At 44.1% G+C, this 144,179-nt stretch overlaps 1 protein-coding gene across 1 annotated transcript; it reads left to right on the forward strand.

Annotated features, from left to right (window-relative positions):
- The first annotated feature begins 21,556 nt into the window (after positions 1-21,556).
- On the forward strand, positions 21,557-107,069 carry LOC122930736 (solute carrier family 13 member 5-like). The gene is made up of 13 exons (XM_044284311.1): positions 21,557-22,119; positions 62,506-62,634; positions 66,255-66,391; positions 71,136-71,347; positions 72,478-72,531; positions 77,020-77,191; positions 80,186-80,308; positions 88,002-88,217; positions 92,462-92,583; positions 96,076-96,191; positions 98,836-98,997; positions 99,117-99,254; positions 105,178-107,069. Exons 1-13 carry the CDS (start codon positions 22,015-22,017, stop codon positions 105,304-105,306), a joined length of 1,815 nt encoding a protein of 604 aa, XP_044140246.1. The 5' UTR covers positions 21,557-22,014; the 3' UTR covers positions 105,307-107,069.
- Positions 107,070-144,179: the final 37,110 nt, after the last annotated feature.

The raw sequence follows: 144,179 nt of genomic DNA on the forward strand, positions 1-144,179 counted from the left end.
GCCTAGCCGGGCCGGAGCATGCGCACTGCGATGCCCATTGTCGGCACGGCATTGCTTCAACTACTGCGCATGCACTTACTAGTATGTCTGGGCGCCGCTCCGTTTGCCCGGTATAGCCTCCGGTGTCTGCAGCTCCCTCTGTTGTACTGGGCGGAGTTTTTATATTAGGGTTGTCCTTTGCTGCAGCGCTGGCCAATCGCAGCGCACAGCTCATAGCCTGGGAGTCCCAGGCTAAGAGCTGTGCGCTGCGATTGGCCAGCGCTGCAGCAAGGGACACGCCTAATACAAAAACTCTGCCCAGTACAACAGAGGGAGCTGCAGACACCGGAGGCTATACCGGGCAAATGGAGCGGCGCCCAGACATACTAGTAAGTGCAGGGGGACCCCTGGGCGCTGCTCTGCCCACTGATATAGTTAGTTTTTAGTTTTTAAACTAGTGAAAGGTCCTCTTTAAACTAATAACGCACACAGAATTAAATGTTACCATGTTTTTATTTAACACACCATGTTAAATGTTTACATGGTGTGTTAAATAAAAACATGGTAACATTTAATTCTTTGTGTGTTATTAGTTTAAGCAGACTGTGATTGTCTATTGTTGTGATTTAGATGAAGATCAGATCACATTTTATGACCAATTTGTGCAGGTGGAAAAAGTATGTGAACCCTTGGATTTAATAACTGGTTGAACCTCCTTTGGCAGCAATAATTTCAACCAAACGTTTTCTGTAGTTGCAGATCAGACGTGCATAACGGTCAGGAGTAATTCTTGACCATTCCTCTTTACAGAACAGTTTCAGTTCAGCAATATTCTTGGGATGTTTGGTGTGAATCGCTTTCTTGAGGTCATGCCACAGCATCTCAATTGGGTCGTTGTCCTGTTGCAACACCCATCTTCTGTTGAGCTTCAGCTGGTGGACAGATGGCCTTAAGTTCTCCTGCAAAATGTCTTGATAAACTTGGGAATAAATGTTTCCTTTGATGATGGCAATCTGTCCAGACCCTGACACAGCAAAGCAGCCCCAAACCATGATGCCCCCACCACCATTCTTCACAGTTGGGATGAGATTTTGATGTTGGTGTGCTGTTCACATACTTTTTCTTGCAACTGTATACATGATTACTGTAGGAGTGATAACGAATTTAGGCCCAAATTTGTTTCCATTTATTCACACTTTTTTATGATTTTTTTTTTTGGGGGGGGGGGGGGGGTGCATCATATAGCATATATACATGTTTACTATACCAAGACACAGGGTAGAGCACAACATTATCTGAGAAGCGCAAAAATGTCTAAAACACCTGAGCCAGAATGTGGGTAATAGCACCATCTATTCGGACAGAAGTAGTGGTAGTAGTATTAGTAGGCCGTAGTTGTCCCTGCTGGCTTTGAAAATGTGCATCATTACAGTTGAGGAGAAAGAGGATGAGTTTGTGGATTGGATGGCTTACTCCTCCTCTTAGTTGCAGCATGATGACTTGGAGGTGACTTCAGAGTCCAACACCGTTCCATATAGCCATCGGTCACAGTGTTCCTCCTGCTCCTCCTCTTTGCAGCCCCAAAGAATGTTTTCAGTAGAGTCCTCTCAGTCTCCACTGTCCCTACTTTTTCCTAAGAAAGGCAAGTGGCAAGAAAACCCCAACATGCCCTACAGTAGATAGTCACGAAAGTCTCCCTGTTGATGACTTGTGTGAGAGTAGTCAGCATTTGTACTGCCCTGTGGAGGAAGTGGAGGAGGAGGCTGCAGGCCCCAGGCACAGCCATATTGGTGGTGGTCGTAGCAGTGGCCCCCATAGCCACACTATTGGTGTTGAGTGCAGCAACAGTGGCAGTCAGGGAAGAGGAAGGGGAGGGGCCAAAGAACCCATCATGATATCCCACAGTCCAATAAAAGTGAAAGGGAGGGTGAGATCTTCGATGACAATTGTGTGCTGGACAGGACCTGGGAGCCAGTTCAGGGTACTGAGGAGGAGGCAACAGTAGAGGAGGAGGGTGATGGTGGCATCAATAAAAAGCAGAGGACACGTACCTCCCAAAGAACAGCCAGGGCCACATCTTCGGGATCTGGTGATGCCGCTGACACAGTGGTTGGGTTAGGCCCAAAACTTGCCAGAGCTAACTCCAGTCTGGCTGCCTCTACTCCTGCGTGAGTATCTCCCATCTGGCAGTTTTTCTCCACTCTGCCGGAAGACAAAAGCATTGCCTTGTGCAAGCTGTGCAAAAGCAAAATAAAACACGGACAAGCAAACACAATTGTAGGCACCACAGCTCTATTAAACCACATGAAGCAGCATCACCTCATCTTGTGGGCAAGCAGAGGTGGCAGCCAGCCACAGCAGCAGGAGTTCCCTCCTTCTTCCGGCCAAGCTTGCAGCAGCCAGGGTACATCCACAAGCCGTACCTTGTCTTTCATGTCGTCATCATCCCTTTCTGCTTCTCCTACTCCGAGAAGTCGGAGGTGGAGGAGCAAGAGAAAAATATTGATGGCACCAGCAAAGACACCCAATCGTCTCAGTGGGGGGCGGAGCTGGAAAGAAGTGGCTCCTCAGGAACACTGGCCAGAATGGCCACCTGTATGTTGGCTTGCTTAAGCAGTGACAGGACAATCGTTGACATCAAGCAGTCTGATGATTTCTGGATAGCCATGCTTTTAGACCCTCGCTACTAAGGAAAAATGGGGGAATGTTTTCCTCTGGCAGAAAGGGAGGACAAATTATATTACTACCAGGAAACACTGTGCACACAGCTTTCCACAGCTTATGCCACTCTCTGCCCCCACAGAGTCATCCCCCTCTTGTGGCCACAAGCAGCATAAGCCACAGCAGCAGCAGCCATTTCATTATGTCTCCTCAACATGATGGAGCAGTTTTTCCGTGTGCTGAGCCCGGCTGAGGCCAGTCAACAAGCTGACATCTCCTGCCTAAAGGTTCAGGGCTACCTAAACTATGTTGCAAACCCAGTTCCCTGACCCCATGGATTTCTGGGCAGGCAGACAGGAAGAGTGGTCCGAAGTGGCACAACACGCTCTTTATCTTCTTACTTGCCCTGCCTCCGGTGTCATCTCGAAGAGGGTTTTATGGGGGGGGGCGTGGTGACACCGAAATGGACCAGTGTCCAAAACATCACTTTGATCAAAATAAACCAAGCCTGAATTTAGGGGGACTTTCACACTCCTTCGGCTAATTCCGAGGTATAGACCTTGCCCACCTCACCGTGCTGGCGCTGCCCCATCTTGCCACTGTTGCTGTCTGTCTGCCTACTATCACGTTCTGTAGGGCCACTGCTACGGCCTGAATCATACTAATAATGCCTCTCAATCATCAGTTTACGTAGTTTCCACATGTTTGAAATGTTAAAATTCTGTATGTCATTGCTTACAGACCTAAATAAACCTATATAAATAAATTTTGTGTGGGGGGGTGGTTAAATTTCTTTAAGATGCAGCATAAATGTACATGATTATTGACTCAATACAGACATTTTCTCACAGTCCAGGCAATGCTGGGGCCTGCATCATGCCACTAATGCCTGAAGGTCAGTTTCCATGAACTTATTTTCCACACAGTGTTGACACCGCATGGATGTTGCACATGCAAATTGTGGTCCCCAATGCACGGAACGGCCGGTACACGTTCACGTACATGAGCCCTTACTCCTAGCAGTTTTTTAACCACCTTGTATAAAATCAATAAGACACTTTAATTTTGTCCATTAAACACATACTATGACACCTTCTTGGCAGCAATTAGTGCACATGCACAAGGTATGATTCATATAAAGAGGATTTACCAACCACTCCTTTATTGTGTTTAAGGATGTCAGTTGCAGATGAAGGACAATATCAGCTTTTATTTCCTGCTCATGAGTGCTCTTTTTGTACAGTACTTTGTATTAAAGATTATTTACATGTGTGTCAATATATAAAGTATATATACACACAGTGGCGTAACTAGAAATGACTGGGCCCCACAGTAATTTTTTGAATGGGGCTCCCCTTCCCCCAGCAACTTTTTTGCAACCCCCTCCACTTCACCGCCGGAACAGCCTGCCGGAGAAGGCTGCCGCTAGTGTGAAAGTAGCCTTCCTCTGATACCACTTAGATGCCACGATCGCTATTCGGTGCAGAATTTAAGTCGTTATATGGTCTGGATTGTCGGTTCTGCCATCCGGGCCATTATAGCAGATGTCCAGATGTCATATGACAGCTGAAAACTCGCTTTTCCTGTTTCCCGGCACGGAAGACCTGTGCAACACTGAAAATAGAGCGCTGTAATAAAGTGGCAGACTAGGCTAAGGCCACTCAGTGGCTGCTGTAAAAATTGCATATTAGTGGTCACTAAGGGGTTAAATCTCAGTAAGATTACCAAGGGTCAGAAGGTCCCTTGTAATTTATAAATTACTGACAGTGGTTACTACCTATAGGGTATCGCTATTCAGTGTGTGACTCAACTAGGGATTGTGTGAGACACAGATGAGAATGGGTACGACTACTTACATTTCATCTACTAGTAGGGAGCACTGTTATTATGTACCCTATGTCTGCTGGGCACCTCTGTACAACTGGCACTATGATTGTGGCCTTTATCAGTAATGACACACAGATTGGGAACAATTGTGCCGATGCTGTAGAGACAAAAATGTACAATACAGCTTTTCTTTTGCATTCCGATTAATGATAATGGTTAGTAATTATCTGTATGCCCATCGGGGCCATTTCATACAAATCATGATTTATTTGTGGGTTTTACAAAGGGCTTCCGGTAAAGGGCACTCAAGATACACAAACAATCCAACTACAAAGAGTTCCAACTCTGCTACATCTGTGTATCAGATACAAAAAGAAAAATAGGAACAATGGTATTATATGTAGACATCACTGGAATGAAACCAGTAACATGGTGCCATTAAAAACTCATGTGCTCATTAAATATCAGTTTGAAAACTGTGCAAACCGTCAGTGCAGTTTTCGGCTGCATGTGACTGACTTCAGGGGTGCACCACCAATGAGGCCGGGTGAGGCGATCGCCTCAGGCAGCACCAGGTAGGGACCAGAGGAGGAAAGCAGAAGGGACATGGGCAATGAGCGCTTATATTGTGCAAAATGGGTTAGGTTAAGAAATTGGCATTGGGGAGGGCCATCTCAGTTTTCGCCTCAGGCAGAAGAAAGGCTAGGTGCACCCCTGACTGACTGTACTCAACACTGATGCATACATTTCAAACCATTATGTGGGCAATTAAATGATTACAGCGCATGTTTCCTAGTGGGAGTTTTAATAAGTAAATTACGTTTTCACAAAATTTTATTTAAAACAAATCTCAATAAACCTATTTTTTATTTTAAAAAGTATTGTTTAAAAATAATTTACACATTATTTACATAATCACGCACAATAGATATATACTAATATGGTTCATAAGGCTGAAAAAAGACACACGTCCTTCCAGTTCAGACTATTATTTTTTGATCCCGAGTTGATCCAGAGGAAGGCAACAACCCCTCATGAGATAGAAATCTTCAGGAAAAAAAATCCTTCCTGTCTCTAAATCTGGGCATCAGAATAATTCCCCGGATCAATGACCCTTCTACAGAAATCTAGTAGCAATCATAGCAATCCCCAGAAAAGTTAACAAATGATTATTTTTTTTTTTAAACAGCACTCTTGCAATGCATTGATGAAAAAAAATCAAAAAGTTAAGTCCTGAAAGGCAAAACTGAGCCTGTACCTAAGGGGTTAAAGCAACCAACTGTCTCTGATCTTGTTAGTATTTAACAGAGAATACAAAATGGAGTAAAGAGGTAGAAGACTTGGATCCCATATGTGGGCTGAAGATTGGGGCAGTAATCGGGAACAAACATTTGTACGAACGCTAATTTCCAATAATCGGCCCATAAGGATGTGCCACCAAATGGCAGACAAACGCGCAAACACTTATTTGTCGGGTGATCTCATCTTAATTTGGCACCAAAAATCTTTGTTCGCGGGCAAACAATGAAACTGTATGGGGACAAACGATCGTATTAATGATCGTTCATCCTCATAGAAAAGGGGATGATTGCTGCACGTAAGTGAAGGTAACGGATGGATGATGATAAGATTGAATGTTCAGCAATGAACTTGATTACTGACTGCTTTATTGGCCCATGTAAGAGGTCCCTTACAGGTCAATAGAGAAGATTCTTCAAAAATAGTGCAAATGACACAGTAGAGCAGTTTCCCATGACAAATAATTTCATATTAGCTGTCCAGAAATCATTAACTTTTCTTTTGCAATAGTTCTAATACCAGCCTTGCCAAATTGTCTTCCATTGGAATTTAAAGAGGTTGTCCAAATTACAGATTTTGATGACCTGTGCTTAGGAGAGGATATCAATATCAGATCAGTTGGGGCGCAACACCCAGCACCCCCAATGATCAGTTGTTTTTGGCCTCTGTTGTACTGGAAACTGCACAGGGTACAGACCTGAAAGCAGATAGTGTATGGAGTCTTCTGCTTCCACTGCGTACAGTGTTACTTTCCAGCATCTCAGCAGCCTGAAAAAGCAGATCATCAATATCTGTAGTCCAGACAACGCTTATAACATTTCAGATTTTACATCAAAATTGGAAGGATGCCATCATACTCATGTTTTGAGATGAAGGTCCACTTACAGACAGTACATTTCACTTCCATCTCACTTCCACCATAAATAGGACATTCATTTATTCTCCCAGCTAGTTTTTGGTAGCCAAAAATGAATGACAAATATTTACAAAAATGTTGCCACCTGATTGTGCCCATGGAATAAAAACACATAGAATTAACATCAAGTGTTTATTGGAATGGAATTGATCCCGCCACACATGCCATGTTTCTGGGAAATCAGATTCCATGTGGCTTCCTACAAGACAGTCTTCCGCTCTTTTTCACTCTATGGGGCACATTTATTAAGACAGGCATTTCATAACTGTCCCCTTCATAACTTCGGCAGATCCTCCGCCATTTCTAAATGTAATTCTGCTTCCTTGCCTTACCTTAAGACTTTTTTCTATGCCTGAAACAGGTGTAGAAAATGGTAAATGAGATGGGCCTTCCAGCCCGTCCCTGTCCATGCCACGCCCACTTTTTGGGACCTGGATTGCGTCGCAACTAGCCATTGTGCCGCAATCTGCGCCTGAAATACCCCAAATGTAGGCTTATTTCAGCTTAATAAATGACTTCTTATGTTTTTTATCAGTCTAGGTCTACAAATCAGAAGACAACATACAGTCCACCAAGGGTTGATGCTGATGTCTTTGTTAGCCCTCCACATTTGCTTGCATACACAGTGACAACTCGTCTTCTTGATATCCGCACACTGAACCTTTGATACGGTTCTATGGACGTTGTGATGTTTGATATTACAGTAGTTCAGCACAGGGGCGGACACAGACAGCAGAGGGCCCCTGTGCAAAGAATGTGCCTGAACCTCTCCACCCCCCATGCCAATTTCTCAACCTGTTCCCTCCTAACATTACATACAGCAATACAAAACATACAGGGTAAGGCTACTTTCACACCTGCGGCACTACGATCCGTCTGGACACAAACCACAGCATGCAGCGGTTTGTGTCCTGCTAATTCTCAGCATTTTTGCCAGATTGTGGCCTGATCTATGCCATACCCCATTATGGTTAATAGGGCTGGCTGCCGGCGGGCTTTCTGTCTGCATCCAACAGTGCCGGATCCAGTGAATTCCGTCAGGCTGTTCTCTGCTGCAACAGCCTGCCGGATTCACTAACGCTGATGTGAAAGTAGCCTAATACAGAGCCACATACCTTGTACATCCAGTGACATCTCCGTAGATGTTCTCTGTCCTCATCTTTCCCTTTCAGACCAGACCGCCATATCTTCTTTCTGCAGAGTTTGACAGACAGACATCTTAGAGACCATGACACTAGGAAACTAACGTGATTTAAGAGACTGGCTGCACGTGATGTGATCTGACAGCCTCTTTGGTTTCACTGAGTTTCAGTGTTGTTGCTGGTATGACCACTCCTCTTGTGTCAGGTGTAGCTTAGTGGTCATTACAACTCCTCTATTTAGTCTGGCTTCACCCATCAGGCTATGCGGTTGATAGCTTCAGTTTGGTATTGGAAGTGCTGGTGTGTGTTCCTCTCCTAAGTTACCGCTAGTCCATTTACTTCAGAAGTTAAATGTTACTTCCCTTTCATATTTGGTTGTTTCCCCTCTGTCTTTTGTTACTAGTCCTCAGGGAGACGCTGGTTCTTTCATATTGGAAGGAACAGGCCGTCTCAAGCCCAGACAGTATTCCAGGGCTATTCAGGGTTTCCAGGGTCTTAGTTTCCAGTGTATGAACATTCCAAACCTCAAGGTCCGTTCATACGGATAGGAGTAAGGGCTAGGATTAGGGTTTCCATAGGTGGTGACCATTTCTCTTTACCTAGCTTTGAGGTCTAGTTACTTTTCCCTTCCCTCCTGTTGTTTTGGGGTGTTCCCTCCCACATCACTACATGACATTATCAACCGCCGAAAACCGTCATTATTGTTTGTGTCAGTGTGGCTATTGACACGTATTGATAGACGCCTGAGAGAGAGATCTAAGGTCCCAGGGAGAGCTCTCAGGACAAATCATCATATAACACTTTGGGTGGGTAAACTCCTGAGTTTATGTCTGGTGACAAACTTATGCAGTTAGGGGGAGCTACCCCTGTTCAGCATCAAGGTGAAAACCCAAAAAAAAATTTAATCCCCATCTTGCTCTTGGTGGTGTGAGTGGGGAGTCAGAGAACTTACTTTTGTCATTTAATTGTAGTACCTGATTTCTCCTGTCTGCCGAGGTGGCGCTAGAGTCCAAAACTGTGGGAATTGGTGTTCATTGACAGTGGGGCAGGGGTTAAACTAGTTGATGGTCAGTTTGTCCGTATGCATGGGTTAACAATAAGTGAATTAGAAAAAAATATTTTGGTGTGACTTCACAACACTTACTTATAAATGTTTGTCACAGATGGTACAGGACAAACATTTAAGAGCAGGTGATTTCCATCAGGAATCTATTTCGTGTTTTGTGCTGGAGGGTCTGCCTGCTCCGTTGGTTCTGGGTTTACCTTGGTTAAGCAAACATAATCCTACCATTGACTGGCAAGCGAGACAGATTCTCGATTGGAGTGATTATTGCATGGACAACTGTCTTAATACATCTCTTTCTGTCTTAGCCACTGAAGCCATACCCACTTTGATTTCAGATTTTTTTGATGCATTTTCTGAGAGTGGTTGCCAGGATTTACCCCCACATCGGGAAAATGATTGTCCCATCAATCTTATTCCCGGAGCGAAGTTGCCTAAATCTACTTTGCAGTTAAATTTATATAGTTTAAAGGGATTCTGTCACCAGGTTTGGGGCTTTAGAGCTGCGGACATGCACGGCTAGATCGCCGCTAGCATGTCCGCAATATATGTGTCCTATAGGGCTGTGTGGTTTTAATGTCTTTAAAAAAGGATTTTTATAGATATGTAAATGAGTGTTGAATGTGTCCAAGGGGCTGTACTAACCTTACTTGTGCCCAGCCGTGCCCAGCCACGCCCGCCTGTGAAGGAGCCCAGCACCGCCTATATCTCCTCCTTTCATCAACAATAGATAGCCGTAATCTCGCGATGCGCGAGCTCACGCATGCCGGTATAGTGTTCCTTCCCTGTGCTGGCATCAGCCTCAGGGAAAGAACTGCGCATGCGCGAGCTTGCGCATATAGGACTCTAATATAGAGGATTCTTCAGCAGAACTGATCAGGACTGATGCACTGAACCAACAAAGGGATCTCGCAGTGCAAAATGCTAAGCTTAAGGCAGAACTCCACATTACTCAACTGCAGGAGACCAGATCTCACAGATCCACCACAACCAAGCGTACTGCACTTTCTTCCAGATCCTCTCGTTCCAGAAGATCAACATTAAGCGACAAGTTAATAGAGGCCAGTGCTGATGCAGAATCAAAAAAGGCATAAAGCTCCTTTACCAGAAAGCAAGCAGAGATGGAAGCTCAAAGGGCAGCTCAACAAGCAGACATGGCAGCTCACCAAGCAGAGATGGCAGCTCGCCAAGCAGAGGCAGATTCACAAATAAAGATTCTGCAAATGGAAAGGGAGGAAGCAGCTACCCTAGCACGGCTGAAAGTCCTTGAACAAGCAATGGGACAAAGTACTAATTTAGACTGCCTTATCCCAGCAGAACTGGAAGATCCAGCTGAACGCACCAGTGAATATGTTTTAAAGCATAACATCTGCAAAGATAGAGTCATTTCCTGTACCTCCTACTAACAAACACTGTTCTGACTCCCAATGCAGAGACATCTCAGCTCTATATGTCTGAGCCTACAACGCAAGTACATCTATGCAGCAAATCGGATCAACTCATGTCAACAACAAGGTGACTTCCAGTGATAAGCTGCAGCTCAAACCAAAACCAGCACAAGCCTCAGAGACTACGCCACAGTTAAACGCTCATGCAACATCATTTTACCCTGGTAAACCTCACCGTACATCACCAGAGAACTTTCACATCCAAGGGGTTCCACAAGTTACTTTGACACCAAGGAGTGAGAGACCAGACATGAATGACTTTGCCAGATACATGGTATGCCGTGAGCTCATTAACACTAGCCTCTCAAGGTTTGATGACTGTCCAGAGAGCTACAGGGCCTAAAGATTAACCTTCAAGGCTACTATTGCCGATCTCAACCTTACTGCTAAGGAAGAACTTGATTTGCTCATAAAGTGTCTGGGACCAGAATCTGAAGGTCGTGTTAAAAGACTCAGCACAGTACATGTTGACCACCCAGATGCAGGTCTTGCCATGGTAGCTCTGAAACCATAGAAAGCGCTCTATTCAAGAGACTGCAAAACTTCCCAAAAATAGGAAACAAAGACTACCGCAAGCTCCAAGATCTAAGTGACCTCCTCATGGAGCTAGAGTTGGGAAAGACTGACCCACGTCTACCTGGACTAAGCTTCCTGGACACCGCTCATGGTGTCATCCCAGTGGTGTCTAAACTGCCATATGGCCTACAAGAGAAATGGTCACAACAGGGCTCAAGATACAAAAGAGACTATAATGTATCCTTTCATCCATTCTCATATTTCTGCAGGTTCATTAGTGATCAATCCTGGATGAGAAACAATCCCAGCTTCAGCTTCTGTGAATTCAATCTGCCTGGTACATCCTCAGCATCATCAAGGTATGATAACACAGCAGCTAAACATAGAGACTTAAATAGAGCTATATTTGTTAAAAGGACAGACATCTTACCCTCCCAACCTCACCTACTGATAAGGGCATTGTGGATGACAGAGATAAAGACCCTAATGATCAGTGTCCTATTCACAAGAAGCCTCATCCTCTTAAGAAATGTCGTGAGCTTAGGGCAAAGGCTTTACAAGAGCGCAGGGAGATTCTACGGAAACTTGCAAATGCTACAAGTGCTGTGCTTCTTATATCCATTTTGCTAAAGACTGTAAAGTTGTCATCAAGTGCACAGAAAGCGGTAGCGACAGACATGTTACAGCCATGCATCTTACTCCACTTCCAGACAACCCACAACAGCTTCCTACCTCCACTCCTGTCTCAAATCATGGCGGGGAGCAACAAGGTCATGCTCCAACCAAAGATAATGTCTCTTCTTCATGTACAGAAGTCTGTGGAAAAGGCAAGGACCACAAATGCTTAGCCAAGAAATGCCTACTCAAGATATACGCAAGGGATCATCCTGAGAAAGCTGCTAGGATGTATGCCATAATAGATGAACAGAGCAACAGATCCCTGGTTAAGCCTAAATTCTTTGAGATCTTTGGCATAGAGGGTCACGCAACACCATATACTCTCAGAACCTGTTCTGGTCATGTAGAGACCTTCGGCAGGAAGGGTTGATGGATTAATGGTCTGATTCCAGATACGAGACGAAAGGGAAGAGATTCCCACTCCAGATGCTGAGTATCAACATCCTTATTTAAGGCACCTTGTAGATGAGATTCCTGCAATGGACAAGAATGCTGAAATCTTAGTCCTGTTAGGAAGGGACATTCTCAGAGTACATAAAGTACGCAATCAGTGCGATGGGCCTGACAACGCCCCTTATGCACAAAAGACTTGACCTAGGCTGGGAAATAGTGGGCGATGTATGCTTGAACAGGACGTGTATGCCATCTGAGATCCACTCCTTCAAGATTTACGTGTTGGGAAACAGACGTGCATCCCACTTCAAACAGTGCCCTCACCATTATGAAGTAAAGGAGAAGCTTCTGGACATTATCCAAGTACCTGATGTTACTCCTGTCCTTTGTGATGACAACCTAGCTACCACGGTGTTTTGTACTACAAGTGAGGACAACAAAATAGCCTTGTCAGTTGAAGACAGAGAATTTATCAAAATAATGGATAAGGAATTCTTTCAGGATGAGTCTAACAGTTGGGTTGCACCATTACCTCTTCATGCTACAAGGGCCAAACTCCCAACCAATCGGGAACAGGTTTTATCCAGATTCAACTCACTTCAACGAACACTAAGGAACAGCCCTGAAATGAAGGACCATTTCATCACCTTTATGAAAAGGATCTTTGACAAGGATCACTCCGAACCAGCGCCACCACTTCAAAAACACGATGAGTGCTGGTATCTGCCTTTCTTCGGAGTGTATCATCCACGTAAGCCAAAACAAATCAGGATAGTATTTGACTCCAGTGCCAAGCATCAAGGTGTATCCCTAAACTATGTTCTTCTCACTGGCCCGAAAAAGTTACCAACAACCTTGTAGGCGTACTTATGAAATTTAGAAGAGAACCAGTTGCCATAACTGCTGATATTGAACAGATGTTTCATTGCTTCATTGTACGTGAAGACCATAGGAACTTCCTAAGGTTTCTGTGGCACAGTGACAACAACATGGACAATGAGATTACTGAATACCGCATGAAAGTACATGTTTTCGGAAATAGTCCCTCACTATCTGTTGCAACATACGGTTTACGAAGAACTGCCATTGATGGATAAAAGGAGTATGGCGCGGATGTTCGACACTTCATTGAGAGAGACTTTTATGTTGACGATGGACTTAAGTCTTTACCTACAGACGAAGAAGCCATAGACCTGCTCCAAAGGACACAAGGAATATCTAGGTTATATAACCTTTCTGAACCCAAAAGAATGCAAGAGTATATTGCTGAAAGTCTGGCTAACGGACATATTAGACCTTCCAAATCCCGACTGGCAGCAGGGTTTTTCTTTGTAAAGAAGAAGGACGGAACTCTTAGGCCATGTCTGGACCTCTGTGAGCTCAATCGGATTACGGTCCGTGAGCCATACCCCTTTCCTTTGATTCCCGTCTTGTTTAATCACATTGTTAGTGCCAAGGTGTTCTCCAAGGTGGACTTAAGGGGGGCATATAATCTGGTCAGGATCAAGGAAGGGGATGAATGGAAGACTGCGTTTAATACCCCAGAGGGTCATTTTGAGAATCTGGTTATGCCGTTTGGGTTAACTAATGCTCCTGCGGTTTTCCAACATTTTGTTAATGATATACAGTACAGACCAAAAGTTTGGACGCACCTTCTCATTCAAAGAGTTTTCTTTATTTTCATGACTATGAAAATTGTAGATTCACACTGAAGGCATCAAAACTATGAATTAACACATGTGGAATTATAAACATAACAAAAAAGTGTGAAACAACTGAAAATATGTCATATTCTAGGTTCTTCAAAGTAGCCACCTTTTGCTTTGATAACTGCTTTGCACACTCTTGGCATTCTCTTGATGAGCTTCAAGAGGTAGTCACCTGAAATGGTCTTCCAACAGTCTTGAAGCAGTTCCCAGAGATGCTTAGCACTTGTTGTCTCTTTTGCCTTCACACTGCGGTCCAGCTCATCCCAAACCATCTCGATTGGGTTCAGGTCCGGTGACTGTGGAGGCCAGGTCATCTGGCGCAGCACCCCATCACTCTCCTTCATGGTCAAATAGCCCTTACACAGCCTGGAGGTGTGTTTGGGGTCATTGTCCTGTTGAAAAATAAATGATGGTCCAACTAAACGCAAACCAGATGGAATAGCATGCCGCTGCAAGATGCTGTGGTAGCCATGCTGGTTCAGTATGCCTTCAATTTTGAATAAATCCCCAACAGTGTCACCAGCAAAGCACCCCCACACCATCACACCTCCTCCTCCATGCTTCACGGTGGGAACCAGGCATGTAGAGTCCATCCGTTCACCTTTTCTGCGTCGGACAAAGACACAGTGGTTGGAACCAAAGATGTCAAATTTGGACTCATCAGACCAAAGCACAGATTTCCACTGGTCTAATGTCCATTCCTTGTGTTCTTTAGCCCAAACAAGTCTCTTCTGCTTGTTGCCTGTCCTTAGCAGTGGTTTCCTAGCAGATATTCTACCATAAAGGCCTGATTCACACAGTCTCCTCTTAAAGGGGTTGTCCGGGTTCAGAGCTGAACCCGGACATACCCTTATTTTCACCCCGGCAGCCCTCCTGAGCCTGGCATCGGAGCATCTCATGCTCCGATGCGCTCCCGTGCCCTGCGCTAGATCGCGCAGGGCACAGGCTCTTGTGTTTTCAATAACACACTGCCGGGCGGTAACTTCCACCCAGCAGTGTGTTCGGTGACATCACCGGCTCTGAGGGGCGGGCTTTAGCTCTGCCCTAGCCGTTTTACTGGCTAGGGCAGAGCCAAATCCCGCCCATCAGTGCCGGTGACGTCACCGGGCTGCCTGTCAGCCCCATAGAGAGCCCGGTATGTCACCGGAACTCAGAAAAATGCCTTTGCCCTGCGCGATTTAGCGCAGGGCAAAGGAGAGCATTGGAGCATGAACTGCTCCGATGCTCCTGTCAGGGGGGCTGCCGGGGTGAAAATGGAGGGATGTCCAGGTTCAGCTCTGAACCTGGACAACCCCTTTAACAGTTGTTCTAGAGATGTGTCTGCTGCTAGAACTCTGTGTGGCATTGACCTGGTCTCTAATCTGAGCTGCTGTTAACCTGCGATTTCTGAGGCTGGTGACTCGGATGAACTTATCCTCCGTAGCAGAGGTGACTCTTGGTCTTCCTTATCTGGGGCCGTCCGCATGTGAGCCAGTTTCTTTGTAGCGCTTGATGGTTTTTGTGACTGCACTTGGGGACACTTTCAAAGTTTTCCCAATTTTTCGGACTGACTGACCTTCATTTCTTAAAGTAATGATGGCCACTCGTTTTTCTTTACTTAGCTGCTTTTTTCTTGCCATAATACAAATTCTAACAGTCTATTCAGTAGGACTATCAGCTGTGTATCCACCTGACTTCTCCACAACGCAACTGATGGTCCCAACCCCATTTATAAGGCAAGAAATCCCACTTATTAAACCTGACAGGGCACACCTGTGAAGTGAAAACCATTTCAGGTGACTACCTCTTGAAGCTCATCAAGAGAATGCCAAGAGTGTGCAAAGCAGTAATCAAAGCAAAAGGTGGCTACTTTGAAGAACCTAGAATATGACATATTTTCAGTTGTTTCACACTTGTTTGTTATGTATATAATTCCACATGTGTTAATTCATAGTTTTGATGCCTTCAGTGTGAATCTACAATTTTCATAGTCATGAAAATAAAGAAAACTCTTTGAATGAGAAGGTGTGTCCAAACTTTTGGTCTGTACTGTATTTCATCATATGGTGGGGAGGTTTGTAAAAACTGAGTGGCAAAAACCCTTGGCCATGTGAACAGAGGAGTGGCCTCCTCTTGAAAACTGTTTCAGTGCAGATCTGCAGTGGCCACAGGGAAGACGTCGGCCAGGGGGTCCCTTTAATATGTTATAAGAGTTTTTGTCGTGAAGCCAGTTGCATTTCAGCAACAAGGAACAGAGTCCCCCTAAGTAGATGGTGATAGTGGTACCCAGGTGTAGGAATGCCAGAGTGGTGTAAGGTTTGCCTATAATGTCCCTTTAGGTGTGGCTGTGCACTTGTCACGGTGCTCCTACCTGGATACCTATTTGTTCCCAGCCGTGCAACTAAGATGAATAGTGGGTGAAAGAATAATGAAATAAATGGAGTCCAGACTTGGTATAACGTTGAACAGCAGCTTTACTTGAATAAACTTGCATCAGGGAACAATCGTCCAATTTTATCTTGATCATCAGCAAGCTTTGCCATAAATTCTGGCAGGAAAATATGCTCAGCTCTGATACATCTGTCACTATCTGTCTCTGCTGTGCTGACAGGATTAAATAGAAACTTTTCCTTTCTGTTGAAATTTACTTTCTGTAGTCTGACTCTGTCTTTATCTTTATCCAGGGAACTTTACCTCCTGCTTCTGAGGCTTGTAACTTGGGCCTCCAGGTCCAACAGAAGTAATGGTGTTCTGCTGGCTAAGGCAGGGCTCACCCAGAAGGGATGAGCTCCCTCCTATACAACCTCCCTTGGAAGGGGGTCGACTCACACTAACTAGAACTCCTCCCTCTCTAGAGAGGGCTAGAATGGAAAGAAAGGCTCCGCCAATAGCTCTGCCATTATTGCCGCCATCTGCTGGTGAACCAGGCACATTACATTTAACATAACAGTTGCATGGAACTACATATACATTTTGCAGGATCAGGACAGGAGAGGGACAGGGATGCACTAGTCCACAGAAAAGATGCCCTGGAGCTGGAAAAAGTACAAAGGATAGCGACTAAACTGATAAGGGGCATGGAGGGTCTTAGTTATGAGAAAAGATTAAAATAATTACATTTATTTAGTCTTCAGAAGAGACTTCTAAGGGGAGACATGATTAAAATGGTTGTCCGAGTTATTTTTTTGTTCTTTCTATGTTTCTAATTAGGCAAATGTAACAGATTTCCAATTAACTCACTTTATCTCCAGTGGCTGGTTTCTCAGATTTCACTGAGGGTCACATGACCTGTGATGTCAGCTTCTCTCCCTGCTCTGATAATGTTCCTTCACAAGCCTGAGAGATCTGTACAGGAGATGTCACTGTGCTGGCCACGCCCCCTGCACTGTCAGCTGCTGCTTATTGCTCTCTGCCAGGATTCTTAACCCCTTCAGCTGCACAGACTCGGGGCTGAAGTGTTTACTGTGTACCTGCAGGCATGCTGGGCACAGGAGCTGAAAGAGAAGTTCTGCAGAGCATTGCAGGTAGGGGGAAGATCCTGTGTGTATCAGCAGTGTCATTTACAGCTGGGACTTTTAGTCCTACACATACAACATGCTGCCGAGTCTCCCAGCAGGCAGACATGTCACTCAGGGCAGTACTTGTATTCACTCCCTTAGCAGTGCAGGGGGAGGGGCAGAAATTATTTTATTGCAAGTAAATAAAGGGCCAGAAGAGAACCAGGGAAATGAGGAAACAGATATATTTTTGCCTAAAACTTGCTTAGCCTAGTTATATATCACTGACCATCAGATTTACAGTGCTATATCTTTTTTTTTCCATAACTCGGACAACCCCTTTAAACTATACAAATATATAAATGGGCCATACAAAAACTACAATGAAAAACAGTTTCATGTAAAATGCCCTCAAAAGACAAGGGGCACTGCCTCTGTCTGAAGAAGAAAAAGTTCAGTCTCCAGAGGCATCAAGGCCTCCTCACCATAAGAACTGTGAATCTGTGGAATAGACTACCTCCGGACGTGGTCGGAACAGGAACAGTAGGGCAGTTTTAAAAAAGGGCTTAGATTAATTCTTGAAAGTAAATGACATTAATACTTATGAAAATGTGTAGAAATCTGGGTCTCACTCCCCTTTTTCTAAAATTTGCATCCCCAACTATCCTTTGGGTGAACTTCATAGACATGTCTTTTTTCAACCGTATTAACTATGTAACTATGTAGGATTTTTGTACCGTTTCCATTCATCTAAATGTAGATTGCAGAAATCCATGAGCATGCTGCAGAAACAACCCTATCCATCAGCACAGAAATTTCTGCAACAAATCATCTGCAATTAAACTCTGATTCTTAAAAAATAATACTTAAAAATTTTTCTTTTTTTTTCTTTTAACCCCTTAGGGACCCATGACGTACCGGTACGGCATGTTTCCCGAGTCCTTAAGGACCCATGACGTACCGGTACGTCATGAGTTTAAATTGAGATTGTGGCGCCCCAGGGGTTAATCCGCACAGGATGCCGGCGGAAATCATTCAGCCGGCATCCTGTCACAACGCCCCCCGTATCGGCGATCGCAGCAAACCACAGGTCAATTCAGACCTGCGGTTTGTTGCTATTTCTGCTGTTTCTGATCGCCGCGGTCCCTGACCGCGGCGATCAGAAACTTTAGTGTGGCACAAATCTATAGTGATCACCCCCCCCCTGCACCCCTGCATGATTTTAGCCTGGTGGGAGGTGCAGGGGGGGTGTTGCGGGCGGTGTGGGCGGTGCGGGAGGCGGGCGGTGCGGCAGGCGGGATCGCGATCCCCCGCCCGCCTCCCGCCGAACAATTGTTGGCTTCTAGTGGGTATACCAGGGTGCCAGCACATTGCTGGCACCCTGGTATAAACGGCTGACATCTGTGAATGGATGTCAGCCGTTTAACCCTTTCCATACAGCGGTCCGTACAGACCGCTGTATGGAAAGAGTTAACAGTAAGATGCAGCTCCCTCCCTCTCCCATCGGGGGGCTGCTGTGCCTTTGCAGCCCCCCGATGGGAGAGGGAGAGAGCCCCCAGACAGCCCCCCGAAGCCCCAGTCCTTACCCTTCCCCGTCTGCGAAGTTGTGGCAGACGGGGAAGGTTCCCATGGCAACAGGACGCCTGCTCAGGCGTCCTGCTGTCCATGGTGCTGAACAGATCTGTGCTGAAAGCATAGATCTGTACAGTGTAAGTAAAATACAGTACAGAAACATATATAGGTTCTGTACTGTATTATGCAGACACCAGACCCACTGGATCTTCAAGAACCAAGTGGGTCTGGGTCAAAAAAAAAGTAAGAAAAAGTGAAAAAAAAGTGAAAATCAAAAAACACATTTATCACTAATTAAAAATGAAAAAAATAAAATTCCCTACACATGTTTGGTATCGCCGCGTCCGTAACGACCTGATCTATAAAACGGTCATGTTACTTTCCCCGCACGGTGAACGCCATAAAAATAAAAAAATAAAAACTATGAGAAAATTTAAATTTTGCCCACCTTACTTCCCAAAAAAGGTAATAAAAGTGATCAAAAAAGTCGCATGTACGCCAAAATAGTGCCAATCAAACCGGCATCTCATCCCGCAAAAAATGAGACCCTACCCAAGATTATCGCCCAAAAACTGAAAAAACTATGGCTCTTAGACTATGGAAACACTAAAACATCATTTTTTTTGTTTCAAAAATTAAATCATTGTGTAAAACTTACATAAATAAAAAAAAGTATACATATTAGGTATCTCCGCGTCCGTATCGACCGGCTCTATAAAAATATCACATGAGTTAACCCCTCAGGTGACCACCGTAAAAAAATAAAAATAAAAACGGTTTAAAAAAAGCAATTTTTTGTCATCTTACGTCACAAAAAGTGCAATAGCAAGCGATCAAAAAGTCATATGCACCCCAAAATAGTGCCAATAAGACAGCCATCTCATCCCGCAAAAAATGAGACCCTACATAAGATAATCGCCCAAAAACTGAAAAAACTATGGCTCTTAGACTATGGAGAAACTAAAACTTTTTTTGTTTTAACAATGAAATCATTGTGTAAAACTTACATAAATAAAAAAAAAGTATACATATTAGGTATCGCCGCGTCCGTGAGAACCTGCTCTATAAAATTACCACATGATCTAACCTTTCAGATGAATGTTGTAAATAACAAAAAAAAAAACGGTGCCAAAAAAGCTATTTCTTGTTACCTTGCCGCACAAAAAGTGTAATATAGAGCAACCAAAAATCATATGTACCCTAAACTAGTACCAAGAAAACTGCCACCTTATCCCGTAGTTTCTAAAATGGGGTCACTTTTTTGGAGTTTCTACTCTAGGGGTGCATCAGGGGGGCTTCAAATGGGACATGGTGTAAAAAAAACCAGTCCAGCAAAATCTGCCTTCCAAAAACCGTATGGCATTCCTTTCCTTCTGCGCCCTGCCGTGTGCCCGTACAGCAGTTTACGACCACATATGGGGTGTTTCTGTAAACTACAGAATTAGGGCCATAAATAATGAGTTTTGTTTGGCTGTTAACCCTTGCTTTGTTACTTGAAAAAATATATTAAAATGGAAAATCTGCCAAAAAAGTGAAATTTTGAAATTGTATCTCTATTTTCCATTATATCTTGTGCAACACCTAAAGGGTTAACAAAGTTTTTAAAATCAGTTTTGAATACCTTGAGGGGTGTAGTTTCTTAGATGGGGTCACTTTTATGGAGTTTCTACTCTAGGGGTGCATCAGGGGGCTTCAAATGGGACATGGTGTCAAAAAACCAGTCCAGCAAAATCTGGCTTCCAAAAACCAAACGGCACACCTTTCACTCTACGCTCTGCTGTGTGGCCGTACAGTAGTTTACGGCCACATATGGGGTGTTTCTGTAAACGGCAGAGTCAGGGCAATAAAGATACAGTCTTGTTTGGCTGTTAACCCTTGCTTTGTTAGTGGAAAAAATGGGTTAAAATGGAAAATTAGGCAAAAAAATGAAATTCTCAAATTTCATCCCCATTTGCCAATAACTCTTGTGCAACACCTAAAGGGTTAACAAAGTTTGTAAAATCAGTTTTGAATACCTTGAGGGGTGTAGTTTATAGAATGGGGTCATTTTTGGGTGGTTTCTATTATGTAAGCCTCGCAAAGTGACTTCAGAGCTGTAGTGGTCCCTAAAAATTGGGTTTTTGTAAATTTCTGAAAAATTTCAATATTTGCTTCTAAAGTTCTAAACCTTGTAACATCCCCAAAAAATAAAATATCATTCCCAAAATAATTCCAACCTGAAGTAGACATATGGGGAATGTAAAGTCATCACAATTTTTGGGGGTATTACTATGTATTACAGAAGTAGAGAAACTGAAACTTTGAAATTTGCAAATTTTTCCAAATTTTTTGTAAATTAGGTATTTTTTTATGCAAAAAAAATAATTTTTTTGACTTCATTTTACCAGTGTCATGAAGTACAATATGTGACAAAAAAACAATCTCAGAATGGCCTGGATAAGTCAAAGTGTTTTAAAGTTATGAGCACTTAAAGGGACACTGGTCAGATTTAAGGTGAAATAGGGCTGAGTCCTTAAGGGGTTAAACCCAGAAAATTATTTCAGTAAAAAAAAATAATATATTTTTTAAATGAGAGGACATAGCATAACATAGATAATACATACGATGGATCATATTCCCATTTGTACTAGTACCTCTTTAAAGCCACATTTTTCTACTAACATCTTCGTCGCACTTTTTATATGTAAATTTTTTATTTTCAAGGTATTTCAAGGATATATACTATGTCGCACTTTTTTTAATGTCCATATTCCCCAGCAGATGGCGATAGAGAAGAGATCCAAAGAGTTGCAAAATTTTTACTGATGCAACGATGCACGTTGGAGAGCTCCCAGCATAACTTCCACTCAGTTTCTGTGACATGATCAAAGAGTAGGAGTGAAGCTTTAAAGCCCCATCATCATGCATGTATTATCTGTACTGGCTCAGGAATGTCCCCACAGTCGTCTTATGCCATTAGGCAGAATGCTGATCTAAGCACAGGGCATACATCAACATTTATATGTACCCAGCCAATGAAGTCTATGGAACCTAACCTCTCATTTATCTTTTGCAGTTGTGATACAAGCTGTTTGACAGGAGGGCTCCCTCCACCCATCATTTTGTATAGTGAGGTTGGACTGTGACCTTGCCGTGGAAATGCAGCTCAACAGAAGATATTTCAAAACACACCTTGATTACCTCCCACTACCTAACTCTGCACTGTATGAATGTGAAGAGTCCTAAGGCAGTCACATCTTCAGAGCGCTTCAAGGACACTACACCTCTGGGGCTGGTTGGGAGCCAAGAGAGAACTAGGATTCACAAATACTTTACTGCTACATCTGCTTCTCCATATGATGGCACCATGTGTGAAGCATCTTCTGAACTGCAAGCGGTTTTTCATTCTTTTGGTAACTCCCCTGTTGTTGTTACCACTACCCCTTGTTATCCGTACAAAGGTAAGTCATTATTATTATAGCGATATACCATTATAATGCACTTATTAGTGACCGCCTGTATATCTATTTGATATGAGTATATTTGTATCTGAAAGAGGTTTAAGGTTCTGTTCACACCTGCATTGTTCTGCTCCATCACAGGATCAGCTCAACGATGACCATCAATGGTACCTGACAGACCCCTATTGATTATAATGGGTCACGTCAGGTAATGCTGTAATTCACCCAACATTTTCATTGGAATCTGTGCTGAAGGCTCCAATGCAGGCGAGAACACAGCCGAATAACACAACAGGATGTTTTGCTAAGGCTACTTTCACACCCATCATAGGGTCTCAATGCCGGGAAAAAGCGCCTCCGTTTTGTCCCCATTCATTATGAATGGGGACAAAACGTAACTGAACAGAACGGAGTGCTCCAAAATGCATTCCGTTCCGTTTTCATACCGGGGAGCAAACCGCAGCATGCTGTGGTTTTCTTTCCGTCCTGAGATGCGGAGCAAGACGGATCCGTCATGACCTGACCTACAATGCAAGTCAGTGGGGACGGATCCGTTTAACTATGACACTATTTGACAAAATAGAAAACTGACTTTCAATGGAGTTCATGACGGATTCTTCTTGGCTATGTTAAAGATAATACAACCGGATTCGTTCATAACGGATGCAGAAGGTTGTATTATCAGTAACGGAAGTGTTTTTGCTGAGCCCTGGGGCATCCAGCCAAAACGCTAGTGTGAAAGTAGCCCAAGAATGAGGAGAAACATTTATTCTTGACCTGTCAAATTTTATTTTATCATTTATTATCCTTGCCTCAATTTGTATGACAGTGTGATAAGTAATGACCAAGAAAATTAAAAAATATATATTTTTTTTATTGTTATTATCTGCTGTTTTATTAGTATTTAAAAAGAAATATAATGTATTTTATGTATATAGTCTGTAGTATGGTATGGCACCTACAAGATGTCTTGCTCTTTTTTTATCTATCTTTATACCTCCTATGATGTTCACTTGGAATTAAAGGCCCTTTTACACAAGCAGATTATGGGGAACATTTATTGGGAACAAACATTCGCATGAACATACGTTCCTGATAATTGTCCTATGTAAATGTGCCACTGATTACCAGATGCAAATGCTCGTTCATCGGGTGAAAGCATCGTTGATATGGCACCCAAAATCATAGTTTCATAATCATAGTTTCAAAATCATAGTGTAAACAGTGATCTGGTGCCCCGGAACATTCAATCTGTATGGGGCTCAACAATCTCAGTAGTGATCACTTCTCCCCATACAGAGGAGATGATTGGTGTTCAGGCGCCCTGTGCGAGCTAATCTTGTGGCGCCCGCGCCCTTTTTCCCCCCAGTTCACTTAAACATACACAAAGAGGAAAACAATCTTTGTAACAAATAGTTTTTCACACAATCTCGGGCCGGCCTGCTGTAAGAGACCGACTGCAAGCTGTGTCCAGTGGCGGATCCAGAGCCTGGTCTCGCGAGGGGCACTTCCAGATTATTTTCTGTCCGCCGCCACAAAAGAATGGTGCTTATAGAACAGACTACACAGTGTAGCGGTATACTATATATTGTGTGGCACAGTGTATGCTATATGTGTATAAACATATTTCACATGAAAACTTACAGTTACTTGGCTTGGCCCTTGGGGATCTCGGACACCACTTCAACACTTGGCTGGGGGCTCGGCAGAGCGGATGTTGTGTTTTATCCTAATGAGAAAGATTTCATAATAAGGATTTGGAGAAGGGGCAGAGGAATTGCAGAGCAGGGAGAGGCTGTTGCTGCTACTAGGGGAAAAAACACCATGATGTCAGACCTTGAGGATGTTGCCTTTTGAGAAGAAGGCCATCAGGGCCAAAAGCTACAGTGCCCCCATAGTGCTCCTCTCCCCCCTTCCTTCTAGTGCCCCCATAATGTACCAGTATAAAATTCCCCAGTAGATGCCCTCAGTGTCCCCCTTAATTTGCAAGTATAAAATACCCCTTCTTAGTGCCCCCCGTAGATGACCCCATAGTACTCCTCTCCCCCCTTCCCCATAGTACTCACCATAATGTGTCCCAGTATAAAATTCTACTGTACAGAGCCTACATATAAAATAACCCTTCTTTGTGGCCTCAGTAGATGCCCCTATAGTGCCCCCAATAATGTGCCAGTAACAAGAGCAACCCCCCAATAATGTGCCAGTAATACCAGCCCCCCAATTTGCCAGTAATACCAGCCCCTCCAATGTGCCAGTAATAACAGCCCCCCCAATGTGCCAGTAATAACAGCCCCCCAATGTGCCAATAATAACAGCCCCCCATCATGTGCCAGTAATAACAGCCCCTCATCATGTGCCAGTAATAACAGCCCTCCCATCATGTGCCAGTAATAACAGCCCCTCATCATGTGCCAGTAATAACAGCCCTCCCATCATGTGCCAGTAATAACAGCCCCCCATCATGAGCCAGTAATAACAGCCCCCAATGTGCCAGTAATAACAGCCCCCCAATGTGCCAGTACTAACAGCCCCCCAATGTGCCAGTACTAACAGCCCCCCAATGTGCCAGTAATAACAGCTCCCCAATGTGCCAGTAAAAGTATTGCATATATAAAAAAAAAAAAAAAAACACTTATACTTACCTCAGTGTCAGCGATGCGATGCAGGCCTCTTCCGGCCTGTATCCCGCGCTGTACGGTTCAGGCGGCGCGATGACGTCATTGCGCCGCCTGCGCCGGCCTCTGATAGGCTTCAGGCACTAGGCCGGCAGCCTATCAGAGGAAGGGAAAGGGACACGCCTCTCCCTCCCCTGCCTCAGCACAGCCATCTGTATCGCTGTCCTGAGGACAGCGATACAGATGACTATGGAGATGAGCGCTTCCACAATGGAAGCGCTCATCTCCCTGTGGCCTGCCGCACCCTACAGCGCCCCTGGATCCGCCAGTGGCTGTGTCGGCCGCCGGGCGCCCCTGTTGCCATGGCGCCCTGTGCGGCCGCACAGCTCGCACACCCATAAGGCCAGTCCTGAATGCAGCTGCCACCTCTTCTGATGAGTAGGCAAATATCGAGAACGTTCAGTTCTTTCCCAATAATTGTCTGCACATCAACCCACGTAAAGGAACTTTTACTATACACCACTACATTGACTTTCTGATCACTATAAACATCCCGGTATCTGGAGGTACAACAGGATGGGGGCCTCTATTGATGTCAATGGGAATTAATACTCAGTGGGGTTTGGGCTGTCAGAATACCATAAAGTAGATTTCAGGAAAAAAATAACAACTCTAAAATGAGTTGTTGTTATCTGCCCCACCCTAGGATCCGCCAATGGCCTATTTTTATAAGTCCTATAGAAGAGAATGGAGACAGCCAAACATGTGCACACACCTCTCCATTCACAGAGCCGCAACTGTTGCCCCATTCTACTGAAGCAGATCCCAGAGGTGCGATCCAGACCTCTCAGACATTTATGGCGTATCCTGTGAATATGCCACAGTATCACATCTCCTCCCAAAGCTACTGCTCAGATCACATAGTCAGCTGCAATTTTCTTTAAAATTGGGGATCATGCATGAAAAACACCATGATGTCAGACCTTGAGGATGCTGCCTTTTGAGAAGAAGGCCATCAGGGCCAAAAGCTATGAAAAACACCACAATCAAAAACACATTACATGAAGAGAACTCCTATACATCTAAGTGCTGCACTTTTAGCAACCAAAAAGAAAAATGTTTGGAACATCTTAATTAAATACATGTTGCACGTGAATCCAGACTAAGGACTTAAACGTCATGGTGTATGAAGCTGTATTAGGCCATCCATATACTTTTAGGGGACTCTAGTGTTTCAATATACATCCAGTTTCGGCGTACATTGGGCACCATATTATGGAGCTATTCTCACCTAGAAGTCTTGCTTCCAGGGGGAATATCTCTGACATATAGCACTGCACGGAGCACCATGGCACACTGAGCGCTATATATACACTGTACGCAGGGGCGTAACTATCATAGTGGCAGACCATGCGGCTGCTATGGGGCCCAGGGCAAGAGGGGGCCCAGTTGGGATCATCCATTCTTTTACTGGGGGTGAAAACTTGGTCAGGACTCTACCCTTTAAGGCCTCATGCACACGACCATTGTGTTCCGTTCCGCAAAATGGGGTTCCGTTGTTCCGTGATCCATTTCCATTTTTGTTTCCGTGTGTCTTCCTTTATTTTTGGAGGATCACCAGACATGAAGGAGTCAAGTTTGCCATGCAAATGATAGGAAAAAAAACGCGAAGCGTTGCCCGTGAAAAAAATAGGACAGGTCATATATTTTTTTCACGGACTGGAAACACGGATCACCGACGCGGATGACAAACGGTGCATTAGCCGAGTTTTCCACGGACCTATTGAAAGTCAATAGGTCCGCAGAAAATCACGGAAAATGGAACAACGGACACGGGACACAACAACAGTGGTGTGCATGAGGCCTAAGTCTAAGGCCTCCTGCACACGACCGTATGTCTTTTTCAGTGTTTTGCGGTCTGTTTTTCACTGATCCATTGTTCCGTTTTTTTTTTTCTGTTGTGTTTCCGTTTCTGTTCCGTTTTCCCGTATGACATATACAGTATGCAGTAATTACATAGATAAAATTGGGCTGGGCATAACATTTTCAATAGATGGTTCCACAAAAAACTGAAACGGAAGACATACGTATGCATTTCTGTATGTGTTCAGTTTTTTTGCGGACCCATTGACTTGAATGGAGCCATGGAACGTGATTTGCGGGCAAGAATAGGACATGTTCTATCTTTAAACGGAACGGAAAAACGGAAATACGGAAACGGAATGCATACGGAGTACATTCCGTTTTTTTTTTGCGGAACCATTGAAATGAATGGTTCCGTATACGGACCGTATACGGACCGCAAAAAACGGCCAGTAAACGGGGGGGGGGGGGGGGGGACGGTCGTGTGCAGGAGGCCTAAAGGAACAACTGTTAGCAAATGAGGCAGTGGAAAAAATGGCCCAAGGGTCATAGAAAGGGTTTAGGCAGAAAGTTGTCTGACCTTTATGAGGGACCTGGTCTGATCCTTGCTATGGGGCCTTACTTCTCTATGTACGCCACTGACTGTACGTACTGTATATACTGTATAGCATACAGCCGCAGGGGACTTGTTTGTTTGCACATAGTTCTGTCAATGGAATGAGGCCATTATACAGAACTTCACTGAAGGAAGCACAAATAAAAACCAGGAATATAATAATGTAATTTACTGCTATGAAGTAAGACATTAGTTTCATTCCACTCCCATCCGCCTCCTCTGTTACTAAAATATGTTTATTAATCATTTTAATTACACTGCTTAAAAATAACTCCTGCACATGATTTTTAAGAGAATTGCATGCTTGCATGATGTTTTTGGAGAAAGTCCAACAGGGCAGGATCTGATATACACCCATCAGCCATAACAGGTGGTGGCTATATGAAGCCACTATTAAACAGTCAGGGGGGCATTTACTAACCTATTTAAGTCAATTTTGGGGTGTAAATAGGTCACACATTTTGTTGCACTCCTTTTGTGCGGCAAAATATACAACAGTTTCCCCTTCACGCCACTTTTCAGAAGAGGCGAGAAAAGGGGATGTGCCGTGAGTGGGGAGCACACCAATTGTGCTTCTCTGCATAAACTTAGTCCATCCTCCAGGAGCATAGGGGGAATCAAGACTAATAATAGTGCCCCCCTCAATGCGTTAAAATTCATGTGTTGGAAGCAGGAAAAATGCTCAAGCAGAAAGATCTGAGCAACTTTGGCAAGGATCAAATTGTTACGGCTAGATGACTTGGTCAGGGCATGTTCAAAAATGGCCGCTCTTGGGAGATGTTCCCAATATGCAGTGGTTAATACCTACCAAAAGTGGTGCAATGAAGGACAATCGGTGTACCAGCAACAGGCTGCCCAAGGCTTACTCATACAAAGTCTAACCCAATCCCACAGAAGAACTGCTGTACATCAAATTCCTGAAACACTTAAAGGGGTATTCCAATCCCAGGTACTTTATTCCATTACTCCATCTGTAATACCCCAGAGCAGGAAGTATCTGCAAATGGTTTGATATGTAATATATTGTTATGTATTGTCATGTTAGGTACTGTATTGTACCCAGCATAGGCCTGTATGGATGGCACAGCCGGTGTTCACAATCCTGGCCTCACTCCTAACCTTAGGTCTAGACAGGAGTTTGTAAAGAGAGGAATCTGTGCCTTTTGCTCCCTATCCTTAGGCCCAAACAGCTACAGAGACTCCACGGTCTCCGCATGATCTACAGAAGGAGAGAATGAGAAAGACAAAGGAGAGAAATAGAGAACCTAGAGTCTGCATGGAGGAGCATTGGAGTCAGTAAGGTAACCTGCTACCAAAAGCTGATAAGACTTCACTGCCTTGAGGGGAATATTGCTAAGACATCCTTCAAACCTGGAAATGACCAGTCGTATCTCTAAATTCCTGTATCCCTCAGTGGACATTACAGCCACCATTAAAAGAGTATGATTGCCTGCCATGGATTCTGCAGGAAGAGACTTGAGAAAGGGTCGTAAATCACATCCTGGCCTAAATCCATACAGATTGTACTGTGTACAGTTGGAGCTGTGTTTTGCTATTGTTGGATGTACTACAACTCCTATTTTCCACTTCAGTAAAGAGAGATCTTTATTCTGTTAAATTTGGCCTGCACCATACGCCAGCCATTGCACTCTAAACACCATACCTGGCACCCATCCAAACACTAACATCATGGGCACCCCAACCACCATCAAGTGGGAGTTCTAGAACCTGAGTATGAACTGGGACAAGAAAAGATGCACCCTCCTTTGACTGCATTGTCCCAGAGAGCAATGGTATGAGGAAGGACATTGTGATTGTGTGTAACAGCTAGAGCCACTACCACTCCCATCCTCCTCTATGGCTCCTCCTGGGCTCGCTGCACATAATCCAGTGCTGATGCTCATGTGCCCATTGTAGGTGCTGTGAACAGGGGTCATCATTCGCTGTATATAGGGCAGCTCCACCGCCCTATCATAGCCAGCATAAAGTGACCACTAAATATTTCAAATTAAATTCATAAGCTTTTCTTTATGGCAAGCAAAGGTTGTAATTAAGAAATAATTGGTTGAACAGTTTCTATTAAAGGGACACTACCATCAATGTTGTTATCACATATTAACAGACTATATGTGAATATTCTATGTGTTTTTTTTTTTTTATATAGAAAATTTGTGGATGGTTTTCTGGATATTATTTTTTAAGTTATTCCATGTATTTTACTTCCTCTCCCGGCTCTTTAACTTCCTCCTTTGTTTGTACTTTTAGCACAGCAAACATTCTCACTTAAAGAGGTTGTCTCACTTCAGCAAACAGCATTTACTAATGTATTGTTATTATCTATATTGCTTCCTTTGCTGGCTGGATTCATATTTCCATCACATTATACGCTCTTCATTTCCACTTTTACGACCACCCTGTAATCCATCAGCGGTGGCCATGCTTCCACACTATAGGCTAGTGTTTTTTCCAATAGTATGCAAGCACGACCACCGCTGCTGGATTGCAGGGTGGTCGTAACCGTGGAAACGAGCAGAGTATAATGTGATGGAAAAATGAATCCAGCCAGCAAGGAGGCAATATGGACAATCACAATACATTAGTAAGTGCCTTGTATTAACTTTCTCTACATGATAAATGCTATTTGCAGAAGAGAGACAACCTCTTTAACTTTTTCAGTTCACTGCGACCAGGGAGAGAACCCCTGTAGTGACTCCACTAGCATCACACTTTACACGAATCTTCTATGGACATTTTTATTTAGGCCTATAAGAGAATAATAGAATACTGTCATCCCAATTCTATAATGTCCTATTATTCTAGCAGATAGCATCTTCCCTCCCAGCAGCAGCAAATTGACATTAAAGAACCTATCAATATAGGGGGTCCTCTCACTTATACTGACGGCTACACCAGGGCAATATTTTGATAATTTTAATGGTACTTCTGAAAGGAAAAACTGCCCCAAAAAAATGCTAGTATGTAGCGAAAGGAGCAACAACCCTTTCTGGCCCTTTTTACCAACTGTTTGTTCTCCTGAACAATCCCTTAAAAAAATAAAATGGACTAGTTGTATTTTATAGAGAATATCAGCTGAGTGGTCGCTTTGGGTTACACTTTAAACGACCCCATTAACTGCTGGTGATTCATTGCAGACAAGTAAGCAAACAAGATGTTCTGGGTGAATTGAAAAGTGAATGTTATGTTCTGTTCGCTGCTGAATAAACAATGGGCTTTCCTTTGCCAGTTCAAACTTACTACGCACATAGTATGACATCATTCTTCTCTTTTCAGCAAGCCCTCTCTGGCTATGTTCCCGTCACAAAGTTTCATTTAAGTGGCTCTCAATAAAAAAAAAAAAATTAAAAATTCAGAAAGATGTGCTTCTGGGGCAAATGACAAACTATTATGGAGTTGGCATCTCATCATTCAAGGTTTATTAGGTCCTTCCAACAGGTACAGAAAGTGGGATGTTTCGGCCATGTCCTGTCTTTTCTAAGAATGCTTGAGAAAGGGTAGGACAGGTACCTGTTGGAATGACCTAATAAACCATTAATGATGGAGATGCTGAAGTCATTGGAAGTTTTTTGAGATATACTTTGGAGCCTGATGTGGATCCATCAGTGGGACCAGTTTGATGGTGAGGGACTTCGTGCTGTTCTTGTATTGTGAATAAGAAACTATTATGGAGTTCACTGTATGGCTGGTACTTTTATGGTGGGCAATATGTGCCTGGCACTGTTATGGAGGGCGCGTGTGGCCAATAGTATTATTGAAAAACAATAAAGGGAGAACTGTGTTGCTGACACTAATAGGGGGACACTGTTATGGTGGGCATTTTCTGCTTGGCACTTTAATAGAGAGCACTGTGTGGCTGGCATTGTTATGGGGTAATGTGTGGTACTGTTAAGGTGGGCTCTGCTTTGCTTTCACTGTTATGAGAACATTGTGTTGCTGGCACAACTGGGTACACTGTATGAGCTAGAATTATTAGGGACACGCTATGGTAGGCCATTTGTGGTCGGCAGTGTGGAGGAGGGCATTATATTGGGGGTAATCTATGACACTTGAGGGACTGTGTGACCAGCACTATGCAGGTAACTGTGTAGCTGGCACTTTCATGGTAGGAACTAAAGATAGCACTGTTGGACTGGAACTAAGGAAGGGCACAGTGTGACTAGTGCTGTTATAGGACACAGAGACACTAAACTGGGCATTGTGTGACTGGCAGCATTCATTATGGAAGAAACGAAAGGGAAGCAATGCATGGCCGTTACAGAAGGACGCTATGTGGTTGGCATTTTATGGGTCCCTGTAGGGCTGTGTGAGGTTTATTTCAAGCAACTTAAAGTAACAGTTCATAAGTTCAGAAAGACATTGCAGTCATGTCCTTCTGATGCAGAAGAGAAGTTGGCAATGTGTGGCTGGCACTATTATGGAGGGCACTTTGTGGTTGGTATAACTGGGGTGGCAGTGTATGGCTGTCAGTTTAATGGGAAAATGTACTGGTATTATTATGGGACACTGCTGCTGGCACTACTAGGGGGCACTGTGTGGTTGGCACTATTAGAGGCACTGTTATGGTGGGCGTACTACTTGGCAGTATAATGGAGACAACGTGTGTCACTGTTATGGAGGACTCTGTGTTTGGCACTGATATGGCAGTCGACAAAGAGGGAACTGTATGGCTGCACTGTTATAGCACAGTTTTGGGAGGTACTTAATTAGGCACTGTATGTATGGGAGGAAGTGATGGGGCCATTAAGGCTACTTTCACACTAGCGTTTTTGTTGGATACGGCAGGGTTCAGCAAAAACGCTTCCATTACTGATAATACAACCATCTGCATTCATTTGACCGATCCGGTTGTATTATCTTTAACATAGCCAAAACGGATCTGTCATGAACTCCATTGAAAGTCAATGGGGAACGGATCAGTTTTCTATTGTGGCAGATTGTGCCAAACATTCCCAGGACTGAAAGCAAAATACAACATGTTGTGGTTTTCTCTCCGGTATAGGAACGCAACTAAACGGAATGGAATGCATTTTGGAGCACTCCGTTCAGTTCAGTTCAGTTCAGTTTTGTCCCCATTGACAATGAATGGGGACAGAACTGAAGCATTTTTTTCTGGTATTGAGCCCCTATGATGAATCTTAATACGGGAAAACTTTAACGCTAGTGGGAAAATACCCTAAGCTACTTAAAAGAGCACTCCAGGTAAACTGTTACTGTGTTGTGACTTGTGCAGGTCTTAGGGTGTGGTGCATGACTGGTAGCACTGTTCTCTCCTTTGTAGATTATGAAACGCATGGCCGTTTCTGTGTTTTTTTCAATAGTTTGGAGCCCCCACTTGTCTTACATCAGACTTTCCAAGTGTCCCTCTTTTGGAGGGACAGTCCCTCTTTTTGACCCAGGTCCCGCTGTCCCTCTTTGCTCCTTAAATGTCTGTCTTTTTGATCTGAGGTGTAGATTTTAATTATTACATTCACAATATTCACCCAGACAGTGTTTGGTTCCTCTCTGTATATTTGAGCCCGTCTTGTATATTATTTCATTATTTGATGCAATTTGGATTTTAGAAACATCTATATTCAGATTATTTTTTCGCCATTTCATATCACACTGTCAGCAGAGCAGTTCTGGGGAACTCTGATCACGCTTCAGTTCTGTCCCCATTCATTGTCAATGGGGACAAAACTGAACTGAACTGAACAGAACGGAGTGCTCCAAAATGCATTCCATTCCGTTTAGTTGCGTTCCTATACCGGAGAGAAAACAGCTCATCCCAACATACAGACAAAGACTAAAAACGGCCAAACCTGTAGTGACCCCAGTCAAGATATGGACTAGTGAAGCTGTAGAAAAACGACAGAGTTGCTTTGATTCAACAGACTGGAATATATTCAAAGAATCCACCAGTGACCTAAATGAATACACTGACGCTGTGACGTCATTTATTACCTTTTGGGAAGAGTCCTGCATTCCCATCAAAAAGTGCACCAGGTACAACAACGATAAACCCTGGTTTACATCGCATCTTAGAAAGCTGCGCCTCGATAAAGAAAGGGCGTATCGTACAAGCGATAACGTCCTCTACAAAGCTGGCAGATAAAAACTGCAGAAGGCCATCGTTGCCGCAAAAAATGATTATTCAAAAAGAGTTGAAGAAAAATGTTTCACAATGGAGTCTACCACAATATGGAAGTCTCTACATCAAATTACCAACTACAGAAGGAAAGCCCCACAATCAGTAGATAACCTGCTGCTTGCAAATGAGCTGAACACATTCTATTGTAGGTTTGATACAACCAACAACAGCCATCCACTCCTAGTCAATTCACATAATTTGCATATCTGTTCCAACAGGCAATCCGAGCGCTCCAGCCAGTCAACGTCTCCACCCCTGCGGTGCCTCAGCATCTACACAACACAGGATGGCATCCACTATCATTATGCCAATTAGATGTAAACTATCTTTTCAAAAGACAAAATATTAAGAAAGCAGCCGGCCCAGACTCTGTGTCTGCGAAATGTCTGAAATTCTGCACTGATCAGCTATAGCCTTTGTTTTCACAGACATATTTAAATAATCTCTGGGACTCTCAATGGTCCCTGCCTGTTTTAAACGCTCAACCATTGTCCCAGTTCCTAAAAAATCTAAACCTACATGTCTAAATGACAATAGGCCTGTTGCTCTTACAAACTGATAATGGCTTATCTGAAATCCATCACAGATCCCCTGCTGGACTCTCTGCAATTAGCCTACAGGTCTAATAGCAGATGATGCTATAAACATGTGTATGCATTATGTTCTAGAACATCTAGACTCCCCGGGAATCTATGCCCGAATTTTATTTGTGGATATTAGCTCTGCATTTAATACCATAATACCATTGCTGCTACTCAGCAAGCTCTCCCACCTTCGCATATCTGAATCTATCTGCAAAAGGATAACCAATTTCTTAACCGACAGGAGACAGCAGGTTAGACTTGGGAAACACACCTCAATCTCTTTGACAGTCAGTACGGGAGCTCCCCAGTGCTTTCCCCACTGCTCTACTCACTGTACACCAATGACTGCATCTCCACAGATCCATCTGTTAAGGTTCTGAAGTTTGCAGATGACACAACAGTAGTTGGTCTCATACTAAATGGGGATGAGTCTGCATATAGGCATGTAGTGGGACAACTTTCCACCTGGTGCAGCAACAACAACAACTTGGAACTTAATGCTCTGAAGACCATGGAGATGATAATAGACTTTAGGAGATCTCCCCCCGAGCACCTCCCCTAATCATAAATAGATCTACAGTAACCCGAGTAGATTTATTCAAGTTTCTTGGGACCACAATTTCCAAAAATCTAAAATGGAACAACAATACTGCCACTATAATCAAGAAAGCCAACAGAGTATGTACCACCTACGGCAGCTGAAAATGTTTGGCCTACCACAAAAATTAATGGTGCAGTTCTACACCGTGATCATCTAATCCATCATGACATCATCTATGACTGTATGGTTTGGTTCCTGCTCAGTATTAGAAAAGGTGAGACTGAAGTGCATCACCCGAACAGCGGAAAGGATAATTGGCTGTAGCTGACCTTCCCTGCAGGATCTTCACACTAGCAGGCTGTAGAAAGAGAGCGGCTAAGATTGTCCTCAGACCCCTCTCACCCTGCTCACTCCATCTTCCAGCCTATGCCTTCAGGAGTGAGATACCGTTCAGTGGCTACTAAAACTTTCAGGCACAGGAACAGTTTTTTTCCCTCAGGCAGCTTGCCTTGTTTAATGCAGAACCACGCTAAAGCCGCTATTACTTGGAAGCATTACAGCCTAGAACTGAAAACAATCACTTCTCCCAGTTTATTGCCACTAAAACTTAGGCTCCATTCACACGCCCATAGCGTGTTTTGCAGATCCGCAAAACACGGGCACCGGCAATGTGCGTTCCGCATTTTGCAGACTGCACATCGCCGGCACTAATAGAATATGCCTATTCTTGTTCGCAATTGCGGACAAGAATAGGACATGTTCAATTTTTTTCGGGGACGGAATTGCTGGTCCGCAATTCCGTATCCGGGAAGCACGTCGTGCTGCCCCATAGAAATGAATGGGTCTGCAATTCCGTTCTGCAAAATGCGGAACGAAATTTTGGACGTGTGAATGGAGCCTTACTGTCCTTGTCCTGCACTATCCATACTGTCTGTCCTTGTACTGTTTTGTTTGTGTCTGTCAAGCAACTACCAAGTCAAATTCCTTGTAAGTGCAAGCTTATTTGGCCAAATAAATTGATTCTGATTCTGAAGAGAAAACTATTGAAGTGTATAGATATGCAGGAAAAATTGATCTTTCACACAATAAACCATAAGTGTCCCTCCTTGACCATTCAAAAAGTTGGGAGGTATGTTACATTAAAGACTTATATAGTTAGAAACAGGCAGACAAACATGTTGCCCATGTCACAGAATCTAAAGAGATGAGAAAATTATTTGTAGGCATGTTCTGTACAAGGTCATTGTACAAGGAAAGAAAAGATAATCTCTGACAATCACGGCTGTCTCTCGGTCCCAGTGTAGTTTGCCGTGACATGTCTGCCGTGCATGCAGTTGCCTGGGGCAATGTGTTGTTTCAGCATGTGTGTGCACTGCTCCTGTTTCCTGGTCTCTTCCCAGTCTGATGGTTATGGGGTTAAGGTGTGGATCTGGGGTCTCATGGCTCTACTTATCCTGTTGCTGTGATATTGAGGTCAGTTGTATTCCAACCTTGGTTAGTGCTGGAGCCTGGCTACTTCCTGGATATTCCATCTGTCCAGTGTTAGGGGCACGTAGATTGACATACTGTCACGGTGCGGTGTGGGGGGGGAAAAAAAACACACCGAACACCGTTGGGAAGTGGGAATAGAAACTAGGCCAGGACACAGAGGAAATGGGCAATGGGAACCTCAGAATGCAACCCTAAACATCGCCCTGACTCCTAACCGTATGAGCGGACCCAGATGGTAGGAGGGCTCATACACACGAACCTCGGGCCCTACTGCTAAAACAGATATGCCAGGCGAGGTGACAGCTCCTCTTTAAGGTTCTTTAGTAGTCTATATCTGCAAAAAAAAGTTGAGTGAACACCGGGATGAAAAGGACCCGTTATATACAGTATTTACTAATCCTCCAGCATTCTTCCATCACACTTGATGACTTCTGATTTCACTGTTACCAAGCTCCAATTAGGGCCGCCGATCATCTGTAACTAGCTGTCCACCCCTGCACCCCGCTCATAAGTGTCCTGAAAAGAGGAAGAATAAAGCTTTACACTGTTTCAACTTCGGTGAGTGCCACAAGATATTTTGTTTCTTCTCTTCATGTTGCATTCGACCAAGCTCCAATTAGGATTGCTTGGTTCTTTCTTATTTAGCACCAAATATCCCAGCAAACCTATAAACACATATGGCAGTCCTACAATGACGGACTGGTTCCAACTTAAGGCCTTGTTCACACGTCAGTGTTTAGTCAGTGATTTCCATCAGTGATTTGTGAGCCAAAACCAGGTGCAACTCTAAACACAGAACAGGAGCAGATCTTTCCCTTCTACCTCATGTCTGTGGAGGCTCCACTTCTGGTTTTGGCTCACAAATCACTGATGGAAATCACTGACCAAACACTGAAGTGTGAACGAGGCCTAAGTGTGACAAACCACAATATGGTTCCATCACATAAAAAATCAATAGAACAGGTTCCAAGTAATAAAATAGTAAAAAATAAATAAATTCCAATTTATGAATTAACATCTTAGCATAAATGACACCTGCTGATAAAAAGCTCTCATCTGGTAAAATAACTTCACACTAATTATTAAATGATTGAAAAGAAAGGAGTCAGGTAAAAGAGTTAATCTAGTTAATGGGTTACCCAGGTCATGGAACGTGTGTGACCTTCTATATCCGACATAAACCCCACCTGATGTAGTAAATCGCTGATGCTGATCATGCTTTTGAATACAACTGTATGTGAAAGAAAATGTTTACCACATGGTATGTCTCTTTTTCAGAATTAAAGGGATTTTCCATAACTAGAAAACAAGATTCTATTTGGTGTTTTTTTTTTAAACCAAAAAACTGCACCTCTCTTGTCCATGCGCTTCAATAGGACTACTGATACAGTGGATTTGGTATGTCTAGGGTCCCTAATCAAAGGCATTATTTTTATATAGCAAAATACAATCTTTACCTATCTTCTTATGTGGCCCTCAAACAGTATGATGCCCCTTTATGTGGCCCTCACAAATTATGATGGCTCCTTATGTCCCCCAACACAACATGATGCCCCCAATGTTTACCCAACAGAATATGGTTGCTCCTTATGTGCTCCCAAAACAACATGGTTCCCCCTTATGTTCTTTCAATATATTATGGTGCCCCCTTATGAACTCCGAACACAATATGGTGTTCTTTATGTGCTCCCAACACAATATGGTGCCTCTTCATGTGCTTTGACCACAACATACAGCCTGCTTGCATGCCCCCAACACAATTTGGTGGCGCCTTATGTGCCACCAACACAAAATGCTGCCCATTTAGTGTCTATAAAATGAATACACACCTAGTTCATGTTCCCATGATGAACGGAGCAGATCTCTCATTGCAGATCTGCTTTGGTCTGCCTGGTGGGTAAGTTCTAGCATCCAATTCCCAGTAGCCGGGTAACTGGTGGAGCAGATCGTTCTGCTTCTCCATTATATTTAACTGTAACTAAGAATAGATGCTCCAGAATTGTTAGTAGGTGGGGAATGCAAGTAGCTAGGCAGGTCAGGAGTAGTGAAAGGTCCTCTTTAACTCCCTGAATAGTCCTTTAAAAGGGATATTCCCATGTGGGACATTGATGGCATATAACTAGGATATGCCACAAATGTCAGATAGTCCCACCTTTAGGACCCACTTCTATCTCCAAAAAGTGACCCCTGAAGTGAAGGTAGAGTAGCAGCTCATGCATGGCCACTCTCTCTACTATGGGTTTTCTGAAAATAGCAGAGCCTGGTCACTCGGCTATTTTTGGAAGTCTCATATCAGTGAATAGAGAAAAAGCTACACATGGGAGGTGTGTTTTTTATTTTTGAACTTCAGTCCCTAGTTTTGGAGATAGAAGCCGGTCTTAGAGGTGGGACCTGTACCTATCTAACATTTGTGGTATATCCTAGTGATATGCCATCAATGTCCCAGATGGGAATACACTTTTAATGTTTGTGCAGATCCGTAATACAGTCCAGAAGTCGGTACACAGCAGGCAAACAGAATTCTAGCTCTTTTAGCAAGGTCTGTCAGAAAGCAGAACCAAACTGGCCTGGTTGATCAGGCAAGGGGTTGGAATAAGGAGCCAGACTATATAGGAGAGTAATAAGATAGCTGCAACCTCAGAGCTAAGGAAGATTAACTCCTGCAGCGTTGGACCAGAGGTGGGATGCAATGACTTAGCTACACATACACGCAGGCACAAGGTGAATGGAGCCGCGGGGACAGGCCTCCAGTGTAACAGTGTTAAGTTGGCAGCTTTAGCATCAAGGAAATTACCCACTAATAGTATACTATCATATTCTAAATAACAATAATTTCACATTTGTCCTGTAATGACATGCTTTGAGACAGCAGAGTAAAGGTTCTGCATCCACCTGACTCTTATTGTGAGTCTTTCATCTGGATTTCCGCAGTGAGAGAACCGAGCTCCATAGAATGGCCATTCATAGGTTTCTGGAAATGTTTCAAACCACAAGTAAACAAACGTTATATCTCTGGACAAGAGTCCCACAAAAGCCCTAGAATAACTTACGTGGTTTGGGCCAAGTACACACAGACCCTCACAGTTACTTTTCTCCCGGTTATGATACTCTGTGTACTGCACCTCAGATGCACTTTTCACTTGAAGGGATCACACACTCCTTCATCCAGTCTTACCGACCGTTACGTCCTGAATTGGCCAAAAAGAACATTTTAAGCACAGTTAATCCATTTAAGCATAAAGTTGTATTCTCTCATGGAGAACGTAGCGTAAACTACAGAACTGTTCTACAGTATGTTCTACAAATAGTGTTGCCAGTATTAGGATGCCTGCCATTTAGGATTATTAAAAGAGATGTATATCTACAGTATATTTATATATACTGCATAATATCCCTCACATAAAATTTGCATTCTTTAAAGAGGTTGTCAAGCAGAAGCCAGTTTGGACCAAATGCCAAAGCCCCATTTTTCAAATCTGATGTTTCACTTTATGTGGTAATAACATTGAAATGCTGGTACTTATCCAAGCCATTCTCAGACTAGTTTTCATGACCTATTGTACTTCATGTTAGTGGTAAACATGGGTCGATATATTACATCTTTATTTATGGAAAATTTGGCAAAATGTGCAACTTTCTGAATTTCAATTTCTTCAACACAATTTCTTCACAAATTAGCTCTTAATTGACATTCTCCAAACGACTATTTTATGTCTACATCATTTTGTACATTTATTTTTTATTGTTAAGACAAGGCTTAGATTTTTAGAAGCAATTTTTCACATTTTCAAGAAAATTTCAAAAACTGACTTTTTTAAGGCCCAATTCAGTTCTGAAGTGACTTTGAAGGGTTTACATAGTAGAAATCAATCATAAATGACCAAATTTTAGAAACTACACCATGCAAATTTCTAAAATTAAATAATAATAAAAAAAATGTTTAAACTTTTGTTAACCTGTTAGGTGTTCCATAGGAATTACAACAAAATGAAGGAGAAATTTACAAATGTCATTTTTTGTGCAGACTTTCCATTTTGATCCATTTTTCTGTAATACAACAAGGGTTAACAGCAACACAAACCTCAATATTTATTATACTAATTTTGCAGTTTACAGAAACACCCCATATGTGGTTGTACACTGCTGCATGAGCACACCACAGGGCTCCGAAGGAAAGGAGTGTCATATGGTTTTTGGATGTTAGTTTTTGCTGGAATCATTTTTGGGTGCCATGACACATTTGAAGAGACCCTGAGGTGCTCCTACAGTGGAACCCCCCTCTAAAAAAAACATTTAGGAAATTACTGCCCTCAAATAATTTTTCAAGAGGTGTAGTGAGTGTTATGACCCAACAGATGGTTCATAGAAACATTATTGGGATCATTTTCCAAACTTGTGTAAAGTAGAACTGACTTAGTTGCCCATAGCAACCAATCAAATTCCACCTTTCATTTTTACAGTTCCTTTGAAAAATGAAAGGTGGAATCTGATTAATTGCTATGGAAAACTAAGCCAGTTCTACTTTACACCAGTTTGATAATTTACCCCATATATTTTTTCCAATAAAACATTGCTTTAGCCCTACATTTATCCATTTTCACAAGGAGTAATAGGGGAAACAGCAAGCTTAATTTTTTCCTGAATACGGCAACACCCCATATATGGCCGTAAAATGCTGTATGGGCGCATGGCAGGGCTTAGAAGGGAAGGAGTGCAATATAGCTTTGGAGGGCATGTTTTGCTGGAATGGTTTTCAGGTGCCATGTCGCATTTGAAGAGAACTTTGACTTAACAAGCTTTTGGAAACACTTGGCTGTGAAAAAGAATAAGCATTTTTTCCAGTAAAATGTTGTTTTAGTCCCAAATGTTTCATTTTCAAAAGGGGTAACTGTTCAAAATGCACGCCATGCATTTTTTCCTGAATAACGCCCCATTTGTGCTTGTAAACTGCTGTATGCAAGGTTCAGAAGGGAAGGAGCGGCATCTGGATTTTCTAACATGGTATTTGCTAAAATGGTTTTAAGAGCTGTTACTTTTTTATTGACTGATCTGTGTTACAGCTTTAGTAATTTTTTGAAGGAGAAGCAGTATTTTTTATTGGTACCATTTTGGGGTACAAATAACTTTTTGATTATTTTTTATTCCATATTTTGGGAGGTGAGTTGGGCAGAAATTGCTATTCTGTCATTGTTTTTTATTTTTTAATGTGGTTCTCCATACAGTATATATGTGATATGCTAAATTTATTCTGCAAGCCGATATGATTATGGTGATACCAAGTTTATATATATATATATATTTTATGTTTTACTTCCTTTGCATTATAAAATCACTTTTTATTAAAAATCTGTTGTATTTTGGACCACCAAATACTAAAATTTTCATTTTTCTGCCAACATAGCTGTATGTTTTTTGCAGGATGGACTGTAGTTTTTATTGGTACCATTTTGGGGCACAAATGACTTTTTGATTGTGTTTATACAATTTTTTAGGAGGTTAGGTATGCAAAAAAAAATTGATTTTTGATCGTTTTTTATACCATGATTTGATGAGAAGCCAGAAACCAATTCAAATAAGTAATATGTGATAGAGTGAGTCTTTATTTAAAGTGAAACCCTTAAAGGTTATGAACATCTTCAAGGACCATATTTTTATCATTGCATTTTACTCATTGTGGGCTAAAATGTTTTCAGTTGGTCTGTATTAGAAATGTTCAGCAGGGTTTAGGTTCAGTCTATCTTGCTTTCACACTGAACCCATCAGTTTGCTGCTCTGATGGCTTAATGTATAGCTCTTATCTGTGAACCCCTGACAGCTCATAAAACCCTCATTTACACTGCATATGGAAAGTCTTCAGACCCTTTCACTCTTTTCACATTTTGTTATGTTGCAGTCTTATGCTAAAATAAAAGACAGGTTTCCCCCCATTAATCAGCACTCAATACCCTATAATGAGAAAGTGAAAACGGAATTTTAGAAATGTTTGCAAATGTATATAAAATAAATAAATTGTATGCACATAAGCATTCAGCGACCATTTGCTATGACACTTTACTTCTGGACCTCAGACTGCTGAAGGTTCACCTTCCAAACAATGACCCTAAGCACATGACAACATAGGAGTGGCTCGGGGATAACTCTGCGAATGTCCTCGAATGGCCCAGCCAAAGCCCTGAGTTGAACCCAATCTCTGGAGAGACCTGAAAATGACTGTCCACTGATGGTCCGCATGCAACATGCCAAAGCTTCAGAGGATCTGTACAGAAAATGGAAGAAAATCCCCAAATCCAGGTGTGCCAATTTTGTGGCATCATATCTAAGAAGACTGGAGGCTGTAATTACTGCCAAAGGTGCTTCAACTAAGTCCTGAGTAAAGGGTCTGAATACTTATTTCAATGTAAGATTTTGTTTTCCTTTTTAATAAATTAGCAAAGATTTCTGACACTCTGTTTTCACTTTGTAATTATGGGGTATTGATTGCAGAATAATGGGGGAAAACTTGAATTTATATTTTTTTACCACAAGGCCACAACATAAGAAGATGTGAAGAAAGTGGAAGGGTCTGAACACTTTACAAATACATTGTAAGCCACATTCTTATCAGTTTGATAAGAATTCAGCTATAATTGAATATTTACATGTATATACACTACGTGCAGAATTATTAGGCAAATGAGTATTTTGACCACATCATCCTCTTTATGCATGTTGTCTTACTCCAAGCTGTATAGGCTCGAAAGCCTACTACCAATTAAGCATATTAGGTGATGTGCATCTCTGTAATGAGAAGGGGTGTGGTCTAATGACATCAACACCCTATATCAGGTGTGTATAATTATTAGGCAACTTCCTTTCCTTTGGCAAAATGGGTCAAAAGAAGGACTTGACAGGCTCAGAAAAGTCAAAAATAGTGAGATATCTTGCAGAGGAATGCAGCACTCTTAAAATTGCAAAGCTTCTGAAGCGTGATCATCGAACAATCAAGCGTTTCATTCAAAATAGTCAACAGGGTCGCAAGAAGCGTGTGGAAAAACCAAGGCGCAAAATAACTGCCCATGAACTGAGAAAAGTCAAGCGTGCAGCTGCCAAGATGCCACTTGCCACCAGTTTGGCAATATTTCAGAGCTGCAACATCACTGGAGTGCCCAAAAGCACAAGGTGTGCAATACTCAGAGACATGGCCAAGGTAAGAAAGGCTGAAAGACGACCACCACTGAACAAGACACACAAGCTGAAACGTCAAGACTGGGCCAAGAAATATCTCAAGACTGATTTTTCTAAGGTTTTATGGACTGATGAAATGAGAGTGAGTCTTGATGGGCCAGATGGCTGGATTGGTAAAGGGCAGAGCTCCAGTCCGACTCAGATGCCAGCAAGGTGGAGGTGGAGTACTGGTTTGGGCTGGTATCATCAAAGATGAGCTTGTGGGGCCTTTTTGGGTTGAGGATGGAGTCAAGCTCAACTCCCAGTCCTACTGCCAGTTTCTGGAAGACACCTTCTTCAAGCAGTGGTACAGGAAGAAGTCTGCAAGGTAAGAAAAACATGATTTTCATGCAGGACAATGCTCCATCACACGCGTCCAAGTACTCCACAACGTGGCTGGCAAGAAAGGGTATAAAAGAAGAAAATCTAATGACATGGCCTCCTTGTTCACCTGATCTGAACCCCATTGAGAACCTGTGGTCCATCATCAAATGTGAGATTTACAAGGAGGGAAAACAGTACACCTCTCTGAACAGTGTCTGGGAGGCTGTGGTTGCTGCTGCACGCAATGTTGATGGTGAACAGATCAAAACACTGACAGAATACATGGATGGCAGGCTTTTGAGTGTCCTTGCAAAGAAAGGTGGCTATATTGGTCACTGATTTGTTTTTGTTTTGTTTTTGAATGTCAGAAATGTATATTTGTGAATGTTGAGATGTTATATTGGTTTCACTGGTAAAAATAAATAATTGAAATGGGTATATATTTGTTTTTTGTTAAGTTGCCTAATAATTATGTACAGTAATAGTCACCTGCACACACAGATATCCCCCTAAAATAGCTAAAACTAAAAACAAACTAAAAACTACTTCCAAAAATATTCAGCTTTGATATTAATGAGTTTTTTGGGTTCATTGAGAACATGGTTGTTGTTCAATAATAAAATTAATCCTCAAAAATACAACTTGCCTAATAATTCTGCACTCCCTGTATGTCTTCCGTGTGCTTTCCGCATTCATATGTCTATTCCACAAAAATAGAACATGTCCTATTCTTGGCCATAAATGCGGAACACAGACCCATTGAAGTCAATGGGGCGGCAAAGAAAAAAGAAAGTGCAACACGGTTGTCACATGGATGTCCCACATATTTTGCAGAACCACGTTTTGAAGGCCAGAGATTATATTTGCTCGTGTGAATGCTCTCTTACGAGTGTTTATGAGCTGTCAGGAATTCAGAGATACGGGCTATAAATAGAGTATGAGAGTAACCTATTTATAATAAAGACCAATTGGAAAAATAAATTACATTTAATGATAAAAAAATAGCCATGAAGGTGTTCGTAGCCTTCAAAGAAAATAACTGACAATTATAACAGTTACAGAATTACAACAATTAGAAAATTATATATTTTTTTTATTTTTTTTACTATAAACATAAAATTCCTGAAATATTCTAGTTTTCAGACTGGCCAAAAGAGCAGACTCAAAAGACTGATTGATTGTTTTCCGCGGTTTACTTGTCAGCTATGCTGTATAGAAGATACGAATATTCATCTCTTTGTCATTATATGGGGGGGGGGGGTGACAGCTCTCTTGTACTGCTAAAGGGCTCATAGAATAGGATGGCAACATTATACACAGTGCGCAACTTAGCCACATTTGGCAACATCACTGTTAGCTGCACTGTAGGGGCTGGGAACGAACTGCACATGCACCGGATTTCAGTGCAGCCACCAGTGTCATTGCAAAAGTCAGGTGGCATCTATCAAGATGAAAGCAATGAGACCCAGAGCATTTTCCAAGTTTGGGACAACCTTGGTGGTTAATTTTGACATGATTTGCATAAGAATACTTCTATACAGACCATCAGAAGGCGCTTGTATAACATTGGGCTACAAGCCATACATTTAGCTACAGGCATCCCATTGACCTCACGCCACTGCTCTCAAAGGCTATCATGGTGCACAGTAAGGCCCCTTTCACACGGGCGAGATTTCCGTGCGGGTGCGATGCGTGAGTTGAACGCATTGCACCCGCACTGAATCCTGACCCATTCATTTCTATGGGGCTGTTCACATGAGCGGTGATTTTCATGCAACACTTATGCGTTGCGTGAAAATCGCAGCATGTTCTATATTCTGCGTTTTTCACGTAACGCAGGTCCCATAGAAATGAATGGGGTTGCGTGAAAATCGCAAGCATCCGCAAGCAAGTGCGGATGCGGTGCGATTTTCACGCATGGGTTCTAGGTGACAGTCTATTCACTGTATTATTTTCCCTTATAACATGGTTATAAGGGAAAATAATAGCATTCTGACTACAGATTGCTTAGTATAATAGTGCTGGGAGGGTTAAAAAAAATAAAAAAGTTAACTCACCTTATCCCCATGATCGCCTAGTTCCCGGTCGGTCTCTTCTTTAGCTGTGACTAAAGGACCTGTGGTGATGTCAGATCACATGCTCCATCACCATGGTGATGGACCATGTGATTGGAGCATGTGATCTGACATCACCAAAGGTCATTCAGCCCAAGCCCACAGCTAAAGAAGAGACCGACCGGGAACTACACGATCATGGGGATAAGGTGAGTTAACGTTTTTATTTTTTTTTAACCCTTCCAGCGCTATTGTACTATGCATTCTGTATTCAGAATTCTATTATTTTCCCTTATAACCATGTTATAAGGGAAAATAATTTGGGTACCAAACATGCGCGATTTTTCTCACGCGAGTGCAAAACGCATTACAATGTTTTGCACTCGCGCGGAAAAATCGCGGGTGTTTCCGCAACGCACCCGCACATTTTTCCGCAACGCCCGTGTGAAACCAGCCTAAGAGAGCAATGGAGGTTGAGATGGAAGTCTATAGTCTTCAGTGATGAGTCTCGACTTTGTCTCGGACACAATGATAGCTGGAAATTGGTCTTGAGAACATGTGGGCAACACCATGAAGACCACAAGGGAACGTCATGCCAGTCCTACTCCTATGTTGTGGGGTAACATAATGTACAGTAGTTGGATCCCTCTAGTCTTTCAGGTACACTTACAGCTCTGCATTACATTTGGTCTAGGAACCAGATAGTCATTTCTCCAAAGTGTCCTAAGGGCCATTTTTCAACAGGAAAATTCCAGGTCTCATGTTGCTCGTGCTACTGTGAGCAGCCTGTGTAGCCTAAATGTGCTACCATGGTCTGCAACTTTTCTGGACTTGTCTCTAATTGAGCACATCTGGGATGTCATTGGTCGGCAATTACAAAGGGATCCAAAGGGAACTGCCAGCAGTGGATCTTGATCATTTGTGAGCCCAAGTTCATTCAATGTAGCAGAACATTCCTCAGACTATCATTAATAACCTCACTGATGGCATGGCATGCCAAGGAGTATAGTGTGTGTAGCTGTATTTCTGCATGGGGCGCTCATACTCTATACTGAATATATTGAGATGTTTAGAATATTTTGTTTTAATTTTTCTATCATTTGCAAATTGTTAACATGTCTATTGATCCTACAATTCCATGACTTTTCCTTCTTGGTATGTATATATATATATATATATATATATATATATATATATATATAATCATACAATATATAATATGAGAATATGGTTTTAATGTTACCTCAAACAGTAGACATTATTTGAGCACCTTAAGTGCATTTTTAGTAAGCATTTTATATTCACCTTTTGCTGTATTACAGATATGGCAGATCTAAACCTGAGTATAATATCATGACAAAAATACATTGAAAGCCATTAAAAATATAAATGAACACTTTCTTGCCAATGTTTTCTTAATGCATCAATACTCAAGATGAGGATTTCTACATGATTTGTTATATAATATTCACAAAAAAAAAATCAAAAATAGCTTTTGTAACAAGGCTGAATGATATATAGGTCCCTTTGTATGTAGGTTCAAATATTTGCAATTTCTGAAATTCTATTTGACAAAAAAAATGTCAGTGATAGGTCAAAGGTCAAAGCAAATTACCGTAGAAGAAACATTGTGTATTCATTATGATTAACCAATTTAGGAATAACCAGTCTGGAAACATGACTCTAGTAGATTTTTCTCTTGAACTACTGCTTGAACTATTGCAAAAAGGTGAAAATTTGTGGACAATACATGGATGGGTAAAAGAGGAGAGAACTACAACTCCCAGCATGTCCAGGATGTTATTATGGAACACAAGTTGACATTACAGGGAAAGGAAATAAGTGAAGAGAATTACAACCCTCAGCATAACCAGACTGTTATTATACAGCATCAGTGGATATTATAAGAGGAGAGAACTACAACTCCCAGCATGTCCATACTGTTATTGTAGGGAATCAGTGAACATTACATGGAGGGGGATACCGTAGGACAAAACTCCCACTATTTATTATGTTATGGGCTCTCCCATGACACCACTCACCTCTCCTCCAGGCACACACAGAAGTTTCTCCCCATGTAGTTTCACTATATTTTCCTCTTCACTGCTGAGCTCTGTCTCCCTTCCCTGGTCACATGACAATGACATCATCACAGCTCCTTCAGCTGTAAAACTACTGATTCTGTACTCTGTATGGCTGCCCTGATCACATGCTGATGACATCATCGCAGGCCTTTTTGCACAGCTAGCTAGGTTAGCTATGTAACTTTATATGTGGGTGGGGATTTCCTGCAGGGTAGGGCCCCATAGCAGCTGTGTGGTCTGCTTCGATTAGAGGTACACCACTGCTCATGTTGTTGGAGGGTTAAACTAAATGAAGAAGGGACAACACAACTAATTAGGGACAACAGAAGTAGGTGAGGCCAGCAATACTGTAGTACAGCACAAAATATCACCCTAATATAACCAAATACCACAGCTAAAATATTTCCACCCCTGCTACAGAATCGATCTGTATCACCTTCCTGAGGATGATGATACAGTTGAATTCAGAAGGGCACCTGCGGCCGCCAACCAGGTTCACAACTACCTGATGCTTCTAGCATTAATTAAAGGGGTTGTCCGAGTTATATTTATTGATGACCTCTCGTCAGGATAGGTCATCAATATCAGATTGGCGGGGGTCCGACACCCAGCACCCCCGTCGATCAGCTGTTTAAAAAGAAGGCGCGCCGTGCCAGCGCCGCCAACTCTTCACTGTTTACCTTCTCGCCGTTGCATCTGCAGAGGTGAGCAGGTGTAAGTACACCTAACCGTCCCATTCATTTCAAAGGGACGGATCTCTCCTATACAAGTGTATACATATACGGAGCGATCCGTCCCATAGAAATGAATGGGACGGTTAGCTGTAATTACACCTTGTCACCACTGCAGATGCAATGGCGAGAAGGTAAACAGTGAAGAGGAGGCAGCGTTGGCATGACGCGCACCTTCTCTTCAAACAGCTGATCGGCCGGGGTACCGGGTGTCGGACCCCCGCCTATCTGATATTGATGACCTATCCTGAGGATAGGTCATCAATAAATGTAACTCGGACAACCCCTTTAATGCTAAGAGCATCAGATCGTTATGTACCTGTCTGGCAGCCATGAGGAGGGTTCAGGTGGCCCCCTCTGCATCGACCGACTGGGAAATTTCCCTGTAGGGTCTATGGCCAGTCCACCCCTGCAGACAGACAGATAGCCAGGAAATAGATACCTGTAGATAGCCAGGAAATAGATTACAAATATTTCATAATGTGTTTGATCCACTGTCACCGCCGGCCCTGGGAGAGATCTTAGAAGTTCAGATAGACAGAAGACTCAGGAATCTATCTGACAGATCTCTCTTGTTTTCATTGTTGCTGACAGGTTTCTACCCCTTCACAGATGCTGCTCATTATCAGTCAGGTGGCTCTTTATATGTTCCGCCTCTTACTTGTTTACCTGCGGCTGATAGTTCTTCTGTGAGTGCTCTGCTTGTGTGGTGGTTCTACTGTTCCAGTTGCTTCTCAAGCTAAGAACTTTTCCCTTGCCTGTTGTGTCTGTTTTGACTAGGCCTCAGGGAGACATTGGCTCCTTTAGTTTGGAAGGAGCTGGTTGCCTCTTTCCCTGTTCCCTAAGCTGAGGGTTTGGTGCAGTGTTTCAGCAGTCTCAGGTTCCGGTGCATGTGCATTTCTACCTTTGAGATTTGCACATGTTGATAGCAGCTTAGGGAGAGATATTCAGGGATTGCTAGGAGGTGACCTCTTTTCCCTAGGTTTAGGGCCTAGTCTGTTGTTGTTTTGATGTGGTTCCCTTTGGTTGTCCTTCCTTCCCCGTACTACCCATGACATCCACAAGCTGTAATTTTGCTACCACGAATAAAGAGACAAGCAACACAACAATTACTTTTCAGTGCTGGAACTTCATTCATTATTATTTTGATACCTCTAACTACTGTCAGCTGAACCTGCCACTTTTGGAGGGAATGATTAACAACCTAATGTGTGTGGGGGCTCCCAACTCTCCCTCAACAGATTATGTCAGGGGAGAGAAAGATCAGGCATGCTGAATCTCAATGCCAATCTCCTTGTCCTCTCTTCTCATAGAAAACACATGAGGCTTAGCATGTATGTGCATGGGGCAGTCAGGAGAAACAGCCGACAATCAAATGGGCAATTGGCTGACGACGACTGTAGGTGTACCGGGTGACCTTAAGAGTTCCTTTAAGAGATTATTAAACTGTCCTCACCAGTGGTGACATTTGTACAGCCTCCCGATGACAAGTCCTCTTTCAATAGAATTATTATATTTCATTACAAAGGTTTAGATTCAAAAGAACATAATGCTAATGATATATAAGTCATAGTCAAATATGTGCTTTAAGTTTAATCTGTCTGTGTCTGTATCTTGCACATGTAGGGGACAAATGGTGTATCATATGTGTTAAGTTGGTGTATATAATAAGTGGTATAAGCAAAAATATGGTACTGCAATGGGGACCCCGGTAGCATGTATCGTCGCCAATCTTTTCCTGGCTAGGTTTGAAGACAAATTTGTCTATTCATTGGCTAATCTATATCTGCGCTACATACAATTGTTTTTACGTTATATAGACAATATGTTCATTGTTTGGTCAGGCACAGAGTGCCAATTTAGTGAGTTTGTCGATTATCTCAATACCAAGAATGATATGAATATGAAGTTCACATATACATTTGGAGGCCACAAGTTGGAGTTCCTCAACGTCCTGGTGAGAGTGGAGGATAATCAGTTGGTCACCAGGGGATACAGAAAACCCACGGCGACCAACTCACTGTTACACCATGAGAGCTTCCACCCACAAAGTGTTAAAAAAGCTGTACCCTATGGTCAATACATAAGATTAAAGGGGTTCTGCACTTTGTTTTAACTGATGATCTATCCTCTGGATAGATCATCAGCTTCTGATCGGCAGGGGTCCGACACCCGGGACCCCCGCCGATCAGCTGGTCCGACACCCGGGACCCCCGCCGATCAGCTGTTTGAGAAGGCAGCGGCGCTCCAGCAGCGCCGCGGCCTTCTCACTGTTTACTGCCGGCCCACTGACTTCATGACTAGTATCAACTAGCCTGGGCGGGGCTAAGCTCCATTCAAGTGAACAGAGCTTAGCCCCGCCCACGCTAGTTGATACTAGTCATGATGTCACTCGGCCAGCGGTAAACAGTGAGAAGGCCGCGGCGCTGCTGGAGCGCCGCTGCCTTCTCAAACAGTTGATCGGCGGGGTCCCAGGTGTCGGACCCCCGCTGATCAGAAGCTGATGATCAATACAGAGGATAGATCATCAGTTAAAACAAAGTGCAGAACCCCTTTAAGGAGAATCAATGGCCGGGATGAGGATTTTAAATCCCAGGCCATTGACCTCACTAAACATCTGTTAAAGAGAGGTTATCCCCTTCTGGACCTCCATAAAGCAATGTCAAAAGCTGCTCTTTTCACCCATGATGCATTATTAAAGGGTAAAAAAAAGTCCCAATAGAGAGGTTGGAAACACAAAAGCCCAAAGGTTTATGTTTTCATTCAAATATAGCCCAATGGCGGATGCCATTCGAAAAACTATATATCAGAACTGGGATATACTAAGTGGTGATGAAGCCTTGAAAGATTTGGCACAGAACAAACCTATTATTGCGTTTAGGCAGAGCCGTACATTAAAAGATAGGTTGGTCAGAAGCCGGTATTTAGAAAAAAGACCAGATAGATGGTTGAGGGAGTTTGTACCTAAAAGGCAATCGAAAATGTGGTAATTGTTCATTCTGTCGCTATAACCCCCAGCATAGGGTGGTTTATTTTGGAGGGTTACAACATAAGGTTAATCATCTAATCACTTGTCGGAGCAAATTTCTAGTGTACTTAATAATGTGCCCCTGTGGTCGCTTCTATATAGGCAAAACCATCAGACCGTTATTCAAAAGGATAAGGGAACACTTTGGATCAGTGACATTCGGTAGAGGTTGTCCCTGTTTAATTAAACATGTCAAAGAAGTACATGGAGACGACCCCAGGGTATTAACATTCTCAGGTCTAGAAATTGTCCCCTTTCTTCCTACAGGGGGAGATAGACATGGTCAGCTTCTACAAAAGGAAGCCAACTGGATTATAAAAGCCAGGGCCTTGGGCCCCTTAGGTCTGAATGACAGTAATGATTTAAGTGTTTTTCTCTAAATCCTGCTGATTTGCTGTATTTTAGACTAAGTCTTGTGTATTTTATATGCAGTTTATGTAAGACCGTCTCTGCACATGTCTGTAGGGGCGGCGCTTCTCTAAAGGTGACGCACTTGACGTCATCACATTAGGAGGCCAGAAAAAGCGTAACATATGCGAAACGGCCGTCGCCTCATGTTGTCTGTGTGGAGCACCTCGCCTTGATTGCCTGCTACGCATGCCTTTTATCCGAGTAAAGTTTGCACCTTCTTGGTGAGTGCCGTCTCGTATCTTCTAACTGTGTGGGGGGACTTTGTGTTTGAGACTGAGCACCACCGAAGTCGATTGGGAGAGAGTGAAGAGTGTGATCCCGGGATTTGAGGGGAAGCTGAAGCAGTGCCGTCCTGCTCATTTGTCTCACTGTGTTCATTATCTTTAACATAGCCAAAACAAAAGTCAATAGGGGACGGATCCGTTTTCTATTGTGCCATATTGTGTCGGTGAAAACAGATCCGTTCCCATTGACTTACATTGTGTGTCAGGACGGATCTGTTTGGCTCAGTTTCGTCAGACGGACACCAAAACGCTGCAAGCAGCGTTTTGGTGTCCGCCTCTAAAGCGGAATGGAGACGGAGCAGAGCCAAACTGAAGCATTCTGAGCGGATCCTTATCCATTCAGAATGCATTAAGGGCAAAACTGATCCGTTTTGGACTGCTTGTGAGATCCCTGAATGGATCTCACAAACGGAAACCAAAATGCCAGTGTGAAAGTAGCCTAAATCTGTTCTTTGACCTTGTTGATCAGGAGGCCATGCAAAAGTGAGGTTTAAATGGCCTCCCTTTGCTTAAGGGTAGGCATGAGCAAATTTACACAGTAAAGAAATTCTATTTGGGTACAAATTGAGGAAAGCGAGAGCAAGAGCTTCACCCAAATAGTCTTCTTACAGCTAAGACTATCCTCCTACGAGTATGCAAATGATCTTTCCATCCAAAAAAGACATAACGTCTCTCATGCTATAATCCAAAAAAGACATAAAGTCTCTCATGCTATAATCCCAAAAAGACATAAAGTCTCTCATGCTATCAGCTGTTAGTTATCAACACAATAAGTCAATACTCAGTCTTCTAATCAGGCCTTGAAGCATATATTAGATTGCCCCACATCAGACCAGAGCAGAGAGAACCAGCTCAGCTAGTTGAGAAACCTTGCTCAGGATCCAGGAGGTGAGGGGGGTACTATTTCTGCTTTTGGGCAGAGGAAAAACTAATTTGCTGGGATTGGTCAGAAGGTCAGCACAAGTCACATGTGCTTAACACTTAAATCACAGGAAGGAACGCGTGATGGGCGTTAAACAATGCGCTACAGGGAACAGGCTGGAAGGCATGCTGCGGAACTGGAAGGAAACCGTGGGGGAGGTGTCTGGGCAGGGCGGCACCAACAAAGATAGGGCCTGGGACTCCAGCGCTGAATAGGTTGACAACGGCAGCTGACCACCGAGGCTACTCGCCGCTAATGTGGCTGGACACGGACAATGACGAAGGCAGCCAGGGAGGACAAATGTATTTGTTCGTTGTACATCTCTAAGGTGCAGCGGTTGCGGCTATTCTGAAGTGATCAGTGACTGCTTATTGATATAATAGAAACATGCATCGGACTATACCTGGAGTCTGAACTTATTTATGATACGATCTTCTACAGTGCAATGGTCCTCTACAGTGTAACAGCCACCTGCATATAACACATTGGCAGGTTGATTTTACCATCTGGCTGATATCTGCTCATGCTGGACGATTTTAGAAGCAGCTCCATACTGGATAAAGATAGGGAGTGTATAACCAGTATATAGCCAGTATAGGATTCGCTGTGGTTTTGTGTTTGTTGTAGCACTTATGGTATATATATTGTTGCCATTTTAGGATTTTAACTATTGTGTGGGTTTTAATAAATTACATCCACTTGGTGGATTTAGTACTCCCAATTGAGTGTGCCCCTATATTTTTGTATATTGTTCACTTCCCTTTTGGCCTGAGGGTGGTCCTTTTTAGGTCAGCACCTTATCCATTTAAGGTGAGAGGTTGAGCCGCTGGTGTTTGTTTTATTCATCAACTTGATGTTACCTGTTCAGAGGTTGAAGTGTATAGGACACACGGAACAAGATAAAAGTGTCAGGAATTTGCCGTTTGGCAGAAGAGTAGTAGGTCAATTTCACTGAATTATTTACTTACCTTTGAAATGTCCAAATCGAGAGCTGGAAACTACTTGTGTTTTACAGACAAAGATGTAACCTAGCCATTTGAATCTTACTTGGCAAGAGGTACATGATGTTGATTTCGCAACGTTATTTACTTTTCTTTCATATGGTGAAATTCAGAGCTGGGAACCACTCGTATTTTGAAGAAATCAAGTAACCTAGTAGTTAGAACATATTTCATAATGTCAAATATTTCACTTTTCACTTATTTGTCCGTGTTGACACTAGAGAGCAGCCATCTCTCAAATGAGGAGAACAGGTTCTCTGGTTCTTCCAAAAGAAGTGAGTCCCAGAGGAGGGATCCTCATCAGACATTTCGGGTCTGTAGACTTAATATTACATTACCACTTGTTTTTGTTTAGAATTCTCCTTACCTTGAAAATATACAGAACTAGGAACCATGATGGTGAAAAAAAAAAAAAGAAAATGGTGCCCTTAGCTATAAATTGCTTTAGATAAGAGTCAAATAAGAAGTTAGGACCAGTTAAAAGGGGTTGTCCAGCATTTAGTAAGTGATGGTCTATCCACAGGTAGGGGCGTACATAGAAACCACTGGGCCCCATGGCAAGAATCTGAATTGGGCCCCCTTGTGAGTGACCCAGAGCACCCCTTAGGGTACGTGCACAACTGCTGCAGAGGTTCCCGTAGAAGCCTCCATTGCAGGTTCTGGCAAAAACAAAGGGCAAAACACTGCTGCATGCCGGATCTCAAATGACCCCATGATTGTGCCAGCAGTGTTTGGCATATGCTGGATCTGGCGATTCTGGAATTCTGCTGGTATGCTGGAACAGAATACCGAAATCTGATCGCAAGTGATTACCTAGCCTTAACCGATGAACTGTGCCTGCTGCTGCTACTTCTTATATAGTTGTCACCCTTCCCCATGGACTGTGCCCATTGCTGCTACTTTTTATATAGTGTGCCATCCTTCCCCCATGGACTGTGCCTGCTCCTGCTTCACCTCCTCCCCGATGCTGACTAACTGTTTGTGCTGCTGGCACAGCGTGGTCAGGGCCTCGAGCAGATCTTCACCGAGCTGGACTGGAGTCTTAACTGGTGACACTGCTCGATCAGGTCAGGTCCGGACTGGTCAGTCAGGTCACAGTGTGACGCATGCTGGCAGAGGGACAGGAAAGGGACATTTTACAAAGTGCAGACACAGAAAACTAAAGGATTTAATCCAGTCACAACTGATGTTTGTCTGACTGCAGCAGAACCTCCTAATACGCACCTCAGCTGCTGCAGAACCTCCTAATACACACCTCAGCTGCTGAAGAACTTTATAATACACACATCAGCTGCTGCAGAACTTCATAATACACACATTAGCTGCTGCAGAACTTCATAATACACACCTCAGCTGCTGCAGAGCTTCATAATACATATCTAAGCTGCTGCAGGACTTTCCTAATACACACATCAGCTGCTGCAGAACCTTCTAATACACACCTCAGCTGCTGCAGAACCTCATAATACACACCTCAAGCTGCTGCAGAACCTCCTAATACACACCGCAGCTGCTGCAGAACCTCATAACACACACCTCAGCTACTGCAGGACCTCATAATGATGCTAGAGAACATATAAGGCTTTGATCACATCTGTGTTGGGGCCTCATTCACAGATCAGATCATAAATGCTGGACACAATTTTATAACCTGGCAGATGGAACTCGTTAGAGCTCATCATAGTCAGTGGGATCCATCAGGTGTTGTCGTCCATGAAGTGCCAGATCCATAATTGGGGTGATTTATGCTGTTGTGCTCCTATGACAGGTAGAACAGCGAACGTCACCAGAACAGATGTGAACAAAGCCTAATACACACCTCAGAAGCTGCAGAACATTGTAATAGTGACAAGGGGACTACAAGTCTCATCATCACCAGATATTATTGGAAATTAGGAGGCAACACAGAGAAAGGTAAAAGTGGAGAGAACTAAAACTCCCGGCAGACTTATTATGGTGCATCAGTATACATTACAAAGAGGAAGTATGAGTGAACTACAACTCCCAGCATTACCAGACTACTAGTGCATAAGTTGAAATTGCATGGACAAGACAGAATTACAACTCCCAGCTTTTATAGGATGTTATATGGGTTATCCCTGGACACCACTAACCTCTCCTCCAGCAGGCACCATACAGAAGCTCCTCCCCCTCACAGCGACATCACACAGGGCTTTCACCAGTCCTCTGCACTGGTCACATGATGATGACATCACCAAAAGTCCTTCAGACTTCTGCTGCTCTGCTATTCCTTGGTTTCCTGCACTGGTCACATGGTTGATGACATCACCAAAGGTCCTTCACCACATCTTACATTCTCTTTTCACAGGTAGCTATACAACTGTAATTAGTGGGTGGGGCCTATCCTCCACTGCGGGCCCCCTTCCCCCAGGGGCCCCATAGCGGCTACGTGGTCTGCCTCTATTGGAGGTACGCCACTGTCCACAGGATAGGCCATCACTAGATGATCGTAGGGGGTCTGGAACCCCACATCTCCGCCAATCAGATTACATATTGAAAGCAAAATCCTGTATAGTTATAGAACAGTAACCATAGATGATGAGGTCTATGTAACCACCAGACAAGTAATAGAACAGTTCTATAAGTTGTTGTCAATAAGATGACATTTTATTAAATATTGGTCATTAGTAGATTAGGTCTAGGTGTTCAATATATTTAGACATTAGAGATCTATTATTATTATTATTATTCATTTGAATGTGCGGTTAATTCTGTGACGCTGTACATTTAAGAGGGGGTGTACATACTTAATATAAAATAGGCACTAGTACAATGTGCATGAACTTAGAAACAGACTGGTACAGAGGGGAAGAGGACCCTGACCATGAGAGCTTAAAATCTACAAGAGAAAGGGGAAACACACTAGTAGGTGAGGGTAGGTATTCTATATATTTAGACATTAGTCCATCTATTACCAGTCCCTCTTGCAGCAAAACAACCCCACAACATGATGCTGCCACCCCCGTGTTTCACAGTTGGGATGGTGTTCTTAGGCTTCCAAGCTTCTCCTTTTTTCCTCCAAACTTAACGATGGTCATTATGGCCAAAAAGTTTCTCAATCTTTCATCAGACCACAAGACGTGTCTCCAAAAATGTAGGTCTTTGTTCCTGTGTGCATTTGCAAACATTATTCTGGCTTTTTTCTGTTTCTTTTGGAGTGATGGCTTCTTCCTGGCAGAGTGGCCTTTCAGCCCATGTTGCTACAGAACTCGCTTCACTGTGGATATTGACACAATCTTACCAGCTTCCGCCATCATCTTCGCAAGGTCTGTTTGTTCTTGGGTTGATATGCCCATGTCGGACCAAAGTACATTCATCTCTAGGACACAGAACCCGTGTCCTTCCTGAGCGGTATATGATGGCTGGACATTCTCATCTTGTTTTTTACTTGTTTGTATAATTTGTACAGATGAACAAGGCAGATTCAGGTATCTTGAAATTGCACCCAAGGTTGAGCCAGACTTGTGCAAGTCCACAATTCTCTTCCTGATATCTTGGCTGATTTCTTTATACTTTCCCATGAAGCTACACAAAGAAGCAGTGTGTTTCAGGTGTGCATTTAAATATATCCACAGGTGTGTCTCTAATTAACTCAGATGTTGCCAGCTTCCAAACACACAACATCATTATATGGGCAGTCCAGAATTGTTTAAAGGCATAGTAATCTTAGTGTATGTAAACTTTTGACATTGCAGAAAGTAATAAAAATGCCTTAAAACATTATCTCTCTTTCTCATAATTCTGGTATAATAATTATGGTAATCCTAATTGACCAAAAACAGGAAAAGTTTATTCTGATTTCCTGTCAGATATTGAGAAAAACATGCATATGTGACTTTTTATATAGTGTGTGTAAACTTCTGGTTTTAACTATATATGAGTGATCTAGGTGTTCTATATAATAGCTGAGTGGTTAGCCCTGGTAGCTTGCAGTGCTGGTGTCATAGGTTCAAATCCATGGAGTTTGCATTAAGTTTGTATGTAATTCCTGTGTTTGCGTTGGTTCCCACCGGGTACTTCCATTTCCTCCCACACTCCAAAGACATACTGATAGGGAACTTAGATTGTGAGTCCTATTGGGGACAGCTTGATGCAAATGTCTGTAAAGCGCTACAGAATATGTCAGCGCTATATTGCATAAAATAAATAAAACATATACATGAATGTCACGTGCTGGAGGCTCAAAGGCAGACCTCCAGGACGTCATGAAAAACAGACCAAGGACCAACAGAGAACTTTATTATATATGTAATAAAATAGCATGACAGTACAATATATGCAGGTTCACCAGCAGACCAGAGGCAAAACCCAGAGAGAGGAGAGCCAGTGAGCCCCGTTCTTCACAGAGCCCCTGGTGGTGGGGATGAACTGGGCCGAGGCCTCACTGGTCGCACCTCCAGGAAGGTCCCGATACACTTGGCCCCTACCTGCAAAGGTAAAACCAGCAGAAACAGACAACAGAACTGGAACCTAAGCAAACACAGGACATGGGACAGACAACAAAACAAACAGGTACCAGCACAGGAGAAGATGCCTGGACCCAAGGTCTCAGGCAGAGCTGCACACAGAAAAGAGATCCCCCCTCTGAAGAACCGAGGGACCCTCTCACGAAGGCAGGACACACATGGGACAGGAACAGAAGCAGTAAGGCACTGCAGGACAGACAGGGAAAGGACTAGATCAGAAGCAGAAGGCACTGCCAGGCTGGACATGGAACAGGCATGGTCAGAAGCAGTTAGGCACTGCCAAGCTATCAGATGCAGTTGGAGCACTGCTAGGCTACAGAGTGGATTCAGACAGAGAACAGGTACAGGAGATCAGGCAAAGCATGGTCAAGGATAACAACATAAACATCATTCAGGACAGGTACAGAAGAACAGACAAGGACAGAATATTAACAACAACACATAACCAGGCGACACCACAAACAAGGGCAGATTACAAAAAAACCTGGGTCAGCAGCAAGGGGCTACACCCAGTAAGGAACAGGACAGAAGATAGACTGACCCCCTGGGTGAGCAGCAAGGTGCAACACCCAGCAAGGCAGAAGATAGACTGACCACAAGCCCCACAGCTCACAGATAGATAAAGCTGCCTAACAAGGGCACCTGATAAACCATACCCAGAAACAGATCATGGAACGTTAACCCCATCAGAACAGGAGTACCAGAACAACAGAACACACAGGCTGCAGTACAGGACATTGCCCCTGGCAACCAGCATACACGGAGTCCACCGCAGCCAGTACGCCAGAGCAAAAACAACCAGTGTCACAGTGACAAACAGAAAATCATCCATATTCAGACACTGTTCATACACAAGGCCGCAGCCAGCACACATTGCAGAACCAGCATACATCGAAACTCTCACAGCCAGTACGCAAAGCGTAAACAGCCAGCCAGCACGGCACCGGTCACAGGAACCACAGAATCCACAAACACAGGCCACAGTTCACACACTACACCGCAGCCAGCACGTAGTCCCAAGCAACCAGCATAAACAGGTGTCAGCCTGCAGTTAGTACACAAGAGAGCATGCAGCCAGTACACAAGAGAGCATGCAGCCAGCCTACCCGGCCACAACTGTCACTGAACCAAACCGTGACAATAAGTGATCTAGACATTATTTATATCTATACAGTTAGTGATCTAGGTGTCCTATATATTTATACAAGAGTGATCTAGGTGTTCTTTATAGTTACACATTCATTCAGACATTCTTTATATTTATACATTACTGAATAAGGCATTTTATATATTTATACATGAGTAATCTAGGTGTTCTTTATATTTATAGATTATACATTCTTTATATTTATACATTAGTGATCTGAATATCCTGTATATTTATACAATCATGATCTAGACCTTCTATATATTTATACATTACTGAGCTAAGCATTTTATATATTTATAGATTACTGATCTAAGCATTTTATATATTTCTACATGAGTGATCTAGGTGTTTTTTTCTATTTATAAATTAGACATTTAGACATTCTTTATATTTATATATTAGTGATCTAGGCCTCCTACGTATTTTCACCTGTTATCCACATTATGTATAATAGTAAAGGCTGCTACCTGTATTATACATGGACACAATGTGTTGTGAGTTGATCTGAGGAAATACTATTGCACAACACAGGTCCCATTGATGATCTGTCTTATTTAGGTACACCTATTTTATCACTTATCTGCTTATATTTTTAGCTGGGAAACCTGCCACCTGCATTACACAAACAAGGTTTTAACTATAGTATGACTATTATATATTTGACAATGGCTATTTTCTTGAAAAGTTGATATGTCCGGTCTATATTTTGTTTAAAGGGAGTCTGTCACCAACAAAACGACTGTTATACCAGGCACAATTTCTTGTACGGCTAGATTAGCTAAATGCAATATCTTTAAGTTAGTGATCCATTGCTTCATTCTGGACAAAAAGTACTTCTAATTAATAAGCAAATGAGGAGTTAAGTGCACCGAGACCGACCCTAGCCACTCTGTGCAACCTTGCTCTGCCTGCCTTCTCTGCCAGACACTGCCTCTCCTTGATTGACAGGGTCATGTTCCTGCATAGTCACCTTCCCTGGCCCTATCAATCAATAAAGAGTGGGAGGAGCTAGGGTGGACTGACTGGCTTGGTCCTGCTCGAAGTTCACTTGACTGCTCATTCTCATATGGATTAAAAGTACTTTTTCTCCAATATGAAGCTAAGGTTCACTATGTGAAAGCTACATTCAGCTGAGGCATTGCATTTACCAGGCATTCTGCCTGGTTTAACACAGAATTTCCTGGTGACAGATTTCCTTTAATGTTATGCTAATGGACCAGTCTAATGTAGGCACCATAGGTGGTCAGGAGGAAGTGTCCTAAAGAACGGAACATGCTGAAATAGAAATAAGCCAGCTCTGCATTCCTGATATGTTGCAGATTTTCAATAAGTCTTTGATTATTACTAGGGTTGAGTGAATCTAAGTATTCAAAGTGGACTTCGAGGAAAAATTCAATTCGCAACAAAGTCAAATTTGCTTGCACTTCATGGTAACAATTGATTTTTCTAAAATGGTGGCTGAAAGTAAAAAAAAATCTGCTCACCTCATTCACTTGATCGCGGAGAGGCCGTCCGCTCCCATCTTGATTGAAGAAAACCTGCCAAAAGACCTACGACGAGTGTGATGACATCACCACGTGATCACGCTGGGAGCGCAAGGTCCTTTGGCAGGTTTCCTTCAGTCAAGACAGGAGCAGACGGCCTCTCCGCAATCGAGTGGATGAGGGGAGTATATTTTTTTTAAATCCCTAATTAACCCCTAAGCAGCTCAATGTTAGTCACAGATGCTGAGATCAGCATTGAAAGCGACATCTGAGGGGTTAAATAACGGGAGGGCGTTGCGATCGCCATTCCTAGTCATGAAGTAATTCGTGACTAATCAAATTTCTTGTCAAAATTCTGCGAAGCTGCCGAATGCATGCTTAAAGATCAGAAGTGCCCGATGAATGAGCATTTGCTTGTTCATTGGGCAAACGCCGGCAGAATTACACTGCAAGATGATCGCTAACGATCATTCATGCGAACACTAGTTAGTGATTATCGGCCGAAATATTTGCCAGTGTAATACAGGCCTTAAGTATACAGAGATAGCTGTCAGCCCCTGATAAGGCCGAATGCACGCGGCCGTGGAACATGGACCTGAGCGGTCCGTGGTATCCCGGTCTGACATCCTGCTGACAGCAGGAGCGCACGGCGCCATTGGTTGCTATGACACTGTGCGCTTCATGCCGACGCTGCACTACAGTAATACACTAGTATAGATCAGTGTTTCCCAACCAGTGTGCCTCCAGGTGTTGCAAAACTACAACTCCCAGCATGCCTGCACAGACAAAGGCTGTCCGGGCATGCTGGGAGTTGTAGTTTTGCAACAGCTGGAGGCACGCTGGTTGGGAAACACTGGTATAGATCATACCAGTGTATTACTGTAGAGCAGCGGCAGCATGAAGCGCACTGCATCATAGCAACCAATGGCGCCGTGCGCTCCTGCTGTCAGCAGGATGTCAGACCGGGATACCACGGACCGCTCACGTCTGTGTTCCACGGCCGCATGCATTCAGCCTAACACTTCCCCCATAAACAATTAAATCACAAAGAAGAGAGATTTAAATGTATAAATTCAAGTTTTACTGAATCTTTTTCCATAAAACTATATATCAATCTGCTCAGCTCCTCCTGCTCTATAACATGCTGCCTGCAGATTGCACAGCCTTTTGTGGAGACAGGTCCTCTCTAATGGCTGATCACCTTTTCACCTGTCTGTACCTGTCCTTCGAACAACCATTACTGCCTTATCCTTCATTTTATAATCCAACCACTAAAATGTTTAATTAGCTACCAGGTATATGTATATATATAACATGGTTTAAAAGGCTGGGATAATTATTTTCCTTTTCTTTTCCTCCATCCAGGAAGCCAGTTGTGCCTACTCAATAATCCTCATGGCTGTGTACTGGTGTACTGAGGTCATACCCCTTTCGGTCACTGCTCTGCTGCCGGTCCTGTTGTTCCCAATGTTTGGCATTCTGGAGTCAAAGCAGGTAAACAGTTCTCCGACAGCTGCCTTTTATGCCTGTGCTTTTAGGCTAGGGCTACAAGGCGACATACTGCGACACGACAGTAGCAAAAGATCCATCCAAGTCGACCATTGACAATCATTCTAAAAAAATAATTGAGACTTTGGTGTGACACATGTCGCAATGTAGCTGTACCCTTACTGATTTCCTTGCTTTTTGCAAATTTGGGGTCTGACACTTTTTACTGCAAAAAATTAGCAAAATTAATTTTTGTTCACGGATTTAAGGCAGGGGCATTGCTACGGTCTTCATCAATCAAGAAGTGACCGCCCTAGTCTCTGTCACCACTTGTCACTATTTTGTTTTTCCTTAGGGCCCTTTCACACCTGCGTTATAGTCTTCCGGCATAGAGTTCCGTCGTCGGGGCTCTATGCCGGAAGAATACTGATCAGGATTTTCCTAATGCATTCTGAATGGACAGTCCGTCCTTCAGGATGCATCAGGATGTCTTCAGTTCCGGAACGGAACGTTTTTTGGCCGCAGCAAATAGCGCAGCATGCTGCGCTTTTTGCTCCGGCCAAAAATCCGGAACACTTGCCGCAAGGCCGGATCCGGAATGAATGCCCATTGAAAGGCATTGATCCGGATCCGGCCTTAAGCTAAACGTCGTTTCGGCGCATTGCCGGATGCGACGTTTAGCTTTTTCTCAATGGTTACCATGGCTGCCGGGACGCAGCCATGGTAAAGTGTAGTGGGGAGCGGGGAGCAGCATACTTACCATCCGTGCGGCTCCCGGGGCGCTCCAGAGTGACGTCAGGGCGCCCCAGGCGCATGGATGACGTGATCGCATGGATCACATGATCCATGCGCATGGGGCGCTCTGACGTCACTCTGGAGCGCCCCGGGAGCCGCGCGGACTGTAAGTATTCCGCTCCCCCGCTCCCCACTACTACTATGGCACCCAGGACTTTAATAGCGTCCTGGGTGCCATAGTAACACTGAAAGCATTTTGAAGACGGATCCGTCTTCAAATGCTTTCAGTACACTTGCGTTTTTCCGGATCCGGCGTGTAATTCCGGCAAGTGGAGTACACGCCGGATCCGGACAACGCAAGTGTGAAAGAGGCCTTACAAAGACCTTTATCTTGGAAAAAAAGGAAAGATAATGTATATAATCTGTATCACTGTATCTGTAACAATCCGAACTCTAAAGTTATCATGTTATTTATTCTGCTCAGCGAATGTCATAAAAAAACTTTAATACATTGTGCGAGAATTGCAATTATTTGTTTGTTTGTTTTTGCCACCTCTGAAAAAAAACTGAATAAGGGCTCTTTCACACCTGCGTTCTTGTCTTCCGGCATAGAGTTCCGTCGTCGGGGCTCTATGCCGGAAGAATCCTGATCAGTTTTATCCTAATGCATTCTGAATGGAGTGAAATCCGTTCAGGATGCATCAGGATGTCTTCAGTTCAGGACTGGAACGTTTTTTGGCCGGAGAAAATACCGCAGCATGCTGTGCTTTTTGCTCCGGCCAAAAATCCTGAACACTTGCCGCAAGGCCGGACCCGGAATTAATGCCCATTGAAAGGCATTGATCCGGATCCGGCCTTAAGCTAAACGTCGTTTCGGCGCATTGCCGGATCCAGCGTTTAGCTTTTTCTGAATGGTTACCATGGCCCAAAAAAGAAAGCCCTCACACAGCTCTGTCAATGGAAAAAAAGTTATGGGACTTGGAATGTGGTGACAGATTTTTTCTTTTTTTTTTTATAAATGTGAAAGTAGTTCAACTTAAAATAAAAACTATATCACCACAATCATATTGCCCCATAGAATTAAATTATTATGTTATCTATAACAAAAGCTAGAAAAAGGAAAAACAAAAAACAATGACAATTTTTTTTTTTTTTCTTTCATTCACTCCCTTCTGACCCTAAAAAGTGGTGAGACTAGAAAAAATATTATGATCCCTAAAGATATGCTGCCAAAGCATATACAGTACTCCAGCATGTGGTGAGATTTATGATAGCGACTGTAACAGTGAAAACACCCCAATAACAGTACTAGCCATACATCACCCATAATGTTGACCCTCAAGATGTGTCCAACTCAGTGCCACAAAAATAGTACGAGTCCCCAGAACTGTACCAGCCATAGTGAATCTAGAACCCTGATTGTCCCAAAGTCTGTTGAGCAGTACTTGCAGCAGAGGCCTCATAACTTGTCCGGAACAAAATGTGAGCCATCCATAGAGACCATGATTCTATTCATGTTATCCCTGTTGATGTTTAGCATCCATGTTGGTCATGCGGGTCTCCTACATGGGCCAACAGAAGCGTCTATTTTACGGTGCTGAATTCACAGATAGCCACCCTCTTGGTCAACTATGTTATTTAGACAGACACAGTATTACAGTACAGGCATGGTCTTGGGACATTGTGGATACACAGATACATTGCTGGAGATTCAAGGCAGATGCCTGGGCCTATCGATAAATTCACAGGGGTGCAGCTATAGGAGATTTAGGGTTAGAGGTTACACACAGCCCGTGGTACCTGAGAGGGCACAAAGCACCCTCTAAAGGGAACCTATCACTGTGCAAATGCAATGTAAGCTACAGGCACCATGTTATAGAGCAGGAGGAGTCATTTATTCATTTAAATTCTGCTCATTCAGTGGTTTGAAGTCCCGGAGTCGGTCCTATCGGTGACTGACAGCCTGACCTCTATGACTGTGTATACAGAGGTACCTGTCAATCACTGATATGACTGCCTCCTGGACTACAAAGTCCAGAAAGAGCAGGAATTTATATGAATGAAATACAGATTTCCCCACAAATCTATATATAAATCTGCTCAGCTCCTCCTGCTCTGTAACATGGTGCCAGCAACTCAGACACCATGTTCAATGTGACAGGTTCCTTTTAAACATAAAAAGACACCCAGCGGCCACTGTTAAAGATTACAGATTTTGCACTGGGTTCCAGGAGCTTCAAGTAAGGCTACATTCACACGTCAGTATTTTTCTATAATCCGAATTTCGGTCCGTTTTTTGCGGATCCGTTGTTCCTGAAAATGTTTCCGTATGTCATCCGTTTTTTGCGGATCCGCAAAAAACGGAAACATGCATACATTTCAATAATCAAATAAAGTTGTTTGGATTTCTTTGGAAAAAAAAAAAAAAAAAAACATTTGCTATGTGTTTCCAGGAACGGATTCCGCAAAAAACGGAAGACATACGGAATGACATCCGAATGTCTTCCGTTTTTTGCGGATCCATTGACTTTGTATTGTACCAGGATCCGAATTTTGCGGAAAAGAATAGGACATGTTTTATATTTAAACGGACATGCGGAACGGAACAACGGAAACGGACAGCACACATTGTGCTGTCCGATTTTTTCCAGGACCCATTGAAAATGAATGGGTCCAGATCTGGTCCTGATCTGTTCCGCAAAAAACGGAACAGATCAGGAAAGAAAAAACAGACGTGTGATCGGACCCTAACACTTGCCATTGAGTAAGACCACCCACTGGACTCCTGAGCACAAAAAGAGCAGAGATGTAAATCAATAACTCTATAATCAGTTCTATGCTCCTATTTGTCCATTATACAATGTGACAGCTACCAATGTTATTTTTCCTAGGTTTGCATGCAGTACCTGACGGACACTAACATGTTGTTTGTTGGAGGCCTAATCGTAGCAGTGGCTGTGGAGCACTGGAACCTACATAAGAGAATTGCATTGAAGGTTCTGCTCATTGTTGGAGTTAGACCTCCCTTGTAAGACCCGTCCTAAGTTCTTCTTCTACCTGAATGTTACTAATCTATTTATGCAAAACACAAATGAACATTTTCATACAGTTAAACCTTATTTGTGCTGTCATATTCTGGCTCTAGGAGCTTTTTTCTGTTCTGAGGACCCTTCACAAGGTTATCGCATAGAATTGAATTACTAATAACCATTGGGCACATAGATATTGTATTTAGATGCAATTTTTGTAAGTGTTTTTTTGGGGTGGCCTTTTATAATTATACATTTTTAAATATGTTTTTGTCATGCATTTTATACAGAAGCCTATGGGAAAAAGCATGAAAACACACTTAGAGGGACACTGGCATTATAAAGGGTCATTTATTTTAAACTGAATGCTCATAGAAAACAATTTTTTAAGAATTTTTGTCCGTTTATCTTTTTCATTTCAGCAGTAGTATGCCATTGAAAATCGATGACAAAATATTGTCCTTCTGATAAGACAATGGATTACCTAAATAGGTCATCCATTGTCCATTTACTGCTGCTGTGAGGAGAATATGTTATTTGAAATGTAATCCTCATAGTCAGTGCAGTTTGCAGGTAAAATTTCTCTCAGGGCAGGTGTCAAAAAAACTCCCCCCCCCAGCCCCTATATTAGGCCCAAAATTGCGGAACGCATGCAGACCCATTTTGCGGACGTGTGAATGGAGCCTAACCCCTACACAGTGTAGAGGTATACTGTATATTGTGTGGCACAGTGTAGTGGTATACTGTATATTGTGTGGCACAGTGTAGCGGTATACTGTATATTGTGTGGCACAGTGTAGAGGTATACTGTATATTGTGGGGCACAGTGTAGCGGTATACTGTATATTGTGTGGCACAGTGTAGAGGTATACTGTATATTGTGTGGCACAGTGTAGAGGTATACTGTATATTGTGTGGCACAGTGTAGCGGTATACTGTATATTGTGGGGCACAGTGTAGCGGTATACTGTATATTGTGTGGCACAGTGTAGCAGTATACTGTATATTGTGTGGCACAGTGTAGCGGTATACTGTATATTGCGTGGCGCAGTGTAGCGGTATACTGTATATTGCGTGGCAGTTTAGCGGTATACTGTATATTGTGTGGCACAGTGTAGAGGTATACTGTATATGATGTGGCACAGTGTAGCGGTATACTGTACATTGTGTGGCACAGTGTAGGCTATATGTGTATAACATAAACATATTTCACATGAAAACTTACAATTACTTGGCTTGGCCCTTGGGGATCTCGGACACCACTTCAACACTTTGGCCGGGGCTCGGCAAAGCTGATGTAGTGTTTTATCCTAATGAGAAAGATTTCATAATAAGGATTAAGGGGCAGAGGGATAGCAAAGCAGGGATAGGCTGGTGCTGCTACTAGGGGGTCATACCATGGGGGAGTAAAAAAGCCCACCATAATGCCCCCCAGTAGAAATAATTCTCCTTATAATGTGCAAAACATACCCCCTCGTAATGCCCCCAGTTGAGCTAATGTTCCCATAATGTGCCAATATAAAATACCTCTTCTAGTGCCCCCGTAGATGACCCCATAGTGCTCCTCTCTCCCCTTCCCCATAGTACCCACCATAATGTGTCCCAGTATAAAATGCTCCTATACAGAGCCCCCATATAAAATACCCCTTCTTTTTAGCCTCTGTAGATGTCCCTATAGTGCCACCCAATAATGTGCCAGTAATAAGTGCCCCAATAGATGCCCCCCAATCATGTACCAGTAAGATGTGCCCCCATATCATGTGCCAGTAAGATGTGCCCCCATAGATGCCCCCCAATCATGTGCCAGTAATAAGAGCCCCCCACCATCATGTGCCAGTAGCCTGAGTGCCCCCCTATCATGTGCCAGTAGCCCCCCTATCAAGTGCCAGTAGCCCCCTATCAAGTGCCAGTAGCCTCCTATCATGTTCCAGTATCCCCCCTTATGTGCCAGTAGCCCCCCTTATGTCTGTGCCAGCAGCCCCCCTTATGTGCCAGTAGCCCCCCTTATGTGCCAGCAGCCCCCCTTATGTCTGTGCCAGCAGCCCCCCTTATGTCTGTGCCAGAAGCCCCCCTTATGTCTGTGCCAGCAGCCCCCTTATGTCTGTGCCAGAAGCCCCCCTTATGTGCCAGTAGCCCCCCTTATGTCTGTGCCAGCAGACCCCCTTATGTGCCAGCAGCCCCCTTATGTCTGTGCCAGAAGCCCCCCTTATGTCTGTGCCAGAAGCCCCCTTATGTGCCAGTAGCCCCCCTTATGTGCCAGCAGCCCCCCTTATGTGCCAGTAGCCCCCCTTATGTGGCAGCAGTCCCCTTATGTGTCAGTAGCCAGTATCCCACCTTATGTCTGTGCCAGAAGCCCCCCTTATGTGCCAGTAGCCAGTATCCCCCCTTATGTGCCATCAGCCCCCCTTATGTTTGTGCCAGCCCAGCATCTCCCCTTATGTGCCAGGATTGTCATTTTTACATATATAAAAAAAAACGTATACTTACCTCCTCCAGGATGCGATGCAGCCTCTTCCGGCCTGTGTCCCTCGCTGGCCTGACGTCATCGCGCCGCCTGCACCGGCCTCTGATAGGCTGCTGGCCTAGTGCTGGCAGCCTATCAGAGGAACAGGGAGGACGGCGATACAGATGAGATGACTTTGGAGATGAGTGAGCGCTTCCACAATGGAAGCGCAGCGCTCACCTCCTGCTGTGCCCTGCCGACGCCCCCCTTCTGACAGCTCCCTGGGCGGCTGCCCGCCCCAAGAAACGGCCCTGCTCATAGTAGGTGTAGAATTGGAGTAACAGTATGACAGCTCTATTGTTCTCTTAATAGGTTTAGATAAAGTAGCTCCTAGAACAGCATTCTAGGATTAGTGTAATGTGTGACGCTGCAATTAAGTCACAGGAGGTACCAAATACTTGTCCATGATGCCCATAAAAGTAATTCTTTGACAGATTTATTAGTAACTTTGAGACCATCATCAGAATTGTGATTTCACCTTAGGGTGAGATTGTGTGCACCATGTAATTCAGAATAAGTTCATAATTAGTCAAATATTTCCATATTATCCAGCATTACATATACCCAGTGGCGATTAAAATTAGAGAACAACACACAATTTCCAAAATGTCAAGGTCGTAGTGTAGTCCTATGTTAATATATCCTAACATGAGTATAATCGCAGTATTTATGGATTATTTTATAAATTGTATTTATTCTAAAGCACAGAATAAAAAAGTAAATAAGATAATTGAAAAAGAACACTGATCAAAATTGGAGAACACTTTCAGATACCTGCAAGTTATTGGTGTTAATCTGGCAACTGGTGCTAATTTCCTATTTAACTGCCAGTCTTACTTTCCAGTTTTCTGTGACTTTGCCAAAATGGTGTGCCGTTCCAAAGTGACTGAAACCCCCTGGCAGCAGGTTGTCCAGATGAATGCCAAAGGGGTGACCCTATCAGCCATAGCAAGAGAAGTTGGTTGTTCCAAGTCTGATTTCTAGAATATTGCGTCTTTACAACATTACAAACTCATTCAAGTCCCCCAAGAAGGCTGGTCGCCCTCGAAAGACAAATGCAAGAGAGGACAGGATAATGCAGAGAATCTCCATGGATAATCGTTTTAAAACTGCAGCTGGAATTGCTCGCCAGTTCAGCACCGAACAGGGTGAGGATCTGTCTCGCCATACATTGTCTCGACGTTTCTCATTATCAGAAAGAATCAAAAGGCTAGACTCCCCTTTGCTGAGGAGCATGTTGTGTGGACAGAGGAGAAGTGGTCCAGAGTTCATTTTAGTGATGAAAGCAAGTTTAATGTACCGTATTTGGGTCGTATAGGAAACAATATGTTTGTCAACAAGAAAGACTGAACCCAAAGTGTGTAAAGAAGTCAGTGAAAGGTGGAGAAGGAAGTGTCATGGTTTGGGAAATGTTTTCTGCAGCAGGAGTTGGACCTCTCATACAGCTACATGGCAGAGTAAACGCAAGTGTGTATCAGAACTTTCTTCAACAACACATGGTTCCTTCCTTGCGTTCATCACTCAATCACCCAGATATCTTAATGCAGGACAATGTCCCCTATCACACAGCAAAACGGGTAAAGCAGTTCCTTGAAACTGAACACATTGAAACAATGAAATGGCCAGCCCAGAGCCCTGATCTAAACCCAATAGAGAACTTCTGGAAAATCCTTGGTGACAAAGTTATGGTCAAGAAACCCACAACAGTCACAGAACTGTTGAAGAGACTGGAAGAAGAGTGGACCAAAATCATACCAGAGCAGTGTGAGAGACTAGTGATGTCCTGTGGCTGCAGATGTGCTCAAGTCATTCAAAGCAAGGGCCTGTACACTTCCTATTGATTGGTGACTGTTGTAACCTTCAGAAAATTTTGTTAGAATCTTTCTCTGTGCTACAGTCATTTCTGTTCTCCAATTATGATCATCAGGTTTTTTGAAAAATAAAGGATTTATGTTGATATACTTTGGATATTTTGGGAAAACACTGTTCTAATGGCATGGTGTACCCCTTACAAAAAATACTTCAAATGATGATCAATGTAGATTACATTATTTCTGAAAAAATCAAGTGTTCATAAATTGTTCTCTAATTTTGATTGCCAGTGGATATTACAGGTGGATAAAACCTGCAAATTGTTGTCCAAAGATGAACTAACACTGTAATGCAGTGGTTCACATACAGCAGGACCACCGCAAGGGTGTGTTCATTACTAACAATGATTTCCTCCGAATTCTCCTTAGATTAATGTTGGGGTTCATGGGAGTCACCGCCTTTCTGTCTATGTGGATTAGCAATACAGCAACCACAGCCATGATGGTCCCTATTGTTCAAGCAGTTTTAAGTCAGCTTAATAATACCAAGCAGGACCCTTCCATTTTGGATCCAGACGGACAAACAAATTCAGAAATGCAACTAGATGAGAAGAATACCATCCCCATGACCAATGTGCAAGGTAAGTGCAGGAACTATTCTGATCTTAATCTGCTCAGTCACTTTGGACAATCACTTTCGACTAAGATTCTCTATTCGCGACCTGCTGCTTCTCTAGAAGAGCTAAATCCAGCAGCAAATTGTCCAAAATAACCATAAACTATATATAACAATATATAATATATATATACTATATATAACAATATATGTGCAACACAAAGTCTCAGAAATCAACTCCTCTTTTGACATGCCTATAAGAATGGGGTATTCCCATCTCAGAGATTGATATCATATCGCTAGGATATGCCATCAATATCAGATAGATGCCAGTCCCACCTCTGAGACCCGCTCCTATCTCTAGAATGGTCCACCTGAAGTGAAGGACAGCACACCACGCATGCGCAGCCCCCCTTCTTTCATCACTATGGGAGGTTTGAAAATAGCCGAGCACCAGATCAGAAATTTCCGGCAGTCGATAAATGTGCTGGTGTGCTCTCCATTCACCATCATGGGGCTTCCCAAAAAAAAGCCAAGCGCATCCGTTCAGCTATTTGCAGAACCCCCATAGCAGTGAATGGAAAGCACGCTTCGAATGCACGGTGTGCTCTCCTTCATGTCTGGGCCCTGTTCTGGAGATAGAAGTGAGACCCGCACCTTTCTGACATTGATGGCATATCCTTCCTAGCCATCAATGTTTCAGATGGATGAACCCCATGAAGGCTCCCCATTGGGTTTTCCGTGGGGGGTATATGTTTGAATACTTGAAAATACTGTCAGGTAAATTAAATGTTGAATACTTGAATATCCTGTCAGGTAAATTAACTTTAATGGGCGAAACAGAGTTAAAAGAATTCATCTCTGAACTCACTTTGACCTGCTTTCTGCTTGTTTTCTGGATTTTTTGTCAGACAGAAAAGTGTGGTAGGCTGTGCTACAATGTCCAGCAAAGCAATGGAAATGAACAGATAGCAGGTCAAACGGAGACCTAAGTCCTTTTCAAGCAGTGGAGTGAATTTACCTGTCGTGGTATACATAGGAATACTTTTTTTCAGAGATGCTATAAAGCAGTGTGAACCTGACCTAGGATGGATGGAAGACAACTACACATATGGTTAGTGTTCGTTATTAACCTTAATATTCTCATCGTTTCAGGCCAATCTGATTTTATGGATAAAAAGAATATCATCCCCTTGACTGATGTGCATGGTAAGTACAGGAATTATTCTGACCTTATTCTGCACATTTAATACCAGTGTTGTACTGTATAACTCTGCATCATTTTCAGGGATGTATTCTGAAACTGGCCCATCCCTGAAATACTGTGCATGGATATTAACTCTCTGGATATTCTCATCGCTAATACAATCACAATACAGATTATGAAACACTTTATTTGCTGAGACGCCTATTGAGAGTGGCCATACCTGTTCGTTGCTTCATATAGTCTCCAGGAAGAGGAGGATTACTGCCAACCTCCATCAAAGACCAGGAAGTGCCAGGGGCAGCTACCACACACACGATAGTCTCTTTCTGTCACAGTGAATCTATTAGGGTACTTTCACACTAGCGTTTTTGTTTTGAGTTCCGTCACAGGGGCTCAATACCGGAAAAAAATGTATCAGTTTTATCCTAATGCATTCTGAATGGAGAGCAATCCGTTCAGGATGCATCAGTTCAGTCCCTCTTACGTTTTTTGGCCGGAGAAAATACCGCAGCATGCTGCAGTTTTCTCTCCGGCCAAAAATCCTGAACACTTCCTGGAATGCTGGATCCGGCATTAATTTCCATTAAAATGCATTAATGCCGGATGCGGCCCCAAGTGTTCCAGCAAAACGGATTTGGTTTTGCAGTCTGCACAAGTGCAGACCTTTAGAAATGAGAAAAAAAAAATACCGGATCCGTTTTTCCAGATGACAACCGGAAAGACATATCCGGTATTGCAATGCATTTGTCAGACGGATCCACATCCGGATCTGTCTCACAAATGCATCCGTTTGCGTCCGGATTGCCGGATCCCTCTGCCGCAAGTGTGAAAGTACCCTTACTGTTGATAGATTTACTTTAAATGTGTTGTGCCATGTTTAAAAGTTTAAAGAGGACCTTTCACCGCTCCTAACATGTCTGTTTTAATAGCTCCATGCATTCCCATGTAATAACAATTCTTATGTCTCTATGTTGTGCCATTCCTTTATTATTTCTAGAAGTTATGAATGGATTGCTAGCAGTCTGCAGTAAGGGTACAGAGGGGAGGTAACCAGTTGGGGGGGTGTACCTGCACAGACTGACTCTATCCAATCAGTGCTGCCATCGTCAGACTGTGCAGGTACACGCCCCCAACTGGTTACCTCCCCTCTATACCCTTACTGCAGACTGCTAGAAATTATTCATAACTTCTAGTAGAAATAACAAAGGAACAGCACAACATAGAGCCGTAAGAAAAGATGCTCCAGAATTGTTAGTATGTGGGAAATGCATGAAGCTATTAAAACAGACGTGTCAGAAGTAGTGATGATTGAGCATGCTCGGCCGAAAACCTGCTAAGCAGCCAATAAACGTGCAGCTAAGTACTGCCCTCACTGTAATGCCAGTAGCCATGTTGGCTACTGGCATTACAGTGATTGGCTGGCTGGAATGCGTCATCGGGTGCTATATAGAAAAACAGTAAACAATTGCAACCAAAAGGTAGCATTGTGTTTTTAATTTTACATTTGACATTTCATTTTAATTTTACATTTACAGAATTAAAGTTTTTGATATGGACTCTATAATGGCCAAGCAGTAGATGTGTAGTAAAGGCACAGATCATTGTAATTCTCAGTAAAAAAAAAAAAAAAAGGCATCCATTAACCACAACTAGAACATCTGCTGACAGTGGAAACATTCTTCTATTTTACTTACACACAAAATACAGATACTCCCAGGATTGTTCTTTGGTTATCAATTGTGGTTTTAAAGGGTTAATATTGTGTTAAGAAATAGGACATTTACATTACGCTGGTTTCTGGTATAGTTTGTCTAAAATTACTTATTTAACTTCACCAATTAAACATTGACCTTAAGATTCTCCTAAAAGTTAATCTGACCGTCTTTTTACTTCTGGACTTTTAAACCTTTGAGCCAATGCTGAATGGTGATTTACATGAATGGTGCTTACATCTGGAGTACATTTCAGAAGAAAATGACCGCACTGTATATGTAATGGCGGAAATATATCGATGTGCTGCAAAACTGGTTTGGTTCAGACTTTGCATTTTTTTTTATTGAAAAGATTGGGGGGGGGATCTAAATACAAAAACTTTATAAAAATTCTAAGTATGGACTGTATAGCAATGTTCATGCTAATGGCCGAGCTGTGTGCACAGAACCTGGCATTCACCACATGGAATCACTAAAGTTCCCTGCTCTGCCTTAAGATTCCCACACAAAGCACAGTATGCTGCTGAAAAAACAGAGGCACATGCCAAAATATACAGTATGTTCTTTAAACAGTTGTCCATGATTTTGCTTATTGGTTGTCTATCCTTAGCATAAGAAACAGTTAAAACAACTAGAGGTGACCTATACCCACCTGTTGATATTTTACTCACTTCACTAGGGAGGGGGAGCATCTAGCTTGTGTCCCACACCACCCATGACAGGGTCGACCAAAGTTAGAATCCCACAGATGGCTTGTGAAGAATCACACTCTCCATTCCTAGGGAATCTTTAAAAACCTCAACATGTTTCGGGGGAATACTCTTATCCCCTTCATCAGGAGAAAAAACAAATACCAAATCCTTTGGCACCATTTGATTTCCATTCTGCTTATCCTTTTACTTTTTCCCTATTGTCTCTTGTTGATGTGGTATTTATCCTCAGGATAGGCCATCAATATCTGATCGGCAGGGGTCCCATACTCTGCACCCCCATGATCAACTAACCGGCTGTAGCTCCTGTGCTAGAAGTTGTCACTGGAACTTCTCAGGTCTGTTCATTGTGTAATGGACGGGAATGGTTACTGCAATGCTCCTCCCATGGAAGTGAATGGAAGCAGTATTGCAGTAACCAGCTCCATCCACTACACAATGGATGGAGCTGTAGAGTTCAGGTGCCGACTTCTGGCAATAGAGCTACTCTGAAACACTTGATCATAGGGGTACAGGGTGTCGGAATGCCAACAATCAGAAACAGATGGCCTATTATGAGGCTAGGTCATCCATAGTAAAATCCTGGGCAACCCCTTTAAGGATTCCATATGAATTTTCAAGAAAATAACTTCTGTGTGTCTCTGTACAATATGGGCCCTTCAGCAAGAAATATCTGGGAACTTGTGCCTGAGGACTAAGGCTCTGTTCAGCAGAAAAAAAAAAAAATATCAGAGAGCCAGATTCATCACCAACAGTGCCTGACAGACACCACTGATTTATAAAGGGCTAGCTGGGTCCGCCACTAAAACCTGCTGCGTTATATTGCAAAGTAATAAAAAAAAAAATAAAAAAAAAAAAAAAAAGACCTGCTGCGTTTCGGGGTGCCAGCTAATAGTATATTAACAACAATAGCTACTGGATCTTTAGAAGGGGATTTATTAATGATATGGGGAATTATGAATAAAAGGTTAACTATCTAACTATGGGACAGAAACACAGGGGACATACAGGTAAGGGGTAGGGGGGTAACTACCAAACTAGTGTTTTGTACAAACTTATATACTAGTCATACACACACACACGTAGCCCATACATTGCCATCCCTGGAAAACCTCCAAGGTACTGTCTGCCGATCAGCACAATCCATTTATAACTTTCAGACACAGTTACAGAAGGTAACACCTTCCTGTAGGTGGCATCCATGAATCCAGAGTTTTACTTCTTCTAAAGGTCAAGCAGTGGGTATAATGCCCCTCTGTGGTGCCCCTAGGAGTTATAGTACCCCCCCCCCCCTGTAGTTATAGTGACCCGTCTGCCACATGGTGCCCCTAGTACTATAGTGTAGACAAAAAATACATAATACTCACTTGACTCCCCATAATCGTCTGCAATGCAAGCCACTGCACACTTCTGGCCTACGGCCTGAGCTGCCGGCTTCATGGCTCAGGTACTAGCAATGAAATCGATGTGCAACATGCATCGTGGTGCCTGAGATCTGGTGCAGGAGGTTGTGATGATGTCATCACAATATGACCGCCTGCGCTGTTCTTCTGTCTCATAGACCTCAGGCCTAGGTCCTGAAGATGGCAATACAGTTGTGTAGTAGGTGGCAACTACATTCGGGAACTTGGACAAAATATTTGGTGCCCAAGCCCAGGATATTTTGACCTAGCGACACCCCTGAATAGCAGAGTCCATTGTCTATTGAGCAGGTAAGACTTGACCACAGCAGTTGCTTTGTGGGAGAATTGCTTAGGTATTTATGGTACAATTCTAATTTGGTGGAAAGGCCTAAAGACAGAAGTCAATAAAATGTTAAGCTTGAGTGTCCATGATTTTGACAAGAAAAATAATGCTGCATGCTGCACTATTCTTCAAGTCAAATGTAATGGGATCTCCTGAGGTGTGAACAGAGCCTAAGAGGGTCCTGAAAACTGATGTAGGTCAATTGATACTATTGTTTTTACTATACCTAAAGTTTCTAAAGTTTGTACTGAGAGATAACCCATTTGTATCGTTTTCCTGTAGTGTGTCCTTTTAGATCAAAAATGTACTTTTCTTTCTGCAGTTGTGGCCAATGGACATACACAAGACATTTCCTTAGAAGCTAAAGAAAAAAAAGAGAAGAAATTAATGAACAAGGGCATGATGCTGTGTGTATGCTATGCAGCCAGTATTGGAGGGACAGCCACATTAACAGGAACTGGGCCAAACCTTGTGCTGAAAGGACAGTTTAGCTCGTAAGTAGATACAATTTTATGCACTAGTATTGGTCCGTTCACATTTTCGTTAGAAATTCTCTCATAGGACGGAACCAGTACTCTGCTCCTGTGCCAGAAAATTTTGCAGGTGTGTAGTGCCTAACATCAGCTTACTGGAGAAGAGAGTATGACATGTTGTATCCAAGGTATAAAGACTGGGAAATGAGAGTCTTAAAAGAACAGTAAAGGAAATAAATACATTACATAATTGGTTGGATTTGAAAGTACCAGGAGCCAGTGCCAATGTCAAGGGAAACAAGAATAGAATAGTTAACGATTGCTCAATCCATGCAATGCAAATAATAAATGAACTAGTTGATTACATTTGTAAAGGCATATAATTATGTTTATTACTAATCATCTTTACTGTCAAAAATACGTAGGTCTGATTGTTACTCCATTTAAAGGTTTTGTCCAGAATAAGTTAAACATGGCTTCCTTCCAGAAACAACACCACACCAATTCACAGGCTGCCAGGTCTGATCTTATAAGCTCAACGTCTTTCACTTCAATGGAGCGGAGCTGCAATACCAGACACAACCCAAGGACAGGTGTGGCACTGTTTTTGGGAAGAAAGCAGAAATGTTTTTCTAATTCTGTTAACCCACATTAATGTCATATGGACCAGCTTGGGGCTTCTAATATTGAAATGAGTATGCCAGGGTTTACATAGAAGAACTGTAGGAAATGCAGCTCACATCCACAAGTGGTCCATCAGTAGTGTTTTAGACACTTGAAATAGCCACATCTGCATGTTTTCTAATTCTGGTTTGTCTCAACACCAAAAAGATTTGAAGTATTGTTGAGTTGATTGTTGAAGCCTCATACCTCCACCATCTGACAATTTGATATGCAAGATACCAGAAGTTGATAAATCATATGCTGTATCTAAATAGGGTTTCCTATTCAGGTGAAGGACTTATTGGTTACTGGTTGTGTAAGGGATCACTGGTTTACTCATTCATCTAATTGAGTTTGAAGAGTGAATATATTGTCTAGTCTGTACATATATATATATATATATATATATATATATATTAATTGACAGAAACCACTGTCTTGTCTTTTATCTATTAAACTTGAGCTGGCGTCTCTACATCTATTTTGTGAAGGCATCTTCTAGTTTTCCAAAGAAAATCATCTCAGTGTAATTGTTCTACAAGAATGCTTATTTAAACCTCTGATGCGCCTGAGTAGGCAGAACATATGGGAAAGGTTTTATTGTATTATTTTAAGTAAAAGTAATATTAGTTAGTGAGAAAACTTTGTAGAAAGACAATGCGCTGGTTTTCTCACGAAATGTAATGATGACCCCTACCGTATTTCTTCTCTTTCAAACTGATGGATATAAGTGCATGAAAAAGCAGTAAATGGATGTCTCCAGATTGGATGAGAATAAAGTTATATTGAGCAGATTTCTCTGTTGTTAAAGGGAGTCTGTCACCTCCATAAGGCCATATATAGTGCTTACATGGCTCTGTAGCACACCTATACAGGATTGTAATTGTACCTTTGTTCTTTTCTTTAGACTTGCACCAGCAGGAAAAACTAAGTTAAATTCATATGCAAATGAGCACTCGCAAGTGCCCAGGGGCGGCGTTCAGTGTGTAAGTGCCCAGGGGCGGCGTTCAGTGTGTAGGTGCCCAGGCTGCTCTGCCTTCTTTTCACTTTACTCCTCCCCAGTCTCTGCCTTTGCCCACCCTCCAAGTGTCTTGCCTCATCGATAGGTCCGGACTTAGAGGGCAGGCAAAGGCAGAGGCTGGGGAGGAGTAAAGTGAAAAGAAGCAGAGCAGCCTGGGCACCTACACACTAAACTCCTCCCCTGGGCACTTGCGAGTGCTAATTTGCATATGAATTAAACTTCGTTTTTCCTGCTGGTGCAAGTCTAAAGAAAAGAACAAAGGTACCGTTACAATCCTGTATAGGTTTGCTACAGAGCCATGTAAGCACTGTATATGGCCATTTGGAGGTGACAGCCTACCTTTAAGCTTGCCCTGGTTTTGGTTGGTAGCATTGGGGATTAGCAGATTTGGAATGATCCACCAGAATACAGGCACCAAAAGGTCAGCTTATTTGCTAGTAACTTTGGAGCCAGTCATTTTCCACTAAGGTATATGTGGGCTCACAAATAACCTATTAGATGGTATCAATGATATTCTTGTACCTACAATAACAACGAAAATTACAATGCAGTTAAAAGTGGACGTGCACATGTTCTATCTAGATTGAAGGTGGCTCCAAAGAACCGTAGACTGGAGATTAGAATATCATAGTCAATATATAAAGGAAAATTCAACTAAAAAAATTCAGGCAGTGTTTTTACTCATCACTCAGAATCCAAAGACTTGCAACTAAACCACACACACACAATGTCACACACAATACAGCATCATACATAGTAAACCATAGATGACAGCTACTGTTTCTATAGCTGACCACAGGAATTATGTCAGTTATAACTATTAGACATGTTAGGGACCCCCTGGGCAGGGGGTCATTACGTTATGAAGACCAGAATAGTCAACTACCTATCTGCAGAAACACTGATGGTGCTTTTAGATGATGTACTACCAGTGCTCCCATAACTAGGTCACCAGTTTCTAGCATTGGACAGAAAATTTAACAGTAAGAATAGTTTTTGCATATTTTACAAAAACATAGGGAGAGATTTATCAAACTGGTGTAAAGTAGAACTGGCTTAGTTGCCCATAGCAACCAATCAGATTCCACCTTTAATTTTTCACAGCTTCTTTGGAAAATGAAAGGTGGAATCTGATAGGTTGCTATGGGCAACTAAACCAGTTCTACATTACACCAATTTGATAAATCTCCCCCACAGTTTTTAATACCACGGAACACAGTTTATTACTAAGACTGCCATTAGAAACGTCAGTGTTAATAGATTCCCTTCATTGTTTTCTCAACAGTTTTCCTGATAAAATGATTTCTTACATATTTCTTATTTTTTTACAGCATATTTCCGGACAATGGAGATATTCTTAATTTTGCATCTTGGTTTGGATTTGCCTTTCCCAACATGATAGTGATGTTGTCTATAGCTTGGCTCTGGCTCCAGTTCTCATTCATGGGAATGAAGTAAGTCATATAATGTTATAGACAGAGGACATAATCAATGTGTGCAGATATTAACGTGCATATTCCTGGCTCTAACTTACTGTACTCTACTCATCTCTGCTTGGATTTGACACCAGGTAGTTGGTTTTCCACTATGGATATGGTATCCCCTCAATATAGCTGGTAACATTGGTGAAGATTCTCACGGGGCAATCACTAGACAGCAGCATGGTCGTGTTACTTCATAGTACCAACAGAAACACAGGAAAAGATAACATGCTAAGATAAGGGTGCACAGTATGGCTCATTTATCATTAAAATATGCCACTTTTGTAGCGTGAAAAAGTCACAAACTGCACATTTGCAACTTTTTCAATGGCCAGTGCCGTTTCTCCACTGACCTCGCTATGGCCCCACCATATTTATCATCTTCTACTCCATTTTTCTGGCTTAGAGGAACACTGAAATATATGCCAGGGACAGTTCAGGGACACGGACTGACGGATCCCCCTCCTAATTTATGACGAGGCGTATTCCCCATCATATATCTGGCGTGACATCCGGCAATGTGCCTGCTTATCATAGCCCCCATGTATATGTGATTCACAGAATGGCCACCATAAAACGTAACCTTTATTAATATTATAATTACAATTTGCCAATGTTATAAATCATATAAACACACTAAATCCAGCACAACCGGGTATGCGTTACACTAACCCAATATTTCCCTATTCTATAATGGTTCTGTCTATCAAAACAGCATGGCCACCGCGATAAGGGTCATCCCCTGTCAGGAACCTTATGTAACACCCCATAGATGTGCAATGAGCAGGACCGTGGTACGGTGGCCAATTATGCAGTGGGTCAGGATAGATGTATATAAGTCTATGGTTTGTTCGTTACGCCAATTGCAATGTGCGCAGGTACTGTAGCAGGGCCCTTTAAGATGTAATAACTCACGTACCAGGTGAGGAATGCCAGAGTGGGGATAGTGTCTCTGTGTAATGTCAACGGTGTCTCCTACCTGGGTACGGCTGGACTCCTGGATCCTGGCTCACTTGCAATAAATGAGTGTGTTGCTAGTAGGAGTAATTGAGGAACTTGGTAGCAGTAAATGAGATCCAGACTTGTTATATAATTCAAACTTGTCTTTACTTAATGGCAGCATAAATCCATACGAGTTACAGCAATAGTCCTTTAGGTCCCAGCAGGTATTGGCAATATGTGGCAGGGATCAATAGCTCGTCTGCTTCTTATCATATGCCTGAAGAATATGGCAGGTATTTATCTTCTGCTCTGACTATCTTCTGCTTGGTATGGGCCTGAGGAGGAATTTGGCTTCTCCTGGACTCTGGATATGTACTCACAGCTTGGCTCACAGGGAATGCTTCTTCCTGGAGGCTGGAGATGGCTGCTTGCTTGTCAACCAGCTGAGGCTGATGGCTCAGGCTGGGAATGTCCTCTGGTCTCAACCGAGACGAGGGCCTGGCTTGGGATCCCTAGAACTGGGAGCTCCTACCAGCACAGCCTTCCCCTAGCTGGGGTAGCTGGCACACTAAACTGAACTTCCTTTCCTCCCCATGAGGCAGGATGTGGGAACATTTCACACCTCCTCAAAGCGGGGGGAGCCAGACTGGAATGTACTATTCCAGTCCAGATATGCTAAACTGTCTACTCTAAGTCTATGCTAAACACATTGCTGCCATCTGCTGGTGAACATGAAAATTGCAGCATAATACATAAAACAGGCCTAGAAAATACATGTAATGACAATAATGACAATATAATTACACTTAACATGTGGTAGCGGGAAAAAGAGTTTGATAACATACTCTGGGATGTTACAGATGCTCTGATCAGCGAAAGGAGCCACTGTAAAAAAAAATTGATGTTACGGGTACACAAAAATGTCCATACAATATATACAGGTGTCAACCCATAAACAAAATAAGGCTATGGGTGCACATGGATGTCCATATAGTTCATGCAGGTCCATAAATATTGGGACATTGACACAATTCTAACATTTTTGGCTCTATACACCACCACAATGAATTTGAAATGAAACGAACAAGATGTGCTTTAACTGCCGACTGTCAGCTTTAATTTGAGGGTACTTACATCCAAATCAGGTGAACAGTGTAGGAATTACAACAGTTTGCATATGTGCCTCTGACTTGTTAAGGAACCAAAAGTAATGGGACAATTGGCTTCTCAGCTGTTCCATGGCCCAGTGTGTGTTATTCCCTCATTATCCCAATTACAATGAGCAGATCAAAGGTCCAGAGTTCATTTCAAGTGTGCTATTTGCATTTGGAATCTGTTGCTGTCAACTCTCAAGATCAGATCCAAGGAGCTGTCACTATCAGTGAAGCAAGCCATCATTAGGCTGAAAGAAACAAAACAAACCCATCAGAGAGATAGCAAAAATATTAGGCGTGGCCAAAACAACTGTTCGGAACAATCTTAAAAAGAAGGAACAAACCAGTGAGCTCAGCAACACCAAAAGACCAGGAAGACCATGGAAAACAACTGTGGTGGATGACCGAAGAATTCTTTCCCTGGTGAAGAAAACACCCTTCACAACAGTTAGCCAGATCAAGAACACTCTCCAGGAGGTAGGTGTATGTGTGTCAAAGTCAACAATCAAGAGAAGAATTCACCAGAGTGAATACAGAGGGTTCACCACAAGATATTGGTGAGCCTCAAAAGCAGGAAGGCCAGATTAGAGTTTGCTAAACGACATCTAAAAACGCCTTCACAGTTCTGGAACAACATCCTATGGACAGATGAGACCAAGATCAACTTGTACCAGAGTGATGGGAAGAGAAGAGTATGGAGAAGGAAAGGAACTGCTCATGATCCTAAGCATACCACCTCATCAGTGAAGCATGGTGGTGGTAGTGTCATGGCGTGGGCATGTATGGCTGCCAATGGAACTGGTTCTCTTGTATTTATTGATGATGTGACTGCTGACAAAAGCAGCAGGATGAATTCTGAAGTGTTTCGGGCAATATTATCTGCTCATATTCTGCCAAATGCTTCAGAACTCATTGGACGGCGCTTCACAATGCAGATGGACAATGACCCAACGCATACTGCAAAAGCAACCAAAGAGTTTGTTAAAGTATAACTGTCATTTTTTATTTATTTTTTGAGTATTGGATTGTGGTGATTAATATCTCCTTGGTGGCCCTATTTCAACTTTTCACTGTGTATTCAATTACCCCTTAATTCCACAGTTTTATTCTCTGTACTGCCTATTTTTACCTCTGCTTAAAATCAGGTTGCTAGGCATGGTCCCTCCTCTGTGTTGAAGGACGGAGGACGCAGAAGCACACAGCGTGCAAGGTCAGATTACTGACAGCCAGGGACTGTAAGTAAATGATTAAAGCCAGGTCCTCCCCAGCAGCTGATAACAGTGCCTGGGCTGTGTGCACTTCTCCCTGTCCCTGCGCTTGGCAGACGCTCCCTCACTCAGCAGACTGGGACAATGCAGAGTCGAAGCAGCGCAGACCAGGGAAGGGAGACCTGCCGTCTCCTCAGTGTATAAATGAAAGCAACATGTGGTAAGAGGACCCCTTTGTGCGGCAGGAGATTAACCCTTTATGGGGGAGGGCTGTGGTTACTGACACTTTTGGGGGGCTATTGTTACTGGCTAGTGAGGGCAGGCGGGATTAGCCTCAGGGTGAGGGCAGTGGCGGCCATCTTAACTGAATAGTGAAATTGCATTTTTTTGCAGACTGGTTGCTAAGGGCGGAATCTTATTAAATATGGGGTAAGTCCGTCTAATAGTAACTGATTCTGGAATATCATGTTATTAGTAACTACATATATGAAAATTGAAATTAGGGTCTAAGTGTGACAGTTATCCCTTAAGGGAGAGAAGTGGAATGTTATGCAATGGCCAAGTCAATCACCTGACCTGAATCCGATTGAGCATGCATTTCACTTGCTGAAGACAAAACTGAAGGGAAAATGCCCCAAGAACAAGCAGGAACTGAAGACAGTTGCAGTAGAGGCCTGGCAGAGCATCACCAGGGATGGAACCCAGCATCTGGTGATGTCTATACATTCCAGACTTCAGGCTGTAAATGACTGCACAAAAACACAGAAATATAGTGGCAAATCTGGGGGAGCTGCTCAACCCCTAACACTGTAGCGTGTTTTTCATTGGGGGAGCAGCCCCACCGCATGTGGACCGCAGAAAACGACTATCCCCAGCAAAAAATATTTTGCATACGGTGGAGGATGTCGGCGCGGTCCACATGCACCACAAGGCATCCTACACAAAACGGAGCATTGTGCGGATGAAAATATAATCATAAATCACAGAAAAAATGCACCAAACGGATATGCCACTGACTATACTGGCTAGTCATAAATGCAGATATTAAAAGCTGAGACTTTTGCCAATATATTCCTGTCAGGAAGATATCGGAGCCCACATGCACCACGTCACGGCTCTCAGCATGGCAAGGGGTCCTACCACTACGCTACCTATGGTGTGAACAAGGTCTGAAGGTGATGTAATCCAGCTCACAGCCAAGCTTCCACACAACCGCCTAGCAGGACAACTAGTGCAATGTGAACAAAGCCAGACTGTAAGCCACACCCATATCAGACCATGTGATGGAGGCTACCAGGTGCAAAGGAGAGTGTTTGAATGCCAGGTAAAGGCACATACACTACATATAAAACAAGACAAAAACACAGCTGTGGGCTGGATTACATCACCTTCAGACCTTGTTCACACCATAGGTAGCGTAGTGGTAGGACCCCTTGCCATGCTGAGAGCCGTGACGTGGTGCATGTGGGCTCCGATATCTTCCTGACAGGAATATATTGGCAAAAGTCTCAGCTTTTAATATCTGCATTTATGACTAGCCAGTATAGTCAGTGGCATATCCGTTTGGTGCATTTTTTCTGTGATTTCTGTAAATGACTGCAAAGGATTTGCAACCAAGTATTAAAAAGTGAAATTTGATTTATGATTATTATTGTGTCCCATTACTTTTGGTCCCTTAACAAGTGGGAGGCACATATGCAAACTGCTGTAATTCCTACACCGTTCACCTGATTTGGATGTAATTACCCTCAAATTAAAGCTGACAGTCTGCAGTTAAAGCACATCTTGTACGTTTCATTTCAAATCCATTGTGGTGGTGTATAGAGCCAAAAATGTTAGAATTGTGTCAATGTCCCAATATTTATGGACCTGACTGTATATACAACTGTACCACAAATATTGAAATAAAAAGGATATATCCTTTGATAAACAGAAAGTATTCCACTTTTTCTTCCAACAAGTACACATAAACAGCTCTTGGCAGGTCACAGCGTCATTTACTCTGTACCAGTGACATGCTCATCTCAACCGGTACATAGTACATGGTGCTGTGACCTGCTGAGGCCACACTTTATTGGAGCTCTCATTTGTGACTCATTTAACAGTGAGGTGAAGCCACCAGGGTCATGCGAGATAATCCCCCACCTGTCTTAAAGCATCAATATTACACCTAAAATATTGGTTATTAATATTTCTACTATTCTTATAATGTGACTTTATGGAAACCTTCTCACATGAGGTACCAAAAAAGTACCAGGTGCTATTTTTAGCTTTGGCCTACTGGAAAAACAAGAAAAGCAGAGTAGAGCTGGGTAAAGTCGACCCAGTTCCATGCAGTGAAAAAAAGGCTTATGATTTACCCCTACAAACTGGTGTATAGGTGAAAAGATGCCGATTCCATAAATGTCATTGGTGTCTCGGTACTCACTGGCATTCATCGTAGTCCGCCTGCAAAGAGTCCGAGCAATGAAGCACTTAGGAGTCCTTTCTATTACAGCAGAAAACATAGGAGTCCTCTTCATTGTGTCACCGAGCTTCTGAATTCTCTCCATTATATCACCAAGCTTAGGTGCCCTTATAAAGGTTGGCTTATCTCTCACATTGATGGTATATCCCACCTCTGAAACTCGCTTCAATCTCCTAAACGGGGCCTCTGAAGTGAACGGAGAGCAGCCACACATGTGCGGCCACCTTTCATTTGCTACTATGGGAGTTTCAAAAATAACGCCAGCTCAGCTATTTCTGGCAGTCCCCGAGCGGTGAATGGAGCAGTGGCTGTGATTGCACAGTGCGCTCTGTATTCATCAATATGGAACGTCCCATAAAAGCTATATTTGGAACTCCCATAGTGATAAATGTAGAGCGCGCTGCACATGTGCTCTCCTTCACTTTGCAGTCCCCAATCTGGAGATATGAGAGAGTCCCAGAGGTGAGACCCGCATCGATATGACATCCTAGCGATATGCTATCAGTGTATGAGATGAGCCAACCCCTTTAACTGTGGGGGAATGTCAGTGTCTCTTCACATACTCATATACCATTATAAATAAAGATTGGCCGTACATGAGTGCTGTCCCCACTATTGACTATTTGACTAATCAGGCTGGAGTCTGTGTTGTCTTTTTCTGGGTCATCTCTAACATTCTTTCCTTCCTATTTTACTATTAATTGCTGCTTACTACTCCATTAAAGGGGTTCTGTCAGCAGATTTGTACCTATAAAAGTGGCTGACCTGTTGCATGTGCAGTTGGCAGCTGAAGACATCTGTGTTGGTCCCAGGTTCATATGTGCCTGCATTGCTGAGAAATATGATGTTTAAATATATGTAAATGAGCTTCTAGGAGCAATGGGGGTGTTGCTGTTACACTTAGAGGCTCTGCTCGACAGGGCCAGGCATGATGACGTTTTCACTGCCTGGTCCTGTCAATCACAGTGCAGAGGAGCGGCAGTTACAAAGACAGCAATGCCTCTAGGTGTAACAGCAACGCCCCCATTGCTCCTAGAAGCTCATTTACATACATATAAACATCATATTTCTCAGCAATGCGGACACATATGAACATGGGACCAACACAGATGTCTTCAGCTGCCAAGCACTCATGTAACAGGTCAGCCAGTGTCACCACCAGACATCTGAGAAGCTCTGACAGACGTTCTTCAGAACCTCCTGCTTGTTTTGCTTTCGTTTTGTCATCTTGTTAGCCTCTCTCAGCTGTCATGTAGTTGCACTGATTGCATCCCTTTAAATCCCTTCCCATACTGCATCACTTTGCGGTTTATACAACTTCCTGGAGTGTGTACATGCTGAATGCTACAACTGATGCTTCTACAGATAAGTCTGTTCATTGATTTGTGTTTTCCTGTTTGCTTGATCCTAGGTGACCCTGACTCCCTCCGTATTAAGTGTAGGGAGCCGGTGGTCGTGTCCCCTCACTATTATAGGGTGTTCAGGTGTCATACAGTCGAGGCACGAGGGCATGCAATTTTCTATCATAGAGATCTTTGCATGGGCTAAGAAGACAGGGAGAGTTTCAGGGCTTAAATAGGGGTCACCCTTTTGTTCCTTAGTTTCGGATCAAGCCAGTCGGATCCTTATTTGTAACTTCTTGTTTTCTGTTACACCATCCGTGACAGCCAGTTTACTAGGTACAAATCTGCTGACAGATGCCCTTTAACTCCTCTTCCTTCTATTATTCAGTTTCCTTTTTCTATTTCTTTTCTTTCCATAGGGAAATCTGCTGGACTAATCATTCAGTCAGAAATTCAGACCTGTGAAACTAGGAAGGAGTTATAGTGTTCTTCCTGAAACTGCTTTTATCTCTTGATATAAGAGTAACCACCTCACCTTTTCCTCATATTAAGCTTTAAGAAGACATGGGGCTGTGGCACCACCAGGTCAGAGAAGGAACGCGCAGCTTATAACGTGATCCGGGAAGAATACCGCAAGCTGGGTCCTATATCCTTTGCAGAGTCTAATGTCCTTCTGCTCTTTACTCTTCTGGTCATCCTCTGGTTTACAAGAGATCCAGGCTTTGTGAAAGGTTGGGCTACTGTGCTCTTCAATAAAGGCAACATTGAGTAAGGAGCTCTGGATTTCTTATAAAGGTTTTTATTTTTATAGCTTTCCATGCTTGTACAAAATTTATTCTTTGTCTTTTATGAGACTTTTATACCACCCGAGGTCAAGAAGGAAAATCAGCGACATACTGTATACCACAACTCCTTCATCCTGTAGTCAATGGCATAGTTGAGGTAGCGGTAACACCCAGGCCCTGGTGCCCAAGGTAGTTCAAAGGCCGCTCTTCCTCTAAGAAGACACCAGTAATATAAATGGCACATGGTAGTCACAATGTTAAAGGGCATCTGTCAGCAGATTTGCACCTACATAACTGGCTGACCTGTTACATGTGCTCTAGGAAGCTGAAGACATCTGTGTTGGTCCTATGTTCATATGTGCCTGCATTGCTGAGAAAAATTATGTTTTAATAGATGCAAATAAGCCTCTAGGAGTAATGGGGGTGTTGCCGTTACACTTAGAGGCTCTGCTTTCTCTGCAACTGCCACGCCCTCTGCAATTTGGTTGACAGGACCAGGCAGTGTAAATGTGACCACTCCTGGCCCTGTCAATAAAAATGCACATGGTGCAGCAGTCGCAGAGACAGCAGAACCTCTGGGTGTAACGGCAACGCCCCCGTTGCTCCTACAGGCTCATTTGCATATATTAAAACAACATTTTTCTCAGTAATGCGGACACATAGATATGAACATGGGACCAACACAGATGTTTTCAGCTGCCAATTGCACATGCAACAGGTCAGCAGGTTTCATAGGTACAAACCTGCTGACAGATGCCCTTTAATAATGTAAAGTTAATATTGCTCTCATCCAATAAGAAGGACAACCCTAAAGAGAACGGATAATCTGACGGAGGACATATACTGTAGGCAACTACTCTTTGCTTGGGCCAAGAAGGAATAGTAACTCGATATGGCAATTGGCCACAATAGTTAACAGAGTTAGGCTTTATTTTTATTTAAGGGGACCCGTCATCTCTCATGACATATCTGTTTTAGTAACTGCTTAAATTCCTCATGTAAGAGAAATGATGGCGCATACATCCCTATGATGTGCCATTTCTCTATTATTCCGGCTGGAAGTTTATAAATGCATTACTAACAGTTTGCAATGAAGGTCCAGATGAGTATTATCAGTTGGGTGTGTCCCAGTCTGACATTAGCCAATCAGTGCTGCCAGTGTGTGCAGGGACACACCCCCAACTGGCAACATTCAGTTAGAGCTTTATTGCAAACTGCTGGCAATCATAAACTTCTAGCAAGAATAATAGAGGAATGGCACAACATAGAGTCATAAGAATAGATGTTCCAGAATTCTTATGGGATGGGGAATGCACATAGTTATGAAAACTGACATGTCAGGAGAGGTTACAGGCAGGTCCTTTTTAAGCAATATAGATGCAACTTTTCTATGTAGCTAAAAGAACCATGATGTGGCATATGGTACTGGTCTTAAAATAGCTGGTTGCACCTTGTACCTTCTTCTGATTAGCTATCGAGTTTGTAATAATTAACAAACGTCTGTTAAAACTATTCCAAAAGGGACTGTATTATGCACCATACACAGAAAATTTAGGGCCCATTTAGGGCCCATGCACACGGCCGTTGCTGGCCGTGGCCCGTATTGCAGTCCGCAAACAGCGGGTCTGCATTATGTGGGACCGGCTGCGTGCTCACCGCATCTCGGATGCGGACCCATTTACTTGAATGTGTCTGCAATCCAAAGCTGTGAAGCGGAACGAAGGCGCGGAACCCCACAGAAGCATAGTTTCTGTCCATGCCTCCACACTGCAGAGAAAATAGAACTTGTTCTATTTCTTTGCGGTGCGGATGGATCACGGACCCATTCAAGTTGAATGGATCTGGATCCGTTGCGGCAGCTTCACAGGTGGGGTCTGTCCATTGGGGACTGCAAATTGCGGTCCCCAATGCACAGAACGGCTGGGCAATGGCCAGGATTGAGGATTGAGCCAATTATTAGGAATGCATGTTTTAATGAATCCTCATTTCAGATGTAAGGAATGGCCTTAAAATTATGTGTCCATTGGTGGCCACCGGTGGTTGTCTTTTGGCCGCATGTGGCCAGCCACACTGTCTGGTAATACCCTAAGGGCCTGTTCACACTGCATTTTCTCCTGCGGAATTTTGGCTTGGATACCCACACCGAAATTATGCTAGCGGCTGCGTCCTTTTTGCCTCCCATTAATTTCAGCGGGAGGCAGCGCTGAAGATCCTGGAGTGGCCACGACCGCTCCAAGAAGGGACATCTACCTTATGGCACAGTCACGACTTTAAACTGCCGCTCCACGATCATCAGCACTTCCTCCCACTGAAAAGAATGGGGGGTAGAAAGGACATCGAAGCCAGCGGAATTTCAGCAGAAAATCCAGTGGGAAAAAAAGTTGCATGAACGGATCCTAAAAGTAGCATTGTGCTGCATGAAAGGTTGTTCAAAATGAGGGCCAATTGGATTGTATATCACCCAGCAGCATTTAATTACTGTCCATGTAAAAGGACCCTTAAAGGGTTGTCCGATCTCGCCATTCCCATGGGACTAAGTGATTGCCCTCCATGGCCAGGCTTATGGAAATGGCAGAGCTGGCGCTCCACTATTTCCGTGGCTCCCATTGCAGTAAGTTATTGAAGCAGCGTAGCTCATTCTGCTATGCTTTTTGCATAGCTCCCATTCAGTGCAATTGGAGCTACAGAAACAGTGGACTGCTGGCCTGCTTGGCTATTTCCGTAAACCTAGCCACCTAGGCAAAGCGCTTACTTTCATCTCAGCATGGAAATAGAGAGCTGGTACAAACCCGTTAAGAGGCCATACATATTATCAGATAGAAGTAGGTTGATGGTTGAACAACAGTTGAAGAAACATCTGGTGAACAATTGTTTGCAGACACGGCCATACACATTTTACTCCATATTGAACGTTACAGTTGTTGAAACCGGGCGATGTGCAAAAGAGCTTTCTGGGAATGTTCTTTCAAAAAAAGATCTCTTGTCAAACTTTTGGACAATAATTTTCGACTCACTCGATGAGTGATGGTTTTGGTTGAAATTGCCCCTTTTGACCTACTTTCGACTAATGTAAGTGGCCACCTTTAAGGCCCCTTTCACACAGGCGAGTATTCCGCGCGGCTGCGATGTGTGAGTTGAACGCATTGCACCCGCACTGAATCCTGACCCATTCATTTCTATGGGGCTGTTCACATGAGCGGTGATTTTCACGCATCACTTATGCGTTGCGTGAAAATCGCAGCATGCTCCTCTTTGTGCGTTGCGGTGCGATAATCCACGCAACGCAGGCCCCATAGAAGTGAATGGGGTTGCGTGAAAATCGCAAGCATCCGCAAGCAAGTGCGGATGCGGTGCGATTTTCACGCATGGGTTCTAGGTGACAGTCTATTCACTGTATTATTTTCCCTTATAACATGGTTATAAGGGAAAATAATAGCATTCTGACTACAGAATGCATAGTATAATAGTGCTGGAAGGGTTAAAAAAATAAAAAAGTTAACTCACCTTATCCTCTTGTTCGCGTAGTTCGTTCCCGGTCTGTTCTTTGCTAGCTGTGGGCTTGGGCTAAAGGACCTTTGATGACGTCAGATCACATGCTCCATCACCATGTGATACAATTTTGTGATACAATCTTCAGAACATCAATCCCAAGCCCGAACTTCTGTGAAGAAGTTCGGGTTTGGGTACCAAACATGCGCGATTTTTCTCACGCGAGTGCAAAACGCATGACAATGTTTTGCACTCGCGCGGAAAAATTGCGCATTTTCCCGCAACGCACCCGCCTCTTATCCGGGCAAAAAACATGACGCCCGTGTGAAAGAGGCCTAAGACCATCAAAGTCAAGCAACTTTTTATAAATAAAATGAGATCATAAGAATGGCCACGGACACCAAGGCTGCTCTGAAGTATCACCCATAAATGTTTGGCATGAAGCATACTTGATAAAGTTGAAAAAAGACACAGGTCCATCATGTCCAACCTATCATTTGTTACACATTCTTCGTTTGTATGAAAACAACTATAATTGCTAATTCCTAGAGGTAGAAAATAGAGGGAGTATATGCAGACATGATGAGCATCATAAGAATATTTTTTTTTGCTTAGTGGTATTCTATGAGTAGCGTTTTCCGTTTGTAGGGAAATTACTAGGTGTCTGGTCATTAACCATTAATATTGAGAAAAAAAACAATCTATAATCCTTACTTTATCTTCTCTTTTTAATTGCAGGTATGTAACAGATGCCACGGTTGCAATCTTTATAGCTGTCCTTCTTTTTATTCTACCAGCAAAAAGACCCAAGTTTTCATGTCACAAACAAAACAGCTTTGATCTTGAAGATCCAGAAGAAGGTAAAACTGTCATCCAAAAACTCTATTCAATGCTAATCCAAGTCAACATAATGTAGAGGCTGCCATGGCCATCTTGATTGAAGATCCCGGCAAAATCTCATGCATGGTGATGTATGACATCTCCACGCTGGCAAGTGTGATGACGTCTTCACGCACCACGCACGTTTTTGCGCGTTATCTCCAATCAAGATGGCCGTGGCGGCCTCTACAAGCTCAAACGGATGAGGTATTTTTTTAAACCCCTGAAAGCCCTCATTTTTCTCCTTAGATGCCACGATCAGCAATGAACTCGGCATCTGAGGGGTTCAATGACGGGGGGGGGGGGCGCAATCACCGTTCCCCGTCATTGCGCCCACTACTTACAAAGAAATGTGCTTCATGACGAAGTAATTCGTCAAGGAGCAAATTTCTATGTGAAATTCGTTGAAGCAGACAAATTGAAGTTTTCATAATTTTGCTCCATGCTGACTATTTTCATTGACAGGTAAACTTGATTTTTCCATGCATCAGCTGATGTATATTAATGTATCAAGTGATTTGCTGGTCTTCGTGCATTAAAACCAGTATAATAATAAAGAAGTTATAAAGTTGTTGATATGATGACATAGTTTCAAAATGGTCTAGACCAGTGATGGCCAACCTCCAGCACTCCAGCTGTGGTGAAACTACGACTCTCAGCATACTCTATTCATTTCTATGCAGTTCTGAGAACAGCCAAGCAAGAGTATATCTTGGGAGTTGTAGTTTTACCACAGCTGGAGTGCCGAAGGTTAGCCATCACAGGTCTAAAAAATACATAAAACATGATCTTAAAAGGGTTTTCCAGTAATATAAATTTTTAAGCAGCCTGCCCCTTAAAATAGAAGATTCATACTTATCTGCCCCACGCTGCTCCGGTCCTCCTCGCTGCTTCTGCTTTATCTATGTTCTAGTCCTTGCCCTTTTTACATTCAGAAGTGTATGGTCATGGTCACATGCAACGTTCCAGCCAATGACTGGCTGCAGCTGTGACGTGGCCACAAGCAGCATATCACCGCTGAAGCCAGTCATTGGCCAGAGTGATGCATGTGACTATGTCCATGCACTGCTGGATGTAAACAGTACGGGGTCTGGAAGATGGAGAAAGTGGAGGCAGCGAGGAGGACAGGAGTAATATACATAGTAACGTAATTTATAAGGCCGAAAAAAGACATCTGTCCATCCAGTTCAGCCTGTTATCCTGCCAGTTGATCCAGAGGAATTGGCTTCTACCTGTGAGGTAGAAGCCAATTTTCCCCACTTTCCAATCAGGCAATCAGAATAATTCCCTGGATCAACGACCCCCCTCTAGTAGCTATAGCCTGTAATATTATTACACTCCAGAAATACATCCAGGCCCCTCCTGAACTCTTTTAGTGAATTCTCCCTCACCACCTCCTCAGACAGAGAGTTCCATAGTCTCACTGCTCTTACCGTAAAGAATCCTCTTCTATGTTTGTGTACAAACCTTCTTTTCTCCAGACGCAGAGGATGTCCCCTCGTCACAGTCAAAGTCCTGGGGATAAATAGCTGATGGGATAGATCTCTGTACTGACCCCTGATATATTTATACATAGTTATTAGATCTCCTCTCAGTCATCTTTTTTATAAAGTGAATAACCCTAATTTTGATACTCTTTCAGGGTACTGTAGTCCACTCATTCCAGTTATTACTTTACTTGCCCTCCTTTGAACCCTCTCCAGCTCTGCTATGTCTGCCTTGTTCACAGGAGCCCAGAACTGTACACAGTACTCCATGTGTGGTCTGACTATTGATTTGTAAAGTGGTAGGACTATGTTCTCATCACAGGAATCTATGCCCCTTTTTTATGCAACCCATTAACTTATTGGCCTTGGCAGCAGCTGCCTGACACTGGTTTTTACTGCTTAGTTTGCTGTTTATTAAAATTCCTAGGTCCTTTTCCGTGTCAGTGTTACCCAGTGTTTTACCATTTAGTATGTATGGGTGACTTGCATTATTCCTTCCCATGTGCATAACCTTACATTTGTCAGAATTAAACCTCATCTGCCACTTCTCTGCCCAAGCCTGCAATCTATCCAGATCCCTCTGTAGTAGTATATTGTCCTCTTCCGTGTTAATAACTTTACACAGTTTAGTGTCGTCTGCAAAAATTGATATTTTACTGTGCAAGCCTTCTACAAGATCATTAATAAATATATTGAAGAGAATAGGGCCCAATACTGACCCCTGAGGTACTCCACTAGTGATGGTGACCCCTCCAATACTGACCCCTGTGGTACCCCATTAGTGACAGTGACCAAATCTGAGTGTGTACCATTAATAACCACCCTCTGTTTTCTATCATTGAGCCAGTTACTTACCCACATACAGACATTTTCTCCCAGTCCGAGCATTCTCATTTTATATACTAACCCTTTATGTGGTACAGTGTCAAATGCTTTGGAGAAGTCCAGATATACGACATCCATTGATTCACCGCTGTCAAGTCTAGAACTTACCTCCTCATAGAAACTGATTAAATTAGTTTGACATGACCGATCCCTTATGAAGCTATGCTGATATGGTGTTATTTGCTTACTTTCATTGAGGTACTCCAAGATAGCATCTCTTAGAAAACCTTCAAACAGTTTACCCACGACAGATGTTAAACTTACCGGCCTATAGTTTCTGGGCTCTGTTTTTGGACCCTTTTTAAATATTGGCACCACATTTGCTATGCGCCAATCCTGTGGAACACTCCCTGTCAGTATAGAGTCGTTAAATATCAGAAATAAGGGACTGGCTATGACATTACTTAATTATTTTAGGATACGGGGGTGTATGCCATCTGGTTCTGGCGATTTGTCTGTTTTAATCCGCTGTACTTCTTTCTGGGTCAGACAGGGCACTTTTAATGAGGAATTTACTTTTACATTCTGCATTTCATCTGACAGTTTATTTTTAGAGCATGAAAGTATGAATCTTCTATTTCAGGGGGCAGGCAGCAGGCACTTGTTTAAAAATCAATATTACCGGAAAACCTCTTTAAAAGGGTTGTCTTGTCAGAGGCTTCTGTTTGCTGTTCATTTACCTGTGTAAATTGCAGTATTACATGTGCTCATTTAGGGAAATAGATGTCTCATCCTCATACAGGTTCATATAGAGTAAGGACACCCCACTGTGACCTGGATATGCCCCGATAAACAGGGGTTATTGACCTGAGAAAAGCCTTTAAAATTTAACCCATTGTTAAGGTTTTGGCTTCCACGACTCTGGAACAAGGTGGTTAAAGTGACAATATTAACAGGATACTCAACCATGCGATAGGTTATGAAATAAATATTTCGAGGGGTCTGTGGAAGCAAGGATTCCATGTCACAGTTTGCAGCAGAGAGCACACCACATGTGTGGGCACACTGTGTGATACCCTATACAAGATACAGAACTGCCAGTGTTGATATGCCATCATTTCTTGTGGTGGTTAGAAACTGAATTCTTCTTAATTTTTATAGAGAATGAGTCATTTATGTCTGCACCACTACTGACATGGAAAGTGGTTCATAAGAAGATGCCCTGGAGTATTGTACTTCTTCTAGGTGGAGGCTTTGCCTTGGCCAAAGGGAGTGATGTAAGTATCAACATGTTTTTATAGTTAAACCCTGTGCACAACCCCTTTCCATATACCCTAACAAAGCCTATGGAAGTAATGGGCAGGGCAGTATATTGGCAGTGGTAACAAAGGACTGATTAATTAATTATTCAATGACAGGTCTATAAGTGCCATCTCACATGAAACACAAAATGAGCAATCTGCAATCAAAGTTATCAAAAAGTCATAGGTATCACAAAAGTGGTACCAATAAAAACAAGCCCTCGCGCAGCTCCGTCCATTGAAAAATAGAAATGTTATGTTCTTTAAATGTATTTACTGTGCAAAAGTAGTAAAACCTAAAAAAAAAACATTGTAGTCATCCTGATCCACAGCATAAAATTACCACATGGTGCATACTTAAAAAAAATCCAGAATTGCTGGTATTTGTTCAATCTGCCTCACAAAAATGAAGAAAAAAAAGTCTTAAGATTAAGACCCATTCTGCAGGCTGAAACGCACTGCACCTCAGAAAGGATTTTATATGGTTATATAAACATATTTTCTAGTTGAAAACGTTGGATGCCTTTTCTTTAATTGTCTAATGCAACCCAAAGTAGTGGAAACTACAGCTTGTCCTGCTAAAAGCAATCCCTCACACAGCTCTTAAAAATAAAAAAATGAATGATTGCGCATTGTAGAAATGTAGTAAAACATAACCACAATCGTACTGACTCAACACGTTATTTATACCACATGGCAAAAAAAAAAATAGAAAAACACTTGCAGAATTGCTGTTTTTTGCATTTCCTCCTAGAAAGTGTTAATATTTTTTTCAATACATTACATAAACCCCAAAATAGTGAAAAAAATAACAAAATGCATACAATGCAGTACAAGAATGTTGATGTAAAAACATATGGCTTTTGGTAGGTCACATCATAAAGGCTGGAGTGGCTGCAGATGTTAAATCAACAAGTAATGTGCTGTGACTTCTGCATTCTTGCTGATTGGTAAGGTCCCAGCTTAAAGACCACCAGTGATAGCTTTTGACATGTCTTAAAGTCTATGTGCACCTTTGAGGGCCATTTTTTTAAATTATTGCATTGTACTCATTTTGAGTTAGAAATAATTTTTTGAATTGGTCTTTATTAAAAAATATGGCGTCCATTTTTCTGTACAGAGCTGACATGCTCTAGTAGCACCCTTTAGATTTTCTGTCTTTTCCGTCAGACCAGGAGCTGATGGACTCCTTATCTCTGCTCTCTGACCTCCTAAACACTCATTATAGCTCAGAAACACTCATACTACTGATAAGAATGTGGCTTAAATATGTGTTTATGACCTTTCAGTAGTTTACAGATAAGATTTATTAGATGACTGGCACAAAGTGAAAGTGAACGTACCAGTTGCACAGCTAAAAAAATAATGTGTAAGCCAAAAAAATCATAAAAAAATTGAGTAACCGCCCATATATATCAACACCATGTAATATGCAATCCACACATGCCTATGGCAAAAGCATATACATATACCTATTAAAAATGACCAGACCACATGAAATATAAATATAATTTATTGGCATAATTCATGATTGACAATTCATATATAAAAACAAGTGCCGGGAAAAAGGCGACATCCATGTTGCCTTTTTCCCTGCACTTGTTTTATATATGAATTGTCAATCATGAATTATGCCAATAAATTATATTTATATTTCATACAGTTACACAGCTAGAAAAACAGTTAACCCTTTGTGTCAGAACGGCTCAACATTTTAATAAAGGCCAATTGAAAAAATTATTTTTTGCCAAAAATGAATCACATGCAATCATTAAAAAAAATTGCATCTGAAGGTGTACATAGTCTTTAATGAAGCACAAGTTTTTGAGGGAATCTGTCACCAGTTTAGGTTCCTGTTTGAGGACAGCATAAGCCGATGACAGGAACCCTGACATAAACACTGGGTCACTTGCTTGTTTTGAGCCGCATTGGACTCCACTCAATACAGTGCATAAGCTCAGGAGTCCCCATCCCTCCCCATCTTCTGGTGTAGTGCAGCTGTCGTTCAAGAACATTAGGACACTTGGATTGTGCTGGAGGTTCTCACCTGGAATTTTTAAAAAGATGACTGGGTCAAAGTTCATCGCTGAGGAACTTGCCTGTGCTCTATAAATTATTGGAAATCAAATCATGTTTTTGGGTGTTGAGAATGTTTGGATGAATTTACTGCTTGACAACAAAGGTTTTTTTTTTTCATACCAGAACAGAATACGCGTGGAGACATCCATACCCTCCTGCTCCCCGCCGCTCCATTCCAGCTCCCTTGCTCTCTTCATTGGTCTTCCGGTCCACATCTGTCAATTTACATGGACATGTATACATGCACCGCTATGGCTAATCATCCCAAGCAGCACATGACCCAGCCGATATGGGCCACTTGGGGACATGTCACCATTAAGGCCAGTGATTTGCTGCAGTGGCACATATGACCCTGTCCACTCGGAAGTTGAAGAGAGGTAGGGAGCCAGAATGGAGTGACAGTAGTATGAATTTCGTCACAGGTATTTCAGTCTGAGGTGTAAATAAAAAATTTTAAAAAAAAAGTAGAAACTCCTTTAAAGATGTGACAGTGAAGTATGGACAAGTTGTTCATCCCTCTCAATTTTCCTTATCTTTGCAGGCCTCAGGACTGTCATCTTGGCTGGGTGAACAGATGACGTTTTTGCATAGCATTCCAGCATGGGCCATTGCCATCATCTTGTCTTTGTTGATTGCCGTATTTACCGAATGTGCCAGCAATGTTGCCACAGCAACCCTCTTTCTCCCAATTCTTGCCTCCATGGTAGGAATATCATTCTTTTTAATTAAAAACCTGATTGATGATGATCGGCTGATAACCCCCACCGCCTCATTATAATGACTGCTCTAATACTCCCTTTTTACGTCTTTTTCTCATTCTAGGCAAAATCAATCATGGTAAACCCACTATACATCATGATCCCTTGCACTCTCAGCACTTCCTTTGCTTTTATGTTACCTGTGGCCACACCACCAAATGCCATTGTCTTCTCATATGGACATCTTCGTGTGTTGGATATGGTAACTACCCTTTTAGATTTTTGTGAATAAGAGACCACCGGTGAGGGTGGTTGGGCAAGGGAGATAGCTACCTATAAGAAGACTGCTGCAGATATACCAATGTCCCTGCACCTGGAAAGTGTCTTGACTTGCACCAGAATATGTAGGACCCGCATACTACACCAAATAAATGAAGTGTACACGCCACAATTTCGTTTTACTTATGACATGCTAGACTCCATTTTTTCAGCCAAACTTTTGTGCCAACTTTTTATCTAGTCCTATTTTGCACCTTGTTTTGTTGCAGTCTTAGTTTTTGTCACATGTTTTGGACAAAATCTACACCAGCTCAGGAGGTCTAAAAAGTAGTAATTCAAAACATGTAATAGGGATTTTTACCCTATTCAATCTCGATCAATTGCTTTAGATAAATACCAAGAATTGGTTGAAAAAGAATTATGTCTCTTGTATGATATTTCTAGGACACAGAGCTATTCTAACATGACCATAGCGGAAAAAACTGCCTTGCGAGATTTAGGAGCAAGGGAGGACATTATTGTCAAGGAGGCAGATAAGGGGGGGTCAGTAGTGGTATTGGACAAGGGCCTATATGGATCCCTTGTCACTACCATGCTGGATGATACTAATGTTTATGTCCGCCTGACCAGTGATCCACTGAGGAATTTTCAATCAGAAATGAAGAAACTCCTGGACTGTGGGGTATCATGTGGCTGTCTTAGTGTTAGGGAGCGGGAGTACATCTTTGTGGAACACCCTATAGCTCCTATTTTTCATGCTTTACCCAAAGTCCACAAAGATGTATTCCCTCCACCCCTCAGACCCATTGTGGCTGGTATAGGCTCATACTCTGAGCGATTCTCTGAGTGGGTTGACTCCCTGTTACAGCCCCTGATACCACTCATTCCAGGGTTTCTCAAGGACACTAGGGCGGTGCTACAAGCTTTTGCTGATTTTAAGTGGAGGGACAACTACTCATGGGTAACAGCGGACATTACGTCCTTATACACCAATATTCCCCACAATTTGGCTATCATTGCGCTGAGGTGGTTTTTTGAACATTATAGTGATTACACCCAGACACTGAGGGAATATGTTGTCCATGTGGTGGATTTCCTCCTCAGGCACAATTATTTTCTGTTTGGTGAGAATTTTTATTTACAGGTGTCGGGGGTGTCGATGGGGGCCAAGTTCTCTCCCTCCATAGCTAATATATTTATGGCATGGTGGGAGGGATGCTTTCTCCTCATCGACACCCTCCCACTCCTGGACCACCTGCTCTGGTATGGACGTTACATCGATGACCTGCTGATGGTGTGGTCTGGTGATGTGACGTCCATACCGGAGTTAATGGAATATTTTAATTCCAAGGTGGATGATATACAATTTGTGTTTCATACTCACCAAACTGAAATTCAATTTTTGGATCTGTGCCTGAGGGGGGATCCCTCCACTAGTGCAGTCAACACATTGACTTATCGCAAACAATTAGCAGGTAATACCATACTTCTGGCCCAGTCATGCCATCCTTCCCATACTATGCATAGCATCCCCAGGGGTGAACTTATACGTGCCCGTCGCAATTGTTCCGATCAGAGAGCTTTTGAAACAGAAGCCTCTAACATTACTAAGAGACTGTTACGTAGGGACTATTCACAGCAAGATATACAACATGCTAAAAAAATGGTTTCACAAATTAATAGACAGTCGTTGATTTTTCCGGAACAATCTCAGGCACGTAGGTCACCAGTGGATTTTAATCATTGCCAGCAAGCAACTTATTTCGTTACACAATATAGCCAAGAGTTTTCTGCCATATGTAAAATTATGAAGAAATATTTTAATGTACTTAATTTTGATGGCGAGTGGTCTGATATTGTGTCTAACGGAATAAAGTGTGTAGCTAAGAAAGCACCCACCCTAGGCAATATTATTAGCCCTAGCTTTTTTTCAGTGTCCAAAAAACCACAAGCCACCTGGTTACAGCATAAAGGTAACTTTAAGTGTGGTCATAAAAAATGCATTTGTTGCCAACATATGACTACTGAAAAAACGTTCAAGTCCATGAATAACGAGAGGGTATACAATATTCAATCCTACATCAATTGTAACACCAAATACGTGGTGTATCTTGTTACATGTACGGCTTGTTCTTTGTTGTATGTGGGCTGCACCACTACCCCCTTAAAAAATCGGATTCGCAGACACATTTCCGATGTGCCTCATTATAAGGACCGGAATGTCTCTGCAGTCAGCCTGCATTTTGCAGTGGTACATGCTGGTGATGTATCCCACCTACTAGTAAAGGGTATAGAAAGAGTTTTTTTGCCGCCTAGAGGGGGAGATCACAGGAGGAAACTCCTCAATAGGGAGGCTTTCTGGATCTTCCAGTTAGAATCTCGCCAGCCCTGTGGTTTAAATAGACGCCATGATCTCATCTTACAGTATTGATTTGGGACCGTTTCGTCTTTTCTACCACACATATGCTTTGCTATTAGTACTTTTGCTCTGTTTGTACTTGTATTTTTACTTAGTACAATGATCACTGTTTTTAGTGACTCAATTTATCTATATGTAAGTGTTTTCTTTTGCTGGTGTCTGCCATTGTTTAATAGGGTTTCTATTTTGTCATGTGCATGGGAACGCCCCCTTGGGTCTCCACCTCCCAGGTGATATCTATCAGCCTGGGGTTAGCTTGGGCTACTTAAGGGAGAGCTCCCATTTCATTAACACGTTTGTCATGAGGAAGGACCCATATTCTTTTGAGGTCTGAAACATGTTGACTGTGTTTGTACACCTGTATGGATTTTAACTCGCTGGAATAAAGTTTCGCATTTTTTCACCGGAGAGAGCTGGATTTTCTTCTCTTTCTTATTCTAAAAAGTAGTGTAACATTCTGATGGTATAAAGTCCTATGGCACATAGTCTTGCAAACAGGAATTTTTGTGGCATATCTTCCCTTCACAGCTTTCTAAAACAACATCACATATTTAGACACATTTAACAATCCAAATACATACTGGTCATAAATCTGACACTAAATAAATATGGAGCGGGCACAATATTCAAAATAGACCTTATTACATCTTCCCTACTGTGTGTAGTTTGTGATCTGCCACTTCAATTTAAAGGACATCTGTAGATGATCTGCAGATCTGTACATATGGAACTGGGTGACCTGTTTCATGTGCTCTTGGCAGCTGAAGGCATCTGTGTTGGTCCATGTTCTTATTTCCTCACATCTCTGAGAAAAAGTTTGAATAAATGCAAATGAGCCTCTAAGTGCAACGGGGCCATTGCCATTACACCTAGAGGCTCAACTCTCTCTGCAACTGATGCGCCCTCTGCACTTTGATTGACAGGGCTAAGCAGTGTAAATGTGATCACACCTGGTCCTGACTTCTCCTAAAATCAATCAAAGTGATAGAGAGCTGAGCCTGTCGGTGTAACAGCAATGCCCCCGTTGCTTCTAGAGGCTCATTTGCATATATTAAAACTTATTAAAACATCATATTTCTCAGTAATGTGCACATAGGAACATGGGACCAACACAGATGCCTGCAGCTGCCAAGTGCACATGTAACAGGTCAGCCAGTGTCAAATAGGTACAAATAGATAGATAGATAGATAGATAGATAGATAGATACAGGGAGTGCAGAATTATTAGGCAAGTTGTATTTTTGAGGATTCATTTTATTATTGAACAACAACCATGTTCTCAATGAACCCAAAAAACTCATTAATATCAAAGCTGAATATTTTTGGAAGTAGTTTTTAGTTTGTTTTTAGTTTTAGCTATTTTAGGGGGATATCTGTGTGTGCAGGTGACTATTACTGTGCATAATTATTAGGCAACTTAACAAAAAACAAATATATACCCATTTCAATTATTTATTTTTACCAGTGAAACCAATATAACATCTCAACATTCACAAATATACATTTCTGACATTCAAAAACAAAACAAAAACAAATCAGTGACCAATATAGCCACCTTTCTTTGCAAGGACACTCAAAAGCCTGCCATCCATGGATTCTGTCAGTGTTTTGATCTGTTCACCATCAACATTGCGTGCAGCAGCAACCACAGCCTCCCAGACACTGTTCAGAGAGGTGTACTGTTTTCCCTCCTTGTAAATCTCACATTTGATGATGGACCACAGGTTCTCAATGGGGTTCAGATCAGGTGAAAAAGGAGGCCATGTCATTAGATTTTCTTCTTTTATACCCTTTCTTGCCAGCCACGCTGTGGAGTACTTGGACGCGTGTGATGGAGCATTGTCCTGCATGAAAATCATGTTTTTCTTGAAGGATGCAGACTTTTTCCTGTACCACTGCTTGAAGAAGGTGTCTTCCAGAAACTGGCAGTAGGACTGGGAGTTGAGCTTGACTCCATCCTCAACCCGAAAAGGCCCCACAAGCTCATCTTTGATGATACCAGCCCAAACCAGTACTCCACCTCCACCTTGCTGGCGTCTGAGTCGGACTGGAGCTCTCTGCCCTTTACCAATCCAGCCACTGGCCCATCCATCTGGCCCATCAAGACTCACTCTCATTTCATCAGTCCATAAAACCTTAGAAAAATCAGTCTTGAGATATTTCTTGGCCCAGTCTTGACGTTTCAGCTTGTGTGTCTTGTTCAGTGGTGGTCGTCTTTCAGCCTTTCTTACCTTGGCCATGTCTCTGAGTATTGCACACCTTGTGCTTTTGGGCACTCCAGTGATGTTGCAGCTCTGAAATATGGCCAAACTGGTGGCAAGTGGCATCTTGGCAGCTGCACGCTTGAATTTTCTCAGTTCATGGGCAGTTATTTTGCGCCTTGGTTTTTCCACACGCTTCTTGCGACCCTGTTGACTATTTTGAATGAAACGCTTGATTGTTCGATGATCACGCTTCAGAAGCTTTGCAATTTTAAGAGTGCTGCATCCCTCTGCAAGATATCTCACTATTTTTGACTTTTCTGAGCCTGTCAAGTCCTTCTTTTGACCCATTTTGCCAAAGGAAAGGAAGTTGCCTAATAATTATGCACACCTGATATAGGGTGTTGATGTCATTAGACCACACCCCTTCTCATTACAGAGATGCACATCACCTAATATGCTTAATTGGTAGTAGGCTTTCGAGCCTAAACAGCTTGGAGTAAGACAACATGCATAAAGAGGATGATGTGGTCAAAATACTCATTTGCCTAATAATTCTGCACTCCCTGTAGATGGATAGATATAGGGCGTCCACCATCAATGTTCATTCACACACAGTTTTTGTCCTGGCTATTTTTTTTTTGTGGCGGGGGGGGGGAAGAAAGCCTCAAGTAATGCCCAACTTGATCAGTGTTTTTTTTCCTCAGCATTTTGGGGGCACTTTTGACAATGTAGTGTATTTTAGCACCTGTAATTTTTTTTAAATAGCAAAGTATGTACCTCCCCTGTAATGTCACTTCCTCTGTAGAGCTGTATATAAAAAAAAAACATTGGCAAAATGCCATTAAACACAACATGCATTGCACATGTGTTTTTTTTTTTTCAAGCAGAGGATAAAAAAAAAACTATGTATGTCAATGGGACAATAACTGCACAAAATGAGGGGTAAAAACACCACAAAAAAATTACACTGACCCAAGTTTTATATTTCACATACACTTTGATGCAACAACTGGAACTGGATTTTTCCCCCTAAAAATAGTGGTGAAAAACCCCAGCAAACCTCCCCCCACCACCACCACCACCACCACTCACAAAAATGCCAGAAAAAAAACGATGTGTGATACCACCCCCACCACACCACACTTGGTCTCACAGGTTGGACCACAATGATCATAAGCAATATACCATGATTTTCTATTATGGGAAGTCATTTTCTATACTAATTGCAGTAAATATACAGTAAATGCCATCTACTAAATCTTATTGTTTTTATTCTGTTTTAGGTGAAAACTGGCATCATGATGAATGTCATTGGTGTCGTATGCACCACCATAGCTATCAACAGCTGGGGCCGACCCATGTTTCATTTGGATACTTTCCCAATCTGGGCCAACAGTACAGATGGAAATTGATGAATATTCATTTTAAATGAAGTCACAGACAAGCCCACAAGACTCATGAAGAACAATGAAAACTTGCGAATGAAATGTCGGTCATGGATACATTAATCATAAACCCCTTACCAAATCAAGAGCAGACGCGACTGATCAAAGGAGATTACATAAACTGACTTCAGTGTCGGACATTTAACAACACAAATGTCCCTTTTTGTGAATACTTATTTTACACAAGTTGTTGTTAATTATTTAGGTTTCCCCTGTATGGTGATTAGTATTAGAATTTACTGTAATAGTGAAGTCATATGGACCTGTCAGTGGCTTATAATAGGGATGAGCAAACGTGTACTTTCAAGTTCGGTGTACGGGTTCGGGTTATCTAAGAATCCCGTTATGGATTCGGCTACCACAGACCATAACGGAATTTTATGATGGCATGCACCACAGAAGCATCCTGTATTGCTGGCCATAGACTTTTATTATGAAGGATGCAATACGGAATGCCTCTTATAGGCTTCCGTGGTGCATGCCATCATAGAATTCCCTTATGGTCTGTGGTAGCGGAATCCATAACAGGATTCTTAGATAACCCAAACCTGTACACCGATCTCGAAAATACAAGTTCGCTCATCCCTAGCTTACAACAAAGGCAACCAACGTATCGGCTAGTTGGTCATCTGTTGTTATCTGTCTTATTTTAATGAGTGTGGGATTTAGTTGTCTTATAGTTGTAGCCCATTTTGCGAGACTCTCACACGTGGCAATGCCCCTTCTGTGAAAGGTGGAGCATAGACAACTGGATAATTTTGTGGAAATCAGTTCTTCTCCATCTGATATTTACTGCCCAGTTTAATGGGTCTGAAGTATCCAGTTATGTATATATACTGTAGATGTAAATTAGCACTCTCTTAGTATTATTCTCCAGTATTTAATACAGACTTCAGATGACTATTAATATGACCATGAACAGTGTGTTGTTTTTTTTATTTTAAGAAAATTCTACAGTTAATTTAGTAAAATTGTATAAACTATCTATACAGTGTTCAGAGACAAATGAGTTTCTGCTTTTTTAGATGTTTCCATACTTGGTCATAACTGTTCTTTAAAGTAAGTGCAGCACAGTACCAGTACTCACTATAGTGAGCAATCATTTTAGTTTCACATATGTTTAATTAATAGTAATCTTGTAGAAAGGAACTCACCTGCTCCCTACTGCTCCTTTCGATCACCGAGCGTCTAGTCTGGCTACTTCTGGCCACAAGGTCAGAAGTAGGGATGATGTTTCCCCAAGCAGCATGTGATCCCATCCAGAGGTTTGCATACCAGGGACCAGAAAGAAGCCACACCAGACCCTCAGTGCAGAAACGGAGAAGAGGTTACATTAGTTACAGTGATGTTCATGGTCTGGAACGCCAAGTGATCTCCATCCCTGTAGAGCCCATGCACCGAACAAACTCACTTGAAACTACAGGGCAAGTACATTATGTCTTCACTGCCTGGCCCTGTCAGTCACTGGTTGGGGGCATGACATGAATGGCAGTGAGCAGAGCCTCTAGGAGCAACAAGGTGCAAAGGCACAGTCGTCTTTGCTCCTAGGAGCTCATTTGCATATTATAAAACATTAATCTTCTCAAAAATGCAGGCGCCCAAAAATATGGGATCCAGACCATGATCTTCAACTGTCAATTGCACATGTCTCAGTTGAGACAGTTTTATTGTGATGTATCTGATGATCTATGTCTGTTCTATGCTGAAAGAATAAATGAACTACCAAATGATTTGTATGTTCTTACACCATATCATAAAGTACATCAGGAGACCATTTAGAAAGATGACTACATAGATTTACTTTAGTTCCTTGACAGGAGACATCCCTTTAACCCAGGGCATCTCCAACATGCCATCAAAGAGAGTCCCTAGTGGGTATATTTGCATGTAATGATTAGTCCCCGAAGTCAAAAGCTCAGAGAAGACTCATTTGATCCCCGAAGAAGGAGATCAATAGGAAGGTGAAGCACCAGACCCAGCTGCGATTTAGTGGCTTTCACAAGCTAATTTCTGTGAGGGCATCTTGTGGAAGCCTTAAAAGGTGTATCCCTGTAGAATCCATGTAAGACAATCTGTATAGGATTACCCATTTCTGTATAATATGTATGTATAGTACCTATAATACTCTTGACATCTTGACAAAGCTTGTCTAATGCATCTCCTGTAAATGCTTTATTACCTCAATATATTTATAGGGGTTGTCTCATCATGGACAATGGGGGCATATCTCTAGGATATGCCCCCATTGTCTTATAGGTGCAGGTCCCACCGCTGGCACCTGCACCTATATCGAGAACAGAGCCCCGCAAGGTAGTGGCCGGACTGGAGTCCTCATAGAGTCGGCTCCCCATAGAAGTGAATATTAGCGTACAGTGCACGCATGGTCCCCGCTACTATTCATTTCTAGGGGGCCGACGGAAAAAGTCGAGCCAGTGCTCGGCTATTTTCGCTGGCCCCATAGAAAATGAATAGAGGGCGGCTGTGCATGCGCAGTGCGCCCTCCTTCACTTGCGGGGCTCCGTTCTCGATATAGGTGCAGGTCCCAGCGGTGGGACCTGCACCTAAAGAACAATGGGGGCATATCCTAACGATATGCCGCAATTGTCCATGATGAGACAACCCCTTTAATTAACTTATGTAAAAGATGATTGCAGAGTGTTTTAGGGTCTGTTATGGGGTATATTTATATGTCATACGTATTATCCAATGCTATAGATTGTAAAATATTAAAACAGATTTCCCTCTGTTATTTTTAACAAGAGCAGTAAGTGATGGACCTAAAATATATTACAATGGCTCTTCAGCTTAGTCAAGTTCCAGAAATGTGATCTTTATGTTCTTCGGTACCGATTAGTTATATTATCTAAAGCAAAGGTTGTCTATTGATGAATCCTGGCTTATATTTCCCATATATGTCCAGATTACGGGCTTGATCTTCAGAAATGTAATACAATGTCATACAAAATGATGGCAGCCTTCTCTCCCCCAAAAATAATGTAGGCAGCCTAAACAGCCCCAGTATTTAGTTGGCAGTATAAGGAAGAATAGATGTTAAGGCTTTGATTTTACTGTATTTGCTTTTTTCTCACTTGTGTATAATTGAAGGTTTTTGGATTGTAAATTATATATACCTTCGGCCTCATGCACACGACCGTTGTGTGCATCCGTGGCCGTTGTGCCGTTTTCAGTTTTTTTTCGCGGACCCATTGACTTTCAATGGGTCCGTGGAAAAATCGGAAAATGCACCGTTTTGCAGCCGAGGCCGTGATCCGTGTATCCTGTCCGTCAAAAAAATATGACCTGTCCTATTTTTTTGACGGACAACGGTTCACGGACCCATTCAAGTCAATGGGTCCGTGAAAGAACACGGATGCACACAAGATTGGCATCCGTGTCCGTGATCCGTGGCCGTAGGTTGCTTTCATACAGACGGATCCGAAGATCCGTCTGCATAAAAGCTTTTTCTGATCTAAGTTTTCACTTCGTGAAAACTCATTTCCGACAGTATATTCTAACACAGAAGCGTTCCCATGGTGATGGGGACGCTTCTAGTTAGAATACACTGCAAACTTTGTACAAGACTGCCCCCTGCTGCCTGGCACCACCCGATCTCTTACAGGGGGATATGATAGCACAATTAACCCCTTCAGGTGCGGCACCTAAAGGGGTTAATTGTACTATCATATTCCCCTGTAAGAGATCAGGGCTGCCAGGCAGCAGGGGGCAGACCCCCCCCCCCTCCCCAGTTTGAATATCGTTGGTGGCACAGTGTGCGCCCACCATCGCCCCCCCTTCCCTCCCTCTATTGTAATAAATCGTTGGTGGCACAGTGTGCGCCCACCATCGCCCCCCCCTTCCCTCCCTCTATTGTAATAAATCGTTGGTGGCACAGTGTGCGCCCACCATCGGCCCCCCTCTCTCTATAGTAGTAACAACCATTGGTGGCAGTGTGCGGCCTCCCATTTCCCCCCCCCCCATCATTGGTGGCAGCGGAGTTCTGATCGGAGTCCCAGTTTAATCGCTGGGGCTCCGATCGGTAACCATGGCAACCAGGAAGCTACTGCAGCCCTGGTTGCCATGGTTACTTAGCAATAGTACAACAGTAGAAGATTCATACTTACCTGCTTGCTGCTGCGATGTCTGTGACCGGCCGGGAGCTCCTCCTACTGGTAAGTGACAGTTCTTTAGCAATGCGCCGCACAGACCTTTCACTTACCAGTAGGTGGAGCTCCTGGCCGGTCACAGACATCGCAGCAGCAAGCAGGTAAGTATGAATCTTCTACTGTTGTACTATTGCTAAGTAACCATGGCAACCAGGGCTGCAGTAGCTTCCTGGTTGCCATGGTTACCGATCAGAGCCCCAGCGCCAATGATGGGGGGGGGGGGGAATGGAAGGCTGCACACTGCCACCAATGGTTGTTACTACTATAGAGAGAGGGGGGCCGATGGTGGGCGCACACTGTGCCACCAATGATTTTTAACTATAGAGGGAGGAAGGGGGGGGCCCGATGGTGGGCGCACACTGTGCCACCAACGATATTCAAACTGGGGAGGGGGGGGGGTCTGCCCCCTGCTGCCTGGCAGCCCTGATCTCTTACAGGGGGATATGATAGCACAATTAACCCCTTCAGGTGCGGCACCTGAGGAGTTAATTGTGCTGATCACAGCCCCCTGTAAGAGATCGGGTGCTGCCAGGCAGTAGGGGGCAGTCATGTACACAGTTTTTCAGTATATTCTAACCTGAAGCGTCCCCATCACCATGGGAACGCCTCTGTGTTAGAATATACTGTCGGAAATGAGTTTCACGATGTAGCTCATATCCGACAGTATATTCTAACGTAGAGGCGTTCCCATGGTGATGGGGACGCTTCAAGTTATGTTCGGGTGTCCGCCTGGCCGTGCGGAGGCAAGCGGATCCGTCCAGACTTATAATGTAAGTCAATGGGGACGGATCCGTTTGAAGATGACACACTGTGGCTCAATTTTCAAACGGATCCGTCCCCCATTGACTTTCAAAGTAAAGTCTGGACGGATCCGTCTGAGGCTATTTTCACACTTAGAAATGTTTTAACAATATAATGCAGACGGATCCGCTCTGAACGGAGCCACCGTCTGCATTATGAACACAAGTGTGAAAGTAAAGGGACTCCTGACTTTACATTGAAAGTCAATGGGGACGGATTCGTTTGCAATTGCACCATATTGTGTCAACGTCAAACGGATCCGTCCCCATTGACTTGCAATGTAATTCAGGACGGATCCGTTTGGCTCCGCACGGCCAGGCGGACGCCAAAACTACTTTTTTTTCATGTCCGTGGATCCTCCAAAAATCAAGGAAGACCCATGGACGAAAAAACGGTCACGGATCACGGTCCCACGGACCCCGTTTTTGCTGTCGTGTGCATGAGGCCTTCAAAGGAAATTGCTTTTATATATAAAAAAAAATTAAAGGGGTATTCTAGCTTTTAGATACTGATGACCTAACTTAGGATACCCCGTTGATCGCGAATATTCTAATCGCAAATTTTTATTGCGAATATCGACACTATCGGCGAAGATGTAGAATATAGTGCTAGATCTCCGTAATCGCAAAAATTCAAGATTTTTTTTCATCAGTGACCTCCCTTCTTGCTTGTGGGCCAATGAGAAGGCTGCAATATCTTTGTCTGAGCTTAGCAACATCCCTAGCAACCAATAGGAAAGTTGCCTGCCCCTTACTATATAAGAAACTCCCCAGCAGCCATTTTCTGCAGTTTTTTGCAGTTCTGAGGGAGAGCAGTGTCATTGCTGTGCTTTGTGCTTTGCTGAGTCATCTGGATCTGGATTACATTAGATAGTTAGTTAGTTAGTTAGTTAGTTAGTTAGTTAGTTAGTTAGTTAGTTAGTTAGCTCATATATATAATACAGATAGTTAGTGTGAGATTTACTTGGTCACAAAATAAAAGTGCTGAGGTAGGTGTTTCTATAGTGATTAGGGTGACGTGCACAGTGTCATGCAGGTGTACAGTGTGTGACCGCTGCAGCCAATCACTGTCCTCAGAGGTAGACCGCTGAGGACAGGGATCGGCTGCAGTGATCACACAATGTATACTGGCACGTCACCGCAACAGCGATAGGACAACCAACCAGCCGCACAGAGAATGGATGAGTATGATAACATCATTTTTATTTTAGCTAAGATTTTTTATAATCTCTGACAACCCCTTTAATTACATCCATTAAGAAATTAAGCTGATTGTGCTGGCTTGGCAGGCACTGTCAATCAATCGACTTTTATCCAAGTACTTGAATTTCTATTATATATAATTTATTGTCATATTTAATATATAACATCATACATGTAATAGGCAGCTCTATCTTGTGGTTCTATATGCAACTAAACCTGGACTGGATAAAGCCACAGAGAAAAATCAAGCCCATTTCACCTGTAGATGATATTATTTCTTACACATAATGCATTGTAATTAGTGGTGAGCGAACTTGTGTTTCAAGTTCGCCGTACAAGGTTCAGGTTATCTAAGAATTCCGTTATGGATTCCGCTACCATGGAGCATAACTTCTGGTGCTTGATAGCGGAATCCATAACGGAATTCTTACATAACCCCAACCTTGTACGCCAAACTTGAAACACAAAGTTCGCTATAGATGATACAATGTAAGTAGTCATGAACCTATCGAAAAGAAGAAAAGTTTGAGTTTGAAAAGCAATAAAGGTATCTGTATTATAGTTGTGCTGTATTACTACTTCTACGTATTCAGTAAAATACTGATTACAAAGTCAAGAATGGACATCAATTAAAATATAGCAAAGTTATGCTACCAAGTTGTTTAATATTCTGAACTCATCCATACAGTGCTGCATGAAGGGTTTGCAGTAGAGACCCTTAATACTGTCCTCTCACAATTACCTTTGATATGGCCTTACAGGTCCCTGTTAGTATTTTAGTGACAGTCACTAATTGTCACGAGGGTGTCAAGACCCACGCCTGACTCCGTTATACCCGGGGTCAGGAAGTCGCAGCGGTTGGCTGCGCGCTCTATGTAAGATAGGGCTGTTTCCTTATGGTAGCTTTCTGGGTTTGCTTTGCAACCCTTTTTGGCTCACTCAGGGATCCGTAGCTCCTTCTCCTCAGCTGTTCCTTGTCCAGCACTCCCAACCTCCTTATATTCCCCTCTCACACTCCTCTGGTTGCCAGATATAGAGCTTCCTGCCTGGACTTCTATACTGACCCACTGGAGCTGTGTTGCTGCGTTCCCTGGTTGTTGTTCCAGAACTATTCCCTCCGGATCCCTGTTGGGCCTTTGTGGACTGCTGTGGTCGCCCACCTGGGTTTATGTGTTTGTCTGTATTGTCTGTCCTCTCCCTGGTGTTTCCCTCTTAGTGTCAGTGGTGCGGACTAGCGATCCCACCGGCCCGTTCACTATCTAGGGCTCATCTTAGGGAAAGCCAGGGTTTAGGCACGTGATCGCCGCACGGGTGAGGAACCCGTCTAGGGACGTCAGGGCAGTCAGGTGCCAGCCGCAAGGTGAGTCAGGGGTCACCACCTTTTCCTCTCCCTTGGGCAGGGCTTTCCCTTTTCCCTCCCTGTGTGTGACGCCGGTCATTACACTAATGCATTACACTACAATAGCGTTTTAATGCATTACTTTTTAAAATAAAAAATCATAAATAAAAATACCTTTTTGGGTTTCATTAAACTAACCAAAATAACCCATGCATTCCAAAGGTTAAACATAAAATTATAATCCAGTCTGAAATAGTTCTGTAAAGTAATCCAACACCTCCCACAAAAGACAAGGCATTATACAGCAACAGCAAAGAAAAGATAAAAAAGTTATGGCTGCCAGAATACGGGAGGTGAAAACTATAAAAGAATCTAATGCATATGCAGCAACCTGCAGGAGTGGAGAGGAGGATGGGAGGAGTGGTAGCACTGCAGTACTAAGGGCTGTTTCACACGAGTGGATGCCGCGCCTGTCATCCGCTGCGTGAAAGACAGCCAAGCCGCGCTTGTGACCCCCAGCAGCGCTGGAAGGTAAGGCTGAGAGCTGCGTTGCAGACTGGCTGCGGGAGGAACGCTCGCCTGCAAGGGGCCTTAGGGCTGTTTCACATGAGCGGATGCCGTGCGTGTCATCCACTGCGTGAAAGACAGCCAAGCCCCGCTCTGGACAGCAGAGACACAGAGCAGTAACATGATTGATCATGCTCCGTGCCTCTGTGATATTTTTACTACAAAATCACAGTGAGGTAAAGTTGCTCCGTGTCTCTGCTGTCCAGAGCGGGGCTTGGCTGTCTTTCACGCAGTGGAGGACACGCACGGCATCCGCTCATGTGAAACAGCCCTAAGGCCCCTTGCAGGCGATCGTTCCTCCCACAGCCAGTCTGCAACGCAGCTCTCAGCCTTACCTTCCAGCGCTGCTGGGGGTCACATAGCATTATATTGATTTATGATGCTATGTAACCCTTACAGTTCAGGAATGTATTGGATGACACTGGCATAATGCTGTCCGTGTTATCCAATACATTCCAGAACTGTAAGGGTTACAAAGCATCATAAATTAATATAATGCTATGTGAATCCCATCAGTGCTGGGATGTGGACTCGCTGCGGAAGGAACGCTCGTCTGCAAGGGCCCTAACAGTTCAGGGTGGCAGCCCTCATCCTGGCCATGCAAAAAATAGAGGGCACACATTTTCTTTCTTCAGGGCACTCGTTGGGCTCTGTCTGGTGTTAGGTGGGGTGCCCTTAATGGTGGATGTTAGGCAGGGTGCAATGCAAGAATAGAAGCAGGGCCCGGCGGATGGTGGAAGAGCCAATAACCAGGCCCGCTGGTTACAATAAATAAAGTCTATTTTTACTGACTTGATGTTGGGAGTTGTAGTACAAGCAGTAGAAACTGGTACAATCCAGAATGGCAGACCTTGTTCCTAATAAATGTGTATGGGTAGCAACAATGATGGTAAATAGAGATGAGCAAATTTTTGAAAAGTTCAATTTGGCTGATTCGCTAATTACTTTGTCACAAAGAGAATTTTTTTTAAAGCAGCGGGTGCAATAACAGGGAGCTGCGATAGCGCCGCCCCCTGTCATTGTACCCCTCAGATGCCGCGTTCATACACAATCACGGCATCTGAGTGTAAAAACTGTGTAAAATTAACATTAAAGAAAAAATGTAATCAAACTTACCACCTCCATTTGCTCACGACGGGCCAGTCGCCATCTTGCTTGAAGATCTGGTGCGAAATCTCATGTGGCGTGGTGACGTCATATACGTCACTGCGCACAGGATTTTGACCGAGATCTTCAATCAAGATGGCAGCTGGCGGCCAGTCGCGAATAAATGGAGGAGGTAATTTTTTTAGTTTTTTACACTATTTCAGGTTAAATCAATTCACTAACACAAAATTAAGAAACTGAGTTTAGGGGGCACACCAAATGCAAAGGAGTGCTAAACACGGTATTGCTGCAAAAACATATACAATGAAAGAAAAGAAATACTGCATAGAAGGCTGCACCTTCGTGGGATTTGATTCGCTCATCTCTAATGGTAATAATGGTAATAGTAGTACTCCCTGACTCTCCTTTTAAGGACTCTTGGCAGTCTCTCCAGATAACTGTAGGCGTGCAATAGTCTCGCAATCAGAACTGCAGTCCCTACTGCTGGGTGCAGATCTAGATCCATATGGGCAGTCGATCTCAAAGTATGGTGGGTGCCAGAGGCAATATACCCTTTCCACAGCAGCAAAGTCTTTCTGTGATAAACAAGCACGACTCTAATGGCTATGGACCTTCTAAGATGGCTAGTCTCTATCCTTCAGAGATACACTGATGACAAAATTGCTTCTTTAGCAGATAAAGTCTCAGAGAGAAAAGCTTTCTGGACTTTAGCCTAGTCTGCAGGAGCTTGCACATGTAGGTCTTGTCTGCAGCTCTGCTAAGACTCCACTACTAACTAACCAGGGGGCGGACCAAGTCCATCACTCTGGTAACCTAACCAGTGATGGCCAGTTTGCAGTGTTCGCAGACGAACACATGCGATCTGCCATCTTTATTCCCAGGCCCGGCGATGCAGAGGTAAGTCCTTACCTGTGCCTGAGCCGCGAGCCGCTCTGAAACACATGCGGTCACCGGGAGCAGGCAATTCCGAGAAAAGCCTGATGAAGGCTGTTCTCGGAACTGCCTCCTCCGGGTGACCACATGTGTTTCAGACCGGCTCGCGGCACAGGCACAGGTAAGGACTTACCTCTGCATCACCGGGCTTGGGAATAAAGATGGCAGATCGCATGTGTTCGTCGGCGAACACTGCGAACTGGCCATCACTAAACCTAACCAGTCTGCTCTCGTGCTGGGAGTCATACCCCATGATCTTATAACTGTCATGAAAATAATCGGTTGAAAGTTCAAGTACATTTTTTCCAATACCATTACTGGTCTATATAAGTGATAGGAATGGTGAGCTTAAGAATAGTGTTGGGCACAAATATTCGAATCGCGAATTTTAATCACAAATATAATTTTTTTTCATCAGTGACCTCCCTTCTTGCTTGTGGGCCAATGAGAAGGCTGCAATGTCTTTGTCTGAGCTTAGCAACCAATAGGAAAGTTGCCTACCCCTTACTATATAAGAACCTCCCCAGCTGTCATTTTCTGTAGTTTTATGGAGTTTAGAGAGAGACATCAGTGCCATTGCTGTGCTACGTGCTTTACTGTTTAATTACATTAGATAGTTAGTTAGTTAGTTAGTTAGTTAGGTTATATATATATATATATATATATATATAATGCAGATGGTTAGTGGGAGATAGTCAGTGTAGGTTAGATTGATCTATGGTGTAGCTGATAGGTTCTGCTGTCCATACATACATGCTACATACATAGTGCTGTCATATCGCAAGTTCACAACAATACTTAGTGCCCCAATCAGTAATATGTAGTCAGACCTGCTAAAATGTGAATTTGCAAGTATTGCGTCAAAATATGTCCATCATTAAATGCCGATTTGCACAATTGCGAATATATTGGAGCACTCTATCTGCATATAAAGCTATTGTAATGTTCTGCCGTGCCTACCATTTTCTCCAGTCTCAGGAAACTTCTAGCAGCTTGAAAAATTTACTAACAGTGACCCACGCCTGTACTGCGCGCGCAATACGCTCATATTACATTGCCAATTTTCGCAATCAAGAAAATAATCGCGAATTCTCGAATATATGACGAATATTCGCCCAAATATTTTCAAAATATTGCAAATTCGAATATTGCCCCTGCCGCTCATCACTACTTAAGAGTGTCTATTCATGGATTTAAAAATTGCTATAAAAGTAAAATGACACAGCATATGCACCAGAAATATGCATTAAATAACTAGTATTTGTTTAAATGGGAGAGGGAGTGTGCATTACTTTTTATATTTCCATCCCTCTAGATAAATAGAAGCTAGAAATTTGCCAAGTTTGGATGCCTGGTAATAAGCATGTCTGGGCTAAAAAATGAAAATTACTACATGATTTTCAGCAAACATATATTTACCTCTCATTGCTAACTTAGAAGGCAAAGTGTAGTAGATAACTATGCAGGTAAGTGAAAACAGAACATCAGAAATCTATGCTACTTTACTGAAATCTTGCATTGACATAATTATTGAGACTCTTTACTCGATTACAGCCTCCAGTCTTCTTGGATATGGATCTACAAGATGGTGGACAGCTCTGGTGAGCTCAGCCGGCTCTCCAAGCACAGTGCCGCACATAGTTAAGCAGCTGTTTTTGGTATTGCAGCTCAGCCCCATTCACTTAAATTGGGATGAGCTGCAGCTAGGCCACATGACCGATATACGGGGACATCATATGGCCTAGAAAGAGACTGCAGAGCTCCCTGAGTGCTGGTCTGATTTTGATGATCTATCCTGAGGATAGGTCATCAATATTAATTACCGGATAACCCTTTTAAGAATATCTCTGCACTTTGCTCCATTCAGCTTTTTTTTTTTTTTAACTCTGACCAGTCTCCCTGTCCTAGCCACTGAAAAACACCCACACATCATGATGTTGCTACCACTATGCTTCACTGTAGGGATGGTATGAGCAGTTCCTGGTTTCCTCCAGATTTGAGTCCTTTAGGTGCTTCTCTGCAAACTCCAGGCAGGCTTGTGCCTTTTACATGAGGTATCTTTCTGGCCACTCGGCTATAAAGCCCAGATTGTTGCTGCAGTGATGGTTGACCTTTTGGAAGTTTCTCCCATTTGCACACAGGATCTTTGGAGCTCAGTCAGAGTAACCATTGGGTTCTTGATCACATCTCTTACCAAGGCCTTTCTCTGGCTGACAATGGCACCAGATAGGTTAAACTCCCGGGATTGGAGTTACCTCCGATCCTGGCAACGAGAGCAAGGTGCCTGCTGTATAATACAGCTGGCACCCAAAAGAGATGGAGCAAGCCCAGCTCCTGAGCTCATGTCATCGTCATGACGTACTATTATGGCAGAAAGAGTTACGGGGATATTAAGGCTGGGTTCACATCATGTTTTTGTCTTATGTTTAATGTACACAAAAAACATATCCATTAAATGGATGCCTTAGACAGATATCATACAGAGGCATCTGTCACCATAGAGTTCCATCGTAAAAAAAAATATATATACAGTCATGTGAAAAAATTAGGACACCCTTTGAAAGCATGTGGTTTTTTGTAACATTTTTAATAAAAGGTTATTTCATCTCCGTTTCAACAATACAGAGAGATTAAAGTAATCCGACTAAACAAAGAAAACTGAAGAAAAGTCTTTTCAAGATCTTCTGTAAATGTCATTCTACAAAAATGCCTATTCTAACTGAGGAAAAAGATAGGACACCCTTGCCCCTAATAGCGAGTGTTACCTCCTTTGGCTGAAATAACTGCAGTGAGACGGTTCTTGTAGCCATCTACCAGTCTTCGACATCGGTCTGAGGAAATTTTACCCCACTCCTCAATGCAGAACTTTTTCAGCTGTGAGATGTTTGAGGGGTTTCTTGCACGTACAGCCCTTTTCAAGTCACCCCACAGCATCTCAATGGGATTCAAATCTGGACTTTGACTTGGCCATTCCAGGACTCTCCATTTCTTCTTTTTCAGCCAATCTTTGGTTGATTTACTAGTATGTTTTGGGTCATTGTCATGTTGCATGGTCCAGTTCCGCTTCAGCTTTAATTTTCTAACTGATGGTCTCACATGTTCTTCAAGCACCTTCTGATACACAGTAGAATTCATCGTGGATTCTATGATGGTGAGCTGACCAGGTCCTGCTGCAGCAAAGCAGCCCCAAACCATGACACTTCCACCTCCATGCTTCACAGTTGGTATGAGGTTCTTTTCTTGGAATGCTGTGTTTGGTTTACGCCAAACATGTCCTCTGCTGTTGTGTCCAAATAATTCAATTTTGGACTCATCTGTCCAAAGAACATTATTCCAGAAGTCCTGGTCTTTGTCAACTTTATCTCTGGCAAATGTCAGTCTGGCCTCGATGTTTCTCTTGGAAAGCAAAGGTTTCCTCCTTGCACACCTCCCATGCAAGTTAAACTTGTACAGTCTCTTTCTGATTGTAGAGGCATGTACTTCTACATCAACAGTAGCCAGAGCCTGCTGTAGTTCTCGAGATGACACTTTAGGGTTTTTGGAGACCTCTTTTAGCATCTTGCGGTCTGCTCTTGGGGTAAACTTGCTGGGGCGACCAGTCCTGGGCATGTTGGCAGTTGTTTTGAAAGCCCTCCACTTGTAGACTATCTTCCGGACAGTGGAATGGCTGATTTCAAAATCTTTTGAGATCTTTTTAAATCCCTTCCCAGACTCATAGGCTGCTACAATCTTTTTTCTGAAGTCCTCTGACAGCTCTTTTGCTCTCACCATGGTGCTCACTCTCACTTCAACAGTCAGGAGCACACCAAACTAAATGTCTGAGGTTTAAATAGGGCAAGCCTCATTCAACATGCAGAGTAACGATCTACTAATTATGTGCACCTGGTGTGATATACCTGTGTGAGATCTGAGCCAATTTAAGAGGGAATACATGTGAGGGTGTCCTATCTTTTTCCTCAGTTAGAATAGACATTTTTGTAGAATGACATTTACAGAAGATCTTGAAAAGACTTTTCTTCAGTTTTCTTTGTTTAGTTGGATTACTTTAATCTCTCTGTATTGTTGAAACGGAGATGAAATAACCTTTTATTAAAAATGTTACAAAAAACCACATGCTTTCAAAGGGTGTCCTAATTTTTTCACATGACTGTATGTTAATGTAGACATTTTTTTGCCAGATGCTGCAGGGTGCAAAAGCGTGGTGTGCTATTCTTCTGCATTGATTTTTCCCCAATGTATACACTAAAGGTAGTGCAAAAAACATGATGTGAACCCAGCCTAAATAAGTTCTCCCAACATGCCTTACACTTCTTTTTTATTTGGCAGTAGCCTTCAAGGTCTTCATTGAACAAATGGGTCTACTTGAATCTGAAGTATTACCATGTTCATATAACCTGTAGATAAATATGTCAATTCCTATAATAGAATCCACTAAAAGAATTTGCAACCACGAGCCTACTGTATAGGGGCTGCTTTTGTAGCGTAGATGTGACACATTTAGGACCTTTTTTTGTAAAATGTGTGTGGTTATGGAACCATTACCAGGACTGTGTAGTAAATTAAAGAGTTTCTCAGTTAAATACATAGCGGGGGTCACAGACAGCACCACGTTTATCATATGATACATTATTTTTGGTCTAGCTTCTCGAAAGTCAAAGAACACGAAATCACAGCCTGCACGTAAAAATTATACATTCCCCAAGAGAAATAGAACAGGTCACCTTATTGTATATTAAAGATAATCTTTTAACATAAATGTCTGTAATGTAAAAAAAAAAAAAAGACCTAAGGCACTGCTAACACAATCTCCACTACTTCTCATGAACACAGGACTTATATGCTCATCCTTTTCCACACATTTGACTTAAAGGGGTTGTCCAGGATTGGTGACATTTGTTTAAGTGGACCTTAGTCACCTAAAATGTACATACACTCCCCTAAAGAATTATTAGGAACACCTGTTCTATTTCTCATTAATGCGATTATCTAGTCAACCAATCACATGGCAGTTGCTTCAATGCATGTAGGGTTGTGGTCCTGGTCAAGACAATCTCCTGAACTCCAAACTGAATGTCAGAATGGGAAAGAAAAATGGGCTACAACAGCAAAAGACTCCACGGGTACCACTCATCTCCACTACAAATAGGAATAAGAGGCTACAATTTGCACGAGCTCACCAAAATTGGACTGTTGAAGACTGGAAAAATGTTGCCTGGTCTGAAGACTCGATTTCTGTTGAGACATTCAAATGGTAGAGTCCGAATTTGGCGTAAACAGAATGAGAACATGTATCCATCATGCCTTGTTACCACTGTGCAGGCTGGTGGTGGTGGTGTAATGGTGTGGGGGATGTTTTCTGGGCACACTTTAGGCCCCTTAGTGCCAATTGGCCATCGTTTAAATGCCACGGGCTACCTGAGCATTGTTTCTGACCATGTCCATCCCTTCATGACCACCATGTACCCATCCTCTGATGGCTACTTCCAGCAGGATAATGCACCATGTCACAAAGCTCGAATCATTTTAAATTGGTTTCTTGAACATGACAACGATTTCACTGTACTAAAATGGCCCCCACAGTCACCAGATTTCAACCCAATAGAGCATCTTTGGGATGTGGTGGAACGGGAGCTTCGTGCCCTGGATGTGCATCCCTCAAATCTCCATCAACTGCAAGATGCTATCCTATCAATATGGGCCAACATTTCTAAAGAATGCTATCAGCACCTTGTTGAATCAATGCAACGTAGAATTAAGGCAGTTCTGAAGGCAAAAGGGGGTCCAACACCGTATTAGTATGGTGTTCCTAATAATTCTTTAGGTGAGTGTACATGCCTATTTTACCTTTATTTTCCTTTTGTGCCCCGTTTTTAAATCTTAAAATTCTGAGCAGAAAGTGCGGATTTTCTGCAAGTGAGTGACGTACCGGGCCCATTTGTGGAGAGCGAAGCCTCTTCTTCCGCTTTGCAACGAGCTTGGTAACGTCACCGGCACCCACAGTCATTATTCAGAGCGCAGGGAGGGCAGTTAGTAGGCGGCAACAGGCAGCGCTAAGTAACGCCCCTATGGTCTGGTGATGTCACAGGCACACAAGAACATTATGCGTGGAGGTGTAGAAACGGGCAGGTTTAGGAGCGTAACTAAGAAGGGGGAGGAATAAAGAGGAGGGATATACGCAGTAGGAGGCGGAATATCAATGAGGGGGGAGGATGCATGGAGGAGTGGTGACTGCTATGGCGGACAGCCCGGACGACGCAATGCTGGGCTGCCTTGTGGGACCCACAAGGCAGTGCGGCAGGAAGTTACCATACACATATACAAACATGTAAACAATCAGTGGGGACCGTAGGAGCACTGGAGAAGTGGTAAAAATACAGGAAAACAACAGGGGGACCTTGAATCAGCTAGACGTGGTGAGACATTAGGATGAAGCATGAGATGATGTTGTGGTGTAAAGCTAAGGCCTCCTTTCTGTGTCCATTTGACGTCTGAGGAAAATCCGTCCGTGTTTCATCTGTGCTTGGTCCGTGCGTCTGTTTTTTTGCCCTTTGTGTGTCATCCATATTCCACTCACACTACTCAGTTGAAATTCCATTTCCAGATAATCTCCTACCAATGATCACTGAAACACTGACAGAAGATGGATGCCATCCGTGTTGTGTCAGTGGTTTTTCATGGGCCCGTAGACTTCAATGGGCGTGTTTGGTCCACATCGTAGACCAAAGTAATGCATTTATCCAAATTTTTCCAGTGACCCAAGGTCATTGCATTAATGGTACGTTTGCTGTCCACAAAAAACGTAGATAGCACACATCTGTGAAAAACGAAAACGTGAATGAAGCCTAAGGCCTCTTTCACATGAACAATACGAATTGGCTTCGGATGCGTTCAGGGTGCGTTTAGGGAAACTTGCACCATTTTGCAAGCAAGTTCAGTCAGTTTTGTTGGCGATTGCGTTCTTTGTTCAGTTTTTTTCGCGCGGGTGCAATGCGTTTTGATGCGTTTTTCACACACGTGATAAAAAACTGAAACAATAATTTCTTACCAACCATCAGTGAAAAAAGCATTGCATCCGAACTTGCTTGCGAATGCAATGCTTTTTTTTACTGAAGCCCCATTTACTTCTATGGGGCCAGGGCTGTTTGAAAAACTCAGAATATAGTACATGCTGCATTTTTCACACAACGCAGAACTGATGCATGAAAAAAACGTATGTACACAGATCCATAGAAATTTATGGGTCAGGATTCAGTGCGGGTGCTATGCATTCACGTCACACATTACACCCGCGCAGAAAAATTGTTCGTGTGGAAGGGGCCTAAGGACTTGAAAGGATGTGAAACGGACATAGAAATGTGAACAAGGCCTAAGGCTGAATACTTTAAGGCCTCATGCACACAAACGTACTTTCTTTCCGTGTCTGTTCTGTTTTTTTGCGGACCGTATACGGAAGCATTCATTTAAATGTGTTCGCAAAAAAAAAAGGAAGTTTCACCTTGTGCATTCCGTTTCCGTATGTCCGTATTTCTGTTCCGCAAAAAGTAGAACATCTCCTATTATTGTCCGTAATACGGACAAGGATAGTACTGTTCTATTAGGTGCCAGCTATCCCAATCCGCAAAATACGGAATGCACACAGATGTCATCTGTATTTCTTGTGGATCCGTTTTTTGCGGACCGCAAAATACATACGGTTGTGTGCGTGAGGCCTAACTCACAGTAATTGCCTTTTTCCCCTAAAGCTACACTGATCAAAAAATTTAAAGGAATACATATCTCACATGAGATATTGATGAACGAGAGTCAAGATGAAATTCATTGAGAACAGAATGACGTATCAATAGTTAATAGAAACTAACAATATGAAATCACCCTGAAAATCAGCAAATGGATTCTGAACAAATCAGATTTGTTAGGAATTTCACAAAAATTCTGCTGCCAAATGAATCTGAAGTTTTGGCAATTTACTTCAGACAAAACGAGCAAAATGGCGCCAGTGCCCTTTAATGTGGAACAGGGCAGGAAGGATGAAGATATTGGCTCAAGGCTGGGTCAAAGGGCAGGCGAGGGAAGGCGCCCGCTTAGGGAGAAACCTCGCTACCCAGAAGTGGGGGCACAATCATGGCCGCATCTGAAGCCGTTCAGTCTCATAGGCTTCAGGCCACTAGGATGGGGGGAAAGCATTATATCCCCTTAGTGGCCACACTCAATTTTTCAAAATTGCATTTCAAGAGCTATAACTTTTTAGTTTTTTCATTAATATACCTTTTGCAGGACAAGTTGCACCATTTTGGGTATATATAATCATTGATTTTATAACAAGACACGGAGGCTTCGTATTGCATAACTCTTTCTTTACTTGAAACCACAGCAGCAAAGAATTTACATAAAAAACAAGGGACAACCCCCAAGAGAACCCCTCCCAATGGACAGTCCATAAATAGGCTCTTCCCAGCCATCTCATCCTCTTTCTTTGCTGCTGCCCACAGCAGATTTACTTTATTTTACATTGTGCAGTATTTTGTCTCTGTCCCATTATTCTTGTGGGGCTTATTACTATCTTTATTCGAATTGTTTATTCTTGTTTGATTTTTCCTCATTTAGGTTTGTTTTTTACCGTTTTGACCTTTTAGGGCTATTATTTCTAATAGCTTGTGTTCTTGATATCGGGGGAGGGGGGGGGGTCTCTCTCAGCTTCCCCCCCACCCCCACCCCCCCTTTTTTGTTCGTCTGCCGCTTGACTGTCCTTTGGTTTTTTCCTGCTGGTAGCCTTGCGTTTTTTCCCTCTCCCCATCCGGCGCCCCCCCTCCGTTTTCTACCTTCCGGCGCCATCTTCCTCGTCTTCTTCCCCGTTCGCGCGCCTCCCCGTTCGCGCGCTTCTTCCTGACCGTAGTCGCGGTTATCGCGAGTTTCTGCCTATGTCACTCGTGATTTCGGCGCCAGTCCGAGAATCTCGGGCGCCATCTTGGTTTTAGGTTTGGGTGTATTGGCGCCTGAGACAGGGAATCTCGGGCGCCATATTGGTACTCCCTGGTTCGGGAAGGGGGCGGTTCGCTATCCCCACCCCTTCCGGTTTGCGGCGGCGCCTTTTTCCTCGCCGGACATCGGTACCTGTTCTGCCAGGGCTCAGCTAAGTAGCGTTCTCCCTACATATTCCTGCTCTCTCTGGAGTAACTACTCCTGCGACTATGTCCCTGCCTAGCGATGCCCCTGCTGGCCCCACCACTAGCTCTACCCCAGTTCCTACAGCTCAATGTCAGGATGAGCCTCAGGTTGGGGATCTGCAGCTGTCCATCTCTACGGCCATTGCTAATGCCATGGGCAATATGTCGTCCATGATTAGTCAATCTATCACCCAGGCGCTCAGAGCGCAAACCTCAGCTGCTACCCCGGTTTCAGCTCCGGTCTCTGATACCTCCAGAATGCTTAATACTGATAGCCTGGTTCTATCGAAAGACGGCGTGCCGAGGTCACGCAAAAGAGCCTGCCAGCGCCAGGCAGAAAAGACGCGCTCCTGGAAATCCGCTCGGGCTCAGCCCGAACCCAGGTCTGACTCAGATATTGAGTCTGATGAGGAGGTTTTTGATGAGGGTCAGTATGCCTCAGACGCTGATCTGGATGGCATCCAAGTTTCTGACATGTTAGATGGGGTCTCCCCGTCCCCGCTGCCCGCTTCTAGTGCGGCCCAGGAGACCATTGCCCCGGGACCTAGCTCCCTTGTTGACCCACAGGGCGACCCCCTGTTTGACCCAGACAACCTGCACCATCCTAGGTCGGCTGAGTGGCTCCCCATCCCACATGTGACCCGCTACCTAGAGGACAGGGTCAGAAAACCACTGTCTAAAGAGACTCGGAACAAATTAAAGGCGGAATGCCCCCGCCCCTTGGTGCAGAATAAGGTGTGCGATACACCAAATGTAGACCCCAAGATGGTACAATTTCTGTCTAAGACGGGATTTAATCCCCGCAAGGGCCTAGATTCTGCTCTGCGAGCTTGTCAAGACAAACTCTTGGACAGCCTGGGCCCCCTTACAAAGATTTTTGAGTTGGCTGAGACAGCCAGGACGGAGGGCACGTCCATTGACCCGGAGGAGCTCAGTGGCTGGGCTCAACGCGCTATTTGCCTAATTGGCAATGTCAACTCCTCCCTCTCTATTGAACGGAGGAAAGCGCTTCTCATGAAAATAGAACCCAAATTGTCAAACATGGCGCTCACTGAGACGGGTAAGGAGGCCCAGGGCCTCCTTTTTGGGGACAGTTTCATTAAGGACTTAGGCAAATTCGTAGGGGCCTTTACGGCGCTTGATAAAGCCCAATCATCAATGCGCAAAGTGTTCCGCGGGCATGTCTCTTCCAGGGCCGGCAGCTTCAGGGGCCGACTGTCCGGCCGGGTCCAATTCCAGACTCGTGGAAACGGTCGAGGTCCCTTTCATCAACATTCCTCGTTCCAGGACCAGAGGCAACAGTCACCTTTCTTGCCGTCCAGAGGCCCCGCATATCGCTCCATAGGATTCAGGGGCAACACAAGATCTAGACGTCCCATTGGTAAGTCTCATAAACCCTCAGTTTTCTTTCAACCCTTGTATAGGAGGCAGACTCCGACATTTTTGTGTCTGCTTGGAGCCGGGTCACCTCCGATCCGTGGGTTCTTGCCACGGTTCAAGGCTTTCAGATCGATTTGATAGACGCCCGGCTTTCCCTTCCAGAACCTCCACCCTTAGTGCTGTCAGGGTCAGCCCGGGCTTGCATGAACCAGGAGCTCCGGTCCCTTGCGGTCAAAGGGGCTATAGAGTCAGCTCCGCCACACTCGGTGGGAGTGGTCAGCAATGTTTTCCTGGTGGAAAAGAAAGGTGGCCTGTTTCGCCCGGTAATAAATTTGAGGAACCTAAACAGGTTCGTGCGATACCGCCATTTCAAAATGGAGGGTATTCATTTACTCAGGGACCTTCTACTCCCGGGGGACTGGATGGTGAAGTTGGACCTGAAGGACGCCTACCTGACGGTTCCTGTGGCTCCCCAGTCCCGACGTCTCCTCCAGTTTCGGTGGCACGGCCACCTTTGGCAATTCACGTGCCTGCCATTTGGCCTCTCTTCAGCCCCTTGGTGTTTTACCAAGTTGATGAGGCCCGTGGTGGCGTGGCTTCGCTGCCAGGGTATTCGTCTAGTAATCTATCTGGACGATATCCTCTTCATGGCTCGTTCTCCCTCGGACCTTCTACTCCATCTGCGGTCGGCTTTAGCCCTTCTCACCGGGCTTGGATTTGTCATCAACGCCGAGAAATCGTGTCTTCAACCTTCGAGGTCAATGGAGTTTCTGGGGTTTGTGGTGGACTCCAACGAACAGACCCTATACCTTCCGGGTTCCAAGATCAAGGCCATCCGCAGGGAGTTGCGTCAGGTTCTGAGGCTCCCTCGGATCTCGTTGCGTCACCTTGCACGCATTATCGGTCTCCTCTCTTCCTCCATACAGGCAATTTGCCCTGCGCCTCTTCATTATCGGGCGTTGCAGCGATTGAAGATCGCACACCTTCAAGTGGGAGCATCCTACGCGGACGAGGTGTCTCTGGATCTCGAGACGAGATCTTGTGGTGGATCGCCAACCTCGACGCATGGAATGGCAAAGCCATCGGGGGACCCCGACCGGATCTGATCGTGGAGTCGGATGCCAGCCTTCTCGGTTGGGGCGCGTACTGCGACGGGGTCTCCACAGGAGGACCCTGGTCAGGCAGCGAATCACAACTCCACATAAATGCGCTGGAGTTGATGGCGGGGTCCTTCGCCATCCGCAGCTTCACCGGCCACAGGATATCGGCGTGCATCAAGCTCAGGATGGACAACGTGGCAGCCGTGCGGTATGTCAACGCCATGGGGGGCACTCACTCATCAATTCTTTCCCACTTAGCGAAGGAGTTTTGGTCCTTTTGCCTGGACAGGGGCTTCACAGTGGTTGTGGAATATATCCCGGGCCTCCGCAATACGTTCGCAGATTGGAGTTCTCGTCATTCTTCGGACTTCAGCGACTGGAGATTAGATCCTGCGGTTTTCTCTTCCATCGCATCGATCTGGGGTTCCCTCTCTATGGATCTCTTCGCCTCTCGTTGGAACGCCCAGCTCCCACGTTTTTACAGTTGGAGGCCGGACCCTCTGTCAGAGGCTGTGGACGCCCTGCTTCAGGATTGGTCGGGTCAGCTGGCTTATGCTTTTCCTCCGTTTGCGCTCATTCCTCGGGTGCTGTCTCAGGTCCGCCTGCAGGTGGCGGAATTGGTTCTCCTGGTTCCGTTTTGGCAGGCCCAGTCCTGGTTTCCCCAACTTCTGGAACTCCTTGTAGAGGATCCCCGTCTCCTCCCAACTTTTCCGGATCTCCTTTGCGGACCTCTGGGCCAGCGTCATCCGCTGGTAACGGACGGTTCGCTCCGCCTGTTGGCGTGCAGGATTTCGGGGAGCGCTGGGATGTCGCAGGCGTATCAACAACGACTCGTATCCTCTTGGAAAGTGCATGGGCCCCCGGTACCAGGCGAGCGTGCCTTTCAGCCTGGCGACGTTGGGCTGGCTGGTGCGTGGGGCGGGGTTTGGATCCCCTTTCGGCTCCTGTGAACGACCTGCTTGATTTTTTGTCCTCTCTGTTTGATGAGGGCAAGGCTTATCGATCTATTAATCTGTATCGGTCGGCTATATCTTCTCGTCACTTGGGTTTTGCGGGCTGTCCAGCGGGACAGCACCCCTTGGTATGTCGGCTTCTCAAGGGATCGCGTTTGTCTCGTCCTCCGAAGCCCCGTTTTTCTAGCACTTGGGACGTGCTATTGGTTCTGCAGTTCTTCTCTGGTTGGCCTCGCAATTCGGATTTGTCTCTACGCCAGCTTTCAGCGAAACTGGTCACCTTGCTATGTTTAATATCCTGCAAGAGGGTGTCAGACGTTCGGGCCTTGGATTTTGACGCGCTATCCTTTACCCCGGAAGGTGTGTCCTTTAACATCTCTCGCCGTACGAAGACTGGTATTCGGTCGGTGGCCTATCCGGCTTTCCCGGATAACCCGGCACTTTGTCCGGTGGAATGTTTGAAAGAATATTTGGGGCGTACGACAGCTTTGCGTTCCAGCTCTGCGCCTCAGTTGTTCATTTCGTTCCGCAGGCCGTTCCTTCCGGTTGCGGCTGTCACCTTGTCCCGTTGGGTGAAATGGATTCTGTCCCTGGCCGGAGTGGATACTTCGGTTTTCACGGCACATTCGGTCAGGGGTGCTTCTGCTACCTCCATGTCCGTTGCAGGGGCCCGCCTGGAGGATGTGCTACGGTTAGCGGATTGGTCTAGAGCCTCCACTTTTAGGGAGTTTTATTTCAGGCCTCCTCTGCATGCTTTTTCTTCTGTTATGTCGTCACTTTAAACTTGCAATACGAAGCCTCCGTGTCTTGTTATAAAATTGCATGATTTTCCTATTCTATGACGTAAAGTCATGATTTTATTAAAGACACGGAGGCGAGTATTGCCCTCCCCCTTTCTTCCCTCCCTTCTATTATTGACCGGTTTCATGGTGCTTCCGTATTGATTTTTATGTGTATTTATTACTTACGCATTGTATGATATTTATGATTGCTGTTTCTGTTTTTCAGCTAGATTGATGACCGTCAAATCCTATATATTACCCGTTTTCTCCTGTTCTTCTTCTCGTAGGTTGATTCCTGGTCCGGTGTCCCTGGGTTCGTTAAATGGTGGATGTTTTCCTCCAGAACGTTCTTAGTTCCGGTTGTCATCTGTTCCGGTTGAGCTCGTGTTCTAGAGTCTCGGTTCGTGGTTCCGGTTTGGAGTTTTGGCCGTGCAAGTAGGAGTTCGCTCCGGCGTTCGTGTGGTTGTCGGCTGGTCACATCAAAGAAAGAGGATGAGATGGCTGGGAAGAGCCTATTTATGGACTGTCCATTGGGAGGGGTTCTCTTGGGGGTTGTCCCTCGTTTTTTATGTAAATTCTTTGCTGCTGTGGTTTCAAGTAAAGAAAGAGTTATGCAATACTCGCCTCCGTGTCTTTAATAAAATCATGACTTTACGTCATAGAATAGGAAAATCATGCAATTTTATTCCAGGACACGGAGGCTCCTATTGCTGTCTCTCTCTTTACTGTGTTTCCATAGCAGCAAAGAAAAACACTTTAAACATGCAGTAACTATGGCAACAAGCCCCACCCTGTCACTCCCAGTGTCCATATAACCCCTGGTCACACTGGAGCAGTCCTCTTTCTTTGCTGCTCCAGTTAAGTATACACTTCCGTAGCAGTTGTCTTATGCCCTGAGGTGTTCCCATTTGGGCATCCCTTAGGGCATTATATCGCATTATTTCTCATTGGTGTATATATTGTGGTATCTACTGTTATTCATCTGTAGGTTTTTTCCTTTCTGGTGTACGTTTTTTCGTTTACATAGGAGTTTTATATATATCTATCCTCTTCCTTCGGTTGCCTCTCCTCTCCCCGCCGTTTGCGGCGTTCCGCTTCGGCTGGGGGGGAGTGGGCGCACCGTTTCTCAGCAGGGTTTTGCCCTCTTACCCCTCACTGTCCCCAGGCCTGCGCTGCTCGTCCGCGCTTTGGGAGGAGGCGGCGCCATTTCGCGCGCTTCTTCTCCGTCTTCTTTGTTCTCCTCCGTCTTCTCGCGAGATCTCGCATGCTGACTGCAGCCGAGGTCTCGCGGGATTTCGTGCGGCGCGCTGTTCCGGTGTGGTTTCTTCTGACTCAGCGAGCATCCTGCAGCGCCGGTCCTGGCCTTGTGCGGTCTGGTTTTCTTGCTTCCGTTTCTCCTTCTGCCTTTTGTCATGGTCTTACCTCCTTGCTGTTCTCCTTCGTTTGACATGTGCTGGCGGCCATCTTGGTTTCTGGGTTTCTTGTAGCCTCCCACCCTGCGGCTCCTCCTTCCCACTGGGAGGAGCTGGATGCCTAGCTCATATATATAGGAGGTCTGTGGCTTCAGTTCCTTGCTTGGTCCTCCTGTGCTCACATACTTCTTAGACTGCTGCTGCTTCTGGTTCCATGTCCTGGCTTCGTCTGACTACCCTGCTGATTCCTGATCCTGGCTTCGTCTGACTACCCTGTTGGTTCCTGATCCTGGCTTCGTCTGACTACCCTTCTGGTTCCTGATCCCTGGTTTCGCAAGACCCAGCTTCGGTTTAGCCATCCGTTTGGACTTTTGCCTTACAGCTTTATTTTCAATAAAGCCTTCTTATTTCCACTCATCTCTTGTTGTACGTCTGGTTCTGAATTCTGACGGTACAGGGCCATCCTCGCTACCTACGCTGGTTGCCAGACTTGATCAGCAGGATCACCTGTTGGGTCGGTTCGCTGTGGCGTTGCAAACCCTGCTTGAACGCACGGTTCATTTAGCTTCCGTTGCCGATGGGTCGGTTGCCGCTCCTGGGCCCGCTCCTACTGCCGCTCCGGTTGTTGCGCCAGAGTCTACCCCGACACCTGTTGCTGCGCCTGCGGTGTTTCGGGGTATGACCGGTTCTGCCCCCCTTCCACAGCGCTTTGGGGGAGAGCCAACTCAGTGCCGAGGTTTCCTTAACCAGGTGGGCATTTACTTCGAGTTGCTGCCACATGCCTTTCCTACTGAGAGATCAAAGGTGGGCTTCTTGATCTCGCTGCTCTCGGACAAGGCCTTGGCCTGGGCCAGCCCTTTATGGGAGAACAACAATCCGGTGGTTGCCGAGTTTTCTGGTTTTGTTGCTTCTCTTCGGAAGGTATTCGATGTGCCGGCTCGTGCTGCCTCTGCTGCGAAGCTCCTTATGTCCATCAGACAGGGTTCACGATCCGTAGCTGAATACGCCATTGAGTTTCGTACCCTGGCAGCAGAGGTGGGCTGGAATAATGAGGCTCTGGTCGCTGCTTTCTCTCATGGTCTCTCGGATGCCTTGAAGGATGAGGTTGCAGCTAAGGACCTACCAGTGGAGCTCGAGTCTCTTATTTCTTTCCTGATTTTGATTGACACCAGACTCAGGGAGAGACCTTCCTTTAAGGAGAGCCTGCGGAGGCCTTCTAACAGATTGGCGCCTACGTTTGCTGTCCCACCCGTGCCTCCCTCTCCTCCCACGCCTCCTGGGGATGACTTGTCTGGGGGTGAACCCATGCAGCTGGGGTTTGCTCGCCTGTCCGAGGGGGGAGAGGGTACTCCGGAGACGCGAGGGCCGATGCATGTACTGTGGTCTCGGTGGGCATTTTCGGTTGGCATGCCCGAACCGTCCGGGAAACGCTCGCACCTGAGATCCTGTCGGGGGCAGATCTTGGGTGGAGTCTCCTCGTCCCCGGTTTCCCGTGTTGACAAACCACTGATTACTGTTGTCCTCTCCTGGGTCGGGGGCTCGGTGACGACCCAGGCGTTGGTGGACTCTGGTGCTGGTGGTTTGTTCATTGATAGTGTGTTCGCTGCCGCCAATTCCATTCCTCTGCAGCCTCGAGGTTCCCCACTGGCTCTTGAGGCGATAGACGGCAGACCCCTTCTGCCGCCACACGTGACTCATGAGACCCTTCCAGTGGGGATGGCCATTGGTGCCGTTCACAGAGAGTCGGTCTGTCTCCAGGTTATTTCGTCTCCACACTACTCGGTGGTCTTGGGGTACCCCTGGCTCCAGAAGCATAATCCGACTTTCGATTGGAGATCGGCCGAGATCCTCTCGTGGTCACCGCAGTGTGGGGCTAGTTGCATCCATGGGCCTGTCAAGTTGCTGTGTACTTCCTCGGACTCTCTGTTGCCTCCTGAATACGAGGAGTACCGGGATGTATTCGATAAGGTGCGTGTGGTTGCCCTACCTCCGCACCGCCCATACGATTGTGCCATAGAGTTACAATCTGGTGCCGTTCCGCCTCGTGGCAAAGTCTATCCACTGTCGGTAGCGGAGAATTAGGCCATGGAGGAGTACGTGAGGGAGGCGCTTTCACGCGGACACATTCGCAAATCCTCGTCCCCGGCAGGGGCTGGATTTTTCTTTGTGAAAAAGAAGGGCGGTGAGTTGAGGCCTTGCATCGATTACAGGGGTCTCAATCGCATCACGATCAAGAACGCTTACCCGATACCCTTGATTTCCGAGCTGTTCGATCGCCTCAAAGGGGCCACGGTCTTTACCAAACTCGACCTGAGGGCGGCATATAACCTGGTAAGGATCAAGGCGGGCGATGAGTGGAAGACCGCGTTTAACACCAGGACCGGTCATTATGAATCCTTGGTTATGCCCTTTGGGTTGTGCAATGCGCCCGCAGTCTTCCAGGAATTCATCAACGATGTTTTCCGTGACCTGTTGCAGCAGTGTGTGGTGGTCTATTTGGATGACATCTTGGTATATTCTGAATCCATGGAGGCCCACATTCTGGATGTCAGACGAGTGTTGCAACGGTTACGAGAGAACAAGCTGTTCGGTAAGCTTGAGAAATGCGAATTTCACCGATCCCAGGTAACCTTCTTAGGTTACATCATTTCCGCTGAGGGGTTCTCAATGGATCCTGAGAAGGTTTCGGCTGTCTTACAGTGGCCCCAGCCCAGTGGTCTTCGTGCCCTGCAGCGCTTTTTGGGCTTCGCCAATTATTATCGGAAGTTCATCAGGGACTTTTCCATGCTAGCCAAGCCTCTCACGGATCTGACCAGGAAGGGCAGTAATCCCCGGGTCTGGCCGCCCGAGGCCATCCGAGCTTTTGAGGCTCTAAAGTCCGCCTTTGTGTCGGCTCCGATTCTGTCGCATCCCAACCCTGGGTTGCCGTTTGTCCTCGAGGTGGACGCGTCTGAGACGGGAGTAGGCGCCCTCCTGTCTCAGCGTAGAACACCAGAGGGTCCTCTGCTTCCTTGTGGGTTTTACTCCCGGAAACTGTCTTCCGCGGAGTGCAACTACCAGATTGGTGACAGGGAGTTATTGGCCATCGTGCAGGCCCTTAAAGAATGGAGGCACTTGCTCAAGGGCTCGGTGGTTCCGGTTCTCATCCTGACGGACCACAATAATCTGACCTACCTCTCTGAGGCCAAGAGATTGACACCACGTCAGGCCAGATGGGCTCTGTTCTTGTCACGTTTTAATTACGTGGTCTCCTACCTACCCGGTTCCAAGAACATCAGAGCGGATGCCTTATCACGGCAGTACTCCGAGCTGTCCGGGGAGGAGTCGATTCCGACTTCGGTCGTACCTCCGAATCAGATCCTGGCCGCCATTCGCACCAGCCTGACCTCTCCCCTGGGTGAGCAGATTTTGGCGGCTCAATCTGGTGCTCCCTCTGGGAGACCCAACGGCAGGTGTTTTGTGCCTGAGGAGTTGCGCACTCGGTTGTTGCGAACCTACCATAACTCCAAGGCCGCGGGGCATCCTGGAAAGAATCAGCTGTCCTGGGCTGTTTCACGTCTGTTCTGGTGGCCTTCTCTACGTTCCGACATCGCCGCATATGTAGCGGCATGCTCCGTTTGTGCCCAGAGTAAGTCCCCTCGACACCTTCCGTTGGGCCTTTTGCAACCCATAGCCACCGGGGAGCGTCCATGGTCACACCTGGGGATGGATTTCATTGTGGACCTCCCTGCATCCCGAGGCCATACGGTCATTCTCATGATAGTGGATCGGTTTTCCAAAATGTGCCACTGTGTTCCTCTCAAGAAGTTACCCTCTGCACAAGAGTTGGCCTCGATTTTTGCCAGGGAGGTCTTCCGGTTGCACGGTTTGCCCAAGGAGATTGTGTCGGATCGGGGGAGTCAGTTTGTGTCCAGGTTCTGGCGTGCCTTTTGCTCCCAGTTGGGGATTCATCTCTCTTTCTCCTCGGCCTACCACCCTCAGTCCAATGGGGTTATGTCTCCGATCACCAAGACAATTGGGTTGACCTCCTGCCTTGGGCTGCGTTTGCCAGGAACACGGCGGTGAACTCTTCCTCTGGGACGTCTCCCTTCATGGCCAATTATGGGTTCCAACCTGCCGTGTTACCGGAGGTATTCTCTCCCCAGGATATTCCGGCTGTGGAGGATCACCTTTCCGTCCTACGTGCTTCTTGGGTACAGATCCAGAGGTCCCTTGAGGTCTCTGCCCTAGCGCCAGAGACTCCAGGCTGATCGCAGACGAGCGCCCGCTCCTTCCTACCAGGTCGGAGACCGCGTATGGTTGTCCACCCGCAACCTCAACCTTCGAGTGCCCACTCCCAAGCTGGCGCCTCGCTTTGTTGGTCCCTTCCGAGTGCTTCGCAGGGTAAACCCGGTAGCCTATGCCCTTGCGCTTCCTCCTGGCATGCGGATCTCCAACGTGTTTCATGTCTCCCTGTTGAAGCCACTGGTGTGTAATCGTTTCACTTCCTCGATTCCTCGGCCTCGTCCGGTCCAAGTGGGCAATCGTGAGGAGTATGAGGTGAGCAATATCCTGGACTCACGCCTGGTCCGCGGCCGGGTGCAGTTTTTGGTCCATTGGCGTGGTTATGGTCCAGAGGAGCGTTCCTGGGTTCCCTCCGCAGATGTCCATGCTCCTGCCTTGCTCCGAGCCTTCCACGCACGCTTCCCTCAGAAACCGTTCCTTACTCCGCGGAGGAGGGGCCCTTGAGGGGGAGGTACTGTCATGGTCTTACCTCCTTGCTGTTCTCCTTCGTTTGACATGTGCTGGCGGCCATCTTGGTTTCTGGGTTTCTTGTAGCCTCCCACCCTGCGGCTCCTCCTTCCCACTGGGAGGAGCTGGATGCCTAGCTCATATATATAGGAGGTCTGTGGCTTCAGTTCCTTGCTTGGTCCTCCTGTGCTCACATGCTTCTAAGACTGCTGCTGCTTCTGGTTCCATGTCCTGGCTTCGTCTGACTACCCTGCTGATTCCTGATCCTGGCTTCGTCTGACTACCCTGTTGGTTCCTGATCCTGGCTTCGTCTGACTACCCTTCTGGTTCCTGATCCCTGGTTTCGCAAGACCCTGCTTCGGTTTAGCCATCCGTTTGGACTTTTGCCTTACAGCTTTATTTTCAATAAAGCCTTCTTATTTCCACTCATCTCTTGTTGTACGTCTGGTTCATGGTTCCATGACACCTTTACAGGGTGACTAACCCTCTATATGTCGCGCCATTCTCGCTCCCGCTCCCCTAATGTCGGCCCCCCTCAGGACCTGGAGTCCAGGGCCCACGTTTCTCCCTCCCCCAGGAGATCTAGTCTCCCTACCAGGGATCCTCCTATTGTGGATGCCCAGAGCTTGGCCATTCAGCGCTCAATTTCAAGCGCTATCATGTCTGCCATGGGGTCCATGTCCACAGCAATTTCTCAATCTGTGACCCAAGCCCTAGCTGTTCAGCCCCCTCATGCCTCCAGAACAACAGAGAACGATGGCATTGTTCCATCCACTGACGACGCGCTAAGGTCGCGTAAAAGAGCCTGTCCACGCCAGGCAGAACGTACGCGTGGTTGGAAGCCGGCACGGTCACAGCCCGAACATGTTTCTGACTCTGATAGAGAGTCTGATGAGGAGGCACGGCGATACTCCCTGCATGGCTCAGAGGAGGATTTGACTGGGGTCGCGGTTGACCCCATTGATGTCAATTTGCCGTCATCCGCTGCTGCGGCATACCCGGATGCCCCGTCTGGGTCTGCGGATCCTCTTGTGGATCCTTTGGGGGATCCTATGTTTGACCCCAATGCTTTACACCACCCGCAGTCTTCTGAGTGGCTTCCTGCCACGCATGTAGCCCAGTACATTGAGTCAATGGCTCGTAAACCCCTCACAAAGGAGGCACGTACCAAACTGCGGGATGAATGCCCTAGGCCCCTAATCCCGCATAAAGTTTGTGAGACACCGGTGGTGGACCCAAAGATGGTCCAGTTCTTGACTAAAACAGGGTTTAATCCCCGTAAAGGCCTGGATTCTGCCCTTAGGGCGTGCCAGGAAAAAGTTTTGGACATCATGGGGCCGCTGGCCAAGATTCTAGACATGGCCGAGGCGGCCAAGGCGGCTGGTAATCAGGTCGATCCTGAAGAATTAACTGGATGGGCTCAGAGAGCGGTTTGCCTTACGGGCAACGCTAACACCTCGTTGGCTATAGAACGGCGCAAAGCGCTTCTTATGAAAATTGAGCCGAAACTGGCTAATTTGGCTATTTCTGAGGCGGGCAAGGATGCCCAGGGGCTCCTCTTTGGAGAGCCTTTTATCAAGGAGCTCGGAAAATATGTTGGGGCTTTTACCGCCCTTGATAAGGCGCAAGCGTCTATGCGCAAGGTTTTCCCAAACCGTTTTTCAGCCAGGGCCGGCAGTTTCAGGGGCCGTCTGCCCGGCCGTTCCTCCTCCTATGCCTGTGGTTCGGGCAGAGGCTCCTTTGTCCACAGACCCTCGTTGCAGGACCAGCAACATCAACCCTCCTTCTTTCCCACCCGGGGCGGCTACAACCGCGGCAGGGGATTCCGTGGACACCTTAGCTCCAGGAAACCATACGGTGAGTCATCTATTCAATGTTCCTCCTGTGTCCAGTTGTCCTGTGGGGGGAAGACTCCAGTACTTTTCCCATGCGTGGAGAATAGTATCTTCCGACCCGTGGATTCTGTCTACGGTCAGGGGATTCGTGATCGAATTAGTGTCAAACCCTGTGGGTCTTTCCCCCCTTGTATCCGTGTGCCGTCCGGGTCCGCTCGCGCCCTCATAGAATCGGTCCTTTGGGACAAAGGGGCAATAGAGTTGGCTCCCGGGGATTCCTTGGGGGTCTTGAGCAGCATCTTTCTGGTGCAGAAGAAAGGGGGTCAGCTGCGCCCCGTCATCAATCTGAAGGCACTGAACAATTTTGTCAGGTACCGCCATTTCAAAATGGAGGGGATTCATCTTTTGAGGGACATGCTCCTTCCAGGAGATTGGATGGCGAAATTAGATTTGAAAGACGCTTACCTCACGGTGCCAGTGGCACCGGAGTCAAGAGATTTGTTACGTTTTGCCTGGAGAGGTCAAGTGTGGCGCTTTACGTGCCTTCCCTTCGGCCTCTCCTCCGCCCCTTGGTGCTTCACCAAGCTACTACGCCCGGTGGTGGCCTGGTTGCGCAGTCGGGGGGTGCGTCTGATAGTATACCTGGACGACATTTTGTTCATGGCGTCCAGTCCGGCTTCCCTTCTGTCACACCTTCAGTTGGCCACCTCCCTCATATCTGGTCTGGGGTTCATCATCAATCAGGAGAAATCTTGTTTGATTCCGTCCACCACTATGGAATTTTTGGGTTTCCAGATCGATTCGGTCTCACAATCTCTCAGTCTACCGCAATCAAAGGTTCTGGGTATTCGGAAGGAGTTGAGGCACGCTCTGTCGTTGCCTCAGATATCCCTGAGACATCTGGCCCGGATAATAGGGCTTCTGGCTTCCTCCATCCAGGCAATTTTTCCGGCACCCCTCCATTACAGGACGCTTCAGCACCTCAAGATTGCTCACCTTCGGGAGGGTGCATCTTATGCCGATACAATCGTGCTGGATACAGAGACCAGGCACGAGTTGAGCTGGTGGATCCACAACCTCTCAATGTGGAACGGCAGAGCCATTTTTGGGCCTCAGCCGGATCTTGTCATCGAGTCGGACGCCAGTCTCCACGGGTGGGGCGCTCATTGCAACGGTGTCTCCACCGGGGGTCCATGGTCCCGGAGCGAATCCCCGCTCCACATCAATTCCTTGGAGCTACTGGCGGGATCTCTGGCGATCCGCAGCTTTGTCAACAACACGGTCAAGGTTTGTGTCAGACTCCGCATGGACAACGTGTCGGCGGTCCAGTACATCAACTTTATGGGTGGAACGCGCTCTTCAGTGCTCACTCATTTGGCCATGGATTTTTGGGACCAATGTTTCTCCAGGGGGATCATGGTGGTCGCGGAATATCTTCCGGGTCTCCACAATGTGAGAGCAGACTGGAGTTCGCGGTATCTTTCGGATGCCAGCGACTGGAAATTGGATTCCGGGGTTTTCGATGCCGTGTCATCTCGATGGGGTCCATTCTCCATCGACCTCTTTGCGTCACGCCTCAACGCTCAGCTACCCAGATTTTTCAGCTGGCGTCCAGATCCGGAGGCGGAAGCGGTGGACGCTTTCCTCCAAGAGTGGTCGACTCCAGTCCTGTACGCATTCTCTCCATTTGCTCTAATCCCGAGGGTTCTTCTCCAGATCCGTCGCCAGTCGGCGGAACTGGTTCTCATTTTGCCCCTTTGGAAGTCGCAGTCATGGTTTCCCCACCTTCTGGATCTTCTCATCACTGAGCCAGTTTTGCTCCCCGCTTTTCCCCACCTGCTCAGGGATCCGGCGGGTCGGTTTCACCCTCTACTCATCGACGGAACTCTACACCTCCTCGCGTGCAGAGTCTCGGGGGTCCCTGGGAGATCTCAGGAGTTTCGGAGACGGCTCGTTTCTTGCTGGCAAGCGCTTGGGCACCCGGAACCAGACGAGCTTATCGCTCGGCTTGGGATTCCTGGGCTCGTTGTTTGATAAGGGCAAGGCTTACCGGACTATTAATCTGTATAGGTCTGCCATCTCGTCGAGGCACTTGGGGTTTGACGGTCGTCCGGCGGGCCAGCATCCCTTGGTCTGTAGATTGTTGCAGGGTTCTCGCCTTTCTCGTCCTCCGAGGCCGCGTTTTTCCGCTACTTGGGATGTTTCCATCGTTTTGTCCTTCCTCCAGGATTGGCCCTCTAATGACGTCCTGTCGTTGAGGCAACTCTCGGCTAAGTTGGTCACCCTCTTGTGCTTGATCTCCTGCAAGAGGGTTTCTGACGTCCGGGAGTTGGATCATGACGCCCGATCCTTCTCGTCGGGGGGTGTGACGTTTAATATCTCCCGGCGTACGAAGACAAACATTCGCTCGGTTTCCTATCCGTATTTTCCGGAGTCTCCGCAACTTTGTCCTGGCACTTGTCTGCAGGAATACGAACGTCGTACCTGTCGGTTGCGTGTTCCTGAGTTTCCTCATCTCTTTATATCCTTTCGTAGACCTTTTCACCCGGTGACCAGTGTTACCCTTTCGTGTTGGGTCAAATGGGTTCTTTCCCTGGCGGGTATTGATACCTCCATTTTTACGGCTCATTCGGTTCGCAGTGCCTCTGCCACCTCTATGACGGTTTCTGGTGCCCGTTTAGAGGATGTTATGAGGTTAGCGGATTGGTCTAGGGCTTCTACCTTTCGTGAATTTTATTTTAGGCCACCATCTCATGCTTTCTTGTCTGTAATGGCCCAGCTTTAAACTTGCAATAGGAGTCTCCGTGTCCTGGAATAAAATTTCATGATTTTACTATTCCATGACGTAAAGTCATGATTTTATAAAGGACACGGAGGCGAGTATTGCCCACCCGTTCTTTCCCTCCCTAGAATATCGTTTGTTTTATCTGTCATTTGGATAAGTTGATTTAGTTCATTTATATGAATCGGTTGATATGTGTCTTCCTGTGTCTGAATTGTATACTACCGTATGTATTTGCTTGGTTTTTTCCTAGGTTGATGTTCAAGTCAAGATGTCCGGAATGTTCGCTGTTTCGTTGATCGAAGTTCCAGTTGGGATGTCCGGAATGTGCACAGTCTCGTGGACAAGTCGGATCCGAACCTCCGTTCCAGTTGTCGGTTTCTAGTTTGGGAGACCTGAAGTCTGTTCGTCATTCATGTTTGGGCGTCCATCAGTTTGCAGTTTGGTGGACCATCAAAGAAAGAGGACTGCTCCAGTGTGACCAGGGGTTATATGGACACTGGGAGTGACAGGGTGGGGCTTGTTGCTATAGTTACTGCATGTTTAAAGTGTTTTTCTTTGCTGCTATGGAAACACAGTAAAGAGAGAGACAGCAATACTCGCCTCCATGTCCTTTATAAAATCATGACTTTACGTCATGGAATAGTAAAATCATGAAATTAACACCAGCTATTTGTCTTAAACCTCCTTTGCTTACGTCAGTAAAAAGGCATATTGGTGGTCACTAAGGGGATATACTGGTTCTACGGGATGTGTTCCGTGTTTGTCAGGATGGAGGAGCACAGCGGGCACAGTATTGGGAGTATCAGCAGGATGTCAGTGATCTGTATAAGTTCGGGGGCTGATTTGCAGAATCTGTAACAATTCCCCATGTGCCTAAGCCCCATTCCCACTTACAGTGGAATCCTGACATTTTCTGGAGTTTACGCGGAGGGGCTGTATGTGTGAACTCATACATCCGCAATATCAGTCCCGGACTTTACCCAGACGCTTTCTCCCCAGAGGCCTAGTACTAACTCCGGGCTATGTCCGAGTGAGCGCATGTGTGAAAACAGCAGTAAATGCTCCAGAAAATTACAGTAGCCATGCCTGAAGTTCCTGCCCCTTGTCTAGGCACCTGAAACATTTCCTCTGTGGTGAGAACACACCAGATATGGAACATCTCTGGGGTGATAGCTACATGTGTGAAAGGTCAACTCTGGTAAATCTCCGGACCTGATCATCTGGAAATAGTTTAGGTGTCAAAACAGCAATATAGTAATGCTGGTGTCTTCTTACTCTTATATGGCAGAGGGGACTGCACACCCCTGACCAAAGACGTCTATGTTTGATGGTCTGGACGAAATGGAGAAGAAAAGGAAAGTGAAGAATTGAAATCCGTTCAGACGTCACCTGTAAATCACAGGATCTGCCCCTGACTGCTTCTTTTAAATGTGTTTTAATCTTTTTATTAGGAATTAATGTCACTTTTAATTGATTGGCATGTGGCATGTGTAATTTGCCTGCTCCGCTTAGGGCGCCGAAATACCTTGCCCCGGCTCTGTGTTGTATCAAATGACCCTTGTAGGGAGAAGGGCTTGCCCTGATTAACTCAGAGGCTTACAGACAACCTGCGAGCCAATCAGGGGGCAGGGTTTTGGTAGATCCTTGAGTCTGTGGGCTTGCACATGCTTTATCTTAAGTCAGTGGAAAAATGTTTGGAAAATGAGAATCAGATGAATTCTTGTGGTGGTTGTGTTGATGAGAAGGAGTGGAGATGGTGTTAGCAGTGCCTTAGATCATTCTTTCTACATTACAGACATTTATGTTAAAAGATTATCTTTAATATGCAATAAGATGACCTGTTCTTTTTTTGGGGGGAGGGAATGTATAATTTTTACGTGCAGGCTGTGATTTCATGTTCTTTGACTTTTGCGAAGCTAGGCCAAAAATAACGTAACATATGATAAACGTGGTGCTGTCTGTGACCCCCGCTATGTATTTAACTGAGAAACTCTTTCATTTACCACACAATTGTGGTGACGGTTCCATAACCACACACATTTCACTAGAAAAAGTCCAAAATGTGTCAAATCTATGTTACAAAGGCAGTCCCTATACAGTAGGCTCGTGGATGCCAATTCTTTTTGTGGATTTTATTATATGAATTGACATATTTAGCTACAGGTTATATGAACATGGTAATCCTTCAGATTAATTCTTCGGATCAAGTAGACCCATTTGTTGAATGAAGACCTTGCAAGATACTACCAAACAAAAACATCATGTTTTTGCACTACCTGTAACATATATTTTGGAGAAAAAATTGATGCAGATGTATAGCACACCACGCTTTTCCATCCTGCAGTATCTGGCAAAAAATGTATGCATTAACGTATATGTTTTTTTTACAATGGAACCCTATGGTGACGGGTGCCACTATATGTTATCTGTCTGAGGCATCCGTTAAACTTATATGTTTTTTGTATACATTAAATATAAGACAAAAACGTAAAGCCTTAAAGGCTATGTAGTCCTTCGAAGGCAATTTTTGTTTATGATTTCATTTTACTCATTTTTGGCTAAAAATAATTTTTTCAATTGGCCTTTATTACAAATATTGAGCCATTCTGTCACAAAGGGTTATCCGTTTTTCTAACCGTGTGACTGGTACTTGCACTTTGTGCCAGTCATGTAATAAACCTTACTTCTAAACTTCTATCGCTATGCTGTCTTGTCCAGCCACTAGCGTACTGTCAGAGAGGGTTTCGAGCACAGCAGGTAGCGTCTTCTCTCCAAAGTGGGCAAATTTGTCCTGTACAAGTGTCCAAAACATTGCCTTTGTCAAAATGAATCAGGCACATGGATCTGTGAGGATTTTGACAACCATGGCTGATGACAATGAGCAGATCTGCCATTGCTGACCTGTCCATCACGTTCTATATTATACTGCAGCTGCTACTCTGCCTGATGCCGCTACCTAAACAGCTACATATCTCCTGCCTTGTCTGTGCGGTTCTGCACGGCACTGCTGCTCCCAAATAAAGGGAGAATTTTAGGGCGCTTGCTCAGACCACTACTGCTACTGTGAATGTATAAACACCTCCAGGCATCTGTCCTCAGTAAGGAACATTTTTTATGCCATTATTGTATTTTAAAAAGTATAACACATGCACAGTGTGTTTTTAAACAGGCTGTTTCTTAACACCGTCAACCATGCGTTTACCTATCATTACATATCTCAGTGTTACTCTGTCATTGATTACTATTACTGTCATAGCGGTAAAGCGCTTAAAGGGGAAGGGGAGCAAAAATGTGAAAAAAAATGGGAAAAAAAATGGAAAAAGAGATAAGAAATATGCGTTCTAGGAGACCTCAACGTGGCAATTTTCAGGCGTACTGAAGCACTTTTGATTCAGGTAAAACTAATTTAGAGTGACCCAAATCAAATTTTTGGACCGATCTAGAGAATCAGAAACAAACAAAATGAATTTCAAGATTTTAAGTTTGTGCTAGTTCCGTCAGGTTTCAGTTGACAGGAGAAAATGTGCTGTATTACTTCTATTTCCACCAAAAACCGTTGACCAACAATAAGGCTACTTTCACACTAGCGTTTTAGTTTTCCGGTATTGAGATCCATCATAGGGGCTCAATACCGGAGAATAAGGCTTCAGTTTCGTCCCTATTCATTGTCAATGGGGACAAAACTGAACTGAACAGAACAGAATGCTCGAAAATGCATTCCGTTCCGTTAAGTTGCGTTCCCATACCGGAGAGCAAACTGCAACATGTTGTATTTTGCTTTCCATTTCTGGGATGTGGAGCAAGACGTTATGACCCACAATGCAAGTCAATGGGGACGGATCCGTTTTCTCTGCCACAAACGAAAACTGATCCGTCCTCCGTTGACTTTCAATGGAGTTCATGACGGATCCGTCTTGGCAATGTTAAAGATAATACAACCGGATCTGTTTATAATGGATGCAGATGATTGTATTATCATTAATGGAAGCGTTTTTGCTGAACCCTGCCGGATCCCGTAAAAACATTAGTGTGAAAGTAGCCTAAAGCAAGCATTCTACTACAACCCAATCCATCAGGGAAGTTTGTATTAACCCCTCTACACTACCATAGACCACAGTGAAGCTGGCAAAAAAAACTTAAACTGCAAGACTACCCAGATGGCTGGCATTAACCCCTTCACTACCCTAAACTACCAGAAAGATTAATGTGCAGCAGTGCAGCCATTGAACTGAATAGGATCGCAGTGAGACTGCCAAGTTGCAATGACGGAGACCCCGGAATCACAAAAAAAGTTGTGCTGTTACCCCATTCGGTTCAATGGCTGAACTGTAGCAAATTAATCTTTTGTCATGTCTTGGGTGACATGGCCAAGATCGTCGTGTAGCCCTAGCCTTCGGTGAGACCAGACAGAGAGAAAGTAAAAGCTAGGACAGAATCTAGTATACATAAAGTGACTTAAAGATTTTTTTTTTACAGTATCCAGAAAACCATCCACCCATTAAAAAATACATAGGATATTCACATATATTTGATGGGAGTGTCCTTTTAAATTTTCTTCTATTGGGGATTCAATATCTTATCACACC

Source organism: Bufo gargarizans, chromosome 3 (assembly GCF_014858855.1).
Source record: "Bufo gargarizans isolate SCDJY-AF-19 chromosome 3, ASM1485885v1, whole genome shotgun sequence".
In the NCBI taxonomy this organism is placed as follows: Eukaryota; Metazoa; Chordata; class Amphibia; order Anura; family Bufonidae; genus Bufo; species Bufo gargarizans.

What these genes read in the sequence shown, in the direction of transcription:
- LOC122930736 (XM_044284311.1), top strand. Translation starts at nt 22,015, where the DNA reads ATGATGGCACCATGTGTGAAGCATCTTCTGAACTGCAAGCGGTTTTTC. An exon ending in GCATTCTGGAGTCAAAGCAG is followed by an intron (nt 62,635 to 66,254) that starts GTAAACAGTTCT and finishes TATTTTTCCTAG; the next exon opens with GTTTGCATGCAGTACCTGAC. An exon ending in TTCTCATTCATGGGAATGAA is followed by an intron (nt 80,309 to 88,001) that starts GTAAGTCATATA and finishes CCTCATATTAAG; the next exon opens with CTTTAAGAAGACATGGGGCT.